This window comes from Uloborus diversus, chromosome 3 (genome assembly GCF_026930045.1).
Source record: "Uloborus diversus isolate 005 chromosome 3, Udiv.v.3.1, whole genome shotgun sequence".
NCBI classification, from domain to species: domain Eukaryota; kingdom Metazoa; phylum Arthropoda; class Arachnida; order Araneae; family Uloboridae; genus Uloborus; species Uloborus diversus.
In genome coordinates, this window is record NC_072733.1 from 159,369,463 (window position 1) to 159,513,641 (window position 144,179).

The 144,179-nt window shown below is 32.4% G+C and overlaps 1 protein-coding gene across 1 annotated transcript; it reads left to right on the forward strand.

Moving 5' to 3' along the window:
• Positions 1-97,705: 97,705 nt before the first annotated feature.
• On the forward strand, positions 97,706-99,883 carry LOC129219013 (muscarinic acetylcholine receptor DM1-like). Its single transcript, XM_054853332.1, has one exon. The coding sequence runs from the start codon at positions 97,706-97,708 to the stop codon at positions 99,710-99,712; it is 2,007 nt and encodes a 668-aa protein (XP_054709307.1). The 3' UTR covers positions 99,713-99,883.
• The last annotated feature ends 44,296 nt before the right edge of the window (positions 99,884-144,179 follow it).

Genomic DNA, 144,179 nt, shown 5'->3' on the forward strand with positions numbered 1-144,179 from the left:
AAACATAATCAAATTAAGTCAGTTTTAAAGACGAAATTCAAGGCAAAATTTAGCAGCCTTGAAAATGCATGAATTTATAAAGTACTTCAAGGTTACAACGAACCCTTTTTTTAATTGAAAAGGAAAAGATTTCTAGGACATCAAGTCATTTGACAAAAGCCTTAAAATTCTGAAACACATACGTGTAATTGTTTTTCAAATTTTTGTATTTTAAAGTTCAATTTAATTTGAAATTTTAAAAGAAAACTGCATTTATTTCTTGTTTATTTCCTAAAATGTCGTTATCCCGCATTCATGTGACAAGCATAATGGTTAGAGGACTTAATTTTGCGATTACCATGAGAAAAAAAGTAAAACACATCGCTTAAACCAATGTTATGCATGAATATAAGATTTGCATTCCTTATGCCACCAAAATCGTAATAACGTTACACTATTCTTCAACCAACAGCAACAATGAATCTTGGACTGACTGCACATCACAGTGGAAAAGTTGCACAATAAGTCATGTGAAAAAGGCTTTCTTATGCTTGAACCAGATAATCAAGAAAAGTAAGCTAGACATTTTTCGACAAAGAAGTTTTCCAGGTGACCAAGTGAACGTCAGTGAGCTTTGTCATCAGGGAAAATTGGTGGGCGCCACGACTCCCAAACATGCGTAAGCATCCATCCAAAGATCGATTCTGTCTCGCTCCTTCCCTCACTCTCTTTGAACAGTGGAATCGTGCTCTTTACTTCTGAGAATGGGTATTCAGAGATGCAAGGTACGCGTTTTAAGGTGCCTGGTGCAAGATTTGTTTTTCGGATGCGCTCCAACTTTCTTGCATTTCAAAGCTCGTTCTCGTTTTCATGACGTTTCTGGTGCGTTTTCGGTTTCTGAATATATTAAAAGGAAGACATATGGGGAAGGAATTCTTTGTGCGTTGTTATGGGAACGATTAACTAATGCTTAGTAAAAGACTGAAGACATTTTAAGAGACAAATTAAATTTTTGTATTATTCCGTTATGTATATTTTAAGATTAAGAGAATATTTATAATATCTGTGATGTAATTTTCTCATAAAGTTTGTTATGAAATAATTTTTTGGTTTCAAAATATATTAAAAGAGAAGCATTCTTTCTGTGTTGTTATTGGGACAGTTAAATAACACTTAATAAAAGACTGAACACATTTAAAGAGTCAAAGTTTTCGTATTATTCCGTTATATTTATTTTAAGATTAAGAAAATATTTATACAACTCAAATTCAAAAGAATAGAATATCAGAACTATTTAAACAAAACTTGTCAGTGAGTCGGGAAAAATGAATATATGCTAATTAAACAAAGTAAAACATGCCATTTATGAATCGGTAAAACAATTTCAACAACTTTAAAGGTATTATTTTAACAATTTAAGGGTCATTAACACATTTAAAAATTACGTCGACTTTTTATATGAGTCAAAAAATTAGAATAATAAATTCATTTAATGAGAACATGAAAAGTAGTGAAAGTATTTGCATACCTGTTAATTGTGTAGATTGCGACAAGTATAAAGCTTATGGTCTACGTTATTCTTTTGCTGAAAATAGATTTTCAATGTGACAAAATCGGAAACCAGGAAGTTGCTTATTGTATCAAGTTTAAAATGAGAAAAAAAGACAGTTCATCTTGGATTAAAAGCGCTATTTACCATCCACATTCTCGAAGATTTCAAAAGAATACCGATAGACCGACCAATTAAAAAATTAAACGAAATAAATGAGGTAGAACCTTGCAACAACTGATAAAAATGAACTCAAGTTTAAGTGAATCGTCCAAAATAATCGTTTTAAAACTGCCTCTTACATCCATTAGTGTTGGAAAGAACCTGTAGTTATCGTGTCCAAACCAACTACACTTGGACGACTTTATTTAAACTTCAAACTTTCAATATCTTAACTCTGTATCTGATTTTGAACATTTTTGTAATTGGGAGTATACATTTAGGACTAACGGTTGCGAAAACAAAGGTATTTGCAGGTTAAAACGGAACACCCTGTATAAATCAGTGGGTGCACTATTAAATAATCCTTTTTAATTAAAAGTAAATTTATTTACTCCTACCAATCAAGTTTGTCTCTCTCCTTCTCACACTCGCCTTGCAAAATAGAATCGTGTTTCTTTTTTTCTTCTGAGAATCAGCATTCTGAAATACAAGAAACGTATTTGAAGGTGCCTGGTGCAATATTTGTTTTTCGGATTCCCTCCAACCTTCTTGTATTGCAAAGCTCGTGTTCGTTTTCCTGACGTTTCTGGGGCGCTTTCGGTTTCTGAATATATTGAAAAAAAAAAGAAATATGGAAAAGGGATTCTTTGTGCGTTTTTATGGTGATAATTAATTAACATTTATTAAAACATTAAACATATTTGAAGAGACAAATAAATTCCTGATATGAATTCGATACACTTTATTTAAGATTAAAGGAATATCTATAATATTAAACAGTGATATATTTTTCTCAAAAAGTTTGCTGTGCAATAATTTTTCGGTTTCTGAATATATTAAAAAGAAAAATTCTTTGCGTGTAGTTATAGGGACGATTGAATAACATTTAATAAAACCCTGAACACATTTGAGATAAAAAAAATGCATTCCGATATACTTAATTTAAGAATAAGACAATATTTATTAATATAAAAAAGATACACTTGAAGATGAAAAAAACATCTTACGTTATACTTAATTTAAGTACACTGGCCTCAAAAAGTTAAGGTACAGCCAGTTTTTTGCGTCTAATTTGCAAATGAATGAATGTAGAAACAAAAAATTTGGAGGATATGTGCATTAAATAGTTTTTTATTGAATGCGTCATAGAAATTTGCATAAGTGTATTGCAAAAACGATGTATAACAAAAAAAAAAGCAATCTTTACAGAAAAAAGCATTTATAAAGAAAACAGAACATTCCAGTGTTATGTTGTAAAATGTCATAGAATCAATACAAAAATAGGTTCTAATAAGGAATGCATCCCTCCCTAACTTAAATGCATTGGTGGCTTTGATTTTTCATGCTGTTTATAAAGTTGTTGGACACCAGAATAGAAAGCGAAGACCAGACACAGAGTAAGCCTTGTTACAACTCATGTAACAACCTTGGAGGAATATATAAAGCAACAACCTGTCTACCAAGATAATCCCAAAAGATGTTTATGAGATTCAGGTCTGGAGATCGAGCTGGCCATGCCATTCATTCCAAACCGTGGCCTCAAGATACTCCTCAACAATCCGAGCTCGGTGAGGTTGTGCATTACCATGCATCGGAATGAAGAAGTCATTACCAATAGCACCAGCATATGGGCGGACATATGGATCAAGGATCTCATCCCGATATCTCAGACCAGTCAAAGTTCTTCCATGGAACACATGCACGGTGTGAATACCGAGCGAGATCCCTGTCCACACACACACACAAACCGTGATTACACCATCTCTATAACTGCACCTTTCAAGAGTGTTGGATTGATGGTATCTAGTGCGCGGTTCTCTCCAGATCAGTAGACCCCCTGAATCATTCACCTATGTAAATTTGGACTGGTCTGTGAACAGCACAGAAGCCCATTGCTGATGAGTCCAGGAAACATGTTCTCTTGCCCAGCATAAGTGGATCGCTCGCTGTGGTCGGTTGAGCAGAACACACAAAACTGGTCGTCTTGCATAGAGACCTGCAATGTGAAGACGATTTTGCACCGTAGTAGCAGAGATTCTTCTTCCTGAAGCTACAAAGAGGTCTGCAACGAGCTGCGGCACAGTAGTGGTTCTTCTCCTTCAGGCCGAAAGAACTAGAAAACGGTCTTCTACAGGTGTTGTTACTTGTGGGCGGCCTGAAGCAGATCTTCTGGACTCAGAATCAACTGATCGGTATTGATCCCAAAGTCGCTGAACAACACTACGAGACACATTGCGACGTCTAGCAGCTTCAGCCTGAGACAATCCCATTTCCATCCATCCAACTGCCTGTCACCTTAACAAATCGGGCAAAGGACGTCGCTGATACATTTTCTGAACTTTATTTACTACTGTCACCGAAACTGTCAACAACAGTTGAAAATCAACACAACTGACACACAAAAGTACGAAAGCTTGATATTTGCAACATTTCTTCTCACTTTTAAAGATATGTTCTTTTCTATAAAATCAAAGAGGCAGCTATCGTTTTTTCATAAATAGTTTTAAAATTTATTATTATCATTCATGCAAACTATGCATTTTATTGTAACTGCCATTTTTTTAATGGTGAGCCTTGAAAAACATGTTGTACCTTAACTTTTTGAAGCCAGTGTATAAGACAATATTTATCAATAAACAAAAAGATGCACTGACATAATTTTCACATATATTTTGTACTGCACCAAAACATTTCCATGAAGTCCATGATGTATATAAGTTTCAAAATAAATAAGAATATTACCGGGGTAACATTCACTGCTCAAAGTTTTTTATTCGTTTTAATCAATATATCAGTTAGCACACTGTTAAAAAAATTTTACTTATTTATAGTAAAATTTTTTTAACATTTTACTATCCATTTTCTTCTACTAATCAATTCTGTCTTGCTCATTCCCAACTCACTTTGAAACCTCTAACCTGGCTCTTGATTTATTAGAATATGCATTCTGAAATGTAAGGTACGTAGGCATTTTAAGGTACCTAGTGCAATGTCTCTTTTTTATGCGCTCCAACTTTCTTGATCATCTGCGAAGATCATTTTAGTCTTCCTGACATTTCTGGGGCATTTTCGGTTTCTCAATATAATAAAAGGAAGAAATGTGGGAAATTCTTCGTGCGTTGTTATGGGGACAATTAATTAGCACTTAATAAAAGGCTTAATACATTTGAAGGAATAAATAAAATTTTAGTATTACTCCGTTATATTTATTTCAAGTATAAGGAAATATTTTTTGAATTAAATGTGACACATTGCTTAAGTTGACACATAAATTTTATTACGTAAGAATCTATCGGATTTTGAACATATTCAAAGGAATAAATATGAGAGAAAAAATTCGCTGTGCGTTGTTATGGTGACGATTAATTATTATCTATTAAAAGGCTTAATACAGTTGAAGCGAAAAATAAAATTTTGTACTTTTCCGCTATACTAAGTTTATAATGTAATAGACATTATTTATTAAAATGAAACAGTGGCATATTGATATAATTTTCACACAAATTTGTTAAGTAAAAAAGTATTACGGTCAAATTTTATCTCTTAAATAAATAAAAAAAAATACGGGCTTTAGCAAATATGGAAAAAGTTACTACATTGAATTTGTCAGCATATACACTGTTTCTGAAAGGTATTTTTTGTAACAACGCTATGACTTTCTCACTACTTTATGAAATTTCATAAGTAAGACGTATTTTAAGAATTTTAGTCACCGCTTTTGCCTAAAAATAAAGAGAATATTCACATTCTGTTGTTTTAATGATAACAAACGATTTACTCTGTATTTGATTGGGCATAGCTTCAATGCACAGCATCTTGAAATGGAGATTCACTTCTTCAATTAGTTAGATAATCGTACAATGCAAAGGTTGTAGTTGTAAGTTGGAATCACTCATAAAATATCGGTCTGATGTTTTTGATAATTGTGCAGAATTCTGAGCTAAATTTCCCTGAATGTATAATCTAAACTAGCGTTAACCAAAGTGGGTTCCGTCAAAGAATGGGAAGGGTTCCGCAAAGAGCTAGCTGAAAAAAAAAAACATTTTAATTTAAATGTCGCGCCAACTTTTAGTTGTAGTCACCACAATGATTTGCATCACCATGCCAGCATAGCAAAGAAAATGAAATTTGATTTAAAGTAAGTTCTTGACTAAGCTTTTAGTACTGCTTAGTTTTCGTCAGATTTCATCAACTCTTCTAGCCGAGAACAGGGCTGCTCGTGAAGGTTGAAGGGATTCTAAGGTGCAAACTGTACCATTGAACTTTTTTGACTGGTGTTATAAGGAATAACTTTCTCTTTTTTTGGTGGGGAGGGTTATCCTTTTCTGTGGGCATTTGAGGGGAGTGCGCCATCTTTCTTCGGAAGATGGGTACCCTTGATCAAGACTATGCAGATGGATTTATGAAGACATATGATAGTCAACACAATCTTCATACAAAGTACGCTGGCTATAAAAATTAACTGATCATGCGTAAATTTTCACTGACTGCATGAACTTCCAGAGGAACTGAAAGTATTTCAATTGGAGCAAAAGGCATCAATACCTTCAACTTATTTAGAAAGTACCAAGAAATCCACGACCAACTCAAAACGCAACATCTGCACACCGAAATACGGAGATTTTTCACAGAAAAAGCTTGTGAGAGATTTTATAAACGGCCAACTGAATTGAAGGTTTCTCAAAAGGAGTATATGATATTAATTTCTTTAACATTTTTTTTTTCGCTCTGAGAGCGAAGGTATCGCTTATAAAATCAGCTTATCTTGCTATCGTATTGGTAATTTGAACTAAATCCAGGCCCGTTATTTGGGGAGGGGAGGGGTCAGAAGGCATGGTTTTAATGTTTTCCGTCAAAATTTGCATTGATTCCTTTGCCCCCCCCCCCCCCGAGGGGTCGAAAAGACATGTCTCACTAAATCGTTATTTTTCTGCAACATCAGATTTTATGCAGTATGTTTTTTGAGTTAGAGCGCATACAAAAAATCGGCCACATACATGCATACACAAGTAGACAGACATATAGTATTCAAAAATGTTCAAAACAGGTTATTAACACCTTAAATCATGTTAATCTGTCAAAATACGAAGGATTTAAATTTTGAATCTGACTTCCAGATCTCTAACATTTTGTCTTCAAGTGATTAACCATGATGGGGCTCCTTAAAGTAAAGAAGAATCACTAAGGGTTCTGTGGCTCAAAATTTTGGGAATCGCTGATTTAAACTCATTGCAGGATTCTGAGCTACAGTTATGTTGTTAAAATCAAGAATGATGTTAACATGGTAAATCGCAGTATAACTTTTTAAAAATATTTTGACAAAATAAAAGCATAGATTCCAAATTTAAATTGTAGCTTTATTGTGCATTGTTTTAATGTATAGCCTCCCGAGAGGAAGGTCAATTTTTTTCCATTTGGTGATCAAGTCCTGCTATTGATGCGAAGGTCATAGAATTGATCCTTCCATAGGCCAGAAAATGTAGTTTGTGAATGACTAAATTTCCTCAGCTGAATTTTGATCTAAATTTCCATGTATTTCTACTCTTAACTCATTTGGGACTGGACTCAGAACCAAAGTTGTGCAGATACATTATTTTCTAAAAGTTGTGTGTTTTTTGGGGCTGAAGGGGAGGGTGTGCCAGAACTTCCCTAATACTTCATCAAACTTCAAAACAAAAACATCATTTTAAAGATTTCAAAAAAAAAAAGACAAGTTACGTTTTTGCTATTTAAGAAAACGGGTTCCTCAATTTCTCCTATCGAGCACTTTGCACTGGTCAGTTAGTCATTTTTTAATTAATACCATTAGTGGGTGCACTATTAAATAATTCTTACTAATTTAAATAATCTGTCTAGTCCTAAAATTTAAATTTCTTTTGAGCCAGGTGTTTAATGTTGAATTTAAGTTAATTCAGTGCAGAAAAACAATTCTCATATATATATATATATATATATATATATATATATATATATATATATATATATATATATATATATATATATATATATATATATATATATATATATATATATATAATAGCCAAGATCACTAATCGAGTAACGCTCTGACGTCACCAGCAATGAAGTTATTTATAAACATGAATTACCTTACAAAGTGAGTTGTTAATTGAATTTCGCATACATTTTTATGAGAAAATAGCTGATATTCTTAATATTTTTTCTTTCAACTGTTTTTTTTTTTTTTTTTTTTTTGCTCCAAAACAAGTGAATGTACTTCGATCTCGCAGATTTTGCCAGAAAGGAACATTATCCAAGTTTATGCTAACCAAAATTTCAACGATCAAACTATTCCCAAACAGGAATTTGTTTCACTCAAATGAAGAAATTTTTATCCATCCATACGGAATGAAGAAATTTCCATACCTTCACTGTTAAAAAAAATGTATTCAAAAATGAAACTCTGAATGTATTCATTTTTTTTTGAATACAATTGATTCAAAAATGAGTAAATGTGGCATCAAATACAAACAAACGAGAAATACGAGTCATCATATACGAACATACCCAAGTCATCATATAAGAATACAACACATTATCAAACACTAATTCATGAATAAAGATGCATACAATCATTTAATACTGCAGCTAACGTTTCAAGAACATGGTTTAATAAATATTCATGTATAAATAGGAAATATAATAAGCGTGACTTCCAAGAATAAAACTCGCGAGCTTCGAACTCTTTTCTTATTGCGCATGCTACGCGTCGCTCAAGGGCGTGAACAAGTGTCGACAATGTTCATACGCTTTCGGCGCGTTTTTCGTGCTGTCTTGCGGAGCGATCGAGATGGCTGATCTGTTCGTCAAGAAAAAACTAGAAGATTGGAAATTGGAAGAGTTTTCATCGAACTTTGAAAGTAAGTTTTACTTTTATTATCATAGTAAGGATAATAAATGAAGGGTTGTATCTAAATTACCCAAAAATTACTTGCCTAAATTGCTCGATAGCACATTCAACATCCGACTGTGCTCGGAACATATTTTTAAACATTATATTTTATGTGGATATATATGTTTTCAAACTGTGAAAGAAAGTTCATAACGAGCTTCGTAACCTTTATTATCGTAGTAAGGATAATAATTGAAGGGTTGTAGCTAAATTACCCAAAAATTACTTGCCTAAATTGCTCGATAGAACATTCAACATCCGACTGTTCTCGGAACATTTTTAAAACGTTATATTTTATGTGGATATGTTTTCAAACTGTGAAAGGAAAGTTCATAACGAGTTTCGTAAATTTTATCATTTATATTTTACTCTTCAAATTTGAAAAAAAAAAAAAGCGAAAGCAACATCTTGCACAAACAGCTATGGAAGAAATTAGGTTCTCATCAAGCATAAATCGTTGCATGAATACATTTTTGGAACACTTGTGTGTTTCACTGCAAAAATATTTTTTCTTTCGAAATACCACTAATATAAAAACCTTTTTGCCGAAAAGTAACAAGAAATACGGATTTGAATTCAACATATTTCAGTGAACATATTAATCATTTATCGTTACATAACTATTGATAAGATTTCCAAATCTTTAGTATGATTCACTCGGCCATGCACAGGCTTGCTAGATTTTAGTAATGTTCAATCGGGTCGAGGGAATGCCCCCCCCCCCCCGCAATCCTAAGCTTTGCTCCCTCGCGTAAATAAATAAAACGCGTATCAGCTTGTCAAATTTTGCTGAAATTAGTGGTGATGAAATTTAAAATTTAATTCTTAATTTTTATTCAAAACATTCTGTGTAACAAGAATACAAAATGTATCAAAATGGAAAACAAACTCTAAAAAAATATTAAACTAAACAATTTAAATATCAAATAACCCTCTTAAAAAATATTTAAAAGTTCAGTTTAAATACAAAACGAAGGAATTAGGGGCAAAAATAACTACAACTATAACAGCAGTAGGATATTTATTCATTCCACTTGATAATAAGTTCTCCATAACGAGACTATATTTGCTTACAATATGAAAAATTAATACCGTAATGTTAAATTGACAAGCAAACTATTAAGTTACTCCTATAAATTAATCAATACATAGTTAACAATTAAAAACATTATATACTCAATTATTATGGATAGGAATTGCATTTACATGTAAGAGCTGAGAGAGAGAGAGAGAGAGAAAAATGCTTTTCTCTAACAGTTTTAAAGTAAACTTCACATTTTTACAATAATTTTTGATTATTAATCATGCATTGTATCATTAACAAATACATCATGAGTTACTTGTATAAATTATGAAATGCATGGTGAACAATAATAAACAATATGGAAGGATTACTTAGGGATAATGTTAGTATTTACATGTAAGACCATGGTGCTTCCCGCCATTGAGAAAGCTTCATACTCTTTGTGAAAATAGAACTTCGTTTTTAAAGAAAATTTTACATTTTTACAGAAACTTGAGAGACATCAATGCTGCATTGTGCAATTTACAAATAAACTGTTAAATACTTCTAAAAAATTGATAATTGCATGGTGAGATATAAAAAACGTCATACATACATTGGTTTTGGATAGAAGTTGCATTTACATAAAAGAGCCGAGATGTTTTTCACCTCCTGTGAAGAAGATCTTCATTTTTTGAATGATGCATTATGCAATTTACAAAAAAACCTTTCACTGCGTCTATAAGTTATGAAATGCACAGTAAGCAATAATTTATAAATAGTACTGCATCACATACGGTGAGCCATAACAGTCATTCTACGGTGAGCAATAACTATTTTACAATCACATATTTATATTATCTTTGTGTTTCATAATTTTGAAGTGCACAGTGAGCAAAAACATTTTTACAACAGAATATTACAACTCTAATTACAAAATGTACGGGGAAAAACATTTTTTCAATTCTATATTACATACGGTGAGCAATAACTACAGTCGGACCTCCATATATTGAACTTCCACATATCGAAATTTTCTATGTATCGAAATCCCAACAAATTTCTATGTTCATTACATAGAAAAGTTGTTTCTATATATCGAAAAAATCTCTATATATCGAAATTTTTTTCGAGATACTCGTAGGTTTTTCTCTGCTTTAGACTGTTCGTATCATGAAAAATGAAGCTTAGCGGAGAAAATTATGTTCACTAAAGGTTGCTACAAAACTTGAGGAATCTGGGATTTAGGAGTGTGTAGTTCGGTCGTTGTTCCGTTCTGGAGTTCTTACATTCCCTCAAGTTTATTTCAAATCTTAGTTGTAACCAGTATCACTGTAAAATCAGTTTCAAGCTATCCATTTTGTCTGTTGAGTATCATTCCTAGTCTTTTTAGCTTCAGTAAAAATCATTCAAGTTAAGTAGATTGATTTTTTGCTTTTCACTCGATTCCATTGTCAAAACGAAAATCCCCTAATGTTACAGATCAAGTTGATTTGCCGAAGAATGAAGATGTATGAAGGCGCAAAAATGTAATTTCTGCAAAATTAATATTTTTATTGTTATCTTTCATTTAATGCTCGTTTAAATTATAAATTGGGTTTCATGCACGTTTTAATGATTTAGAAGTTTTTTATGTTAAAATAAGATCGTTTCTATATATCGAATTTTTTCCCGGCAATTTGCTACTTCGATATATGGAGGTCCGACTGTATATTACGATCGCGTATTTACAATAACTTTGTGCAACATAATTACGAATTGCACGGTGAACAAAACCTTTTTCCAACACTATGTTGCATACGGTGAGCAATAAGTTACATATCACGGTGAGCAATAACTTGCATACTACGGTTAGCAATAACTTGAATTGCAACTATTGTCAGAATACGCAGATTCAGTGGCACAGAATCTCGTGTTACAATTTCACGTCCGGGAAAGTTTGAATTCTGGCCTTTAAAAAGCATGAAATAAAAATTAAATTAAAAATTTTAAAAATCGCCTACTGAAAAAAACTTTAAATGAAACTAAAATTAAAAATTTAAAAAACCCCCGACTAAAAAAAATTAAATAAAACTAAAATAAAGAACTAAAAATACCCGACTAAAAAATGTTTAAAATAATATATTTATCGGCTTTTGAGGTTTCTGATAAATTGCCTTATAAATAATAGCAGTAATATATCCAAGCGTCGTCGTGTCGGGGGACCAATATGAAAATAAAATATGAAAGAAGGAAAAATAATAAAGTAATGAACAGAATGCAGCTAATAATGATAAAGTAGCTATGATATCTAAATACAAGAGTTTGCTCAGCGGTCTATATAACCTACATACCAATATGAAAATAAAATATGAAAGAATGAAAAGTAATAAAGTAAATAACAGAATGCAACTAATAATGATAAAGTAGCTATGATATCTAAATACAAGAGTTTGCTCAGCGGTCTATATAACCTACATACCAATATGAAAATAAAATATGAAAGAATGAAAAGTAATAAAGTAAATAACAGAATGCAACTAATAATAATAAACATCAGTTTTTACTTGCAGACAAACATAAAGCAAATTACCCATTTACTATATTTTATTTATTTATTTTTTTGCTTTTTTTGAAATGGTTTATTATTTATTTTAAATTAAATTGATAATTATACTTAATATATAGATAAATTTACTATGTTAAATGGAAATGCATTTACACTTCATAAAATAGTTCAAAAATTTTCTATTTTAAACTTGATGCATCTTTAATCCAAATCGATGCTCTTCTTCGAAGACATTTGGCATTTTTTCATAGGAAAAGCACAACCCAATTACGTCTTCTTTTTTTTTTTTTTTTTTGTGAAACTTGTTTTTTATAACAAAATTTAAGAGTTGGGGAATGTATGCGCTCAGATTTGATTTCCATATCTTATGCATGCGATAGGAAAATATTAAAAGAGTGGACACTTTTATTTTTGAATTTTCTTACTCATTTTAGGAGAAAGGTCTGGACCCCCGTGGCTATGTCACTGGTGTTCTATCAAATATAGTTGATCATATCAACAAAATATATTTGAAAGTGAAACATAATTATTTTTCGCTAAGTAATAATTTTGTTAAACAATGTTGCAATTTTAAAAATTATGCAACATCCGATATCAGGTAAACAATGCAATGCTGAGACGCCTGTCGCATATCTATAAGATGACAGATAATTATTATTGCAGAAAGATTTTTTAAAATCTTTTTCTGCACCTATCTGCCCGATTTTAAGTAGAAAAATACAGTTCAATATCGTTGAGTTTTATCATTTTCAGTTAAACGCTTTTCTTAATATTCAATATTTTTTTTTGCATATGTTTTTTATTGATGAGTTTTCTATTCCTTAGGTATGTGAATTACATTTTCGCAAAGGAGACATTCTTCATGAAGCAGAATTCTTCGATGAAAAGTCGATGAGACTTCTAAAGAGTGAACTAAAACATCCTCGTTTAAGAGACGGAGCGATTCCTGTATTTTTGCCGGGTAACTGTCCATCTTACCTCCAGCCATCAGTCACACCTGCACGAGAATCTCCTTCTAAAAAACAAAAGAGATTAGAGGAATCTCTCTTTAAAAAAGCTCAAGAGGCAAGTATTATTGCTGACAATGAGTATAAAAACAAAACTCTGTTTTCTACCTTAAAAGAACTGAAGCAATGTTTTCAAGAGCAAAAACTTGATGAATTTTGGACTTACATTCCTAAAGAAGATTCCGTGCTCTTGTTGCATCTGTCAGAAACTCATGAGGTATTGTGCAGCATGCTTGTAAAGAATGATTTAAATGTATATGTATTCCATAAAAATTTTTCGTTAAAAAAACTAGATACTTTTGATTTTCCAATGAAAGTCGATGATTCAAATATATTGTTTAAAATTTTGTCTTCTTTGAAAATGTTAAGTAAGTCAGATGTGAATAATTCTGATGAATCAAAAGTAATTTGTGATGTTGTTGTTCAGCTTCTCCTAAAACTTAAAGATAGTTGCAATGATGATTCACAGATCAAGTTTTTAAATTTTGTAATTGAACAGTTTGCTAACTTTAATGTAACAAAACAGCAACGTAGGTTTTCTCCCAGTTTTCTCGTATTTTGTTATCTCTTAAAGTCTATTTCTCCTCATTGTTACAAATTTTTACGAAGTTCAAATGTTTTTATTTTACCTCATGTAAGTACTTTGAGAAGAATATGTGCAGAATTTAATGTGAATCCTTGCAGTGAACAGGATGATGAGAATTGTTTAAGTTATGTAAAACAAAAATATACTTTTTTAGAGGAGAAAGAGAAAATTATCAGTTTGATGATTGATGAAATACATTTAAAGCCTAATTTTGATTATGTCGGGGGAAAAATATTTGGTATGTCCCACAATGACTCAAATGCTGCATCCAGTGCTTTCACATTTATGATCCAAAGTTTATTGTCTCCGTACAAAGATGTGGCACATATTTTGCCAGTCCGTAGCATAGATGCTGACGATTTCCATTCATATATAAAAAAAATCTTGATTGGTTTAGCTGCCATAGGGTTTAATGTCATATCAGTAGCCACTGACAATAATGCTATTAATAAAAAGGCCGTTAGTATGTTTGCCTCTCCCCCTGAGTTGCGGGTTAGGTATGATTATCCTGGAAGTCCAGGAAAATATTTCTATTTTTCTTTTGATTCCGTTCATATCCTCAAGTGCCTTAGAAATAATTGGATCCATCAAAAAAATCTAGGCACTTGCATGTACTATCCCAATTTTGACACCCTTCTACCTTTTTGTACAGCTTCTTTTCATGCATTAAAAAAATTGCATGAAATTGAATCTGAAAAGTTGTTAAAGTATGGTTATGGGCTGTCAGAAAAAGCATTGGCTCCAACCAGCTTTGAGAAACAAAATGTGAAACTGGTCTTACAAATTTTTAATAATGTAGTGGCTGAAGGTCTTAAACTGGTTGGTGAGGAAAATGATATAAACCATCATATTCAAACAGCAGACTACATTCAGATTCTTTGCAAGTGGTGGTCAATAATGAATGTGAAAACTTTGTATAAGGGTGAGCATAAAAGGGATGAGTTCCAAACGCCTCTCACACCAAATACTGACACAGCTCAGTATAAGTTCTTAACTAACTTTATTAATTGGTTAGACAAATGGGAGGAAATGAATTGTACAACTGGTGGATTAACAAAGCAAACCCATCTAGCCATATGCCATACTACAAAAGCTATGCTTGCTCTTGCCGAGTACTGTTTTAAAACTTTAAATTTCGATTATTTTTTACCAGGGAAAATACAAACAGACTCATTAGAAGACAGATTTGGGTCTTACCGTACATTGGCAGGGTCAAATTACAATGTCAGTATACGTCAAATTTATGACACTGAAACAAAATTGAGAATGCAAACAATTTTACCCCTTGTGTTAAAATCGAAAAGTTGTGGAGAATTGTTACTAAGTTTTTTTCAGGACAAACATTGGGATGAAGATAGCTCAGATTCATATCCTTTTTTTAATGGTTTTCTAATCACTCCGGAAGAAATGGTAAGTACTCAATCGAGTTTGCCAATTTTAACATACATTAGTGGATATGCAGTTCATAAAGTTATATTGAAACTAAAGTGTGAACAATGTCGATCAACTTTATGCATTGATAAGCCCCTTCACACAGATGTAAACAATGATTGGATATCAAAATTAGACAGAGGGGGGTTGAAATACCCACATCCCGAAGTTGTTTGTGTTTCTCAATTCATATATGCAGTTGTAAACAAATTGTTGTCAACACATTTTGAATCAAATTTTATCAGTTGTCAAAATCACAGAAAGGTTGTAAAATATAAAAAAGGTTATAAACTCTTGATGTACTGGATGAAAATGATATTTCTCTAGGTATCGATGAATGTGAGAGTCATGATTCTCTGTTTCTTGTAAAACAAAATGGAAGGGTTTTCATTAATATATTTTTGAACAACTTTTGCAAAAAACAAAATGATTCTCTTCAAAAAATGAAAAAAGATCAAAAAGAAAAAAATACACTGAAAAAATTTAAGAAAGATGCACGTAAATTGTCCACACTAAATAAATAAGCAATTTTATATTGTTTCTATGAGTTATCTTTTAAAATGTAAAAGTTTGACTGAATTATCCTAAACTATTTTTAAATTACAACCTAGGGAATAGGTGGAAACACTGTGATGTACATTGCAGATTATTGTCAGGGTTGCCACGCCACAGGGAAACCTGAAGAAACAGGGAAAACTTAGGGAATTCAAATATATGTATATATATATATAAAAAGAACTGACCATCCAGCGAATTTCAAAAATTTCCTCAAAAACCTGGAAAATACAGGGAATTTTTTTCTTCTTAAATTGAAGTTGCGAAAATCAATTTCCTAATATATAAACCACCAAAAAACAAATAAATTACTAGTAATAATTATAATGATAATATTAATAAAGTAAAATAAAAAATGGCAATTTTGCTTAAGTTTTTATTTTCAAGTTAAATATTAAAATATTCATCATAAAATAGATTCTTGAATTTCATGATAATTTTGAGTGTATGAAATTAGTCGTCAATAATCATTATTCTGGATCACTTACACACTTTTAGGTCCATGTAATGAATGGTCAAAAGAAGTTTTTTTTTTTTTTTTTGAGTAAAAAGTTGAATATATTCAATCACCATGCTATTATTTCAGTTATTATGAATTCTTATTTATTTTCCCTTACTTATTTAGATTTTTTTTTAAAAACCTGTGGTGAAATTATCAAGATATTTATGTTCTTTTTCAAATATCAGTGTCCGCTCGTTTATAATGTTTCATTTTCATGCAGGGAAATCATAGGGAATTTTTCTTGCAAAATTGATTAGCAACCCTGATTGTGAAAGTGTGCAGAATTTTAATTTCTAATTAGTTATGGACAATGAAGTTTCTTAATGTATTGTACAAAGAGAAATGAACATCTTCTTAAACCCTTTAAAAAAAAACTGAATTTTTCTATTTTATTTAATAATTTTAAGTTTTATCAATTAAAATTTAATTATTATTAATCATTATTGATGCTGTATATGAAAAAGAAAAGAGTCAATTAAATTAAACCGTGCTTTATGAGAATTTATGAGTGTAAAATAGTAGACCACCACCTCTGCATATGTAGTGTGAACTGTTAGTACTTGATTCTTAATTTTTCATGTTTTTGATTGTGAGTTCCTAATAGCTAAATAATTTGAGTGTTAGCTCTTGTTTGACCTCATGTGTAACATAAATGGTAATAGGTGTTTTTTATGTGATGTATGTGTTATCATGTGCAAATAAAAGTTACTGTGCTTAAAATATTGTCTTTATTTGAGTATCACATTCATAAGGTAGTTGAAAGCATAACATATGCTAAGCATTCCTTTTTTTTTCAATTTTTTTCAGAACTTTTTCTACAAGAAAGGATTACTTGTGTGAAAGTACAAAATTACATCAATATGAACAAAAGCAAAATCTCTTTAAACAATTAAGTCATTTATTTGTTCACAGATATTTTGTTTAAAATATATTAGGAATATTTATTTACTTATGTGTAGGCTCAACTTATTTATTTTCCTTTTGAAGTAGTTATACTAATTTGCCAAAGCTGCATAGTTCCACCCAAAAGTCTTCAACTAATTGCCTATTTTTATATTTATAGCAAAAGAACATTTTACCAAAGCAGATTAACTTGAAAAATCAGAGATAATTATTTCGTCAAAAAAAAGAAAAAAGAAACTTGTAAACTTCAAATTAAACAAGACTCAATAAAATATTTCTCATTTATTAATAACCCTACATGAAAAAAATGTACGCTCTAAATAATTTTATAATTATTTACGGTACAAGTTTCCCCAACCCCCCGATGTCTATTTGAAATTTTGAAAACGTGTGAAAGTAAAATTTGAAGATTAATTTTCAGCCCTGGAAAACGCACAAGTTTCACTTATAAAATTAGTAAAATAAGTGATTTTGTGAGGTGAAGTAGAAATAAGCTGTCTATTCTATTAGATTGGTGATTTAATTGAAAAAAGATATGCGTCACCTTTTTTTTATTTAATATTTAAATTCGTGTTACATTGTACGCACGGCGCTTTCCCGACCGATTTCCGTCAAGTCACGGCGCGAGAGAAACTGGCCTCATTTTGACCACGTGACTCGCCCGTGAGCAGGCCTTCCAGATATAGGGGGCGTTGTTCGAACCCGAGGCCCTCCGGCTCCGAATCCGACACTCTACCGATCGGGCTACCACGGCCCCTCTGTAAATTTTATGGGAAAAATTTGGCCTTGTATAGTAAAACACCATTCTATTGAGGGGTATTCTCCGCAAATTTTACAGTTTTGCACAACCAACCCAGCTGCCGGTAAAAAACCGTAATTTTTACGGAATTTTTTTTACATTATGCATTTAAAAAAATGGAACACAAAATTCACTTATTTTCACACTACTTTACTCAAAAATTTGTATGGACTTTTAAATGACTGAAATGATAATTGCACTAAAGTGCATGGCAATACTTAGAATGTGAATTCAAAATGTTTTCAAAAGTGAGCTGACCCAATTCATATACTTGAAATAAGCCATTATACTTGATTTCTAAATGTATTCAAAAATGAGTACATATAACTGAGCTAAAAACTCATTATTGATTAATGAATGAGTTTATATTTGATTTCTAAATGTACTCAAAAATGAGTACATATAACTGAGCTAAAAACTCATTATTAATTAATTAATGTATTTATATTTAATTTTAAAATGTACTCAAAAATGAATACATATAACTGAGCTAAAAACTAATTATTAATTAATGAATGTGTTCATATTTGATTCAAAAATGTACTCAAAAATGAGTACATATAACTGAGCTAAAAACTCATTATTAATTAATGAATGTGTTTATAATTGAAACAAATGTGTACTCATATTTGATTACCAGAATGTACTCAAAAAAATGAGTACATGTGTTTCTCAAAATTGAACCTTATTGATTCGGAGCTATATTGAGTAATGAAAGTATTCAAAAGTGAGTAAATTTTCATTATTTTTGAATACCCATTTTTAACAGTGTTGACGGATGATATTACCCGTTTTTAATAAACACAAATAAATGTGTCGTATTCGTTTTTTTTTTCGTAGTTTTGCCCCTTTCTTTTCAAACAAATTGAGAATAGCTATCTTACATTATCAACGTTTATTCTAACCCACAGAATTAATTATACAACGGAAAGAGAAAAATTAACCCAAAGGTAATTTAAAAAGAGCTCTAAACAAACGTAAGTGAAAAGTTTCAAAGCTAATAATAAATGGTCTCTTATCATTAACAAAACTTTCATTTATCACTTGTCAAATATTTACATTAAACTCAATTAAGTCTTTACGCTTTGATCAAGTGGTAGGTTTTTACTATCCTCAACAAACAAAACTAACTCCTACATTTTTTTTTTTGTTATTGAATAATAGCTATTGAACTGATGTGCATAAGCACGAATAGGTATCGAATATTAGTTATGTGTGGCAGATTGTAAGTTATGTAAAGTATCTAAAAGACGTTTTGAAGAAATAATTAATTCATCAGAACAAGAGAACAAGGGAAAATGACCTTATCAGTTTAGAAAGGAGTTTTTACCACAATAGTTTATGTATGTAGTTGTTGTTTTTTTTTTGGGGGGGGGGCACTTGTTCGCCAGTTAAATTTTGCGTATGAGCTTCGGGTTGGAATTTTAATGGATTTAAATAGATATAAAATAATTCCATGTATAAAGTGCTAAGCATTAAGTCATTCCTTTCACTAGTTGTAACTATTTAACTACTATGTTGAATCAGTGTTTTGCAGAAGAACACCTTGTAGATAATTATAAACATTATTTACACAAGCTGGGATGAAAGGGAAAAAATAAAAGAAAGAGCATTGATCCGTGAAACTTAAAAAAAGTTTGATACCAAAGTCGGGTCTTCAAAAATATCACTCTTACTAATGCTTAAGCACCGCCGAAGGGTACTACATATCGCTGTTCCGGCGGAACACTGACGCAACTGCAAAAAGTGTAATTTTACAGTAGAACCAAATATACATGCAACAACCTCATACAAAACCATACAATGAAATCTAGTTTAGTTATTGCGCTGGGGGCTAAAAGTTGAAAAACAAATCTTTCAGTGTTCCTTTGAATGGGTTGACCACGTCAGGACCCAGTGACGACAATAACTCATTTTCAATTAATTTTTCAGCTACGTCAATGTTCCACAGGAGCAGCGAGAAGCTCAAACATGCTTGCAAAGCAAGCTTGAACGTATAGAGGATAATTATGTGCTTATGTAAAATTTCCTTAACAATGTCCTACAATGTAAAATTGTCCTATACAATTTTACCGAGAGAGAAGAAATAAAACCATCTAATACAGTATAAGTTAAAATGTAAATCTACTCTGTATGTAGATATTTTAATGTATGTTGGAAAATATACAAAACTTTAAGTGTGCTGTCTCCCATGCTGATTTCTTAGGAAACGAGAGAAAAAAAATCATACTACCGATTGGTTTAAGTGCACAAAAAGATTTAGATGTAAAAAAGATATAAATATTAACCCTAAAAAGAAAATGTCGAAAACATTTTTCAAAGAGTACTGCTCTTCAGAAGGGCTCAGACTGTCAAAAAGGACCCTTGTTATGTCGCAGAATAGGCTGTTCACAAAATCACGATAGCAAAAGCAGCTTAATCAAGAAAATCACCATCGCAAAACATGGACGCTTGACTTTTTTTTCTTTTGCTTTTTACAGGATAAAAAATCTCCTTCACGATCTAAATAAGGAAAAGTGTTTCTCTAAAAAGGAGGCATCGCCGTGAACAGTGGAGGTGATACTCGAAAAGGCAGTTTAAAGGCAGCAGAAAGAGAGAGAAAGAGAGGGTGCTTCAGAAAAGTAAGAGGAAGCTTCAAAATTGCCAAAAAAGGTGCTGAACACTGCAAAATAGTTTTAGAATTATCTTTAGTGGAACGCGTTACGCTATGTGTTACGTGTATGATGACAGGGGTGCTGCTTGTAAGATAGATGAAAATAACACTTTGAGTATTGAATTAGAGAACACAAAAAAAATCTTTCCCAGGGCTTTTTTATCACAAAAAGAGGGATTGTGTTCTATAAAAGTTTAACCGTCCATTGAAATGTTATATACTTCAATGATTATAAAATATTTGTAGCGCTTATCACATTTTTTTAAACAGTTAAATAACCTTACAAATGATATAAAATATTTTAATGTAGTTTACAATTAGTGAAAGCTAAAATAAAATCTCTGAGTCAGATCCGTGCATGTAACGTTTCTTATATTTTACAATCCAATTTCTGAAAAAAAGGTAAAAAAAAGAAGAAATGATCATGAAACTCTATTACAAAACTGATATACTCAACTAGTGATAAGGTGATGCGATGAGGCTTTTTTAAACTAATTTTCCTAATTATAATCTTTTTTTAATTGATTCTCTATTTTATTGTGTGTAATCAAAAATCAGTTTTCTTTTTACTTAAGTTATATTTGAAGGGTTCAAAAGTGTTTTGTTTTGGAATAAGAAGAAAATTTTATACATTCCCTATCTTCAAATCATTAAGAGATAAAATTTATAATGTCTTTTTTACAAAAAAATAAAGTTACAGCACAACTTGAGAAACAGTTCTCTGAAAGTAATACTTTTTTTATTAATGTCCCAAAATTATATATTTTCGTATTTACCACGGCAACGGAAGGCAATAAAAAATAAATAAGCAATTGCATTGAATCTGGTAGTATTTTTAATGGGACTACGCAGCAGCCCTAGGGTGGTTCAAAAATACATGTAAAAGAAGTTATCCTAGACAACAGGACACCCCTCAATATTTTCAGACTTGTGCATAGTAATATACTGGAAGAATTGTAGCTTCCTATTTCAACAGAAAGAGAGTGCTCAATCCCCTCCCCCAAGCTTCATAAGTATGGGGAGGGGGTTAAAAACATACATTGAACTGAAAAAACAATGCTACATATTATAATATACACTAGTAATATGCATATACATTGCAATAAAATGATTATTTACAAAAAACAGGAAGGGAAATTAAATGTTTCTAAATGTGACATTTTCTGTGCTACGGATAATGTTAAATTAAGGGACCACTGAGCACCCTCTTAAAATTTGAGTAAGAAGATAAAACTTTTACCTCACAATAGTATTAGTAAGTCTAAAAAATAGAGGATGTTCTGGACTCTAGCCGAAAAAAAGTTTTTTGAACCACCCTAAGCTGCCCCCTTACAAATGTCACCGTGCTTAGTTTGATACTTTGAATCCTACTGTAAGAAAACAAGGTGAATCTATGTAGTTATTTTTTCCTTACAGTTAACTTGAATTGTTAAATGTCCTCCCTGTTACATTTGCATTAACTAGCTGGCTCGTGCCAAGCATTCGTGCTTGATAGTGTTAATTCAAAATTCCAATTTTTTTTAACGGCAATTTTTCGAAAAACAGTAACAACTAGAATTGTTTGTTTAATTTTCACCAATGACGGGAAAAAATATAATAAATTGAAGTGATGACTTACTTTTGTCGTTATATGTAGCATTGAATAAGAACCCCCTCCCCTACATCCCCCCCCCCCGAAATAACCTTTAGGAAATATGTATTCGTCATGATTTGTCGATTTACTATGCTAAAATAACTTCTTTTTTTAATTATTTTAATGCAATAGTGCAACTTTTGATTGTATATTCTTGGAAATTTGGATCAAAATTTTCCCGAGGGAAAAAACTCATTCAAAAAGCCAAGGTGGGATCAAACACACGATCTTCTCGTTTTCAGAGCGACGCTCTAACCAATTGAGCTATAAGGCTTGCTGTATTAACGGTTCACGCAAGGGGTGTTATACATTAAAGCAATGCGATAAAAAAAATAAAGTAAAAGATTCTTTCGAAAACCCGCCACAATGTGGTATTTTATTATTCTTTGCCAAATGTAATGAAAAAAATCTTTAAAATGATGCCTTACTTTTGAAATTTGATGAATTACTCATGAAGTTTTGGCGTTGTCACAAAAGAGTTCCTTTGATAGATGATTAAAGAAAAAGTTTTATTTTTCTTGAAATCGCTGACTTAAAGGGTTTGGACTCATTATTTTATTTTATGCATGTTCTGTAATTTTAACTATTTTTGTGATTAGAACGTATTTTTAAAGTCTTATTTGTTCAATTTGTTACACAAAGTGGTAAAAATTCTTAATAATTATACATAAATAACATATATACAAACCGCTGATACTTCATTATTCACAAACAAATGGAGCATCGATTTTTAAAAGTATAATTAATTAACGGAAGTTATTTCAACTGATAAAAAAAAATCAATTGTGGCGCACGTGTACTATTTTTGTTAGCGTAACCCAAATCCTTTTTTATTTCTGAAAATAATTCGTTAAAAGAAAGAGTATACAGCACGGGGTAGCGAAGGTTATCTGCTCCATGCTTCATCTATTTTTTCTTACCTGTGTTTGTCAACATGCATTAGAAATTGAACTAAGATCATCCCTGAAAAAAGGTGGTTAGTTGCTGTCTTTGATTGTTCGTTTTGAAATATATTTAATGACTGCATTTTCCTGGTAACAAAGGTTACAAGTTGACACATCTATGCAAATTCATGAAGGTAATGCTTGCTAAAACAAAGAGTAGCCCCGCTAGCAGCATTTATACAGTACAGGTACACTACAAATATGTAGCTTTTTTTATATCTTCTAATTTATGCATATGGGTTAATTGAATATAATCTGATCAGCATCAAATTGGAACCCACATTAAATATAAAGTTTAAAAACTCGTTTACGGAGTAATAGTACTTTTTTGTTAAGGGAACACAACTTGGTATTCTTGCAAAAAATTGCTTTCCCTTTTTTTTGTCAAATCGCTAAAACTACACTGCAAATTTTCAAACACTTTTTAAACGTGCTTTAAAAACGTTTTAAACACGTACATTTCCCCTTTTTAGAACACTTTGAAGAACACACTATTTGTAACAGTTTTCAAAGCACTTCTAAAAGCACTTATTTGGTTCAGCACACTTTTTGAACGTTTTGGGAGAACATAACTTGAGCACAGACATATGGCCCTTCTTTTAGAGCACTTCGTAGCACACTTTTTACATCACTAATTGAATGTTCTTTTGAGTACACCAGAACCTTTTGCCGTTAGTTTTACAGCATCTTTTTTTTTTTTTTTTTTTTTTGCCAACATTAGAGACAGCAACTTACAGTGATAGCAATAACATTTTTAGCTACATTATATTAAGAGATTCTATTGACTGGTAGTTAAAGAAAGCAGTTGAAAATTATATTTGTACAAAAAAAGCGACGATTTCACTCAAATGTGTTTCCAATCTGTTCTCAAATGTGCCTCAATATGTTTTCAAAGGTTGGAACAAGTTTAAATTTACAAATATTCTGAGTGGGGCACATTCGAACACATTCGGAGAACTTTCCATTATTCTTGAAACACAAGGGCGCTATAAACTTGCCACATTAAAAACACCGACATACACTCATTGAAGGTTGTAAAAAAATGTTTAATCAGACTTTTAGTTTAAACATATGTATACAGTAGGGTGGTTCAAAAAGACTTTTTTTTTCAGCTAGAGTCCAGGACACCCCCTATTTTTTTAGACTTACTAATAGTATCATGCTGTAAAAGTTTTAGCTTCTTACTCAAACTTTAAGAACGTGTTCAGTGACCCCTTAATTTAACATTAACGTAGCATAAAAAATGACACAAATTTCGAAGCATTTAATTTCCCCAGCTGTTTTTTTTTTCTTTTTTGTAAATAATTATTTTGCAATGTATAAGCATATTGCTAGTGTATATAATAATGTGTAAGCATTGTTTTGTCAGTTCATTGTATTTTGTCAACCCCCTCCCCATACTGATGAAGTTTGGGGGAGGGGGGATGAGCACCCTCTTTCAGTTGAAATAGGAAGTTAAAAATCTTCCAGTATATTACTATCCACAAGTCCTAAAAATATTGAGGGGTGTCCTGTTATCTAGGAGAAACTTTTTTTACATGTGTTTTTTGAACCATCCTAGTATACAGTGAACTTAATTGCATAATTCAAAAGTGGGAACTTATGTCCCATCAAGAAGGAGTCACTAAATTCACATCAAAACATCGAATTCTAGTGTTGCTCCATTAAGGGTAATTAATGGCATCTGAACTAATGTTCCGAGTTCGTGGTAAGGGGCTTCGAAGGGCTGTTACCATTACAATTCTATATTTTCCACACCCTTTCCTTTTAGCAGAATACATTCGGAGCGCATTTTAGTGCATATTCTGGCAACTGAAACACTTTTCTATTTAAGGTGTTCCAAACGTGTTTTCCATGTGTACTGGGAATTTGCAGCGTATATTTTTTTCAACGCTACGTAGTTTTGAAATTTAACGTTTCTTTGCATTTTTACACGCAAAACGATTTTGTAAAAAATAAGCTTATGCAGTAAAATAACGCAAAAGAATTGTTTTTGTTTCAGACTTGCATGAATGTTTTTTGTGCAAAACTGGCTTATATTGAGCCAAAGCAAGGAAAATAACGCTTTTTGTTCAGATTTATTTAAGATAGAAGCATGTGGCAAGCACGTGCAATTCTGAAAAAAAAAAAAACTGATATTATTGGGGTTTTTTTCACCATTTCACATGAAGCAAAATATAATGTAATATATTATTTAAGAGCAATTTTCAAACCTCTTCCTTTGTTTTTAGATATACAACAACTTTTGCGGTAGTGATGACAGAAACCATAAAGAAACTTTCAAGTTAAAGAATTTTCTCGGTAAGTTTAATTTTTAATCATGAAAGATACCATGTTATGCATTAAACATGAAACCATTAAAAATGAGCATTGATGTTGGAGGAAATGTAGCCGAAAGGAAAAACAAAAACTAAGTGAAAAACAAATTTCTTTAAAAATCACATAGAAACTTTATTATCTCGAGTAATGTCTTGGTAAAAAATTTAAAAACTTGCACGAAAAGTGTCTTTAATTATGCATTTTCCCTAGTCAACAGTTATGCTTAATTAGCGCATTTCCTTTTTGCATGACACTTTCGTGTCAATTACTCTCAATTTCGTTTACTGGCCTTGTTTCATAAATGTGTTTTAATCGAATCTAACTTTATGACGCACTTTTTATTAAAAAAGCTTCGAAAACGCATGTTTATGTATTCATTGTAAACAAAAGAAAAATAAATGTTAACATTTTCTGCTAAGTGAATATTTAATACTTAAATTAAAATTCTACTATTGCTGGTGTTATTGTAAGCAGGGAACTAGGCACAGAAAGACTTTTTAGTAGTAGTGAAACATTCATCATGTCTAAATGATGGATTTAAATACTAAAGTTTTTTAAAATCTTTAGCAAAATCCTTAAGATACATACATATATAATGTGGGGCTGTTTCGGAAATTTTAAAAGTATATTTTCTGTAAGAGCATGCTTATAAACAAAAGATTCAACCATTTTTAAAACTTTGACAAAGTTTAATATTTTTTAACAATTATTTCAATTGGTGCACAGTAAAATTCATTTTTTAAGCTTCTGCACATGACATCAGAAGTGATGAAATGCCATTCACTGATGCTATCAGTACACAGAGCGAATTAGCATAACCCGGCAACGTGGTAGACAGGAAAGAGTAAATATTTAGCGCGGCAATGGAGTAGTGCGCCCAAGTACATCACTTGAGACGCCATAAAGACCACGCCTAACTTCCAAAATCGGACACACAAAAAACTAAACAAAAAAAAAAAAAACTGTTGGGAAAATAAAAGTATTTTCTAGCTCCATGTTTTGTTTTTTTTTTTTTTGCTTTTTCTACCAATATCAGTGACTAAAAATAGTACTTTTGGCTGAAGGAAACAACTCCACCAAAAATAGTCTTAAACTGCTGTGCGTTTAACGATTACAAATTTCAGAAAATGTTTTACTATTAAATAATCTCTAATTTTGTATGAATTAAAGAATTCAACTGAAATAGTTTCTAAATTAGAGTTTTAAATAGTTGCTCAAGATCTTCTTAAAGTGATTGGGGGGGGGGGAACAGAGATGTGATGTCAAAAATGCCTCAAGTACGCCCATTTGGACGAATCTAAAACAAGAGCAACATTTAGCAAATAAATACCTTTGTACTGAAAATTAAAATAATCAGTTATCCAAAGTTTTGAAGCACAAAAATGCCAATTACAGCAGACACGTGTTTCGGTGTTACAAGGAACACTTTTTTCAATGTGTCTGCACTTCACGTGTCTGCTGTAATTGGCATTTTTGTGCTTCAAAACGTTGGATAACTGATTACTTTAAGAGCAACATTTGTTTGAAATCCAAATATTAGTTATATGTAATGCAATAGTTGCTTTCTATTGTTATTTTGGTGGTACCCCACAGTAGGAAGTATCCTCACTGTAAAAAATTTGTGTAACCTCACTCCGTAAATACAGTGGAAACATTCTGCCCTTTGTGTAAGATATTCCGGCGGCTAGCTTTCTCCATAGCAGTGGAGTAACTTAACTGATAAAACTGGTGAAATGTTATGAGCGATGCGTAACGTTACACCAGTTTTATCAGTTAAGTTACTCCATTGCTATGTAGGCAGCTAGCTGCCACCACTTTTACTGAGTAGCAGTAAGGTTACACAAATTCTTTTACATTGCTGCGTAGACAAACCATTTCCCAATTTTTCAAAAAAAATGAAGTTCATATCTAAATTGTTCGGTTCAAGTTCTTAAACTCAAACAAATTTATTCCCAGAATTCTTAATTTCATTTTACAATTAATATTTGGATTTAAACATATCATTATTATTAAGTTTTCTTCATAATGTAAGTTACCAGTGACAAAATAATTGTTGTACCACATTTGTTGATTTTACCGTATTAGAGTGTGAGGCAGAAGGATGAAATGAAAATTGCATCTCCTTACGAAAACTTTCTACTCTAAACGCAAGTTATCTCCTTTTCACCTCACTTAAAGTTTTATATTTTATTTTCTGCATTCTTCGTTTCCTTCCATATGTTCCGTCGTCGTTAAATGAATGATAAATCTTATGAGTGTGAGAAAACTTTATGTCTGGTCTTTATTGTAATTAAATGAAAAAGTTATACATATTTGTAATAATATAACTTTTATGCATTATTTTTTCCGAAATAAGTGTTAGCTACATAATGAAACTTTCAATCCAGTAGCAGAAAATGTTTAATGATTTGCAGGTGACAGACACCAATCGCCGTTTAATCCTTTCAAGACCATTATAGAACATTTTCGTTTTCAAAATTTATTTTATAAATTATCGAATACAAATAGTTTTTTTTTTCATGCTATTGAAACTAGGAAAAACAAGTCATTGTTTTAAAAATATACTGCGGGTTTTTCTTTTATTTTTCATTTCTTTTTCCTTTTTTTTTTCCTTGAAAACAGCAAATTTTCATATTCTACTGTAAAGCTGAGAGTCTTGAAAGGGCTCGTGCTCAAAGATTCGGAAAGCTGTTTTAGGACTTGAAACATAACATTTTAAAAGTTAACTCCAAATAACGTAATAACTAATAAACTGTTGAAAATTAAAACTGTTGCGTAAAAACGTTTTCCTCAACATGATTCTTAAGAATTATTAGAAAATTAACGTTTAATAAAGTAACGGTTGATAACAGTAAATATGGAAATTTTTGCTTCTGGCCAAACTACAGTTTATGGCTACGGCTCGAATGTACTCATGCTGCTTTAAGATACGCTGTGAAAGCCTTAAGTAATACAGGGTTAGCATAAAAGAAGATCCCGGTTTTAAAAATTTATATTTCGTAAACTATTACACTTACCACAATAAATGACACATAAAAAATAAAGATAAACATTCCAAGTTTTTTTTTTTTTTTTAACATACGTGATTACTTAAATGTGCACGTTCCGCAACGCTGGATTGGCAGTGCAGGTGGCAGATAATGATTTATACCTTATGCGTTGGCCAGCCAGATCCCCAGACCTAACCCCATTTGATTTCTTTATGGGGTTTCGTCAAAGACAGTATTTATACACCACCATTGCCTACAGCATTGCAAGAACTGAAAGATCATTGTATATGTGTAGCATTACTAAAAATTGACAGTTGAGGCACTTCAAATTGTATGGAGCGAACTAGAATTCCATGGATGTTTTTCGCGTAACGAAAGGCAAACAGATGGAACATTTGTGAGGGAAAAGAAACTCGGAATGTTTAGTTTTATTTTTAAGTATTATTTATAGTGCTAAGTGTAGGTAAAAGTTTATGATATATAATTTTTTTACCGGGATATGCGTTTATTCTTACTTGGTAGGTACGCTTCCATTAAATGTGAAAAAAGTTTGATTCACGTGTTCAGGTACGTCACTACAGAAAACATTGGAGATTTTAAAAAAACTTGATTTCGTTTTTCGTCATAAAAATTCATAAAGCGAAACGCTCACAATTAAAATTGGCACATAATTTTTCCAAATTTCGTGCAGTATGAAAAGAACATAAAGCATCAGTTTGAGTTATCTTACCAATGTGCTTTTGGGGCATAAAGTCTCAATTCACTCCACTCAGAACAAAAGAGTTTTACCTAATGTTTTCAAATTCCGATAAAAGTAAGTATACTAAATATTCCTACGGTAGTTAGCTTATCAGATGATTTATTCTTCCTGAAAACTTTAGTCCGCGTTTATCTAAGAAGAAAATGATGAAGTCTTTAACTTTATATTAAAAACTGATCATAGCTCGATAGGAAAATGTACAGGTCCATTATTTTTAGTTACTCCTTAAAGAAAAAGCTTAAGTTACATTACAAACAAAGCTTAAGATGATTAAAAATTAAGTCCTGTCTGAAAACTTAAATTTCTAATGAATCTTTTTTCTCTTAAATGATCCCTCAAATAATACTTCAAATCATTAGGGTCATATTTTTGTCACATTTTTTCAGGAAATAATTTCCTTGGTTTCATGCAACGAAAATCTGATTTTAACCACATATATCGTCGGCACCATGCCAAACTAACGAATGTGAAACATCACGAATCGCGTTTTTCAAATTGGATGGGTTTGCCGTTGCACTCAGAAAGGGCTACCTACTGGTTATTACTTCTTCAAATTATAGTTTTACACTTAAAGTTATCTATAAAAATTAAAACATTGAAAATAACTAAACGCGTCAGGTGGGAAAAAATTGCTCTGACTCTCCTGAAAAGTGCCAATTTTCACATTCATTAGTTTAGCATGTACCGACGATATATATCTTTTTAAAATTACGAATGAAATTTTATTTTGGTTGATATATTTCCACACACAGTTTGCATGAGTTACAACATGTCATAGTTAAGAAAGTTTTGCAAAAACTCCGCATGTTCATAAATCAGTTTTATCCTTTATACATACGGTTACCCATTACAGAAACGGCAAAAACCACTTCTAAAAAACAAACTTTTTACAAGTGGTTTTCTTTTATCATTCTTCTTTTCTCTCATATACAAGTAAAAAACCTAATGCAGAATGTTATTTCCAAGATTCAACAAAAATATGAATGACAAATTGGCTTTTACTTGCGAAACTAAATAATGTACATCGCTTTTTACCTTTAAATGTTGTTATTCGTGTTAGATGTTTGTAAACAGTACGATTTAAATCAATGCAGGCAAAACGAAGAGCATTACTTTTCATTTGAAAAGTAAAGTGCCCTTGCTTTTGTTAAAACTTGATTACAATTTCTTGATTGTTGAATCATAGGCTTTACTGAAAAATTTAAATGGCTTTTAAACGAATCTTTTTTTTTTTTTTTGGTAACTTTATATTCTATTACGTTTTCTTAACATCCTAAAAAAAGAATCCTAAATGTGTGATCTTATTTTACCTATTTACATCACTTAAATAATATTACTTTTCTTGTCCTGATTTTGTAAGTTACTTTTTCTTGATTGCTTGGTTGGAATTTGATTTGAATAATGTACACCTATTCTGCCGTAGGCAGGTAAACAGCAGTACCTGCAGAAATGAGTTTTCGAAATATTTAAAGAAACGCGTTTTGGATTCAATACTAGCAACGGGAAATGTTGGAATTCGACGTGTTTTTCGCGGGTTTTCTTTTTCCAGCGGAAACCAAGCAAACAAGCTTGTCCAGTAAAGTTAACGTACAATGCTTGGCAAAATGCAATAATAATAATAAAAATAGTTGAAATTAAAATTTTGCCTTTGCCTGCCCATGTCAGTATAATACTTTGTTTTAGGAATAAATTGGCTGGATTTGCTTTATGTATTTAATTACTTTGCTAGTGGATGTCTATGGCTAACATTTCATATACGTTTTGTATACATTTAGTTCAATTTATGCTGTTAGAAGATGTAAAATGCAATGCTTGTAACGTCTTTTGACTTTCTTTTCTTGACAACTTTTGAATTTCTATAATCTAATATATTTGCCATGTTCTCAGAAATCCTGCCATGGACACGGGTGCTGCATGTAATAGTACATTATTACGATTCATTTATCAAAAAGATAGTTTTTTATATCACTAGAGAATTCAAAAATATAATTCGGATATACTTCGGAACAAAGAGAAGCAAAAACAAGTGCAGAAAGTTTCGATAAAGTGTGTATGAACATTTTCCAGACATCCGTTAGAAAAATAACAATGAAATTTTCATCGGGATATTCTAACTAAAGTGATAACATTTTTTACTGTAGCTGATTAAACTCAAAGATCATTTAACTTTGCGCTTAAATTTTTCTGACTTAAATAGTTAATCCGGTTTAATTATCGTGTCTAGCCGTTTGTCTGGATCAGATATTGAAACTGATGGGTAGTATATTTTTCGTTGGGTGAAAACTAATTTAGCCAAGTATATCAGGAAAAAAACTAACCACAACTGAATATTTCTATTTGCAGTTTAATAAATGTTTTCTCATGTTTTAATAACTTATTATTTCGTGTAGAGATTTTATAACGTAGCTGAACTTTTTTTTTTAAATCTTTTTTTCAGGAAAATAGTTTATAAAGTTTACAGTAGACGTCAACAGGTTTATTGTAAATATTCCTGAACTTTAAAACAATGCAATAGTTCAATGGTATATAGTTCAATCGTACATTCAGTTCTACGTAATATAAAAATTTGGTTAAAAATTAAGAAAAACGTGTCAAAAGTCGATTTCCAATAACGTATACAAAATTGTGAACAATTTTTCATTCCGTGAAACAACCTAAAAATCTTACGCGTTTGTCGTAGGTAAAAAAGTTAACTAGTCGTCATATAATAGTCAAAATGTAAAACTTCTAATTTTAAACGCAATGTTACACAAACATAAATTTAGAGAAAAATTCACCCACGTCTAAGTACGAACAAGGAAACTTCGTTATGTAGAACTATGCGTATAATCATATTTTTATCATTAAGAAATGTCTTAAAAGTAATTGAATGATTTCTTTTTAAAAAAAGGTTATGTTATTAAAGGTGAAGAAATGATAGTGTTTGCGTTTGAAGAGGCTGGATATTCCCCCCCCCCCCCCCCCCTCGTTCCGACTTCATCAATACGGTCTTTAGGTAGAACTCTGATCGGAAAAGAATACATAACTAGAGCTAACTGAAGGCTACAGTGGAGCCTCTTTATCAGTTCAAAAGTGTTCCAACGTGAAATAGCTATATCATGTATTTTCTTGAGAGTTTTTTTTTATGTTGTTGTTTAATTCCAAAAATATTTTAGCACAAAGCATATTTAATCCTTTTTCATAATGCATAACTAGCTTTGTCAACAAAGAGAATTGCACTGTGTTTACAAAGTTTCAAGACTAATCTGAGAATGTAAAATGTATGAAACATTTTTGTGTAAAAAACTATAAAAGTCTTCGAAATATGATCCTTGGGCATCAACACACCTCTGCCCGCGCTTTTTTTCATTGTTAATAGGCTCTCTGAAAGTCTTCGCTCTCAAAGTTGTTAAGGGACCTCGTCAAAGGTACCTGGACTGCTGAAATTCTATCAAATCGCTTCGCTTTCAACTTTGGCTAAGTTCAACGTGGCAATACTGCCGCAAAATCCCGACAGCCTCGACCTCCGGGTCGGGGCAAAAAAAAAAAGGTCGCTTAGCGACTCCCCCCCCCCCCTAGAACCACTGAAAGACCTGAAAGGGAAGCGATGTGACACGATTTCAGCTGTCCAGGTAGCTTCGACTTCTTCGGGTAGGTCCCTTAACAGCCTTGCACGCGAAGACTTTCAGGGAGCCTATGAACAAAGGAAAAAAACGCTGGCAGCGGGCTGTTGTTGCCCAAGGGTCATATTTCGAAGACTTTCAGTACAAATATTTTTCTAAAATTTTGTATTCTCAGACCGGTCTTGAAACTTTGTGAAAATACTTCACCATGTATATTGTGTATAATATACAGTCCAGATCGTTTACAAAAACAGATAGATTAAAACATAAGTAATCCCTGGGCCCAGTTAATCCTTAATAAAAAATAAATTTAAACAAATCCGCTCTGATTGGTATAAATTAAAGGGAACATCGGTTAATACCTCATTTTTCCTCGATTTATCATTGCAATAAAAGTCGTAGTTAAGTTATAAAAAGCCAAAAATTAATTTAAAAGATAAAGAAGTAAAGTGCTTGTTTTATTTTTATTGTTTCAGTAGAATTAAAGCAACATTAAATTACCAAAGTACAGAGATGCTGGTAAAAAAAGTCTCGGCTTGAAACAATCTTAAATTAAAACATTCGTAACATTTTAAGGGAAAATTAAAATCAAACGTTTTAAAATGTGAATCGCAAAAAGTTCAAATAAATATAAATAACATTTATAAAATTACTTTGATACTAGAAAGCAAACAACCTAAATGAATTAACGTCAAAAAAGAATGAATTCATGGAATCAAATTTTATTTTAAAAAAATGTAATCAAATTAACATAAAGTAAAATGATAAGAACTACTGCGGTTCACTAGAATGATTTCAACGTAAGCTAAGCACAGTAGTGCAATTTGTGACTTAACGTTAAGTTGAATTGCGACGCAGTTGAAATACTTTCAGCTCAAAATAATCTTCTCCAATAATATATTTCATTGGAAATAATGTTAAAACTAAACAAAAATAAATTTGAAAATAAGGTAGCTTAATAAAAAAACATTCTTAGAAACCTGTTATTAGAAAAACTCATCAAATTTTGAATTTATGCTCAAAAGAAAGCGAATGATCAACAACGTAGATATCTTGAATTACAATAAGATGAGGAAACCGTGTGACACATTAACGATATACAATTCCAATGGTGGGCAAATAATTAAAAATTATTCTTTCTGGTGTGTAGATAAACTTTTAACTCATCAGAAAAAATATTAATTTTAAATCAATAAAAAAAAAAATTTTTACTGCTCTTCCTTCAAATCAGGGTGAAATGTTTAGAAGTATGGTGGGTTGCCAAAGTAAAGCGGACACTCGAAAATTTTCTTGATTTGATACATAACTAATGAAATTGCCCGAAACCTTTTAACAGTTACGCATATTTTGCTTCAATTATGCCCCCGACACATTGATCTTAAGAAATAAATTGAAATAAATATTTTTTAAAAAAATGTTGATAAAGAATTAATGGACTACTATGTTTATGTTTAATCACGTTGCCTTCGAATTTGCTTGGACATGCTTTCTGTACAGAGTTTTGCGTTATTTTATCACCGAATTAGGATGATATACATGCATTGGTTTCGATCTATTGCCACTTTATTGCATTTTTAACAGAGATTTTGCAACTTCCCATAAAAATTAAATTGTTTTACATCAAGAGATTACCTTGCTATTGCAAAAATAGGATATTACTACCTTCTAAGTACCATAAAACTTGTATCACAGCAAGGTATAGAACCTTGCATAAAACGTAGTTTTTGCCGTTCGAAAATAATCCTTGCTGGGGTATGAGGCGAGTTCGCAAAATGTCGGTGCATGGTCTCGAATCCTGGTTTTTACAATAAGAAGTAGTCTAACTCCTTTAGAACTGATTAGAGAGCACATAAATATTTGGGGGAGGGGACTTTAGTTTCTACAATGGAAAAACATCTAGGAAAATGCTTTTCTCTAGAGTGTTACAAAACAAAAGTAAGGGAATGTAGGGCAAAGTGGAATAGTTGAGATAACTTACTTTTTTCCAAAATGAACAAATTGGAAAATCATTCTGAAAATTATGGTACATAAAGAAAAAACTATATTTCGTAACAAAACTTGTATAGAAACAATTTTTTTTCTATTTTTAGCAGTAAATTTGTACTTTCAAAAAAAGATGGAAATTTTTCACTTCTTTTTTTATGGGGCAAAGTGAAAAAAAAATTTCTAATTAAACATTTTCTATTCGATTGTTAAAGATATTTTTGATCAATCAAATGATTAAATAAAAGAATGAATGGATAAATGAAAAGGAAATTAAATAATAAACGGATAAACGGATAAATACATCAGTTAATATATGAGAAAAATAAATGAAGGAATAAAATAGTGAACGAATAAGAAAATACGTAAATGAATGAATAAATAAGTGAATTATTAAAGATGAAGTTATTAATAAATGAATACGTAAGTGATTTAATAAAGAGTTGAATAAGTAAATGTTAGAAGCTATTTCACTTTGCCCCATCGACTTTGCCCGGCATGCACTTCTTTAATTGTAAAAAACATTTAAAATAGAAATAAGGTTAATATTAAATAAATAAATATTTCATCGAATATTAGTAGGTCTCAATTAATATTTCAAATGTTTATAACAAAAACTTGATTATTAAATGGTAACAAAAATAATTTTTGACTTACAAAAAATTAATATGTATCAATTTTTGAAAATTGCTTGTATTATTGTGTTCTTTAATTCTCAGTGGTATTTTTTTTTCTTTCTTGACTGGAATAGACTTTGTGTTACTACAAAGTTAGCATATTACGAGATTGGTGGCGGTAAAAATATAGTAAATACTTTACCATTTCACTTTTCCCCTAGTTTGCCTGAATTTCAAATGTTGACTCTTCTGAGAAGCACACGTGAAATTAGCGAAGTGTAATTTTAAATGCTTGAAAAATAGTCAAATAGAACTATCCCATTCACTTACTTTGTTTCAGTCTTTAAGCATCGTATGCTAATGCTCTAGCCCAGGTAAAGCGTTTTTTTTTTTTTTTTTTTTGCCTCTAAGTTTTCGTTATTTTGCAGGAAAGTATGCCAGCCAATTTTTCTTTTGCCAGCCATTTTTGGATGATTCTTTTATCAATTGCAATTTGAACTGTTTGAACCAAATCGATTAATTTTATAAGAAATCTTTTTCGGTGTTGTTGATGAATGTTTCTAATTATTCTGTTAGAACGTAGTGTTGCTCTACTTTTTCTGTCATAACAGCCATTTCATTTTGCAGAAATTGTCAAATTTTGAAAATAAATGAAGCTTTATTTGTTAGCAACAGTTTTTTAAACTCCTGAAATAATGCCTTTCTTTGGGAGTGATCTGTAAGCAATAGACGTGTTTTTATCTAAGGTTTTTCCATGAATATCTACTTCTCAGCCCATAATTGTATCGATAAAAAAGCCAAATATTCTAAAAAAAAGAAGATTATTTGCTAAAAAAATTTTTATAGGTTAACTGTTGAAGTGGAAACCTGTTGTGAGGCTAGGATTTAGTACTCATAGAAACGTAGGATTGATGCCCATAGTGAAGTGTTTTGCAAAATTTGACGAAAACTGAATCAGTTGTCAAAAACATTTTAAAATGCGCACTTAAACCTACAATAACTAGTTATTTATATTAAAAAAATCAATTTACACACTAAAATGCAGTTTGGATAATTTGAACCACTAGTAATTAGGCGAAATTCAAAATGTGATAATCATGGAATTTTCTGCCCATACATTGTAATTTTGTAACCCACTGAATTATTAAAATATTGATAATTATAACAAAATTTGCCTCGGATGCAGATCGTTTATTTTTAATTTTCTGTGCCTTGCGAGAATAATACACTTTCTTTGAATTTTTTCAAAATTCAATGAATTTCGTTAGACATGAAATTTAATTTTATTACAATTGTTTTTCTTATTTAGTACTGAATATTTTTCAGAAACCGCTAGAAGTTATGTAACGGGTATACATGAGTGAAAATCCGGCAGAAACAAAAAAAACTCTTAAGTAAATGGATTTCGGTGGTGAAATTTATAATTTAGGCTTTAAGGTGCATTATCTCACCTTTATAACTAACAGTTTGGTGAACATCATAACTATAACTGCGACCGCATTATCTGTACATCACGCATTAACACTTTCTGTATACTAAAAATTGATTCGCCAAAAAAATGAGTTAATAAAGAAAATAAAATTATCAATGGTTTTTCCCCTTAACTTATATTGGTAGTTTGCAAAAGCATTGAAAATATAAAGAACACTTACACTTAAAAACAGAAAAGCTTGTTCAGTGATCCAAAATGAAGTCATTTTACATTAAATTGTAGCATGCTCTAAATCCATGATAGTCGTTTAAATTATTTATTCAAAGCAGCGTGATTGACATCTTGAAATCATTCATTCATTGCGGATTCAAATTTTTAAAAAGCATAATCGAACACTGCAATATCAGGTGAAAATGTATTATCTCATTGAAATATAGATGCAAAATCCAAAAACATGTTGAGACCTATTTCTTTTCTTAATGCTTGGGTTATAAATTACTGAAAAAAATTTCACCCCCGACTTTCATAAAATTTAAAACAAAAGAGACTAAGTTTTGAATTCATCAAAAATAAACTTTTCAATTTTGAAAATAATGCTTCAATAAATAGGAGAAGGATTTCAGTTGTATTGGATTTTTTGCTGCAAGAGCCTTAATAGACGAAACGATCTCAATTTTGAAGCTAATTTTTCAAATATTTTTAAACACATACAGCAACTTTAAGATTCTGTAAAACTTCTACAGTGAATTGAGCATCTGAAGCTTCGAAATTAACTCCATAAGATTTTTCCACAATGTGTAATTTGTTCTTCTAACTTCGACATTTTAAATTGAGCAGCACGGAGTTGAAGTATTACTGAAAGGAAAAATAAAAACTGCATTCACTGTTACTCAAAATTCAGTTATAGTGAAGAGACAATTTTCTCTTCTAACTACAACTAGTAAACTTCAATTGTTACTACTTTTTCTATGAATTCATAGCTTTATCATGCTTCTAAATCATTTTCAGTCACAATAGATTTTGAAAGGAATGGAAATGATTCTTGAAACAGAAATAGTTTGGTTTTATTGTTGACTATGGCTATTTTTGTCCCGTTGTTGAATTAAGAAGGGTTATTTTATGTTATTTGGGTTTATAAATATTAGCATTATCAGTTAAGCACCGTTTATACGTTTTTGAATGGACTGCATGAAAAAAACATATGAATAAAAAAATGTACACATAATAGGTATACGTTAATATGTATTTGACTCTGCAGTGACCAATTTAAAAAACGTATAAATAATAAGAACGTATAAAAGAGAAACGTATAAACGGTGATTCCCAATTTATAATAAAAAGAACAGTGTAAATTCCTCAAAATCATAATGGTTTCGTTCGCATAGCGCAACCGGTTGAACCCCGGTCGGATGATCACATGACGTCTGCGGTTATTAACTGGTTGTTCACCACCGACGCTTCATCGAACGCTTTTGGTTGATACCAGTGAGCTGGTTGATACGAGGTAACTTGCGCAGACGAATAACGCGCAGGGGAAAAATGCTTATTATTGGTGAAAAATGTCACGTGGTTCAACTAGCTTAAATTGAGGTCGACCGGTGGATCTACCGGTGAAGCTATTAGGACGCCTTCGGAATCAACTAGTTAACCGGTGGCTCTATTAAAACGCTCTGGTAAGTTACACGTCGGCCGGTAGCGTTATGAGAACGTAACCAATGTCTAACGGAAAACATCTCATTATTTACGTTCTGCATTGACAAATTCGAACAGAAAAAAAATCAAAAAGTTTCTTTTTATGACAATGCCATCACTGATCTGAATAACAATAAAAATTATTCCAGCTAGGAAAATAATCAACAGGCTTATTTATTTCTTAACTTGAGTTTCTACAATATGACGTGTATTTTTTTTTTAAGCAAATTAATAAATATATTGCTTTGTATTTATAAAAACAACTAAATATATTTCATCTTTTTCTCTTCAGAGGAAAATAAAACTTTTGATAACACTGTCAGTGAAGAATTATTTTCCAAATAGCTAGAAGAGATATACGTGACGAAAAAAAATAAAGAGAAAGAAATCTAGTAAAATGCAGCAGAAATTTCGACGTCATTTTTCATGCTTAAATACGAGAAATCTAATGGGAAAAGAGTTTTTTCTTGACAAAAATGAGTATTAGTAGAAAATACGAAATTGTGCGCATAAATATTAAAGATAGGGGAGATTAAACTGCTATGCGAGGCGATTTTTCATTCGCCTTGATCTAGGAGCGAATAAAAAGTTGTTATAATTCTCAAAACTCTTTTTAATGCTGCTCGAAAATGATAGCTGCATTTTTCTATATTTGTTTATGAATTCAAATTTCGTTGACATGAAACATCAAATATTTCTGTTTCTGTGCTGAATAAAAAGGTACAGCATAGCGGTTTTTTAAACCTACTTTCTCTTAGTGAATAAAATAAAACTTTAGTTACATGAGCTTTACAATTTCAGAAAAATTATGCGAGCGTTAAGTTTCTGAGACATTGTAGCATTTACAAATATATTTATGGTTATAGGTAAGAGCGGAATAAGCTCTCACAATTTTACATCTGTAGTAGAGTTGAATTAAAAAATAATAAGGACATATTTCTTTAATAAAACTTAATTTTAATTAAGTGTTTTTACTTCCTTTTACAAAAAAGGAAGTATTGTATTCGCGAAAAAATTTTCACTCAAAAATCGCCCTTAATTTCCATTTTGCTCACCCCCAAATGAATGTTGAGTTTTTTTTTCGATTCGACCACATGCGGAAAAGTGCCTAAGAATGTATAGACACGCGAAATATCCATTTTGACCATCACCGAGGTAATTACAACGACTTTTCTCGTGACGTCTGTATGTATGTGCGTATGTGCGTATGTGCGTATGTATCTCGCATAACTCAAAAATGGTATGTCCTAGAAAGTTGAAATTTGGTACATAGACTCGTAGTGGGGTCTTGTTGTGCACCTCCCCTTTTGGTTGCTTTCGGATGTTCCTAAGGGGGTCTTTTGCACCTTTTTGGGGGGAAATCATTGTTAATATCAATGCAAACTTAAGTGGTGTTATAATTTGGTAAACACTTGGTGACGTATCGCCAAGCTTTTGGTCGCCAAGTTTTTTCGCCAACTTGGCGACGATTTTTTTTTTTTTAAATAACTTGGTATTAACTTGGCCACCGATGGAAATATTTAGAGAGTTAATCATTGAATCACATTATTTTTATTTATTTTTGAAAGTACAGTAATTCATTTTCAAAATTATTTTTTGGCAACAGGGGAAAAACAAACGATTTCTTTTTTCTTACTTTTTACTTCCTTTTACAAAAAAGGAAGTATTGTATTCGCGAAAAAATTTTCACTCAAAAATCGCCCTTAATTTCCATTTTGCTCACCCCCAAATGAATGTTGAGTTTTTTTTTCGATTCGACCACATGCGGAAAAGTGCCTAAGAATGTATAGACACGCGAAATATCCATTTTGACCATCACCGAGGTAATTACAACGACTTTTCTCGTGACGTCTGTATGTATGTGCGTATGTGTGTATGTGCGTATGTGCGTATGTGCGTATGTGCGTATGTGCGTATGTATCTCGCATAACTCAAAAATGGTATGTCCTAGAAAGTTGAAATTTGGTACATAGACTCGTAGTGGGGTCTAGTTGTGCACCTCCTATTTTGGTTGCATTCGGGTGTTTCTAAAGGGGTCTTTTGCACCTTTTTGGGGGGAAATCATTGTTAATTTCGATGCAAACTCAAGTGGTGTTATAATTTGGCGGTCACTTGGCGATATATCGCCAGTCTTTTGGTTGCCAAGTTTTGTCGCCAACTTGGCGAAAAATTTGGCGATTTTTTTTTTTAAATCTGCTTTCAATGTGGCCATTGCTAGTGATATTTAAAGAGTTAGAGAGAGAATCCCATTAAAATTGCAATAATAGGGAAATAGCATTAAATTGGTGTAAAAGGAAGTCATGTGATGCACACATCAGCTCGTTTTTTTTTACTTAAGTATTATTTTCCCGAAAGAATTTTCACTCAAAAATCAACCTTGATTTCCATTTTGCTCACCCCCGAATGAATGTTGAGTTTTTTTTTTTTTTTTTTCAAATCGACCACATGGATAAGTGCCTAAGAACGTATAGACACCCGAAATATTCATTTTGACGATTCCCGAGTTAGTTACTACGAATTTTTTCGTGACGTCTGTACGTACGTATGTATGTATGTGCGTATGTACGTATGTGCGGATGTGTGTATGTGCGTATGTATCTCGCATAACTCAAAAATGGTATGTCCTAGAAAGTTGAAATTTGGTACATAGACTCGTAGTGGGGTCTTGTTGTGCACCTCCCCTTTTGGTTGCTTTCGGATGTTCCTAAGGGGGTCTTTTGCACCTTTTTGGGGGGAAATCATTGTTAATATCAATGCAAACTTAAGTGGTGTTATAATTTGCTAAACACTTGGTGACGTATCGCCAAGCTTTTGGTCGCCAAGTTTTTTCGCCAACTTGGCGACGATTTTTTTTTTTTTAAATAACTTGGTATTAACTTGGCCACCGATGGAAATATTTAGAGAGTTAATCATTGAATCACATTAAAATTACCAATAATGGGAAAATGACATGAAATTGGAGTAAAAGGAAGTCATGTGATTCACACATCAGCTCGTTTGCAATTATTTTGTCTTACAGTTTTAGTGTAGATACTTTTATTCGAAAAAGAATAAGAAGTAAAATAGAAGGCGAAAATGGCTTAGCGATAAATTCTTTTCGGTTGAAAATAAAAATTAAAGAAATAAATGTTCTTTTGTAGCATTTGTTTTCAGTGTGATTTATTTATTTATTTCTTTTAATCAGTAAGAAAATCTTACCTCAGTTTTATTTTCATCATATTCGAAAAACATGTTTTATGCGTTTTTAACGCGTCTAAGTCTAAAATTATCTAAATCTAAAATTATTTTGAGAAAATCAAGAATTAAATGAAATTGAATGGAATGCAAAACAAATTTCAAAATTCAAAAATTAGCTTATTTATGATTACTACACTGCCGTGGACAGGTAAACCGCAGTATACTATATAAAACTCGATTTTTAGATAATTGAAGAAACGCGTTGTTGATTATCCACAAACAATAGTAAATTGTTGGAGTAAGGTGTTCTTTTATTTTCAAAGTATTTTTCATTTACAACGTAATTTAATTATTATTTTCAACGTAAACCAAATACACAAGTTTAAATAATAAAGCTTAAGTAAAACTAGATAACAAAAATGCAGAAAAAAAGTGAAAAGTTTGCAGATACTGCTATTTACCTTCTTGCGGTTCTCCCTTTAATTAGTTATGAAGTTATACATTAGAGAAAATGAGCAAAAACCAATGAGATATCACTTTTCAAAAATGAAAGAAAGAGACGCATGATTTACACATATGTAATTGACCTTATCCATACCCGTTAAGATCCCTTAGTTTTTCGGTGCTAAATTTGTGTTAGTAGAAATATTATAAGCAAATGTTCATTTTAACTATTTTATCATATTTAACTTAACAGTGACGCTAGAGTGCCAAGATTCTATTTCTGCTCAAATTGAGAAACATTTTTCAGCAGTTGTTTAATCTGAAATTACAAAATCCAATGAAATCCTAAGTTATTAATAATGTAGTTAACGCTTTCAAATATTTGGAGGTGATACATTATCATCATTAATATTTTATAATATTATGACGTTAAGCTTTCCTTTATAATACGATTGAATACAAATTTTTAATGGCATAATTACTTTGCTAACTCTTAAATTTTTAATTGATTTACAGTAATAGTGGATATTAAGAAAAATACCGTTGCTATTTAAGAAGAAGCCACTAAATCTCAAACATTGTGAATTTAAACTTTCAAATCTCTCTGAAAAGTAACAAAAACCATTTGAAAGACAAAAACACTTCCTTATTCATGTAACTGTTATATTTTATGATTAGTTTACATCGTGTATTAACTAATCGTAAAATCTAACTTATTGCAGTGATTCATTACATTTAATGGATTTTACCAGAATGCCTACGATATGCGATACATACTAGTACATTTCGTAAATATTAAGATTACTTTTTTTAAATTGATGCATTCATTTTTACATACAAATAAACAATTTGCCATGCATTTCATCAATTGTTTTCCTTCAAAATTTACTTTGTATTAAGTAACTTTATGAACCCGTCTTCAAATTACAACTAAACAATTCAATACAAACCTACAATGTTATGATCAGTTTTTTAAAAAGTAATTGAAAAATTAATTTTCAAAGACATTGGTGAATTTTGGAGTTATTGTTCAAAAACACCTTTGCCATAAAATATGTCGGATTTCAGATACGCATAATGTAAACGCTGCGTCAGGTAGTAAATCTAAATGCTCTTCAACTGTCTAATATATGAGAACTAAACCGTTTATAAATAGAACATGATGAATAATGAGAAAAAAAACTGTTTTAATAATATGCACTAATATTTCATGTGTCTTTAAAGTTAATGATGTTACGGAATGATGCCGCATTTAGTAAAAAACTTTTTATTTCTTCTGAAATGCATACCGTAGTATACAGATTGATTATAAAGAAATTTATAATAAAATATAATTAATATAATTCTAATATTTCTGCTTTATTGTCTTGATGCAAAGGCAAAAAATCGAAGAATGCACAATATGCAGATTTCCTTTACAAAATTATAGAGATTACGTCAAACGAAGAAGCTATTTTGTATTACCTCTTAAGAGCACGTCCTGTAGAAACCTGACTATGACTTTTAGTACATATTCATCACTTGTATTTTCTAATTTAATACAATTCATCTTACGGCATCAAATAGTAACAATCTAAATAATAACTGAAATCATCTGACAGACTTGAAACAAGCCTTTTAAAATGACTATGTATATCTCGATTCTGTAAAAATTTATTATTATGTTTCACGCGAAACTGTCCAACACTTACTACTTCCGAGTAAAGAGTTGCACAGATTTCCTTCTTATTAAAAACGTTCATTCAGATAAATTAAATATATGTTCCTCTTCTTGGTTACTGCCTGCCTACCGGAGTTGATGCAAATCGACAAGAATTAATAAAAATAGTATTGACATTCAATTCCTTATTCGCAGCAGGTACATGTTCATGGCTTTACAAAAAAAAATATGCGCATAATTTGCGAAATATTTGTAAAAAAATTCTGTTTTCCATTTTCATCATTTTTGTTATTGCAAACATTCGTTGGCTTTGAATTAAAATATGACTTCCGTCATATTTTTCTTTCCTGATTTCACTGTAAGATAACCAAACCCAAAAATATTCCTTCCAGCTTCCAAAAAATGTAATGGCTGATCATTTTATCCTCACGACTATCTGACACTGACGCCATGACTTTTTCAAAAAATATTCCTCAAAGTAAAACCATTTAGACATTTTCCTTCGCTCTAGAAATATGTTCCATATCACACAAGAATCTAAAAAAATAAAAACTCGTATTTTAAGTTACGCTTCAAAAGGTAATATTTTCTTTGAATGCGCCGTTTATCCAACTAAATTATTATTTGTTTGGAAAATGTCCGAATAGAGTGATGCTATCTGAAACTTTAGAGAAAGAGACCTAGGGCAAAATCTGTGACTTTTCTGAGTCTGAGACATGTATATTACATTGCACTATATTTAAAAGAGTTAAATAGATCAAACAAAAGCTAAAAGACGATCAAGATGATAAAAATACAGCAATGTGAACTGAACGCCTGCATGAAAGTGAAATGATATTTTTAATATATTATGAGGTTATGAGATAATACTACAGAGCAAAATAAAATTGATTGCTTGAAAATGTGATGTGTCTGTTTCATCAAGTGATTGCAATACCGGTATACCGGTACACTGAATACCGGTATTTGGATCCATTTTGCAATTTCATAATACCGGTGTCTGATGAAATAGAATACCCGTATTTTCGGTATTAGCTAAAAATAATGAGAAGTTTTTAATTAAAAGTATTTCAATTTTACTAATTAGATATTTACTGTTATTTTGAATATAAATTTCCCTTTCGACGATACCGTTCCAAAATCAATTTATCGAAGTAAAAATTTGGCTTCAAAAGTACGTATATATAGAATATCAAAGAAAAAAGTATCGGAAAGATTCCAAAAGTAGCGGAAGGATTTACAAACAAAATGATATTTTCATCACTAGTTGGTGTGATGAATCGCAGTTTCGCGAGTTTATGTAAACCAGGTTTTAATTTTCTCCATTTCCTCGACTTGCCTTCTGGAGAAAACTAACTTTAAGTGTAATTACGAATGTGTTTTCGCTATAAACAATATATTCCAGCCATCAATTGGAGCAATTCTTTGTGATATTTTTTAAAATATTTGTTTCAACTCTACTGAATTTTAAGAAAAACTTTTTTTTGTCAGTACAATAAACAGTAATTTGTTATCACCGGTATTAGCGTGCTGTTCTTTTTCGCTATTCAGTTTTATACCCAGCGAAATAATACTTGTAATACCTTGAGCATTTGCAAATAGGTAAGGTATAAACAGACATAGCATAATTTTCAAAAATTCAAATAATGCAAAAAAAAAAAAAAAAAAAAAAAACGAAAAAAAAAACGAAAACTAATAAGATCAGATTCATTGTAAATTTCAAACCGAAGGGTTAATGAAAAGCAAACACAAACCTATTCTGACCAAGAGTAAATCGTTCAAGGTGATGTTAATACTGGAAAAGAATTGTCGCTCGAAGAACAGTTACTATAAAATATATTGTATATAAATATATATATATATATATATATATATATATATATATATATACATACAATAGTAACTGCTTAGTTATAAATAATAATGATAAAAAAATAACCACAATACAAAAAACACCTACACTCACAGAAATGATTTTCTCAAAATCAACAAGTTAAAGACCGAATTATTTGAAGATGAAGGTCATCCAGGCAACTACAGGAGGTGTATCGCGCATCATTAACAGTACCATCGGCCTGCGTGCATGCAGAAGGAATATTTTCAACTGCAGGAAATTTTTTCACTAAAATGAGTTCCAGACGTAGTGACAATTAAATAGATCCATTACGTTATTTGCTGTTATTGATTTTTTTTAGAATACTTGTGCTTTCATTTTATATTTTTTCACAATAAGTAAAGTTGTGTAGTTGTGTGTGTGTATGTGAATGAAGAAATGGCTTTTTTTTCCTTTGCTGAAAATACTCATACTTCGCCAGATGTGGACACTTTTTTCATTCCTTCTCATTTAATTTGAACGAAATCCTTTTTTTTTCTAAATAATTGTTCTTAATTCTCATCATAAACTTTTAATTACAAATATAACCACAAATAAATTCTCGAGCACACATTTAAAAAAAATGGCTGAAACTATCCAAGAAAGTTTCTTGAGATCAATATCTTATTACGGTATTCTTAAACTCTTTTAAAATTATCCATGTCCAAAAGTAGTACTTGAATGATCTTTGTTCATTCAGCAGTTCTCAAAGTTCTACCAAGCTGTTTACAAAAGGAATATGAAACCTTAAATCTTATAGCTTAGTTTTTTAGAAAGTTTGTCTCAGTTTACATTTCTCTTGAAGTCCATCAAGTTTGCTAAAAGCACTAGATATAAAACAGTTTTCGAGTTAAACATTCTAACCATCGCACACAAGATATTGAATTTATATTTTTTTTTAAATTAAAACAATTCGTCTTAGTCGTCGCCAAAGTGTATAAGATGAATAGAGACCCTTTTAATACCGTTCTTGGGCATTGAAATGGAAGTAAATAATGGGCGAACAAAATTTAACGAAATCAGGATTCATGTTTCATTATAATGCTTCAGAAGATGACATTATATAACAGTATAGAGGGGTATATGTAGTAATTGCAATACCGGTATACCGGTATACCGAATACCGGTATTTCGAGCGATTTTTCAATTTCGTAATACCGGTATTTACTGGGGTAAAATACCGGTATTTTCGTTGTTAGCTGAAAGTAATAAATACAGTTTCCATTAGGGCTGGGCGATATACTTATATACCGTCATGTATCGGTATGTATCTACTACTGCGATAACGATATTTAAATTTCTATCCGTACGATATATCGCTTGAAAAGGAAATACGGGACTCAATTACGGAGAAATCAAAATACTGACGCAAAAAAAACATAATCTTTCATAGTTCGGTAAGATGGATAAGTGTTTGAAATTTCACGAAATTATATGCTTTCTTCAAACAATTATTTAATTTTTAATTATAGTAAAAGGGAAAATTAACAACGCCGTCGAAGGTCAATGTGGACCCCTTGGTCAGTTAGGTCTCCGAATCCCCTCCCCCTATAAAGTTTTCAAAACTTATACTACTACGACTCAGAGCGAGGCCCTTCCAAGAACCGCGCCTCTAATTTCTGACAAAGCTGACATAGCCAGTGGGCTTTGAAAAATGAATATGTGTTGGTTAAGAAAGCACCTTAATGCAACAATTAAAAAATAATCAATTGATGTATGTACACGATTCATAGTTCAAATTACACATAAACCATTGATATTGATAAAAGGTTTAAGAAAAATACTGAATAGAAATATTTTCATTTAAAAAAAATGAAAAACGAAAAAATCCTCCTTTTGTAGCAAAACTACTTGAAACGATGATACATTCTCGCTATTGCCGGCAGCTCCGAGCGATGCGCGAAAATAAGGATTTTAAGTAAGTTCGATGCATTTACGGCGATATGCGAGAAAATAGGGATTTTAAGTAAGTTCTACGCCTTTACCGCGGTATGCGCGAAAATTGGGTTTTTATATAAGTTCTACGCATTAACGGATTTGAAGCCGCAATGACTCATTGCAGCTCTATTGCTTGGTATTTTTTGAATTTAGTTTATAAGAGTCGTCTCAAATATCGGAATTAAAAAAGTGAAGAAATTATCGTATTCTTTTTTCCGTTAAATTGCTTGTGAAATGATGACACTGATGAGAAAATTGATTGCATTTTTAAAATCAACATTAAAAAATGTGTGTATCGTTAGAAAACAATTACGAAAGCAAGTTTCATATATGTTATACACTGACTACCAATAAGTATTTGGACACCTGTGATAGAAAAGAAAAACTAACTTTATTCAAAATCAATAGTTGGTAGAGCTTTCACGAGAGGCAATTACAGAGTGAACCCCCAGGGGAACACTTTCCACAAGTCTTTGTATGACAGCTAGTGGTATTTTCTTCCACTCAGCTTGGAGAAGACATAGAAGTTCCTTCACCGATTTTGCACGGGGAGTGCACCCCTGAATTTGGCGATGCAACTCGTCTCAGAGGTTCTCGATAGGGTTCAGGTCTGGGCTCTGCGCAGGCCAGTCTTTTCGATGAACTCCATTGGCACCATACCAAGCTTTGGTTAACGTCGAAACATGACAACTGGCATTGTCGTCCTGAAAGTAACAGGGATCCAACCCGTAAAACTGCCAAAACGTAGGAAGCACAATGTCATCCAAAATAGTGCAGTAGGCGTCGGAGTTGAGCTTACCATGAATGGGGACCAAGGGTCCCAGCCCATACCAAGAGAAACACCCCCAGACCATAATTCCACCTCCGCCGAACTTGACTGTTGGCACAATGCATTCTGGCAGGAGACGTTTTCCAAGTAGACGCCAGACCCAGACCCTGCCATCCGAACGGTAAAGGGTGAAACTTGATTCGTTACTCCAAAGAACCTGTTTCCACTGATCTACGGTCCAATTTCGATGTTCTTTGCACCACATTAACCGAGCAGCCCGGTTAGACTTTTTGATCAAAGGCTTATGGGCAGCAGCACGACCATGAAAACAAAGCAGATGTACTTCCTTACGGATGGTATTATATGAAACAATACTCGCGGATGCCTGTTGAAACTTCTCGCAGATGAGGGCCATCGTTTGGGTGCGGTTCTTCCGAATTTCTCAGGACAGCACTCGTCGGTCTCTATCTCCCAGTTTCGTTGGTCTGCCGACTCGGGGAACATTCCGACAATGATAACTCACCCTCCACTTCTTAACCACATAGGCCACTGTTGATTTTGGGTACTTCAGATCGCAAGTAATGTCCCTTAAGGATCGGCCACATTTGTGATACCCGATAGTTATACCTTTCTCGAAATCAGAGAGCTCCGAACTGCGAGGCATCTTGCATGCGACTAAAGCCGATGCTGTTTCCTACACGATATATACCGGCGGAGGCCGTGACGTACCTTAGGACCGCAGATATTGACATTCGCATAGGTGTCCAAATACTTATTGGTAGTTAGTGTATATTATATTTAACCAAATGACAATTTTATTAATGCAAATTCAGAATTTGCGTCAAATTTTTGCCAAATATGGCAGAGAGGTCATTTAATGCTCAATATTTCACATAGGGTACTTTTTGTTCGCAATCTGAACCACCCCACTCCCCCTCCCACCGGGGGTTTCCTTTTACGAATCCACAGCTTTCGACGGATCTTTGCCGAATTTTGCACAGCGATTCTTTGATGATCGGGAATCGTCAAAAGGAGTTTTTCGCCTACCGATGAGGGAGGGGAGAGGCGGAAAACACCCCACGGAGGTTTTCCTTATGTAAATCGAGTTTACCACGGATGTTTGCAAAAATTTTGCAGACAGGTCCTTTGATGCTCAAGAATTCACTTAGAGGGTAGTTTTCGTTCGCAATGGGGGCCACCCTTCCTCCCACAGGGGAGTTCTTTATACAAATCCAGTTTTCATCGGATCTTTGCCAAATTTAGCACAGCGGTTTTTTGATGGTCAGGAATTGTCATAGAGGTTTTCGCCAACTTATGAAGAAATGGGGGAGGGTGCGAATACACCCCACGAGCGGTTTTCCTTATGCAAATCCATTTTTCGTCGGATTTTTTTCCAAACATGGCGCAGCATTCCTTTGATGTTTAGGAATTTACATAAGTTTTTTTTTTCATCAAAATGGGGTGTAAGGGGACCACCTTGGGGGGTTTCGCCAGAAAATACAGAATGATTACGAAAAAATCAAATGATGTCTAAATTTAAACTTTGAGTCATAAAACTGCTTTCTACAAATTGACGGGAAATGTTTACGCTATTTTTTTTTCTTTCTTTCTTTCTTTTTTAAACCTGATTGTTAATTATGTGTCACTAGACGAAACTTTTAGTTTCGAGGTAAACGTACAACGTCGGGTAATGCAGCTAGTGACATATAACTCAAAAGTATATTTCATAGTTCTGTGGCCCTAATGGGTGTATGGTGTGAGAGTTTCCAAAATTTATAGCTGTATGCTTTAAAGATTTATTATTAGTATTTTACTTAATGTTACTCGACTAAGAAGTAAAAAGTCTTAAAGCAAGAGCTATGAAATGACTATATATAAACTATTTAAAACGTCAATATGAAATATACAGGGTCCATTATGAAAGTAATGAGCATTTACTGGCAAAATATATTTATTGATCGTAATTTGTACAAATGTTCAATATTCTTCAAAATACATTCCTCCTGCATCAATACACTTGCGGAGACGTGTTTGCTACACCTGAAAGGCACCCTGAAACTCTTCCAAGGGAATGCCTCTCAGGAACGTTGTAACATGGTGTTGGATGTTTCCCAAGGTTCCCCAATGTTTTCCTTTCTTCTCTCTCTCTTTCTTGAGTCGCGGAAACAAAAAGAAGTCACATGAAGCTAAGTAGGGACTGTAAGGTGGTGAGCGATCACGGGGGGGGCATCCATAACGGGGTTCGTCGGCGACCTCCTCCTGGCTCTCTTTGAATGCCTTGTGCCACTTCCCAGACTGTGATCTTGAAATGCAATCGTCCTTGAAGGCTTCTTGCAGCATCTGGAATGTTTTGGTTGCATTTTTTCCAAACCTCACACAAAACTTTATGGCGTATCATTGTTCAAGCGAACGCTCCATTGCGTTATGTTACAAAAGTTGAAAACATACTTCAAGCGGAGGCACTTATCTCCGCTCATACTGCTCGAAAGCAACTGACGACTGGATGCATTGAAAGGGCATATCCCGCACCACGTTTCCCAGCCGGTTTTACCGTGCTGCCATCTATCGTCGCGTCACAATAACATTATGCTCATTACTTTCATAATGGACCCTGTAGTTCAAAGTACATTCAAATTGTTGAGACTGCTCAAATTGAAAGATTTAAACAAATATTGAATTGAATATTTAAAACTTTTTCGTTGCGAAGCACTTTTATCATGCATTGAGCTATACCATTTGCAGGCCTCCCCCCCCCCCCCTCCAGGAAAGTTTTGAATTAGAGAAGTAAATGTATTTATTATATTTGGAAATGTTTTGTGTTGTTTTTCAATCCTTTGACACCCCCCCCCCAAAAAAAAAATTGACGATGTATCGAAAATATCGATATTTGGAGAGTGATATATCGCGGTATTAAAATTCTGATATCGCAAAGTCCTAGTTTCCATTTAAGAATTTTCAATTGAATTTATTAAATGTCTACTTATATTTTAAATATACATTTCTTTTTCTATGATACAGTACCAAAATAAATCTATTGATATAAAAATTTGGCTTCAAATGCACAAGCTAATAGAATATCCTTAAACAAAAATCGCACAAAGATTGCAAAATTACACTGTCATCACTAAATGGTGAGATGAATCGCATTTTCGTGCGCTTTTGACACCATGTTTATATTTTTCCCATTTCCCTGATTACTCACTTTCCCTTTTGTGAAAGTTAATTTCAAGTGTAACGTTGAATGCATTTGTCCTATGAACAATTAATTCCAGCCATCAATTGTAGTAAAACTTTGATTTTTTTTTCTTAATTATTGTCTTAACTGTGCTAAATTTTGACGAAAACCTTTTCTTGTTTGCATAAAAAATGGTAATTTGTTGTCACCGGTATTGATTTGTTGTCTTGTCTCATTATTTGGCTTTATTCTTGGCAAGATTATGTTTAGAAATTATATAGTGTTTTGAAAATTTGCATAGAGATAAAGCATAATCAATTGAAACATTTTCTGACATTAAACATAGTTGTGATAGTAAATAATTTCGAAAAGAGAGCGAAAACGAATAAGATCAAATTTAGTCAAGTTTCTCGTAAACTTCAAACCAAACGGCTAACAAAAAGCAAACACAAACTTCTCCTGCTCAAGAGAAAAGTATCGTCTCTCGGAAAGAAATAACAACCAGACATAAATTTAAAAATAATAATAATAATACATACGATACAAAAGAAACACACACACATATACACACATAAAAGGATTTATCCAAAAATAACACACAAGAAACCGAATTATTTGAAGATAAAGGACTCAATTAGAGGAGGTATATCGCGCATGTTAACAATAGCATCGACCTTTGCGAATTCAGAAAACGTATTTTCAACTGTAGAAAGGTTGAGCACTAAAATGAGTTCCAGGCTTAGACGCAATTCAATACATGCATTATGTTGTTTACAATAATTGTGTTTGTTTTATTAAGAAATTTGTTTCTCAATTTCATATTTGTTCACAATACGTTTTCTTAAATAATACAATTTTTGTACAAAATTTTGAACTGTGGCAACGAAACAATATGTTTTCAAGCATTGTTTTGAGAAATTTCAAATACCGGTATTAATACCGGTATCACGTTTTAAAAATACCGAATACCGGTATTGAATTTTTGGTCCGGTATTGCAAACCCTAGGTACATGGGCAGCGAGGGAAAAAGCTTGTTAGTAATATTTTTAATTTAATAGCATAACGAGGAAATAATGTGCTTCTCACACTTCCTGAAATTTAAATTACAGGATATTTTGAAATGGTTAAAATAATTTACATCTTAATAAATTTGTAGTGAGAACTTATTAATTAGTAAGTAACTGATATTTTAACTAATTCGCTCATGCTTGGCGGCAGCTTAAGCAAACCGGCATTCTCAATATCTACAGTGCATTTGAGGTCACACATTTTCAAATTAAGTAGACGAAAGTATTTCGAAACATTAAGAGACTGATTATATAGTTCGACTGCAAACAAATGACCCTTGTCAATCATTTGAGAAAACGAATTCATTCCTTAAAATAGGTAAAGAAGGAAGAAAGGATGCGTGCCATATTTTTAAGTTTAGCAACATTTTGGCGTTATGAAGAAAAAAAAAATAAATTCCTAGTATATTTTCGTTATTTGATTATTTAGACCTGAAAGGTTTAACTTGCAGCAGTAACTGCATTGAGTTGGCGAAAAAATAAAAATAAAAATTCTTTATTGCAATATTACTCTCTCCAATTTTCAATTGAAATTAATTGTAGGAGGCGTTGTTTTCTCTGACTAATAGCTGCTGAAAGAAGTAAAATCAAATTCCACTAACCTACGTAGGATGTTACTTGTCCAATGAGACATCTGCCTTGACCGCACAAAATTAAAATGTTATTTCTTATCTTCCGAGGTGACATATGCAAGATGCATACCACGTCGTATGCAACCATCGACACACTTGCAAATTCCATTCCAACTTTCCTCTCCATATCGCCCTTTCACGAAAATGGACAATTCTGATACAAGGTGGAGCCAAGGGTCAACGCTTCGCGGTCAGGCATTATTATTTAAACTACATAAAAGATATAATTTTTACAGGTTTGAAAACAGTTTAATGAAGCTTTAAAATGGATTGAGGAACCTGCATTCCAAACTCAGGCCTAATATTTCTTTGCTATGTTCTCATTTCTCAAAATGTATTTCCTTTCTACTTCAGTTAATGTACGTTCAATTAAATCCCAAATTTCTTCAATTTCTACAACTTAAATAAACCAAAGTAGTACACTATTAAAAAGAGTTTGTTATGTTTCAACAAGAAAATTGCTCAATCTAGCAAATATTTTGCACCAACCGTTATATTGGTGATAAGCTTCACCAATTCACTGGTGCTTAAGTAACACAATAGTCAAATGTTGAAACTTCATTTCAACCTCCCCATAATATTCTTTTCGCCAATTTCTTTTAAAATAAATAATCTTCGAAAATAGTACAATTTTTAACAAAATTACCTATCAACAAGTCTTGTTAGCAAGGACAAATTTGTGTCAACTAGAAAAAAATTATATCTAAATATGATGCATTTAAGTTGCACGAATATTTTTCAACTAAAAAAACTTTTGATTTTATATTCTGAAATCAAATCACCTGTCCAATAAAGAAACGAAAAGCCGGTACGATAAAAGGAAATATGCCATTTTGTATATTTTTACTTATACCTTGTTAACAAGGTTCATACTCTCGCATGTAAATGCATTATTGTAATGCCTCTTAAAAATATCGTTTAAAATACTATAATGCAACCTTCTTCAGTTTACAAGTCTTCGTATTATTCAACAACAGCGTAAAAAAAAATCAGAAATGTTAATTAAAAATAATGGGCAGCTAATGAGCTATCCCAGGAAGATATCTGGAAAAAAAAACAGGATAGTTATCCCGTTAAAATTGGTAACCTTCCTGAAATTAACCAGGAATATTTCTGAAAAATTGAGAAATCTCTCCAATTAAAGCCAGTCACGTTTCTGAAACAAAGCAAGAACCTTTCAAGAAAACTTACATATGAGGCAGTGAGAAGCAAAAGGGATGTAAGTGGACATTTTCAAGTTTTGAGTAAAACGGGTTTAAAGATAACATCCTAGATAGGTTTTCATTGATTTTTTTTTTAATCATGCTGTATACAAGGGCTACTAGTACCATCTCTTACCCCAAGACAGAGGAGAGGTTCACCTACCATGTGTACTGGTGTTCTCCAAATTTTTAATTTTGCCACTCACATCCCTTTGCTTCTCACTGTCTCATATGTTTATAATAATAGCTGGGCAGCGTCCTGATTTACCAGGAAAGCTCTTAAAGTGTTTTAGAAATTTGAGCAAAGCTAATGCGCAATTGCAAACAATACCGAACACCTGGTTAGCCTGCAGTTTTTTGCAAAGTTACAGTATCCAGAAATTGCATTTCGCTCTGAACTAGGGCTCAGCTAATCTGGAATGACCACAATTGAGCTAAACGGGAAAAACTTAAAAAAAAAAAAACGCTCAGTATATTTCGACACTGATGCCTAAAAATATTTTTCACAACAGTGAGAAGTTTACATTCTTGCAACTTGTAGCAATTCATTAAACGTTTTTGCGAGGACACTTGATTTTCACAGGAAAGGGATGGAAACGCGTGAAATCCTGGAAACATTGCCAGAAAATAATCTGCGACGTTTTATAATTTTCTTACAGAGTAGACGAAAGTACACGAAATAAGATTATAGAATTGTTAAACACACAATTAACGTTGTACCAAGCTACACGAAGACTGATGAAACTTCATCTTCGTAGCCTGTAGACATCAAACTTTGATAAAATGTAGTAAATGTGTGGTTCAATACAGGCGGTTTTCCCCCTCTCCTCTACATTCGGTTACCAAAACAATACTCCGAACAGGCTCGAAACTAAAATCATTTTCAAACTCCTTAAGTAAGCGAAAGTATTTCACAGGATAGTATGAACGAAAACTAATTTTCCACTCAAATGGGGAAATCTAAACCTTGCGAGGGTTATCAAAGGGTGTCACGCATTTTCTTAGAATTTTATTGATTACAATTTTCAAACGTTAATGAAGAGATTAAGATGGATATCGCTTTGGCGTACAAAAATTAATGAAGTTAATATCTTGAAAGCATAACGTAGTAGCGTTTCTGTGAAAAACTTACAGCTGAGTGGAAATAAACTGTAAATTCTTGCAATAGGATTTCAAAAATACTTCAGAAATTTAGATTCGTCTTGTTATTGTATAAGTTTCAGATGTCTAGGTTTTATTGAAATAGCTTTTCCTATCTGTGCTTTGTTACCCATAAAAAATACAGTAATACATAAAAAATACAACTTAATACAGTAGACCCTCGTTTAACGCAGGGTTTCGGTTCCACAGAAATGACGCATAAGTAAAAAACTGCGTAAATTAAGATTTAACGGTAGAGTTAAAATAGGGGTTAGGTTCCATAGATGAAAAAAAAATATTCATTCTAGTGATAAATAAATATATATAATAAGTTGAATGTGTACTTAATCCGATACTTATGCACAACATACATGAAGAAAGAATGAATTAACTTAGTGTTGGTAAAAAGGAGCTGGTCATTTCTTTTTTTTTGGGGGGGGGGCAGTCATTAACAATTTTTATTTGTAATTCTTTGTGGGGCATTAAGACATCCATAACCACTAGCGTGATTTATGTGACGAGATTTTCCTTTACAAAAAAACCATAAAGATCATTTGTCATTGTCCAAATTTTCAATGTGAAAGCCTTTGGTTGTGTGTCATTGATGTCAGTTTCCTCGTTGGTTTCGTTCTCTTTCTTCACTTCTAAAAGATCTTCTTCCAATGACCACTAAAATGGGCGAGTTTAATAACCAAACTTCTGGAAAAGCTCTGAAACCAACCACAATTGTGTCTCCAGTGGCTTAGGCTCGCTTATTAGCACGCCAAAATAGAGGTTCTTACGTGCTATGAGGAGTTTGGATTTTGAAAACAATGCCTCATCCGAGTAAAACCAAAACTCATCCGCGAAAAATAAAATAAAAGTGTTAAAAATTAAACCGCGTGCAATCAAATCCGCGTAAAATAAACCCAAGTGAAATGAGAGTCTACTTCACACAAAAATATACAAGTTGCACATTTCAACATTGTAAAATATTAAACAAAACATTTACGAATTTTATTTAACTCAATGGTAGGTAAATTTGACTATGTCCTAGCACAAAACATAGTGTGATTGAACAGCGCATCATTACGTCTTTACTTGAAAAGACAATGGCCATCGTAAAAAATAATAATAATAATTGTAGTAGTAATAATAATAATAATCACTTTATCTTATTTTATCGTAACATAAGTAATTTCTAAAAACTATATACTACATTAATAGCTAATTCATATTTTAATATGAATTTTTTATTGAAACCAAAATTTTTAAACTTATTTAATTCTTCAACAAATTATCAAAACATGTATCATACAGTAACATAAATTATAGAGAAAGTAAAACCGATTGACGTAAAATAAAATATCAGTCATATTTCAAAGCATATGAAAATTTGGCAACAAAATTTATGAAGTACTTGTGCAATGGTACATTAAAAACGAAACTATTTTCATCTTTTTAAACAACAATGCAGTCCGGAGCATTTGATGTTTAATTACTTCAATATTTTAAGCATTGAAATTTTGTTTTCCACTCCTTCACTGAAAAAGACACCCCCCCTTCCAGAAAGAAAAATTAAATAAGTGAAATTGAATTTTTAAAGAAATTTTCAAACTTTAAGTTAAGCAACAAACTATAAAAACACATCAAACGTGCATATTTAAAGGCAGCAATGGTTTATTCCTCACACACAACTTCAGCTTTTTTATTGTCGGAAAGCACGAAAATTTTCATCTATCAGAACTCGCGAATTTTGAAGCCCAACTCTTCGATCACAATGCCAATTCTCTTTGGGTGTGGAATTGGGGAGAGAGTGTAGAATTCAATTTAAAGCACATCTCGACCGTCACGCAATCTTCGCTGTCATTCTACTAGTTAGGATCCGAATTTTCGAGAGCATTCGGTTTAAGATCAGGGCCACGAGAGATCCGGCAGGATTATGCATTGCTTATCCGTCACTTATGAAATGTCCTTCAGTGGGATAATTCCATGCAGAGTAGCGCAGAATATTATTGTACTAAAATACTCCCTTGACTTGGCAACGAAATTCGGTTTGAATTTAACTTCCTACAGACATGCTGTATTGAAATGGTAATCTGTTTTCCTCGATTTTCATCATGGTAATGGGTTGGGAGGATCCTATCAACCTCAACTCTGCATACAGAATGAATTAAGGTCGACATTTGGCTAATTGCATTTTGAAGTCAATAGGCGGATTTCGTATTCTGCTTGAATTATTTCTACCGCTCAGAAGCTTCGTAAAAATGAATTTTATTAATCCATAATATATCTCATTTACCATTCTTAATTTTTCGCTGCAGGAAATTTCGGTACTGAAATGAAATATAAGCTCGGTTTTCTTGCAAAATAAATTGGGTTTATGTTTGAAAGAAGTTATTTCGTTTCGCTGTTAGTACGCTGTCAGGCATTTAGTTAGATAAGATTTTTTGAAAAATGTTAAATTGAATGCTGTAAAAAGCCAGGAAAAATTTCTATGCACTATTGTTAAAATTCAACAAAGTATTCATTAATGTAAAGTTTCTGAAATATTATTTAGACAAAGGTAAAAAAGTATTTTTGTCTTCTGATTAAAAAAAAAAATGAAAAACCTGTCCCTATGATAACAAACACAGAAAAAGCATTTATAAAGAAAATTTTGAAAGAGTATCAACATTTGTTATATTTTTTAAGGCATAACTTAAACGATGAATGTGGGTTTAACTCTTTGAGGAATCTTTGCAGAAGAGTATTGAAATTTGCGGTATGTTTTCAAAAAAAAAACATTTTTTTTTTTTTTTTGCTATACTTAAGATTCTGATGTCTACATAACATGGAAAAAATATGTCTATTAAAATATTTGCATTTGATAATTTAGGAAATAAAGTTTGAGTTCAGGAGAGTAATATGTCCCGTGGTCCTCTTACGGTTCAAGCTGCTACGATTAGCATTATCAGTGTTGAATGAAAAGGTACTGTATAAATTACAAAAAGTGACGAAATCGGTTCTAACAAAAGGATTTAGGGTAAATGAACTAGTTATAGGCATGGTTAAGGGTGTTTTTTTAATTTGGATTTTTAATGATTAGCAGAACGATATTGCAGTCCTACTTCAAGGAAAAAACTACAGTGGCTCCCAAAAGTGTTCGTACACCTTGAAATTTTGTAGTAAAACCAAAATAACGCAAAACTGAATTTGAATATGAAGTCCAATTTTTCTTCACACCATTCTTATGCCATTCTGAATAAAACTCAGTAGTTTTTTTCAAAATATTGCCAGATTTTATTTTTGAAATTTGTCAAAAAATGAAGAGACGGAGAAATAATACGCCACAAAAGTCGTCGTACACTCAAATTTTTCCGAATAAATTCATGATTAAAACTATCATATGTCATTTTTTTATTATTTTTGCATTGTGTTGAACCTTAAAAGTCATTTGGCTTTAATTTTTTGTTTATTTATTCCTTAATATTGTGCTTATTACTTTAAAATGACTGGCATTTGAAAAACACCACAAACACCATTCGAAATTTGAATTGTTTGCTCACAGTAGCGGTAAATTGGTTTGAAATGTCTCTAAATTAGGTAATTTATACCATTCTATAGTGAAGTGCTTGATAAAATGCTTTAAAGACAAGAATGGGATCGAAAACACGGTAAGAAAAGGTCAACTGGCAAAATTAACAATGCGTGATCGGAGGTTTACAGTTAAGAAAATTATGAAAAATACACATTTGAGTGCTGAAAAAATTTCTGCAGAATTGAATGAAACATTTTACGTTTAATTTTCACCTAAAATTGTTCACCAAGTTCTCTGATTAACTGGATTAAATGGGACCTCTTCCTGCAGAAATTTTCTTGTTCGTGCGAATAACAGTAAGCTTACGCTTTCCGTCGCAAAATCAATGATAAATAAGCTCAAAACGTTTTGGAACTACGTCTTACTTATAGATAAAAATAAATTCAGTATTTTGGGTTAAATTATTGTATATCTGTCAATAGAAGAAAAAATGAGGAATTTAATCTTAGGAACTTAGTTGGATCAGTTAATCAGAACGGTAAAGGTGTTTTAATGTGAGGGTGCATTACAGCATCAGGACTTGGAAATTTGGAATTTTTTGATTAAATAATGAATCATGCTGTTCATTTAAATATTTTAAAAAGCAATTTTAAACTATTAGACCAAAATTTGGTAATCGGAAACAACTTTGTTTTTTATCGAGATAACGATAAGAAGCACACGTTTGCGTTTGGTGCCTCAAAAATTGTCCTTAAGCCTAGAAATACCCCCTCAATCTCCAGATTTGAACTTAATGTAACATATTTAGAGATATCTGGGGGCTACATTACGAAAATACAGCTTTGAAACGAAAATAGAGCTAGAAACAGTAAGACTCAAACTGGGGTTGAACACTTACTCAGAAATTACGCAAAAAAAGAAAGAAAAAACAATGAAATCTATTCCCAGACGTTTAAAAGCTCTTGTTGATACTGCATGACGTTCTACTAAATAATAACTTTGTAAAAAGTTAGATTATTTACTAATTTTTTGACATTTTTTCAAAGTGTACGAAGACTTTTGTGAGATAAAATTTCCGGCAATTTTTGGTTTTTGATTTTTTAAAAATTATGTTTTAATGTTTTATTAAAAATTTTCATGTAGTTTTGTTAAATATAGATCATAGATCTTATAATAAAATACCTATTCCGAAATATTAATTCTAACCAATGGATAATGGCCTATTTCATTTAAAATCGTAGGTGTACGAACACTTTTGGGAGCCACTGTATGTTACTGCTTCATTTTTTTATTTATCGTTTGCCATATTTAGCTTCTGTTTTATCATCAATTATAAATAATGATTTTAAGTAAGCATAACCAAAAAATCAATCATAATCACATACGTCCATAACTGAAAAACTTACTTTTACTTCACTAGTTATGGGCACATAAGCTTAAAAAAATTATGCTTAAAGTATATAAATTAATGGCAAAAATATACCTGGGCAATGCCACGGGCAACTGATTGACATTTTCAAAGCCAAACCATAACAGCTTTGTTACATTCTACACAAAGTATACATTATTTAAAAAAATCTTTCCGCCTCGTATAAACGAGGCGAAAAGCTTTTTAACGTGATCTACCCGTGTTCTTTTTAAGGTGTAGTTAAATTCTCAAAATAATTGTTGGCCGATTTTTTAAAAATAGATTAAAAGATGGTAACTGGCTAACATGCTGGTTGCATTAATGTCAGTCAGTTACCATGTTTTTTTTTTTTTAATCACCCAAAGAATATTTCGGGAATTCAGTTATATCATTAAATTCAGATTAAAAAGAACGATTATCCAGGCGAAAAGATTTTGAAAATAGTGCATATTTTCCATGGAAAGTGATAAAGTGCTTAAGATTTTATTCCAAAAATGTCAGTCAGCTACCCGTAAAATTGCCCACCTATATGATACAAGAAAAGCTAAGGAATGAGTACGTATTAATATAACTGCAATTTGATTCTGTCAGATGCTTAAGAAAGAAATTCATCAAAAACTTGAATGTTAAGAAAATTCCCTATTGGTGACAGAGAACCATTGAAATAATAAACTCTACTGCAGAGCTTAAATTAGGAAAAAAAATGTATTGAAAGATGCTATTTCGAAAATCCACTAATATTCGACTTCCTGGAACATCGATTACAAACTTGATATTGTTAATACAAGACAAACCTGCTCATTACTAGTTGAGTGCTCATAACTAGTCATTTACACACTCAGTATTTATAATAAAAGAGATTTTTCAGAAGTCCCAAAGAAATACTGAATAAGTTGTAATAATGTAACCTTAAATTTTTTGCAACATAAGCACAAAAAAACTTGCGCGTTGTCGTCGAAACACTTAATCAAACGGGTAAAAATGAGTTTTGCATGGCAAATTGAAAGCAAAAGGCTGTAAACTCGTGATCATAGATCATATTCTAACACAGTATTAACACAACTGGAGCGTCACAGTGTCGATTATCTGCAATTTTGCAACAGGACAATTTTTTTTTTTTTTTTGCCACCCGCTTGTTTCAACCCTCCCCCTTCAAATGTATTTTGAAGCAATAGTATGGTGGAAATAATCAGTTCTAAATGTAATTCCAAATTCAGCAACTGGTTTCTGCGCTTGTCATTTTTCTGTTGCTTTCTGATATCCAATTGAAGAAAAATCTTTTTACGCTTTACAGCTTCTCCCCTTTCATATAGAGAAAATGTATTCTCACTAGATTTAAAATTTAAGACTTCCTTTTTTCGTTAGACTCTTGTACTAGAAGTTTTTCAGGGCCTTGGGTTTAATGTGGTTCAATCGCAACTTTTTGCTTACAATTTTCCGCGTTTTCTATTCGTACTCTTTCTTCAGAAAATCAGTCTATTTAGATAACAAGTATAGAAATGTTTCAACAAGTCTTAGTTAGTGGCATATACGTTGAACAAATCTATGTTTCAAATTTTAATTTCTTATATTGTTAGTTTAAAAATATTTATATATGTTTAAAAATAATTAAAATACAAGGTTTCTTTTTCTGGAGACGTAACTGTTTCAGAAGTGAACAAACACATTTAAGCGTATCAAGAATTTAGTTTTTTTTTTTTTTTTCTTAAACCATGTCATTTAGCATGGTTTTTGGTCAAGTAAATATAAAAATGAAATAAATAATTTCATATGAAGACGTTTTTTTTAATGAATAAGAATCATTTCTTATTATTCTAACCCTCCCTAGCACGTGACGCGAAGTGGTAATAAACAAAATTCCAATGCATCCTTTTCTAACATAACTTTAAGCTTCAATGAGATGACATCTGCCTCCAACTCGGTTATTCACTAATCCAAGTGTATGAGTTCATAACAAGGACGAAACTGTAGTCTCTGGATGTGATTAACCGGCTGTCGGTATATTGCATGTACTTTATCTACATAATCCGACAGTTTAAAAAGATTACAGCAAGTTTTCAACTGTTAATACAATTAGTTTTCGTGAAGAAAGTATGATGAGTTTAATGACGTTGTTGGAAAATATTGGAATCAAAAAATCAAACGAAATTTTAATAATGAGGTAGCAGTTATAAAGCTAGGTTAGGCATAAGAAAACGAATGAATAATATTTTGCATCAGAAATGGGAGAAATCTGATTCAAAACTTTCTTCAATGATACTCATTCTTGCCCCATAACGACTCTGTCATATATCGTGGTAAAGCAACTGTTTATTGTTATGTTGTTGTTGTCGTGTGTCAGCCCAAGCTGGCAATTTGGGATGCGCTGCTTCACTTTTGCAATTGTACCCTAATTTGTGTGAAGTCCGACTTCCACAGTACACACATGCCACAAAGATCCATTTATGAGATGGGCAACCATTCAGAGCATAACAACACATTCACACAAAGAAAGGACAAGGAGAAGAGAGAGAAAGTACATTCATGCCCGAGCCGGAATTCGAGCCCGGAACCTCCCCATCGCAGTCAAACTCCTCTGACCACTAGACATGGCGGCTGGCAACTGTTTTTGGTGAAGTATTTCATAAATTCGACTAAAGGAGTACATCCATCAACAAGAAAGTATGAATATGAATTTTGTTTTTAATGAATAATTCCAGAATTCTCAGCAATTTTCATTTTATATTTTCAAATATATATATATATATATATATATATATATATATATATATATATATATATATATATATATATTGAACCTGCGAAAAAACTAGATTCTAATTTGCCCACCATTAATAGATTTTAAATTATTCCCCGCAATACCATTCTGCGAAATACAACAAGTGTCAGCATGAAGACTAAACATTTAAAATGCAAATTTAACTTCATATCAAGAGAAATAAAATCCTATTTCTCTGCTTCCTGTCAAACACATAGTCTAAATGTAAAATATGTACGATCGAAACATAGTTTCTATTTCGAAGTTCAAGCTGGCACCCTTTACTAATATGTAAGCACCGTCTTTCGAAACCAAATTGCTGTCTATTATAATTGTATTACGATTATATCGTAAAGCAGGACCACATTCTCATGACAAGGCGAAAACTAATTATCGATCCCTGCAGTTACAACTCGCAGTCCATCCATACCCCGCACCTACCTCGCTAAGTGCCGATAAAACAGCCTATGTTCTAACACAACAGACTCTATCGCCTTTGCTTTTCCAATCCATTAACTCAAATGGTTTAAACACAAACATGTCTGTTGTACGAAAATAGTGGATTTAACAGCTGCATATTGGGAACGCTTTTCCTAGAGGTTTGTAATCGGTGAAAATGTTGTATAATCTGTAGAAATGTTAGAAAAACTTTTCCAATTTTTCAAGAAGATTGTATTGAAGAGACTATGGGTTTAACAAAAGGGGAAGAAGTTGAAAGAGAATAATGGTTTTTTGATTTAAACTGTTTTAAAACGAGTTTTTAACGCTTGAAAATTGGATCCGTAGATTTTATTTCTGTATTTAGTGCAATTAATCGCTAGCGAAAGATAATCTAAAGGTTTCAAAAGGCTCAAAAATTCTTAAGTGCGTATCAAATTTTAAAACAATTAATGGACCTTTTTTTTTCTCAAAATTCTGTTCAAATCGGAGTGCTTAATCATCTTGAAATAAGTTATTGGGACCGTGCAAACCGCACTGCCAGTAGACGTTCCTCTATTCTTGCTCTCATAAAACAATTTCCATTGTTTTCTTTTTTTATATAATTTCAACTGTACTGAATTATTTGTTTTGCTTCATTTAATGATGATTTCATCGGAAACTGTCGACGCTTTTTATATTTATTATTATTCCGTTTACTTTTTTTTCTTTATTTTGCTCGATGGAAACCAATGAAGTAGAATTCAATGGAAGTACTTGAATTTTGTCAGCCACCTCATAACATTCAGATGAAGTAACTCAAAAGGTAACTCAAAGAGATTTTGAAAAAACAGTTTTTTCTCCGGACCAGTTAACACAACGATTCTAATGTCTGCAAATTACTAAACCAACAGTTTCACATTAACTTCATTTATTTTTTTATTTTTTTTTTTAAATTGCTCAGTAAAGTAAGGATCAACTTTTATTACAGTTTTCCATTCACCATGTTTGTAATGTTCACACACTTAAAACACTAGAAAGACGGAAGGAGTCTGAAGCCCCTCGCAAAGTTTGTTGTTCAATAAATGGAAATAACATGGCTTGTAGCGATAGTATTACAGAAATTATTATGTATTCAATTCGTATTTAGTCATTAGAGAAGATGCAGGCAGCATATGTACTCACTCAGGAAGATTTTTATTAAGAATTCATTTGAAAATCAGACAGGGGACACACTGGTCTCGTCAGTCTGTCTGGATGTACAGTAAACTGCAGTCTTTCTAGATTGTGTTAATTACAGTGTTAATTACATTGGATTTGTATCTAGTGTACGTTTTTACACTTTTTATAATGTCAGTATTGATGAATTCATTACTTTATTATTTACGTAACAATAAAAAAATGTTTCTCCGATTGGGGGGGGGGGGTAATTTGGGTGTAGGAATGACCTACTTTGAACTTTATAGTCCTGTAATAAATTTTATTTTATTTTATTTTTTCTTGTTTTAGCTTGCCATTGAGACTTTCTAGAATAGTTTTCTACCAATTTCATATAAATGGCAAACATAAGTTTACTATATCCAAATTACTCCATGGTTGGGGGAATTCGGGTATAGTAATGGTGAAAGAGCAAAGCATATTTTTATTAACAACCTTACTCAATGTTTTCAAACTTAGTTTGATTTTAGGTACAACAGAAATAATGAGATAGTATGAATACTAATTTTTATAAGTGTTAAAATGGATTTTAGACTGAAAATAATACACAAATTGCACAAAATGACAAACTGTTTTGTTACAGAAAATTTAAGCATATTTGAACAATCTAACTCATTCTCAGCATATACCTGTATAACCTTGGGTAGTAAGGATGCACATAAATGCCTATTCTTGTAGTTCAAAAAAATTACTATTTGTCTTTGTGATAAGTAAAATCTAATGTATACCCTAGTTACCCCATGATTTTAAATAATTAATTGCATGAGAACTAATTATGATAAATGTATCAATTCAATTACAAATTAAAGTAAACATATGTAATGTCTACATACTGAAATTTGGAAAACATAGAGAATCAGGTTAATTAGCAGCACTATTTAGAAGCAGCTGGTTTGCCTTGTACTGCCATCTCTATCAACTTCCTTTATAGTGTTGGCAAAAACTTTTCATGATATATAGAAGGATGATATGTTAATAATTGTGAATTTTTTGAAGACATATCAAATGATTAGTTTTCAATTTATTTAATAGAATATAACTTATACCCAAATTACCCCAACTCCCCCTGTTTAAATTCCAAGTTTTATCATCCGTAATAATAGTATAAATGAAACATGATTTCCATTTTTCAAACTAATGACATGCAACTAGTTCCTTTATCAATGATCACTTAAATTCTATTTACATGACCAACGTTATTCTGCATAAAGTGCAGAAAAGTATTCTAAAGATAAACTTTTCGTTCCAATGCTTCTTGAAAATGTGTTTAAGTTTTCAAAAGAGACACAGTTCGAAGAATTCATATCAATGATTGAACGTCAACTAAAAAGTACATTTCCTAGAGTGGAATTCTCATTACTTACCTCCCTTTGTCAATTTAACTACTTCTCCAATGATTTATGGGCACTTTATTTATCTGATCAAAATTTTTCGAAATACTGAAGAAGTTATAAACTAGATAACGATCAATCATCTATATAGCTAGAACAGCTATCCCATGTTATTTCATTTAGAAATGAAAGCCATAGTTTAGGAAAAAATATTGTTAGCCTGCTTAGCTCTGAAAGCCTGGAAAACTATGTTGCAAAATTCAAACAATTCCAATTTGATTATGTTTTTTAAATAGATGAATTTTTAACCGACGAAAAAACGGAGGAGGTTCTCAATTCGACACGTATATTTTTTTTTTAATGTATGACCGCGCATAACTTTTTACAGAACAGTCTGATTTTGATAATTCTTTTTTTATTGGAAAGGGTATACCCCGAAGGTGGTCCCATAAAAATTTGAAAAAAAATTCCTACCCTAAGGGTGGGAAAAGGGGGTTGATTTGTTGTTCACTCACAGATTTTTAATGTATGACCACACATAACTTTTTACAAAATAGTCCGATTTTGATAATTCTTTTTTATTGGAAAGGTTATATCCTGAAGTAGGTCTCATATAAATTTGAAGAAAAAATTCCTACCCTAAGGGTGGGAAAAGGGGGAGATTTGTTGTTCACTCACAAATTTTTTTATATATGACCACACGTAACTTTTTACAGAATAGTCCGATTTAGAATATTCTTTTTTTTTATTGGCAAGGGTATAGCCTGAAGTTGTTCCTATATAAATTTGAGGGAAAAAATCCTACACTAAGGGTGGGGAAAGGGGGGCGATTAGTAGTTCACTCTAAGATTTTTTGATGCTGAATTGGGTATAACAAAAAAAAAAAAAAACTCACGATGAATGAGATGCAGACTTGTATGTCTCTCGTGTGTACTGTCTTGAGCAGGTAAACGACAGTATCTGCAGAAATGAGTTTTCGAGATATTTGAAGAATTGTGCGCTGGATTCAGTACTATCAACTGGGAAATGTTGGAATTATATTTTTTTTAGCGGAAACCAAATAAGTTAGCTTGTACAACAAAGCTAACGTACAAACAATGATGACAAAATGCAAAAAAAAAAAAAAAAGTTAACATTGCAGTTATAGCCCTTTACCTGCACACGGCAGTGTAGACCTCTCAATCTCTGGTACTTGTGATTAGGGTTAGTTTTCAGTGCCAGTCGTCAAACATTTTTTATATTCAGGATTTGTATGAAAAAGTAGGGCGAAGTTTAGTGATGGTGACATACTATTTTTAACCGACGAAAAAACGGAGGAGGTTCTCAAGTCGACACGTATATATATATATTTTAAATGTATGACCACACATAACTTTTTACAGAATAGTCCGATTTTAAATATTCTTTTTTTATTAGAAAGGGTATAGCCTGAAGTAATTCCCCTATAAGTTTGAGGGAAAAATTCCTACCCTAAGGGGGGGAGAAGGGGTGATTAGTTGTTCACTCCAAGATTTTTTGATTCTGAGTTGGGTATTACAAAAAAAAAAAAAGCTCACAATGAATGAGCTTCAGACCTGTATGTCTCTCGTGTGTACTGCCGTGGGCAGGTAAGCGACAGTATCTGCAGAAATGAGTTTTCGAGATATTTGAAGAAATGTGTGTTGGATTCAGTAGTATTAACAATAAGAAAATGTTGGAGTTATATATTTTTTTCAGCGGAAACCAAATAAGTTAGTTTGTACAACAAAGCTAACGTACAATAGATGACAAAATGCAAAAAAAAAAAAAAAAGAAAAGAAAAAGAAAAAGAAATGAAAAAAAAATGCAGTTACTGCCTTTGACCTGCTCACGGCAGTGTAGACCTCTCAATCTCTGGTATTTGTAATTAGGATTAGTTTTTTAACCGACGAAAAAACGGAGGAGGTTCTCAAGTCGACCCGTATATATAAGTTCTTTTTTTTCATGTATGACCAGGCATTACTTTTCACAGGTTCGTCCGATTTTGATAGTTCTTTTTTCATTGGAAAGAATTTTCCCAGAAGTTGTTCCCATATAAATTTGGAAAAAAAATTCCTATCCTAAAGGATATAAAACAGGGGTGAGTTATTGTTCACTCAAAGGTTTTTTACTTTTTTTTGTGTAAGACGACGCATAACTTTTACAGAATAGTCTGATTTCGATAGTTGTTTTTTTTATTGGAAAGAGTATACCTAGAATTTGGTCCCATGTAAATTTGGAAAAATTCCTTATCTAAAGGTGAGATATTAGGAGTGATTTATTGTTCGCTCACAGATTTTTTATTACTGAGTTGTGTATTACAAAAAAAAAAAAAAACAACTCACGATGAATGAGCTTTAGATTTGTCAGTCTCTTGATTTAGAGCTCTCAGTCTCTGCATTTCTGCTAAAGCTCGTTCATCGTGAGGTTTGTGTAGTAACTTATTTGGCTCTAGATCAGATAAAGCAATACCCTCAAGTGTTTTTACTCTACTCAGTGCCACATATGCCTGTCCTTTAGCAAACACTTTCTTTCCGAGGTCTATTACAGCTTTATCAAAGGTCGTACCTTGCAATTTGTGTACCGTGACGGTCCAGCATAGAATTATTGGCAACATCCTGCGCTCAATGTCACCATAACCTTTCGTTCCTTGAAAAGTTGCAACCACTGGAGGTATGGCGACACAACCACCGCTATCTTTTAGTCTGCTTCCTATGCTTTCATCGTCAAACTTAACTAATATGCAGTCCGGTAATTCTCCTTCCTCTAGTTGATCCCTACGTATTGATGGCCATTTTTTTTTTTTTTTAAATACCCATTGCACCATTGACGAAGCCGTCAGATACTGATATGTTACGTCTCAACATCACACGAGATTCGGCAGCAAGTTTTACCTCTGATAAAAGTCCACCACAATTGTTCACATCTTTCGGGACAACATTATCTGGAGGTTTCTTTCCATAGGTAGCAATTTCACGAGACTCATCTATGGAACGGATTGTATAGACACGACGTCCTCAATTTCATTTGAAACTCGCTCTCTTATCAGATCTAAACGATGAGCGCGTTGCTCTTCACTCTCATTTGAAAGTCGCTGTCTTATATCTAAACGACGAGCGCGCTGCTTATCACCTTCTTGCAATAAACTATTGTTATTGTAGCTTCTCATTCTCGACAGTCTTTCCTCGCGCTGACCTAAACTCTCCTGGGAACGTGTTAATGTAATTCTCTTTCTGTTTGCTTCCAACCTTTTTTCTTCTCATTAATAGATTCTTCTAAACATCTTTTCCTCATCCGAGCAGCATTTTTTGTAGGCCTACCCATGTTAGTATATAAAGCCTGCTTTTTTAAAATTATTTATGTAACACAACAGATAATTGTTAAAATACGATTATATATATATATATATATATATATATATATATATATATATATATATATATATATATATATATATATATATATATATATATATATATATATATATATATGTTAATAGCTAAAGTAAGGTAGGTAGCTATTTTAAAAGTAATCAAAAATATAAGCATACAGATTATAGCCACATTAGTAGCTTATAGCCACAAAAAATTATAAAATAAAAACTTTTTAACAAAAAAATTGAACCGCCGAAAAAACTGAAAAGCAAAAAATAATAAACCATTTTAATTAAACCTTTATAACTAAGTTCTTAAACTGATGTAAGTATACCTAAGTATATATTTTTGTAATAATTTAGAGTTTTTAATTAACCTTAATAATTCAGTTCTTAAATTAATGTAAGTATACCTAAGTAGTTTTGAGTCGGTGCCAAACAATAAATAAACAAAGATCCCTAAATTACCTAAATTTAAAGAAATAACCAAATAAAATTAGCAATGTAATGTGAAATGTCCGGCGATAAACATAAATGTTTCAAAAAATGCTCCCTCCACAAGCCATCATTAAATCATGAATACTAGTAGATCGTATACAACGAAAAGTACCTCTCATTGGAGCTTTGAAACCTTTGGGACCTCGCACGAGAGAGGCAAACAACCAGTGAGAAAAATCTTCAGGATCATGTATGCAATTAACGGCTACAGTTGTTATGCCATACTTACGCTGAATAATACTATGACCCACAAAACCATTTATTTGAGCTTTTAACAAGATGAGAAATCCTTCTTCAGTATGATGAACAATGATATAAACATTTTGACTGTTGTATATGAGGCAAAAGCTCAGTAGCAGCCAAATACTCGACACGTGCTTCTTCGAGACCACTCGACGACGTTCGGGTTTAACTTCGTGAACGCTCGGCATTTTCCGGCGAAGGGGCGTGTCGCCATACGCCACCGCTGCGCCTCACGCTTTACAAAAATAATTAATTTGCTTGTTTGACACCGACTCAAAACTACTTAGGTATACTTACATTAATTTAAGAACTGAGTTATTAAGGTTAATTAAAAACTCTAAATTATTACAAAAATATATACTTAGGTATACTTACATCAGTTTAAGAACTTAGTTATTAAGGTTTAATTAAAATGGTTTATTATTTTTTGCTTTTCAGTTTTTTCGGCGGTTCAATTTTTTTGTTAAAAAGTTTTCATAGATATAATATATTGTATTGGATGCAATAGCTCTCAACTTTGAAACGATAAGTTTTTCTGTCCTAACTTTTTCTGTAAGCAAAATTCCTTATTGATGTAAATTAGTAATATTAGAGTAAAATAATTCAACAAAAAATGAAAAGGAGAAAACAAAAGTTTCTCTTGTAAAGAAAATGTCTTGTGCTACGCGGAAAAAGCAAGCTTTTTAGATTCATGGTTAATTATAAAGTAAATGTCTGAAATTGTTTTTTTTTTTTTTTTGTGAAAAAAAGTAATGTTCATTATTTTTTACGTTTTACTGCGCATTCTTCATCGCTTTTTACGACGAAATTATGTCATTTACGAATATTTCATTGGGTCCCTTCAACTTTGCCAAAAAAGTATTTCTCATCATTGCACGTGCAATACTTTTAGATAAAACTTTCAAAAATGGGTAAATCATTTGTTGTAACCCTGTATCACAAACCAGCAAAACGTATTCCATACTTGTAATTAGATGAACGAAACTATTCACACTTATATCCAAAAGACACGCTCTAATGTCTCTATTTTTCATCCTAACACTATACTAAACAGCAATATCCAAGTCTTTGTCAAACGAGACCAGATTGTTTTTTCAGAAAAGCATTTGTTAGACGCGCAGTTACTCTTTCAGTCTAATAGCTCTTCTAAAAAGCATCACATTATTAAGAGCCCATTAATCTTTGAAGGGTGCCGCTAGGGAAAACCAGCATCCAAAAGAGGAACTTCTTTTATCTGATTTCCCTGATTTTCTGCCGACTTGACTCCCTCAGGACACTGGCTTTCTCATTCCCATTGATTCTCTTGTTGGGAGTAAACCAAAGTTCTTTTTTCTGTCACAGGTAATCTTCTAATGAATGCTGACTTCTCTGTTCCTCTTGTATATGCAGATTCATACAGAAATCTCTTATTAGAATTAATCATGCCTATTGAATTACTTGACATTTTTACTTAGCATGTGTGTATGTGTAATATATATATATATATATATATATATATATATATATATGTGTGTATAGAATATATACTTACTAATCAAGAAGGGAAAAGAAGAAGGAAATAATTAAAAAAAAAATAGTTGCAGCAATCATCGACAGGTGACGCTTTTTTTCGTAAAATGAATAACAAGAACAAAGAACTAAACGTAAAACCGGATGGCACATTTAGTTTATTGTTACAGATTGATTGTAATGCATCTGGAGTAATGCTTTGCGCATGTTGTGTTATGTGCTCTTTTAGGTCAGTGAGGTTTGCGACACCTGCACGATGCACATTAAATTTAAGTACTCTAGAAGTCAAAAGTTATATAGCGTCAGATCAGGGGATCTAGGAGGTTACGCCAAATTAGTATAGCTAATTTCTCTATTATTCGTACAATGTTACTGTAACAACAGTTGTACTGCTCTCCCAGTATGTGGTGAGACTCCATCTTGAATAAAAATTCCCAGTGGACACTGTCTTCGTTGTAGTTGAGGAACTACGAATGTTCTGGCATCGTGGGGCACTAACCGCACATGTTACAGATCCTGTTATCCCTAACTCTTCAAGAGAATAAATTACTTTTTAATAAAAAAAACTTTAAAAAATACCCAGGAACTAAAAAGTAAAAAATAATTGATTACATTTACATTCTATTTCCTACCTAAACATAGAAATGAATTTTATTTTACAATTCCAGTACAAAAATCAACTAAACTAAACACCGAATTATAAAATAAACACTGATTTAAATTACTATACGATGAATTATTTTAAATACCTAACTAATTATATACGATCTGATCTCTTAATTTTTAATAACCTTTTGAAGTCGGGGCCTCATATAAACAACTACATAACGTAACTGACAGCGCTCCGAATCCTGAATTAAACACTAATTTCACTATACCCGAAATTAGTCTTTAAAACTAAATCTACTCAGTTACATTAGGTAGTAGTTTATAGGAGGCGCCGACTTCAAAAGGTTATTAAAAACTAAAAGATCGTATATAATTTGGTAATTAAAATAATTCGGTGTTTAGTTTATTTTTGTTCTGGAATTGTAAAATAAAATTCGTTTCTATGTTTGGTTAGGAAATAGAATGTAAGTGTAATCAGTTATTTTTTGCTTTTTAGTTCCTGGGTATTTTTTGAAGGCGGTTTTTTTTTTATTATTATTTAAAAGTAATTTATTTTTTGCTTTTTAGTGCTGTAAATAACACGGCGAGCGTCTCGGAGACTTCCGACGACTGTGAAGAAAGGCTTTTTCAAATGCGTAACTATGCACAAAAAAAAATTGTCTTCATCATTAGTTCAAATTTATTGAAGTTTGCTTTCCGAAAGCAAATGCACAAGTCACTAAAAAAAAAAAAGAAATCGCTTTAAGTTTAAATTTGTAAAATTGTAAATTTTAGAATTGTAATATTGTTATTTATATTTCGCAATACGTGTCATGCAACTCGTGATAAAAGTTGCATGTTTCTTCACATGGCCCCACTATAGATGAAAATTAAAAATTCCACTAGAATGAATTTTATGTTTGCTTCAGAGAATCCTTAATTCAAAATTTTCATTATAATTACTCTTAATAACATATTTTTTAGTACTTTCTTTAACTATAGGTAAAGAAAGTATATGTACCTTTGTTTTATGGCCTTTGTTTATCAATGGATTTTATATTTAATCGTTTGTGAGGGAAATTGCATAAAATTTATTGTTTCGCCCTCAACTTTTCCCTAAAGAACAAATAGGGTAAATCAAAGATTTGGAACCTAGGATAGACCACCCTCTAAACAAAACCATCACTAAACAAAAAAAAAGCATAAAAACCGGTTCACTAAGTGAGACGATATACGAAGTTAATAAAGTACAAATCGATTTAAATGTGAATATGATATTTAAAGAGTTCCTTCAGTTTCATCAAACCTGAACTTTATTACCATTTGACCGCCGAGGAAGTATTACCGTTTCAAACAAAAAAAAAGAATTTTCCTTATAGGTACAGGCAGGGCCGTGCACAGAAATTTTGGAGCCCATCACAAATGACTTTTCCGGGCCCCTCTCCATATTGTTTACCCCTATATTTCACCCTTAGTTATAAAAATATTGGGCCAATTTCAGGCTCGGGTCCGGGCCAACAGGTGTCCCTCCCCCTACCTGTGCACGTCCCTGAGTACAGGTGTCTTCGAGTATTTATGGAACATTGTACAAAGCAAAAACAAATCCGAGGAGTTCAGAACCTCCTCTTTTTTTTGAAGCCTACTAATTAATATAATACTAATTTCAAATTGAACTGGCGGCATCGTGAAATAGTAAATCTAGAACATTGGTCAAACTTCAGAAATCATACACAGCTATAATGTATATTATTAAAGAATATCAATTAAATCGTGGGGGGGGGGGTGTTCTGTATTCAATTTCCCCTCAATTGAACACTAAATATATTTAAAAACTGGAATATTAAATAAAGAACTTTATATTTTAGCACCTAAATGAAGTTATTTATTAGTAAATAAAATATTAAAGTAATTGATTCAGTTATTACGGTAGCAAAATATATTTAATTCACTGCTTTGCTACGCAGTAATAAATACATTAGTAACACCTATAATAAAAAATTAACAGCCGGCGCAGCGTTGCGAAAATTAATCATCCATGTGCCGCGAGAATTAAATATCGTTCAAGAGAAAGCCAAAACCTTAGGTGTAAAAATACACCGATCACAGCAAAACCACGAGGCCGTGACGTATGAAATTTAAGGTTTCGTGGATTTCTCCGGGACCCCTTATCAGATCCAGACCAAATTACAATGGGATCATCTGAGAAGTATACCCTTCCAAACAAAAAAAAAAAATCAAATTGGTCCAGTAGTGTTGGAATAATTCGAAAACATACATAAAAAGCCACAATACGAAATCATAACCTCCTTTTTTGAAGTCGGTTAATAATGACCAAAAACGAAACTTGGAAATATGGGCCAAGCAGAAATGACTGCTCCTCTATTTTTTTCCAGATTAAACGTATTTGACATGCCCAGTGCCATCTGTTCCAGACTGTAGAGTCACCTATTGGCAATTGTAGGAACTATTTGTTTTATTGTTCCACTCTTCTTCCCCCTTTCTGGTCTGCAATGACTTTTTTTATGGAAAATTAACATATAAGTATAGTGGATAAGTTATTTTTCGCAATTTAAGCTGAGAAAGGGTGACAATGGAGCGAGGAGAGGAGTAAAAGTTAGATTTAAAAACTTCTATGCAAACAAAGTGTAAACAATTTGATGAAATATTTATTTTGAATATTAGAATATTAAAATCAAATTGTTTTCTTACAACCATAATGCAATAAAATTGAACACAATACCTTTTCCCCACAAAATAACCCAATAATCATCAAAATACAACACGTGGTTTACGCAAGACGTGGATACCTTGATGAATCAGTTTGATAACACTTTAAGCTATTTTTACAGTAACGGATCTCAAACGGGCACTAGAATTAAATTAACGCACGATAAAAGATTTCCGAGTGAGACACGAGCAAGTGCTTAAAGTGGTTAAAGCAAAGTAAAAAAAAAAGGGTAAGCACTTTCAAAACTTAGACAACCTGAATAAAAACTATAAAAAAAATATTTAAAAAAACGAAAAAAAAAAGAGAGAGGTATATAGTATTGCACCATCAGGTTTGTATCTGTACAGAATGATTTTAAATTGTTTTTACAAATTTAGAGAATGATAGTACTCATCCAGATTATCATTAATTACATCAGTATTGTCAATTGTAGGCAGACAATTGACAATATGACAAGACAACGAAGAGCAGCAGTATAAATCACTGCAGCGCAGTTAAAGTTAAAATTGGTTCCAAGTCAACAATATTGAATCTTTGAAATGACCAGCTAAAGTCACACTTAAGTCCAGCTGAGTCTAATTATCACTCAATGGATATTTTACTATTTATTTATTTTTTTAGATATTTTACTGGCCTTGTAGTTTACTCTGGCTGTAATTACAATTTAGTTAAAGTATATAACGTATATTTTATTCAATTGAAATTTAGTTGAAGTACATAACCTATATTTCATTCATTTATTTATTTATTTTGGGTTTAGGATACTTTTTGAATTTAACAGTCATTTTCTACACTGTATTCACCACTGTTTGGGTTTTTTAGTCACGACAGCAAATTGCATCAATAATGCAAATTTTTATCTACGGCTCTAACAGTTAAAAAATATTATCACCATATTAGAACGCATAGGAGAAAATTAAGAAAAAAGAAATTTGAACTATGAGACTTTGGAAAAATATACACTTACTAATGTAGTAAAATATTAGTAATCAATGTTTTAAAATTTTTAAATTCTCTTCTGATATATTTTCGACCCTATATTGTTGCATACATATTCACATTTCATAGTATTTCCAATACTCTCATGTCAAAGTTAAATGCCACATGAGGTTAAAGTTGCCACGTAGATATTTTTGGAAATTTTTACATCGGACCATCTTTTGAATATGTACTCGTACATGATAACTTTTGACGTTGAAGCAAAATTAGAAAAACGTTTCTTGAGAAATAACTCATTGAATACTTACACAACTTTCTGTAATGGGCATAAAAAGTAAGAAGTAAAAAAATAAATAAAATTAAAAGAGTTTTGAAAAATAAATAAGCACTAATACTACTTGTAAAATATTTACCACGATTTTTTTTTTTAATTTTAATTTCAATTATTGTATTTAGGAGTTATGTCACTGTATGTACGTTCATGTTAGACCTACACTGCATACTGTAGCTTTTTGGCAACACTTTGATATTACCTGTCATAGTAGTAGATCGAAAGGACTCTAAGGGTAACCTTTACAGTATCTTTTAGTCAAAAAATAAATAAATAAAACGCCAACAAAAGGCATTGACTGTCCTTGGATCTGCTTAAAATGCGAGACATTGGACAAAACTCGAATTACGGCTGGTTAGTTACTAAATGATGCCGCGCTAAACGAAGTATTCTTGTACACAGTTTCCCGCACTGAAAATGTTTTTCTATACCTACAACTCTATTTATGCATGATAGAAATTCGCCATAGCCTAAACTTTGCTCTTTCTGTTGTTTATTTTATAATTTAGCCATTTGTCACTCTTTATTTTTTTCTTAAAATATAGGCAAAAATTGAACCGATTTTCAAAATATTTTTTCTCTTTCTTATACAGTTATCGGAGTAAAATATATTTTTCATTTCAAAAAATTGAAAATCATGCATCGTAGGTAAGATTAAATAGTAACCAAAAATATTCAACGTTGTTTAGCACGAATAAACAGATTACAAAATACACTTGTTTAGGGGTATAAAGGAACCTCTTTTTCAATTCGAAGTTGACATCCGGTTAACTTTTATCGGGTGTCTTTACATCCAAAAGCTCGCAATATTGAATTGAAAAAGGGGTTCCTAGAAACCCTGAAACACGTTTACTGCAATTACGATTGCTTATTGTTTTTATTTGATCGTCCTTGAGGTCCGATTTCTTTTTCCGAATGGCCCATGGTCCTCTGCAGCACAGCCGTCCACCGGCCCATGCAGGAGCTGCTCCTTTGCTCCTGGGCCTCCACTGGCAGCATTGTCCACAGGAATCCCCTCCTCGTGGGTGGTGGCGTCCATGTCCTACGTACACAAACACTCCTACATACACACACGAATACATACACACACCTACACACACACACCCTTACACCCATGCACACATGTAACCGCCCAAAAGGAAGGCCAGGCTTGGGAGGACAAGAGCCGTTTCTAGAAACAACCCCCAAGAGTCCAGTCGCAACTCGTGATTGCAAAAAACATAGTTCGAATTCAAAATGTCAGAATTCAAATTATATCTTACATTTTTTTTTTTACTCTCACAACCTTTTGTTCTAACAAAAGAAGTTTCATAAATGTTTGTGAACCTTCACCTCGATTTCTAAGAATTCAATTGAATATAATAGATGTAAAGACGGCTTTTCGTTTTAAATAGCTATTTGAGAAAAGTTAATCATAAATTTGCACTATTTTCTCGTCACTCCATTTCATAACGTAATGGAATTCTTTCCAATAATTTACCAGTGAATTTAAATTAATAACCTTACGATGTAGAAACAAAGAAGATATGAACTGAAAGATCGATTCTTTAATTAATAAAAATCAATACCGAGCTTCCTCCGATTTTCAAATGTTAGGAGTATTCAAATGGCAGAAACCAGATAAGAAGGTTTCTTTTTTAACACAACTGCAAGCATTGTAAGAAAGAAAGAAGCAATATTTATGAAAATATTATTAAACTGTTTGAAAGTTGAATTCTTAAAAGAACGTATCGTATATTTGAAGTTCACTAGGAGCTCAACGAGCCTACTTTTTCTCCTATCACGATTGATTTGCCGCCATTGGTTACTGTTTGGCTTGTGAAATTTTCTTTCATTTGCATAGGTTAAACTATGTATTTCAAAACAAAACTGAACTTCATGTAAAAGAAAAAATATATATACTGTGTTCATTTTAACACCAAATTACGTATGTTTCCTCCATTACTTAGGTGTCATTTGTTGGTAAATATGAACTGTTAATATTCATGAAGTAATTTACAATTTTAAAGAAACCTGTTTCTGCATATTCACACAAAACAAGAAGAAACTGAATATTAAACACAAGAGAAATAGAACAAGGTAGAGCTTAACCACGATGAGATGGCGGATGACCTTGAAGTGGAAACATCATTTGTGCTATTTGTAATTCAATTTGTGTCATTTGTAAACGCCATCTCATCGTGATCAAGCTTTAGTAAAAAGTTTAAATTGCCTTCAAAAATATCTCATTCGAAAAAAAAAAAATGTACAAAGAAGTAAAAAAGGTAAAAACTTCAAATTTAACACAAGTTTACTGGCACTTTCATAACCGCAAATAAAGTTTAAGAGCAGTTAATAACAGAATAAAATTCGCCTTAATTTTTAATCGGGGAATAGAATCCAGCTTTATTGTGAATTAATGTCTAGTTAGGAGGAAAAAGAATAACACATGTAAATTTTAAAAACAAATCACATTTGCAATTCAATATTAATTTGCATCGAAAATGAAATCTATTGCTGTATGTATATGTTTAAGGGGGGAAAAGAAATACTTTAATTATGCAGAGTTTTATTAATCGGACATGGCATTTTCCACCTCAATATTAAATTTACCATCTCGACTCGTTTTTTATTTTTATTTATTTATTTATTTATTTTCTTTTCATGTCATAAAGATTGTATTCGGAAGCTTGGATTTCTTAATAAAAACTTTATTGGAATCTTTAGGTAACTTTTTAGTTTATTCTTTGAACATATTTTTACTGCGAAGTAAGCTAAAAAAACGTTTTTAAAGAAAATGCTTAATATTTTTGGTCCGTAGGAAAATCAGAAAGAAAAGAATTCTTAAGTATGCGAATGTCAACATACATGAAATCACTGCGCTCGTAAATGTGTTTGTATTCCTGTCAGTACTCTCAAACATATTCAATGTACATTATACGAAAAAAGTAGCAAGTAAATGCACGCGTATATATAAAAAAAAAAGAACATTACAGTATTAATAGGGTTTTTTCAATGCGCGAAAATACTCTTTTGCACTTTTTAGAGGAGCACTTTTGCACTCATTTTGGAAGAGTGAAATAAACGAAAATGGTGAAGACAGTCCATATTAGAGATTAATTCTTTTAGAAAAACTGACTTTCTAAGAACGAAGTGGAAAATATTGGGAAAGATGAAATGTTTACTATATTTTTGAATTTCCACATTTTGACCCCCCCCCCCCCCCCCCATTTGTATTCCAAAAATATAAATAAGAAACGATTCAAATACCATATTTCAAAAATTCCATTTTTTTTCTTTTTCATTTTCCACGGTGTTAAAACTTTTAATTGAAGTATGAGTACTAAACATTAAAATACTGTGAGTGCATTTTTAAGGCTGATTTCCTATTTTCAATCACTAAAATGTATTTGTAGAAACGTTAAAAATATCTCTGATTGCAATCTACGAAAAACCTTTTTAGTCAATCTTTCTTAAATATTAGTTTATTCTGTGAGGAGAGCAGTTACTATTCGGTCTACTCCATCTGATTATTTGTTCTTTAACTCAGTACCTTTCAAATAATTGCGGTTAAGAAAGTTTCATTTTACTAGTAAAGACTTTTCTCGTCAAGCAGAATAAGTAGGATCAATTGGGACAAAATGGAACACAGGGCGAAAGGCAACAAACTCGACAACCGCACTTGTTTTTGAAACTAAACAGTTGGTGAGTGAAGACTGGTTAACATATAGAAGATATTCTGAGAGTTCCGCTTGCTTTCAAATAGTTTTGTAGGCGTCATCACTCTTAAAAAGATGACACAATGAAAATAGGTTGTTTTTTAAAGGTCAGTTATCTCACATTTTCCTCTCCAGCAGGTCTACATATGCGAAGTAACTTGTTGAGCAATCACGATTGCTTATTTTTCTCACTTGACTGTTTTTGGCGTCTTTTGATTTTTCCCACCGCCACCCTCCGCACCATCACCGTCGACCGGCTCCTCACGATGCTGCTCCTATAGCGAAAGCCGTCTCCAGGTTTTATCCATGTCCTACACACACGCGCATACATACACAACTACACACACACACACAAACACATACACACGCATACATACAGACACCTACACATACACACACACACACAAAACATACACACAACTACCCACACATTCATACCTGCACACAGACACAAAACATATGCCTACACACACATACACATACCCCCCACACACACACACATTCATACACACAACTACCCACACACTTATGCCAGCACACAGACACAAACACACATACCTACACACATATACACATAACCGCTACACACAAACACACATACCTACACACATATACACATAACCGCTACACACAAACACACATACCCCCCACACACACAAACACACTTGCCTACATACACACACTCGTGATTGCGAAAAACATAATTTGAATTCAAGATGTCAGAATTCAAATTTTTTTTTCAACTAGTTTTACTTGACATGTTTAAACTTACTAAGAACATTTAGTTATGAATTTAACCTTCCCAGCTATTTTCGATGAACAATTTAGGTCTTTTCATTTACCCAATAAATTTTACACTCTGGAGTAAATGGAAACAGCTGTGATGAAAATGTAATGACATTTCAGTAAATGACAGTGTATTTTACATAAGTTCTGTGCATAATTTAATTTTTGTATGATGCTTCTTTTTAAATAAATTTAGATTACATTTGGAGTTTTCAGCGGGTCGCAGGCTACCTGCAGACCACACATTGAGTATTGTTGGTGTAGAACTTCTTAATCTTCTAAACTGATTGCGTTGGCGCGATTGTCTACCTACATTAACCGCATGTGAAAAAAATGGGGGTTTTCCATTTATCCCATAGTCTCTGGGATAAAAGGAAATATGCTTTCATTCGCTAAGAATCATTCATTCCGTCAAATTTTTCACACCCAGTAACTCTTACCGAGTGTAGTCTTGAATACAATGCAGAAAATTTTATGTCTAAATTCATCCAAAAGGAATGGATATAAAGTTGAAACATTGAAATCCTATTTCCCCCTTTATCCCAAAAAAAACCATACATTTATACAAAACATTGTCTATCTTTATTTGTCGACTCAATCTGATTTTTGCATCCTTATATGCGGAGCTACTGTTAACTGGTGTCATAAAGCAGTTCAAAAATAATTGATGATAGCATCTAGAGACAATTTTTTTTTTTTTTTAATATCTGAATGAAAAATGTTAAAAAAATTTCAGCAACAAAGAAATAATTTATTTTACACTTCCCTTTTCTTACTGAAAATATGTCCCTTACATTTTTCTCTAAGAGTATTTCAAATAATAAATGACATATGAGGCAGTGAGAAGTAAAGGGATGTAAGGGCCAAAATTAAAAATTTGGAGATAACCCTTACAAAGGGTAGTTGAACCTCTCCTTTGTCCTGGTGCAAGATATAGTATTAATCTGCCGTGGGCAGGGAAACGGCAGTAACTGCAAATTTTTCGTTTTTCATTTTCTTGCATTTTTGTAATCTGCTGTACGTTAGCTGTGTTGTACAAGTTTGCTTGTTTGGTATCCGGTGAAAAAACGGCACAAAAAAATCGTCTAATTCCAGCATTTCCTTACTATTGGTATTGATTCCAACACACATTTCTTCAAATATCTCGAAACCTTATTTCTGAAGATACTGCCGTTTACCTACCTATGTCAATAATAGCCTTGGCAGGTGCTTCTATACAGCATGATTTAGAAAAAAAATTCGATAAAAGCCTACCGAACCCCGCCACTTTAAACGTCGTGTTTTACTGAAAACTTCAAAATATCCACTACATCCCTTTCTTTCCTTCTCACTGACTCATATGCTAAAACAAAATTATAATCAGAAAAATATCCCTTGGGCATCGATGCTTTTCTTTATAAACACACTTAAAAAGCTTCATTGCACATAATTCTTTGTTTTGAACCATTTTATGTGAATCCAATAACAAATTATACGTGAGTTAAAAACATTCTTTGCATCTAACTGTGTAATAAATCAATTGATTACGAAATTAACGATTTCATTCAAGTTCGAATTCGATCAATAAAAACTTTACTGACAGGAAAACTTTTCTGCAGCAGTTGTGCACCTATATACTTAGCAGAACTCTTGAAAGAAAAGCACTTAATTATAAATCGATATGTTCGTTTTTCTCACACACTAAAACATCGTACTCCTTTGAGCACGTTTTCGTTATGTTGGTTTTGTAATTTCTACTCCTTGTTTCGTCAAACTTAGGAGCAAAAAATATAAATTAATTTTTATTCAAACCAATTATTTTCAAACATAAATCAATTACATCATCAATCATAAATTATTTTTAAAATCATTTTGCGTGATATAAATAATGTAATTCATAATTGTTTGTTTTTTATTCATTTTATTTAAAATTGTCATTTAATTCCTCCTCGGTAATTTGTATGAAGTAGGACCAACAATACAATCAATGTGTGCAAGTTTTTGGCAGTCAGAATGTATTCATACAGCTTTTTTTTTACAACATTTTTTAAAGCATATAGAAAAACATTCATAAGATCCCCCCCCCCCACGATTTTACAGAAGTTGACCAAATTATTGCACTCGAATAAGCTTTTCTGTGTTTTTAGTTTTTTCAATGTTGCTACTAAATTTCATTACTTAAATACAATTTAAGGGTTTATTTAAAAGTTTAAATTTTATTCTGGCAACACTTGACTTTTTGGGTATTTTTTTTTTTTTTTGAGCAATCACGATTGCTTATTGCTCTCACTTGACTATTTTTGACGTTCCTTTGATTTTTCCCACCGCCACCCTCCGCACCATCACCGTCGACGGGCTCCTCACGATGCTGCACCTCTAGCGAAAGTCGTCTCCAGGTTGCATCCATGTCCTACACACACGCGCATATATACACAACTACACTCACGCACAAACATATCACACCTACACACACAAACACATACACACACCTACACACATACACACACACATACACACACACACATACACACAACTACCCACACATTCATGCCTGCACACAGACACAAACACATGCCTACACACATACACATATCCTTCTCCCACAGACACAAATACACATGCCTACACACACATACACATAATACACATAACCCGTACACACAAACACATACCCCCACGCACAAACACACACGCTTACATACACACACTCGTGATTGCCAGAAACATAATTTGAATTCAAGATGTCAAAATTCAAAGTAATTTTTTTTTTTAAATATTTTATGTATGATAGACCTCAGTGTCAGTGTCCGTTAAAATTTCAAGTTATATGCTTCTTCTTGTGAGTGATTTTGGAAAAATTAACGATATATAATACTAGGAAACTCAAATAGCCATATGATGCATTGAAAGCATGCCACGCCGCATCTAAACCGTGATAACAGCAAAAGGCGGCGAAAATATTAAATAAATATTTTTTTACCTATTTATGGGGTGTCGATCAGACGGTACTTTACGTATAATATGGTTAATTGGCTAATTCGTATTTTAAATAAACTTTGAAATGTGTTCAAGTAGTAAAACTATGTAACAACAATAAAAAAATAAAAATACCGAAAAGTTTGAGTATAATAATTTGACCACCCTCTATACGTTTTCCTACTTGGTGTGTTTTTCATCATTAGTCTGTCTAAATGCGTAAATTCAGGATTCTAGTGAAACTATATTTTTCTTGGCATGTTTTGTCTATCGTTAAACCCCTCTTTTTCTCCATTATCATCTCGCCTTCCATTTTAAATCCCCATAGCTAAGTGCTTATCCATTGTAACCCGATATCTACCTTAAGTACTGCTGTGTTTATAAGCGAGAACTACAAAGATAAACTTTGACTTACATTTATAGTTTCGTTATTCCTCTCTAGAGTGGACTTGAAAAATCTCGCGAGAGCAATTTAGAACAACAATGCTAAGAAGCTCTTAGTAACGGCACTTAATTTCTCGGCGATTGAACAAGGCTGTCTAGTAGTTTATATCACTTCTCTCTTTCAAGTAGTTTTCCGAATTGAAAAGCACAGCAATCTTTGCGCAATCAAAGAAAGGTTGAATTAATTCTCTTAATCGGTTAGTTGGTAAATGATAAAGGTCATTAATTATCAAACCATTAGTTATTTTACCTCCTTTTAAATAACAGCTGCCTGATTCTTAACGCTCAACATTTATTTTTACACCTGATATCGAGGAGACATTATGCCCTTTTCGGAATGATAAAGTTTAATTTTTAATTTACTTGTTGATTAGCCTTTGCCTAAACATAAAGGATTCATGCAAAACAATGATTGACAATTAATGTATAATGTTATGAAGAATGAAATAATCTAGAAAGATAGAGATTACTTATGCTATCCAAAAAATTTAAAAGTTAATTAAATACACCAAAGCTCATAGGTCAAAAACTCTTGCCATTATGGACGTTTTTGTTTTGTTTTTTACTCTTTATTCCGATAACATCTTTTTGTTGGAACGACAATTTAGAAACGGCAATGCATTCTCCTTCAAAATAAGTAATCAATATCTGTATAGACCAGTTACTTAAGTTACTTTGGAAACGGCAGTACTGGAACATAACAGGAAATTGAAAATAAATCAGTTTCTATTGAATTTAGTCGAATTCAGTAATGATTTTAGTTAAGAAATACATACCTTTACTTTGACAAAATTGTAAATCTTAAGCGAGTTAAACTTTCTGAAATCAGTTTTGTGTAATTTGTGTCATTCGAACATTCAGTGCATCTCAACAGAAGTACATATTTCAAGTTTACTTTCCATCCTAATGAATTGAAAAATTCTTAAGTTTATCTGTTTGAAAAAAAAAACTGACTAATATTTGACTGCGAGAATGCATTAATCGTTCATCGAGCATCAGTTTTTTTTTTTTTTTTAATTGCATTTCATACCTTCTCGTAGTCAATATAAAAAAAAGCGAAACAAGTGAAATTACATTGAAATTTTATAATAAACATTTATTTGGCAAATTTTGCTTATTGCTGTCTGGTAGCAACGTTTTTTCGAATTCATAAAAGCTGAATCTACTAACTGCATTAAACAATTAGTTCTCGAAGCTAAAAGGTTAGGAGCATATCGATACAAATATGTTAGGTTTGTAGCACGCTTTGTAGTAAGCAGGGGTATACAGTGATTTTCTCTGTTTGTCGCCAAAATTTGGCTTTATTCGTTTTTCTATAGAAGCAGCTTGAAATAATAACCAAATTATGGGGAAAAACTTACTTTTTACAATGTTCGCTGGTTTATAGTCTTATCCAGTAGTTCCCACAGTGGATGCCACAAAGAGAGATGAGAGATGCCATGAAATGCCCATTACATCAATAAACAAACCAGCTTTTATGCGGTGGATAGGGACCGCATTAAAAAAATTGCATAAAAAATCGTTCGAAACTTCCGAGTAGCTATAAAAAGTTGTTTTCACAACATAATTAAAGAATATTTTTTTATGCGGTGGATAGGGATCGCATAAAATAAGTCTCACGTAGAAAATAACCCAAAAACTTACCAAATAACTAGGAATCATAGGCGTAGAAACCGGGGGAGCTGGGGAAGCTTGAGCTCCCCCTGGAATATTTCAGACCGGCTCAGCTCCCCCGGAAAATTCTTGCACTGCAGCTTTTTGCCGTACATTGCTTACCTCAAACCTGATTTCAAAAATGTGATCTGTCTTTTATACTAATTTCGGAATTTCTATCCAGAAAGCAACAAAAGCAGGGGGCATACGGAGTGGTCAGTGCACTGGAATTTACCTTCGCCCTTTTTTTCACTGTTAAAACACCTCTTGATTCCCGAAATGCGGAAAAGAGGGCTCTACCCCGCGGCCTGCGAAAATCAGTACTAGTACCAATATGGGTTTGCTCCCCACCTTGAGCTCGTGGTCCGACTTTCGAGAGCAGCATCGCAGTTCAGTTCATATTCTTATTAGTTTTGTATGCCCTTTTTTTTCGTCCTATGATCACAAAAAGAGATAATAATGAGTCAGTTTGGCATTTAAACATGAATAACATGACAGGTACGCCAGACATAACTAAAAATAGGTTATTAAGGTTGTTTGTACTTGTTCAAATAATTTCATCTTTCCAAAAACTTATCTCATTTTTAAATTAATCTGACCCCTCAGATTATACTTTACAAAGTTACAGTTATTCTTGTTTTTTTGCTTTCTCAAAATTTCGATTTTTGACGATTGGATTTCGATTTTTTTCAATTTTTTTGTCACTTACAGATATATTTTCATGTAAAGATTGTTACTTTTTATCCATTATTGCAAAAAAAAAAACTCTATCAATATTTTATAGTTTCTATCAAAGACTTTTACGAAAATTTATCTGAACAATAAAACATATAACGAATACTTAATTTTAACACATTTCCAACGTTCTGTTTCTCCACCCTCCTGTTTCATCTATTCCCCTTTTTCTAGTTCTCAGAAAATAAGAAAGTCCTCTAATGCTACGCTGTCGAAGAATCCCCCTTTCCTCCAAAATTATTACGGAGCGACTCAAATTTTGCTTTCAAGGCTCGATTCCCTGAAAATTTCCAGAAGAGAGTCCCTGAATACCTTGCCCTCCAACAACATGGGAGATTATGTCATGTTCCGTTTTTGGGACTTCAATTTCAAAAAAATGCTGGGCCCCTAACGCCAACAAATATGATCCATTGTCGCGTTTTTTGAGCGACTACAATTACGAAAAAATTAAGAAGAAGGAACCTCTGAACCTTTTCTGATAACATCATTGAAAAACGCTCTCTAGTAGGACTTCAATTTTGAAAAGTTTCCAGAGTAGAGCCCTAGTACAGCCTTTTCCCCCTGACATCATTGAAGGTTGTCGTTTTTAGGACTTCAAATTTGAAATGTTGGGAGGGAAAAATCAACAAATATGGTATATAAGCGCGTTTTTAAGACATTAATTTAAAAAAAATTTCAGGGAGGGTATTTGAACCTTTTCTCTCCCCTTAACATTACCAGAGATCGCCTAAAAATTCGTTTTTAGAACAAGAACTTTGAAAAATTTCCGGGGGTGGGCCCCCGAAACTCCTCTATTTCTACGTGCTCATCTTCGAGTACTGACCGACTCCCTTTCAAAACCAGAAGTTTTATCACCTCATTCTCTCCATAAACAATTGTATATACAATATTAAATAAGAGACGTAAGCTTCGAATCTAATTTCTTATGGGTAAAAAATTTAAGTGCACCCTCCACCCCAAATTATTTTCTGGTTGCACCACTGCTTCTGCCCCTTAGATTCCAGACACTTCTCATAATGTGTCCCAGCTCCCCCCTACTTCTACTAAGTTCCTACGCCTCTGCTAGGAATTGCTTCTTTATATAAAGGAAATCAAAATAAACCAAGTGATGATATTTTAGCCGAATAGTCAGACAAAATTTCCCGAATGAAGAAATTTTAGGGAGGTCACACAAACCTCCTATCGGATTATCCCTGTCGTCACGTGAAGATACTACCTCGCACTCGTTTTGTAAATAATTTCGTCAATTGAGTCCCAATCTGCTTGAAATGTTTATATACCGCACAAAAAAAAATGCACAAAAAAAAAAAAAAACGCAGCAAAACAGGTTTGAGTGTATATAATAGAAATACATTAGAGTATCTTGAGAAATTTTAATACTTTAAACGATGAGGCAAATAGTGAAAATTTGGGGATGTCTAAGTCGTCAACATCCTTCTTTAACTGAGATAGCTCAATAAACAAAATAATAATTTGAAAATTCCGAAAACGTATGAAGAAAAATGTAATTAAATGTAAGATTTAATTTTATCCTTGGAGCAACATGATTATAAAAAGATGAGGTCAAATTAAAATTTAAAATCTGTGACGATAAGGTAAAAAGCTAATAATAGGGCACCTATTCCGCGCTGTCAAAGAAAAAAGCATGTAGCAACATGGGGAAAGATTGACAAAGTTTTTTTTTATATATAATTTGTTAAAAAGGTAACTCTGCTACTACGCCTTTAATTTTTAATATTCCTATATTTTCTTATATTGGCTGTTTTAATGATTACAAACTAATTTCAACAAAATTCGATTTTTCACTTTAAAATTAGTCCTTAATTCAGTCTTCTCTTTTTCGAACGCATTATGAAATGGTTTTGTTTTCGATTCGTTTTAAATTTAATTTAAAAAATAATTAGGAAGGTTTTACATCCAATGTCTTGCATGTATTATTTTAAAATACTTTTTGAGTTGTTTAGCACATTTCAGCGCGCATTAATTCATTTATTTAGTTAGTTTTGAAAGGTAACTTGAAGGCGAGTTTTGTTACCGAGTTAGTCGAGGGACTATAAAACGTTTATTTAATACTAGTTCTTGTGTTTCCATTACTTAGCTTCAGAACGCAACTTGATTGAACGCAAGTATTCACATCAAATATTTTTTACGTACTAGCCACTGACGTCACACAGAAAAACATTTTTTTTTTTTTTTGCTCTGTCTGGGAAAGCAATGTGCTAATCATTTAGTTTGCTGCCATCTGAAATGTTTTTTTTTTCTATTTTATGCAACTTAGTATGCAAATTTTTTTATGCAAATGTGTAAAAAGCTTTGCATTTTCATTATCTTTCTTTCAGTATGCAGAAAAATTATCAACTATGACAATAGGAGCAACAATAACAATAATAGTGACCAGTATTTTGCTCATGAAGTTTTTATCGACCATTCAAAAGCTCTTTTTGCTATTTAACTACACATCGGTATAGCCCTTTATGTTATATATTTTTTAAATATATATTTTTTCCGATTAACTAAATGCAATGCATTTAAAAAGTTTAAAAAATATTGTAGGATTTTGAGTAGCGAAACCATTTAAAGAAAAACATATTTAAATCATTTCATCAGCACTAAGTTAATTTTTAGAAAACTCCCTTCGTTGATATCCGAAAAAAAGTTATTTAAGCATGCACATTTTCTTATTTTCTTTGTTAAATCTCAAAAGCTTTAAAAGACGCTAAAAGTCAAAGCAAACTCAAATTAAATGCATCGTCAATCATTTTGCATATTTGATTCATGATAATACTGCCTTCAATTTTAACGAGTTTTATAAAGTGTAAAATATTAATTATGATAACTCCATTAATGTTTACTGCACAGTTTCTTCTTTTTATTGATATCTTCGGCGGCACCGAACTTTGAAAAGCATTTATCATTTGAATATTTAGACAATGTTGTTTGATATTTAAAGCCGCTTCTGGATGGTGTTTATCAGCAAAACATTAAAATGTTGGATGTATTTAAATATTTATGTTTGAATGTAAAGTTTTTTTTTTTTCTACATGCCTCCCGTTTTATTAATGGAGTCAATTTTCTACTATTTGTTTTTAAAAACAGATCGAGTTCAGAGCAACGAAAGGTAATTAAAAATGACATGAAGCTAAAACATTTGAAATTTAATTGTTTCGTAAGACTTTTTTTTTAATGTTTTAAATTGATTTTAATCAAGCAAGCTCTGAAGTATACTTTTAAATATTGCTGTTCGGCTAAAAATCACAATGAAAGACTTTCACCTCACTTATAAATGCAAAGATAAGATCAATTTGGTTCTGTTGATTTTAATAAGAACATTTTTGCTGGTATAATTATTTCAGATACTTCTGATTATCTACTTGTTTTTTCTGTTAAAATAAATCATAAATTAATTTTTAATGATCATATAAGTATGAATGAAAATTATGTTTGTGCTGATCTTATGATTAGGTCTTATAACCAGCAACTTCTTAAAGATTTCCGACTTTTTATTTATACAGTAAAATGGGTCGATATCTTGACATTTAATAATATCGAAACTAACTTTTTTTTTTTTTTGTATCATGTTCTGAATATTATGATATTTTCCCCCTTAAGGCTGCTCTTCAGTGGGGAAGAAAAACGATCTCGCTTGAAAATGGGCTATTTCTTTAAAACGAAAGCAGTGCTCATCAGTGAAATGATTGACACTTCAACAACCAATAGAACGAACGGTGACCGATGGAAGTGTGGATCATGTGACCTGTCACATTTTGCAGGGGGACAGACCGGACGCTACCCCTGCTGTGCAGAGTAGTCGAAGGAGGTAATAGCTGACGGTGAAATTAAACCGCAGCTTTTTACAGATCCTTCCAAGGAAATTCTACTTCTTTCCCTCTTGAGTCTTGACTACATAGGTAAAAGAAAAATAACTCAATGTAAAAGGTGCGGCATTTTACATTGCCGCGCATTTTGCAATCCTGCTTGTGATATTAATTTATTTGTATTCGCACTAAAATTAATTTTTGAAACGAAGATTTTTTTCCTCATTAATACGGTTCCAGATCTCATCTAGGAAAAATTAACGAATGAATATTTGCAATAAATAAAATTATAAATTCGTTTTATTTTTAGAAAAATGTTCGTTATTGAAAATTGATGATTTCAAAAAAGGAAGGAAAAAAAAAAAGATAGCCTGCACGACCACACTGAATTTTAACGAAATGAACTCCAAATTCTAACCAAAAAATATTCTTTAAAAATGGATGATCCTACTTGATACATTTGAAAAATTGAGTGCCGAATAAAAGTGGGGACTAAAAATACTAGTTATCGGTTGGCGAAATTGTTTCGCTTCCGCTGTCTGTTTGCCACTCTCCCCAACCTCATCCGAGTTGCCAGAAAACATTCTTCATAAAAATAAAACTAGATCCTCTTTGCATAGTAAATACGTGATTGTACAATAAACATTAATGCCTTTAATTAGTTACATTTACCTTTATTTGAACTAATAATATTTATATTTTAGTGCTAAATTAAATACTACTTTGTTGGTTAGTTACCTGTTTTACAAATGCAGTGGCGACTAGAAAAATGTGGCTACTATAATTGCTTTTTCTCACCACTGGTGACCAGAAAATTTCTCCAATCTTTATCTTTGAATCCTTTTCTTTTTGAAAAAATATTTATTTATTTATCTAATTACTATATGCAGATGAGAAGACTACGATAGCATTTCTCAAGGGGTTCTTATGGTGAAAGTTCTTTCAAATTGAGCATAACAACGGCAAAGTCGCGGACGGCTACGGATAAGGATTTCCTGAATTTGAAACATTAAAGATTTTTCTGTGATCTTTGTTTGTATGCAGGGATGCTCACCCTGCTCCAAGCTCAAAGGCAAAAATCACCCCTTCCCCCCACTCTCAATGTTTGTAAATTATCTTGCGTTGAAATTTTGGAATAAAGCTAAACCTAGCACTTTTAAAGTCTCAAATTCCCAGTTACTAAATTCGGCAAAATACATGAGGTATTACATACACTATATGACCAAAAGTATTGGGACACTTTTGAAAATTCACAATTTTACGGATTTCTCGAGAAATAAAAGACCAATTGCTCTCTACTCTGTAATTTTTTTCACATGAAAAGTATACTCCAGACGTCAAATCCAATAACAATTAAGTCTGCTATTCATTTAGGGGACCAGCAACAAATAATCCGTTCTTATCATGAATCACTCTGTAACGATGGCAGGAAAGTGTTGCCAGTTTGCTAACGATCCCTTACCATTCGTCGCCTATCCTAGAATTATAGAAATTCGGCTCATTAGATCGCTGATAACTTTTTAAATTTTAAAGAAATTGCGGTGGAATTTTTTTCATGGATTGTAGGATGTATCTGAGCTTTGAATTATGAACGTTATAAATTGCTATCCTTTGTAGATGCGCAGTGAAAAATTAATAGCTTTAACTGTTCATATTAATTTTCAATATTTTAACTTCAAATTTTATTATTATGTTTCTCTAAAATGCTGTCAAATATTTTAAAAGTTTAGTAACGTTTGACGAAATACTCTGCGTAATATGAAGCGAAAACCTTCAAAAAATTTTTGCATTTTTGAGAGAAATGCTTATATTTCTATGGGTATAAGAGATACTTTCACAAAAATATAAAAATAAGTTTTTGATGGATTTTTAACTCATTTCAGAAAATTATAGCTTATTCCCAGCAATTTACAATGAAAAATGATCAAAAAAACCTTTTTTTTCCCTCAATTTGTTGTTTGTCCCCTAAATGAATAGCAGACTTAATTTTTATAGGAAAATGACAACTAGAGTATACATTTTATGCGAAACAAATTATAGAGCAATTGGTTAATTATTTCTCGAGAAATCCCTAAAAATGTGAATTTTTGAAAAGTGTTCCAATATTTTTGGTCACATAGTGTATATAGTGCTTCCGCTTCAACACTTTGAGTTTTTATTAAAATTTTCTAATAAGTCTTGTGAGTGTTTGATCCTCGTTAGTTGTCATAATAAATATTAAAGGTTGTCCTTTTTCTCAGGAGGCACGAAAATATTACCTAGATGTATATCTGCCTGAAAAAAAACTTGAAATACTTAGGAGAAAAAAAAATCTCTACGCCTCGCTCTGCCAGATTTTAAAGTTTTTATCGCTCTGCCTCGTTTTCATGCATCTTGCATTTAATGAATCAATAATAAAAAAATATAAAAAGGGCAAGAAACAGATTTGCAGGAAATACATAAAGTTACAACAAAAATGAAAATGAACAGCTTACATTTAGGAAAGCAATTATAAGTACAAGTAAGGGTATTTCACATTTAAAAAAAAAAGAAGAATAAAAAAAAAAACAAGACAAACTTTTTTTTTTAAGTTCTGTGTTACGCACTTCTGTGCCGAAAAATTGTCGTATCGTGTCTTAAGTCACAGAATAAAATGAATGTTCCAATCAAATGATTATCAAGTAATTTTCATTCGTATAGAACAAAAATCTTTTTTGAGATCCCACATTTTCTATTCTATTGACTCCTAGTAATATGTAAATACAGCGAGAGAAAGGATTTAGCTTCTTGTTTAGGAGAGGGAACCATTTCTATATTTAATTAACATGATCTTTATCGTAAGTATACTATTTACTCAGAAATACGCCCTATTTTTCCAAGCACTCTGTTTGGGGGCTATGCCTTTTAATTTTCTCGAAAATAAAATTTTCAAAATGCAGTTTTAGACGATCTCTGGTAGTATTTGGAAGTAAGACGTCCTGAGATCTTCCACCAGCAAATTTTTGAACTTGAAACGCCAAAAACACAATTTCAGGTAGTCTTCAATTCTGTTAGGAAACGGGGAGTTCGGAAGCTTTCCCCGGAATTTTTCGAAATAGTCTAAAAACGCAGTCTTAGTGTGATGTTGGGAGGAGGCAAAATTTTCAAAGTGTTATAAACATGATTGTAGGCCATCTTTAGTAACGTTCGGGGACATGCAGGTTTTTGAAATCAAAGTTCCAAAAATGCAATTTTAGACGACTTTTTTTTATGGTCAAAGAAGGACTTTTCGCAAACTCCCTTCCCGAAATTTTTCGAAATTAAAGCCATAAAAACCAAATTTAAGACGATCTCTAATGATGTTTTTTTAAGCGGGGGGGGGGGGGTGCTTATGTGACCTGAAAACCTTTATGCCTGTAATTAATTTTTTCTACATTGTAATAAAATGCTGATCTAGCTTCTGAGAATGAAAACAGAAAGCAGTGAAAACTTGTAACCCCCATTCTATATTGTTCACATCCTTGTTATCTTCGTCAGCAACATAAGGCTGAAAACATCATTAAAACTAATACATACAATGCTTAGTAATTATACCACGGTGTGTTTTTTACATTAACCGAATCATATTAAATTACTAATATATTTTTCATGATTTTCTATGTAGTTAATGAGTATGTTGGTGTACGGAATGTTTTCCGCAACTGAATAAATGTTTTTAAAAAGTATTTTTATTCTCCAAAAATACAGCTTCCAAATTCTTATAAAGATAAATGAAAAAAAACTTTTTGAAGACATCAGAAAGCCTTCTGAATTTTTGTTTTCTTGTCAATCTTAAATGTCGGTATTAGTAATCTGGAAATTTTGTATTTGGATGAAATTTTGCTTTTTAATTTCATCCACATTGATGTTTTTTTTCTGAAATGTAATTTTACATCCCCCCCCCTTTTAAAAGTAAAATCTACTTAAGTTAAATCTTGAATGACTACAAACGATTAGTAACCATGGCGACGAAAATTTGACTTCTTAGTAAATATTGAAACAACGAGCTAGAGTTATTCTTGTCATCATGACAATCTGAAAAATCAGAGCAACATCAGCTTTGTTCAAGTAAGGATAATAAGCATTCGCAATTGAACAAAAAAAAAACTTATTTTTTTCTGGAAGAATAAATATTGTCCTGAATTTTAGTTGTTTTCCAAAAATGATAGCGCGGTTGGAGAAATAATATTTAAGTAACGTACTTCAAAAAATATAAAACATGTTTTTTAATTGTAAAGCTTGATTCGCTCTAAAAAGTATGGAATAACACAAGTACATGGTTTCTTGATTGAAACACTCAAAACCTGCAGTTAATCACAATATCGATATATTTAAGCTATTTCCAAAACAGCTAATTAAAAATAAGTATTTTAACTTTTTTTTTATTGTTTCTGGCAATAAATAAAAACTTGAGGTAAAACGCAGGAATTATGAGCACCCTTAATAAGAGGGGGGAATGAGAAAGTGTTGTATGAATATTGACTAATTTAAAAAAATTAAGTACAGAAGTAAACTCTATCAGAAATTCAATTAAAAGAAATTGCGCTTATATATTAATTAACAAGAATTATATAAAAAGGGTAAATAAGGAAATTAAAAGATTAAAAAAAAAAGTTTCATTGAAATTTATTGTCCAGTGATAAACTAACTAAAGCTATATGGAATCATTTTGAAAGAACTAATGTTAATGTTAAGGGAATATAACAATGTAGTACTGGAGATTTATAAACTATGGTGATGTAAGTGTTGTGAATAATGTAGAAAATGTGAGATCTTGAATAATTATTTTCTCAATATAACTGATTATTTAATCAATACTATTGATAACAACGTTTCTAATAATCTCTCATTCTAAGGGTATTTTGAGATTTTCGAGTCTGTACCCAACTTCTTATGTCTTATTGAAATTACAACTACTGAGCTTTATATGATAATTGATAAATTGAACGCATCAAAAGTTGCTGTACATGATGAGATACACCCCAGAGCGATAAAATATATTAATAATGAGATTTGTCCTGTTTTTGCGATATTATTAAATTATGTTTTCTCTAAGTTTAAAACGTCAAATAATTTTTAAAAAATTTAAGTCGAAAAAAAAGTTGATAGCAGGGCTTTTATTTTCGAGTGCTCGTATGTGCCCAGAACTGAGAGGCTTATGAAGAGGCTATCGACTTAAATTGATTATGCCTACGTTCGCGGGATCTTTTTTTTTTTTTTTTGGTGTTTGGATGAATGTATTATATTAAGCTAGCTAATGCTCTGTTCGTTCCTTGAATAGAATGTGTGATTTTACTTAATAGAAAGTTGTTCAGATTCGAAGCTTTTTTATAACCAATTTTCAGTCAACGTTATGGTGTTGTTTAGGTCAAGCTGATACATCGCACTCAAGGGCGTGCACAGAAATTTTGGGGTCCGTCACAAATGACTTTCACAGCCCCCCCCCCCTTCACATTGTTTACCCCTACGTCTCTACATATATTTCACCAATCTCGGGCCCCCTTCAGGCTCGGAGCCGGGACAACAGATGTCCCTCCCCCCCATGTGCTTGCCCCTGATCGCACTTGGGTCAAGTTAATACCAAGTAGTAATTTAACGCACCACTTTTAAGGTTTTTTTTTTTTTTTTTTTTACAAATGCTCAGAAGTGACCAAAAAAGAGCAAAGGAAGAAAATTCCTCATAAAATATTTGAAAGAGCATACTTCGGAGAAGATAATAGCCACACTTATTTTTGTATTAACTGTAATTCAAATTTACGTTTATCTATTAAATTAAAAATTCGAACATTATTTGAGAGTCTTCTTTAAACACCACTCTTAAAAACTTCATTTTGTAGTATTTTGAGTCAGTGTAACATCCTTTTCCACTGTGTACCAACTTGAATCACGTAGGGTATGACTTTAGTAAATACATTTTGGGAAAATATTTTTAGATTTCTTTTTTTTTTTTCTTTTTTGTAAGAAAAAAAAATATTTCAACAAAGATTTCAAAATCATTAGTTGGAATCGTAGGAAAATAGTAATAGTATTGCGAAAAAAACTATTTTCGTATGCAACATTAGTAACGAAGATTATAAAAAGCAAATTAAGGAAAAGTTTATCAACTATAGTCGACCTATTCTATTGTAGACTTCAAGTAAAAATGCTAATGATAATTAATCTAACGTAAAACCTTGATATTCTCCAGTACTGTTTTTCTGAGACCTCTCTTTTTTCACCCACAAGCAATACGCAAACTGAATATGATTTATTCCATCATTAAATGTTATATTTCAGAAAATTGTCTTCGTGGGTCGCACTTAGTTGTAGTTTGAAATATGTATTTTAAAATGTTATATACGATCGAACACTTTCTTCGAATACAGTTATGAAGAAAGGCGTTCCAGATTTCTGATAAGAATAACGATAAAGACACAATTTCTTTCTATAGTATCTGCTCAAAATACCTTAATGATGCGCATTCCATTGAAAAGTCTTTCTATTTTCTTACTAAGACAAGCACTCAGTCTTTTTGAAATTATCTTGAAACAAGTAGTAACTTTCATAAAAGTGTTAATAAAAAAAATGTATCTTTATTTACAAAACATTTATTGTGTACTCAGTGAAAGCTACAGCAGCAATCTTTAAATCACTGGTAACGTATTACGTATTTGTTTTTTACAAGGTTTCAACAAAAAATCAAAACTCTTTGCATTATCTTTTCTTTAGTTCTCTTTTTGAAATGCATGAAAAAAATGAAAACACGCGTAGTTAATTTTACAACAAAGAAAAAGTGATCAAGTTTGTTTTTTTAATTGAGAAGCACTTGATTAAACTACATAAGACATGCACGGAGTTTATTAATAAATTTATTAATAAATTAGTCATAAAACGTGTAAAACAACTAATTTTGCTGGTGATTTTGCAATAGACGGTGGGATATTTAAATTTTTGGATTAGTAAAATGAAAAAAAATTGAGTAAATATAATAGTAAAATTAAAGGTCATTGAGTGTTTCCACGTGCATTGATATGTAAACAGTGTTCTAATTATTTATGAACTTAAATATGTTTTTTTTTCTTTCTAGGTTCAATCTTTAAAGCTCCAGAAACTGGCTAATATAAGAGAAAAACAGGTGAAGTTTGAGATAACGTTACAAAAACGTATAATATGGCTTTTTCTTCGCTTCAAATCTTCAGTACAACTTCCAGCATGGCATTTCCTGTCACATCCCACCCATTTAATGAATCTAATGTTACAATCGGAATCATTGCAGAGCCTGAGATTGAAAAGCCACCATACTCTATCTTTGAAATGATCTTGATTGCTATAGTGGCTGGAATGCTAAGCATAATTACAGTTATTGGAAACATAATGGTGATGATATCTTTTAAAATGGACAAACAATTGCAAACAATCAGCAATTATTTTCTACTCAGCTTAGCTGTTGCAGATTTTTCTATAGGACTGATTTCGATGCCACTTTTTACAATGTACTTGCTAATTGGAACTTGGCCACTAGGAGATTTTGTATGTGACTCATGGCTGGCGTTCGATTACTTAAATAGCAACGCATCAGTTCTTAATTTATTAATAATCAGTTTTGACCGATACTTTTCGGTTACTAGACCGCTCACTTATCGAGCATTAAGAACAACTCGAAGAGCTGCATTTATGATTGCATCAGCTTGGGTAATTTCTTTAATGCTCTGGCCGCCGTGGATTTACGCTTGGCCGTACATAGAAGGCAGACGAACTGTCAAGAAAAACCACTGCTACATACAATTCCTGGAAACAAACTCCTACGTTACATTTGGAACTGCTTTGGCTGCGTTTTATGTTCCAGTTACTGTGATGTGTTTTCTGTATTGGAGAATATGGAGAGAAACTAAGCAGAGACAAAAAGATCTTACGCATTTACAAGCAGGGAAAAAAGAAGATAGCCGTAAATCTACCTCAAGTGATGATCCTCCGGATCACGAAGAGGCAGTTCGCAAAATCGAAGAATGCAAAAGGTATCGAACTGATTCATGCGTTTTGGAAGAAACAACTGAAACCACATACGTACCTACTTCCCTCTGCGTTGAAACTTCCAAGTATTTGCCAAAGAATAAAGAATCCAAGACATTAAAAATAACTGAACTTTTACGAGCTTGGTGTAGAATTGACCGGGAAGGTGATCCTCAAGAGGAAGAAAGCACTAGTCATGAGTCACCTGTAACAACTCCTGCTTCGTTGGAAACGCCAATGCAACCGTGCTCTCGAACCGCGTCCATGAGCTTCCGAATAGACCACCGAATTCCTTTACAAAGTCAGTCATTTGCACCTTCTACATCTTCTCACAAAACCAATGACCAAGCCATTCCAATGACCGAGAGAAACGGACAAAAACGCTTTGAACCAACGATACCTGAATGGAAACGTCAAATTATGTCTCCAAGAACTGCTACAACCCCACTCGTTACTCCACCAATGCAAACTGCAGTAGCAGGAAGTAGCGTTACATCCTTAAGATCTCATATTCCACCACCAACCCAGCTTCCATCCCCTCAACCTTCCATTTATTCTCCGGATTCTGTTTATACAATATTAATAAGATTACCTCCAAAGTCGGCATCAATAGAAGGAGAAGGAGAATCTCAAGCTTCTATTAAAATGATTATGGAAGACGAAGAAACAAGCGCCGATGCAATTGAATCCATTCAAGATGGAGAATCATCTGATATAAAAAATCCGCTAGAATCAGGTACAGCCGATAGTCTTCTGAAAGCAGCTGATTCAGCAGTAGATGCAATACGACTTCCATTAAATACAAAATTGGTGCATAAACAGGTGGCTAAACATAGAGCTCCCAAAAAGAAACGTAAGCAGCAAGAAAGAAAGCAAGAAATGAAAGCTGCTAAAACCCTCAGTGCTATTTTGTTTGCATTTACTGTTACTTGGACCCCATATAATGTTTTAGTCCTCTACAAGACGCTTTCAAACTGTGAAGATGATGACTGCATCACTCCGGGTTTATGGAATTTCGCTTACTACCTGTGTTATATTAACAGCACCGTCAACCCTTTCTGCTACGCACTTTGTAATGCAAATTTTAGACGAACATACACCAGAATTTTATCATGCAAGTGGCACAACAAAAAGAAAACTTTGGATAATCGTGGGTATTTTACCTAATTTCTCCGTTTCCATGTATTTGTGTAACAGTGTGCTAGGTGTTGTATGTGCGTGTTTTTTAAAAAATTGTGTGAAAAAAATCGGCGAACTTATATGTATGCATTTGAATCACGTTAAAAAATTTGTAGTTTCCTACAAATGACGTGTAAATACACTCTATTCTTCGGTACTATTAAAATATATGTTCATGTAAAGTGGCTTATTTCTTCTAGGTTAGACATCCCACAAAATATTCTTCATACAAATAGTACCTGACATTTCCCATGTTATTAAACACAGAATTTAAAAAAAAACTCTTCTTAAAGAATATTTCTTAGCAAAATATCGAGTAATTGTTTTTGATCCATTAAAACATACTAATTTGAAATGCTCTACTTCGCAGTATAGAAAGTGAATATATATAAAAACAAAATAAGAGAAATACTACTAGCTGACTCGGACCAAGCATTCCCGATAGACAGTGGTATATCAAAAATTCCTTTTTTTAACCGCAATTTTTCAAAAAAACAGCTAAAATATGAATTGATTGTTTTTTCCTTGTAGGCAAGGACTTAATTTAAAATACCTTTCTTTGTAATGTTATGAAGCAAAAAGGAACTACCCACACAAAAAAAAAAACTCAAGAGATGTTATTGATATTGTGATTTATCACGTTAAAATGAACGTTTTCTTTTCTGATTTAATGCAGCAATAGATGTGTGATTCATAATGCTACAATAAGTATGTATACTTATTATTATAAGTATAAAGATTATATATTCTTGAAAAGTTGAATCAGAACTCATCCGAGGAATAAAAACGTCATATAAAAACGACATCTTCTGACCCATGGGGGGGAACGAGCCGACGATTTTCCAGTTATTAGCACGACGCTTTAACCAAATCGACTAATAATGAGCCTCCATCTTCGGATGCTATACATTAATGCAATGCATGATAAAATAATGAAATAAATTGAAATAAATGCCTCTATTTTTTATAAATATTTTCAAAATCTTTTATTGCGGTTTACCGTGTTGAAATGAATGTTTTCATCCACCACAATTTTATTAAAAAGACAAAACTCAAATTTAAAATCTAATAGTTTAGATCAGGGTTTCCCAAACTTTATAGCCAGTGGACCATAGACAATTATTTAGGGTGGAACCCTGACATTAGAATGTGTACTTGCAGAATTGAACTTAAATAAAATAACCATTACTCCTTGTAGGGGGCATCACTTATTTTAAATAAGCAGTTGGCAGATAGTATACAATGCTTAAATTTATTTACAAATTCTGGAGTAGAAAAATCAAATTTATCAAACGGAAATCAATTGGTGACAAGCCAATTAAAATTCAAAATTAAATATCGAATTAATGGGAAGAGTGAGGTTGTTTTAGCTGGCACAATTTCACATATTGTGTTGAATTTTCGATTGCCGAAGTCTAATACGAGATTCAAAATTCAGACACCTTCGGTATTTAGTTTTGCACTGCAAATTTTTGGACATTTGGGACATTTTTAAAATTTTTAAAACACTTTGAAACACATTTTGAAACAGCTTTCAAAACACTTAACTGAGAACTTTTTTCAGAACACTTGTTTGGTTCAGCACATCTTTTTAACTCTTTTAGGAACTCATTTGAGAACCTTTTTAGAACACTGACCCATGGCTCTTTTTCAAGAACACTTCGTAACTCCCTTTTTGTAACACCTTTTACAGCACTTATGGAACTCTCCTTTGTTCATAACAGAAGTTTTTATTGAAATTTTTACAGTGATCTCTTAAGGCAGCTATTGACAAAGGACAGGGGGGAATGAACGATCTTCGATCAGGAAAAATTAATTTTGGGGGGGGGCATTCTTGACCGGGGCCCGATTAAGATATTGGTAGGCCTTAGACCAGACACTTTTTCAGGGCCCTGTGTAGTCAAATTTTACAATTTTAGCCATTGACTTAAACAGTTTTAGCCATTTGGGGGCCCCTAAGAACCATTGGCCCTAGTTCATGGCCTACTTGACCTATTTAGTAATCAGGTCCTGTTCTTGACACCAACCAACAGCTATTCCTTGCAAAAATATTTCTAGTTATGTCATTCTATTTATTGGTAGTTAAAAAAGCTATTGAAATGGTACTTTAAGAAAGAAAGCAATAATTTCACAAGTGTGGCCAAATATGTGTTCACAATCTGTTTTCATCTGTGCCCCAATCTGTTCTCAAATATGTACCCAATCTTAAATTTAACAAATATCCTAAGTAGGACACATTCGGAGCAATTGCTGTACACTTTCTTTTTAACGTATCACATTCGGAACACATTTATTGCACATTCAAGCAATTGGAACACTTTTTTCTGAATTCAAGTGCTCCAAACATGTTTCCAATTTTTATTGAAAATTTACAGTGTGGTGGCTGCACGGTGTTACAGCATTGTATATCGATACCAAGGGTAATTTTTCCCAGAGCGCCATTCCGGCATTTTATCCCGGTCCCATTTCACATAAAACTGCTTACGACTAAAGATTTAAATACTTCTGATTGGCGTTCCGGCACTGGAAAATTTACAAGGTCACCCCTGCTTGAAATTACGGTATGTTGTGTTCAAATAACAATTCCATACTTCACAGGTGAAAATTCTGGTTTTCAAAAGCAAAAGCATTATTTAAATATCATTTAATGTTTTTAAAGTATTTTTTCCCGAAGTTGGTGGCGGACCCTGTAATAAAGTCCTTGGACCACAGTTAGAGAAGCCCTTGTTTAGATAATACATCCATGAAAATTTTAATCAAAATTCAGCGGCAAAAAAGAATTTATTCAATCCAACATTTCCTGGTTCATGTGGGATTGAACCCATGATCTTCGCGTTGCTCGCACGACGTCTTACTCATGAAGTTCGGAGAATTTTTGGGAAAGTTTTGGCATTCACACAAAAAAACACCTTTGAGAAATAATATTTATGACATTTCTAACGCTTAAAATTATTGTTGATAAAAATTACTACAATGTTGGTCTCTTTTTGGCATGAAGAAGAATAATACCAGGAAGTGACATAGATCCGTTATAGAGTATGGGAAACTGGAGCTGGTTAATACATTTTTTTTGAACAAATCTTCGATTTTTTTTTTTTTTTGATTAAGTAACTCGTCCAGTTTAAGATTTAAAAATAATATTAGGTACCAGTTGATTAAAGAAAGTATGAACAAATGAATTCCTTGGAAAAAGCTATGTAACTTTTTGCCCCGTTCCATGGATTGGCTGTCATAAAACCGAGGTCAAGTTGCAACATTAAAAAACGTACTGTGTTTAATACATTTTACTGAGAACAATCACAACTTCTTGCCTAATTTGGATCTAAAAAAAACATAGCATTTTAATATTTACAAGTTTCGTAGAACAGTTTTATAACTCACTGAAACAAAATACTGTTATGGGTCGTTCTTCAAAAAGTAACTTTTCTGTCACAACAGCCTTTTAGAGTAAAAACTTTAAGGAACAATTCATTTAACAATGATTTTCAATTAAATCAAAAATGTATTTATTTAAACCTGCCAACAATTTTTGAATAATAGTTTTTATTTTAATATATTTTTGGTTCACAACATGTGAATTCTCACCTCCGTGGCATGTCACACACCTTGTGTGACTCTTTATGTTGCGTAATAACTTGTTTCATTAAAAAGTATATACTTATTTATTTATTATTCCTTTTACAAGTGTCTCAAATACTAACTGTTTAAGTGCATTTAATTTTTTTAATATTGTTTGTTAGTTCGTTTTAGTAGAACAAGGAGTCATGTCATACAATAAATTCTCACCTCCAATGCCATTCCTCATTCACACGTGGCAGTAATGACATCAAATTTTATTTTCCATTATACAAGGGAGCACTTTGTTTATTTTCAGCTGTAACTGAAGGTGTGAGATTTTTCTCGAAAAACAAGAAGACATAGATTTTGGTTTATAAACTTAATGTGGTTATTCTGACTTCTCACCTCCGTGAACTTTAATTTTAGGGATGTAAATTAATGCAAAAAAAAAGAGAAGTGAACATGTTTTCATATACATGAAATACACCGCCAGCTCAGTGATTGCAGCCGAGGACTAACTGAATATACCATGCCTTGCCTACAATCTTCGAGTTGAACCGAACCATTGCTTCGGCCACTCGTCTGGTCAGTGCACATTCTAAATTATCTACCAGTTTGTTTGGCACTCTTGGCTTCCTTAAGAGATTTTCCACCTCCAGTTCAGTCACTTCCTATGCCGGGCTGATGAATGCTATAAGCACGAAACTGCAGTCCTCGGCTGGAATGACTGAGCTATCGGTGTATTTCATGTATTTCTGCCTTAGCCCTGGCTATAGGGCGGTAACTTACTGAATATGTTTTTCATATGCTTAAAATGTGCAGATTGTAGCAGCGAAGAAAAAAAATTTCCCTGAAAAATGTATCTATTGGGCCTATATTTTAATGGAAAATTCCTCACCTCTGTGAATCTCTCCTCCGTGACACACCTTCATTATTTCTGAGGTGAAATAAATGATCTAGGGGAAATACATCAATTATAGGCATTCTACCAAAATTATAACTTGCCATTATATCCTCATATTTACTAAACGACTTCTTATTGATTCATAAACTCTTGGACCTGGTCTAGCATCGACTAGATCATGGGGAATAAGCCACAACAACACAACAAAAAATGCCATTAAAAAATTCTAACTCGAGATTTAAGAGATCGAATATATAAATGGCTTTCTTCCATCCAATTCTTTCATCCATCGCATAGCTAAATGGTTATATTTGTGCACTTCCTGTGACAAAAGTATTCAAATTTATATGATAAAAAATAGTGAAAGGCATTTTTACAGTACAGGTAATACAATCAACATGGTTAGGGGGGAGAATTGACGATCTGGCTTTTGCCTGAGTGGCTTCAGTAATATAACTGGAAATATCTAACAAACTTGCCTTTTTGTATAGGAGAATCCTTTAAAATCAAAGATAAGTGCCTAAAATTCGCAAAATGTTCAATATCAACAGTTTAAAAAAAAAAATCTTCGAAAACAGGATAAAACATTAAAGAAACAAAATGCAATGACCTCCATTTATCCCAAGATTTATCACAAGACGTAAAACACGATTCAGAGGTGTGTATGAGAAAGATCTTTTCCGAAAAAAATGTAAAAATATTGTTAGAATAGATGCCATTTGGATCTGCTTAACTGATTACAAGATGTGAGGCATACTTAGATCTATTTTTTGTTGTTAAAGAGAAGAAAATAACATAATTACGAAAAATTACATGAAAATCACAGATAGTAAAAGAAACTGTACACCTGTTTCAGGTGAAAAAAAAACTCATTTTCAATGCATAAAAATGTAAACTTTAAGATGAAAGGCTTTTTCACAATTTCCTTTTTTTCCAAACGCACGTATTTTTATGCTCTGAAAAGATTATTTATAACGACAAAATACGTGTAAAAAAATTCATCGCTCTTTCTGATTTTAACATTCATTTTTTTTTTTTTTTTTTTACATTTTATACATAAGTAAAATTTATGCTTCTTACGAAGCGACATACCTAAATATAGTTTTAGCAAAAGACTAGTGACTGAAACTGATTTCGCATATAGTAACGGCAATTAAGAACAAATTGAAGAAAACTCAATTATGAAATCGGTGGGGTAAGGTACAGTGGAATGAGCATGTAGGGTAAATAATTTTACAACTTTTGTTCTTCAAAAAAAAGGGAACATTTTTTTCGAAGCGAAAACGATCCGGGTACTTGCTTTTGGTTCGGCATTAGTTTGATTCACGAAAATATTGGGGGTAACAATTAAAAAAACACTTTGATTGACTATGGGGAAAATAAATGCAAGTACACCAAATAAAATGCTGTTTTGGGTTGGGATTATTGCTTTAACTTAGATATCGTTTAAGTGTTCATTTCATCAAAGTCTTTATTGTCAACTGAAAAGAACTGAGAAGTATTATCTATCTATTTAATGAAATACATTCAACATTTTGATGTGGAAAGAAATAGGTTATCAACGTTAAGCATCTTGAACTTCATGTGAATTGAGTAAATTCCACATAAACTCATTTAAATTAACATTAAAATATTTAATAATGCATCACATTTTGTGGTATATTAAGGTTTCTTTAAGATTTACGACTAAAAACTACTTCGCAAATGCAACAAGAAATTTTTAGATGCTAATCCGAAAATTGCTCTCAGAAATGTCAACTTTGAAATTGAAGAAATATTCAGAGCCACACGAAACACTGAGAGCACATTATGAGACCACAATCTGTTTAAAATTACTGAAAACTGTACATAACACTGAATTCTGTGGATGGAGAAAGAAGTGCCAATGCCCTTCATTCCCGCTTTGCGAAAGGAGTGTGGAATCTCCCCAAGTGCAATTATTGATATGATAACAAAAGATTTATTATAGGCATCTAACAGATTAAAAAACAGAATGGGATCTGTAATGCTGACATTACATGTTTACTTATTTTTGGCCTCGCGAGCAGTGAAAAATGTGCGTGTGTTGGCGCGTTTTGTTTTACTGCGGGGGTGGCGAATTAGCGAGGAACTTGCCTGGGTTCAGGGAGAAACGTTTGAAAATAGCGGATGTGGAAAGAAAACAGTTCAGATGTTTCAGATGAGACCCATGCCTAGTGAGAAAAATGAGGTAAGACATTCTTAAGATCAGTTGTATTTATTGCAAAATGTGATTTTCGTTATTATTATTATTGGAATGGTTATAATAGTTATTAGATATTCCAATAATAATAATAACGAAAGACACATTTTGCTATAAATACAACTGATCTCAAGAATGTCTTACCTCATTTTTCTCACGGGGCATAGGAGCTGCATCTGAAACATCTGAACTGTTTTCTTTCCACACCCACTATATCTCTTCTCTCCGTTCATCCCTTCTGCTTTCAAACCTTTCCCCCGGAACCCAGGCGAGTTTCCCGGAGTAAAACGAAAAGCGCCAACACACGCACATTTTCACCAGAGGTGTTTTCACTGCTCGCGAGGCCAAAAATAAGTAAACATGTAATGTCAGCATTACAGGATCCGAGATATCAGGAACAGCGTGACTCTGCGACGTACGTCGCTGTTTCTGTTACCTATGGTCCCATATTCTTGAGGTCTGAGGACTATTTCTTAGTAGGGGCAAAAAAGAAAAAAACGATATGTTTAATAAAAAGTAATCTTAAATTCCAGCGAACGAAGATTTGTACCGTACTTCTCGGATATAACCCACATGTTACCTGTTCGTGTTGCTGTTCCATTTAAATAAAGCATCTTATTTTCAAGAATAGGCTCTCATTTCAATTTTTTATTTATCCGAGATCGGTTTATCTTGCAGACTATTTTGGGATTTTTAAATTGCGTCGCTGTCTTCTTCAAGAAATTTTGCTGCCTGGATTAGAACTAGCCGGAAAATACGTGAAATCTTACTTGGAATGTTAAACTATAATAAGTAACCATAACCACTGTTGCTACGCAAGTTTGATAACAGATAGGCAGAACAAATAGCAGACAAAAACCAGACACATTAAACAACTCCAGAGTAGAAAACTTTCAGACTCTTCAGACGCGCAAGATGTGAATAGCGCATTCACGTATGTGAGAAAATTTTATTTAAGAGCATTTTGTTCAAATCAACCAAATCATCTATCTAAAATAGAAGTGGGCATTTGAAAAAGCTCCTGAAATGAAAAACGTTTTGTCTTAGTATCATTTTCCTTGATCAGGAAGTCGAGGGTGAGAAAAAACAGGTCATGAAAAATGTTATTCAGCCATCCTTCAACATCAAGGAACATAATTTTTACTTCCTTTTACAAAAAAGGAAGTACTGTATTCGCGAAAAAATTTTCACTCAAAAATCGCCCTTAATTTCCATTTTGCTCACCCCCAAATGAATGTTGAGTTTTTTTTTCGATTCGACCACATGCGGAAAAGTGCCTAAGAATGTATAGACACGCGAAATATCCATTTTGACCATCACCGAGGTAATTACAACGACTTTTCTCGTGACGTCTGTATGTATGTGCGTATGTGTGTATGTGCGTATGTGCGTATGTGCGTATGTGCGTATGTATCTCGCATAACTCAAAAAAGGTATGTCCTAGAAAGTTGAAATTTGGTACATAGACTCGTAGTGGGGTCTAGTTGTGCACCTCCCCTTTTGGTTGCTTTCGGATGTTCCTAAGGGGGTCTTTTGCACCTTTTTGGGGGGAAATCATTGTTAATATCAATGCAAACTTAAGTGGTGTTATAATTTGGTAAACACTTGGTGACGTATCGCCAAGCTTTTGGTCGCCAAGTTTTTTCGCCAACTTGGCGACGATTTTTTTTTTTAAATAACTTGGTATTAACGTGGCCACCGATGGAAATATTTAGAGAGTTAATCATTGAATCACATTATTTTTATTTATTTTTGAAAGTACAGTAATTCATTTTCAAAATTATTTTTTGGCAACAGGGGAAAAACAAACGATTTCTTTTTTCTTACTTTTTTTTTTTACTTAAGTATTATTTTCCCGAAAGAATTTTCACTCAAAAATCAACCTTCATTTCCATTTTGCTCACCCCCGAATGAATGTTGAGTTTTTTTTTTTTTTTTTTTTTCAAATCGACCACATGGATAAGTGCCTAAGAACGTATAGACACCCGAAATATTCATTTTGACGATTCCCGAGTTAGTTACAACGAATTTTTTCGTGACGTCTGTACGTACGTATGTATGTGCGTATGTACGTATGTGCGGATGTGTGTATGTGCGTATGTATGTCGCATAACTCAAGAACGGTATGTCCTAGAAAGTTGAAATTTTGTACGTAGACTCCTAGTGGGATCTAGTTGTGCACCTCCCCTTTTGGTTGCATTCAGATGTTCTTAAGGGGGTCTTTTGCCCCCTTTTGGGGGAAATCATTGATAATTTTGATGTAAACTCAAGTGGTGTTATAATTTGGCGAACACTTGGCGATATATCGCCAGTCTTTTGATCGCCAAGTTTTGTCGCTAACTTGGTGACAAATTTGGCGATTTTTTTTAAGTTTTAAATCTGGTTTCAATTTGGCCACTGTAGGAAATATTTACAGAGTAAACTATTGAATCACATTAAAATTACCAATAATGGGAAAATGACATGAAATTGGAGTAAAAGGAAGTCATGTGATTCACACATCAGCTCGTTTGTATTTGCAATGAAACTGCATATTTTATTGAGCAGTACATTTTATACATGTGTTATTTAAATAAACCTCACTGGTCAATGAATTAGAAATCCAAGATCAATATTATATTGGACCACCTTAAGCCCGGATAACTGCTCTGATTCGTTTGGACATCGAGTCGACAAGCTTCTGGAGTGCATTTACATCCAGAGAATACTTGGGCTTTACAGTTTTTTAGATCTTGTAAATTAGATGGAAGAGGAAAGGGTTGTCGGATGTGTCTTTCCACTATATCCCACACGTTTTCTATGGGGTTAAGATCCGGGTTAAGCGGTGGCCAAGTGTTTGAAGTCAGACTGATGCTCCCAATTTTCAACATTTCTAGCACGATGTGAAGTTGCATTATCGTCCATGAAATATCCGTTGCTATCAGGATAAAAATACAACATTGTAGAGTGCGTTTGATCTGCCAATATATCTAGGTATCGCACGGCTGTTTGTTTTTCTCGAAGAACACCAGGGCACCACTTTCATGCCAACAGAACATGCTCCATATTATGATACTCCCTCCAGACCCTTGCACAATGCATGTATTCGAATGAAAATCTCAAAAATTTCTAATTCATTAGTGAGTGTATCATATGAAAAAAACACACCAATTTCAGGAATTACAAAACGCTGCTAAGCCACTAAGATTTAAATATTCCATTCATACACTGCGCCCAATAAAGCCCCTTACGACTCTCTTTACTCCGAAACGGCTGCTTCTGTATTCATAAAAGTGGTGTTTAAGTGTAGTAAATTAGCTATGGTGCTACTGAGTAAAAGCACCAGCAGCGCCACCTGGTAGAAAACTGCTGAGTTAGAACATCTGTTTCGAAAACGAAACAAGTTAGGGGAAGTAAATCATTTACAAAGTTGTGGAGCGTCATCGATTTAGTACGAAAAGGCACCATGGAAATATCAATGAGAAGAATAGAACATTTAAAACACGCATAGGGCTTTTAGTGATTTCCTACACTGTGACGTCAGAAAACTGTCTTAGAAAAAAAAACAATAAGTTATAACAAGACACCTTTATTTGATATTAAGGCGTAATGTTTTGCCAGACAGATAATTATTTCGCCTTCCGTTCTAGTTTCGTGACGTCACAGGAACATTAATCAGTGACGTTTTTGGAAAATTACGAAAAAAACAAACGCACGTTTAACCTTCCTCTTCTTTGTATTCATGTCCACAAGGTATATTTTCGTACTGAATTGAGGATGTACAATTTTGTAAACCACTTTTTCTCTTTATTTCGTTCCGTTTTCAAGATAAGAGTTTTAACTCCGCCATTCTCCTAACAGGTGGCGCAGTTGATGCTTTTTTTTTTTTTGGAAGAGCAGTGCTATTTTACTATAAAAAGACACCGCTTTTATAAATACAGCAGCATCCGTTCCGGAGTTAACAGAATAGTATGCTGTCAAGGGCATCTGTGTGCTCACTTTCACCATCTAACGAAAACTTTCGAAGGCAAATAGTGACACATTCATTAACCTACAGAAATTATCCATAAAAACATAAGCATTATTGCCGGAAAGCTAAAGCTTTAGATAAATGTAGCTCAAAACAAGAGTTGCCTAATATAACATTTAAATACAAGATAATTTAGGTGAATTAATTCTATAAATGCCATAAATAACATCCATTAAGTGGAACACTCTTAGTTCAAGTGGAGGCGAATATCCTTTTGGCCCCAAAAGGACCGCGATGACCAGAAACTTTCATAAGTATAATGTATAAATCATATAAATGGCCGCACAATGTTTGAAGTTGACAGTGTTACTTCTTTCTACACGTTATTTAATTTAGGTTTAAGAAATCTCTTTATATCATGAAGCTTCAGCTTATATTACAAAGCAAATGCTATTATGGATTGGTCAAAGATTGATACTTTTAACGACAACAAAAAGCAAACGATCAGCACATCATCTAGCTTATTCAGTGATTTACAACGATCTTCGAGCTTGCAGAGCTATCTAGCATTGAGTTTCGAAGTTATATTTGCCAGAGGTATCCCAGCCGGAGCGGATTCAATGTGTGAATTACTTTTTAATTCTTTAAAAAGCACTGTAGATTAGATGCTATTTTTAAATATTTATAAAGCACCATGCGTTAATTTCAGGATTTTTGAATAATATATGCTGTAGAAAATATTATTAAGAGCTTCTTAATTAAACTAGCATTTTTAATTGAATTAAATAATACATCAATAGTTTTGTCTTTAAATATTTTATCGTTGCGATAGCATAAACAGCAAAAATTATGTCATATTAAAAATAAAACAGAAATAGCATTTAAAGTTTTTTTTTCTAAGAAAAACCATTTTTATAGCAAGAAAAGCGTTTTAATAGCGAAGCTAAGTCATGTATTTTGAAAGTAACTACAAAAGTCATCAAATTTTTTCAAATACTATTCAATAGTTTCATAGCTTTTATTGGAGTTGATTTCTTATCGGTTTGAAAGAATGATGTGAGAAGGAAATTCTCCAAGAACAACAAGATAGAGGTCCTCTAATCTAATGAAGCATTTTCAGCAGTAATCTCTTACAAATATAAAATCATCAGCACTATATTGATGCAAATTTTAAAAAATTGCACGCTTATTTCGGGGATACAAGGAACCCCATTTTAGGATCTAGCAGCAGCGAAAAGCAAAATTCAAGCATGGATCAAGCACTTTTATTAAGTAAAAACTATTTGCAGAACTGGAAATTATTTGGAATAGAAAATAAAATTATTCAAAGATTTTAAAAAAAAGGATGGAAAAAATTGCCTTCACATATTTTGTTTCGGTGGGAATAGGTTTTAAAACTTTTTTTTTTTTTTAATTCCTATATTTTATTCCTTTTTAAATTACAGTCTTACAAGCCATAAAAGGAACTCAAATTCCATGCCAAAAAATTTAATGAATTTTCAAAGACTATTTTGCTTAGGAATACTAAATTATAACCAATGAAAGTGAATGTACGAAAAGTAAAAAAAACCAAGAGATGATGAACATTCTTAACAAGTTAAACTTTTGTTGAAATTTTTATGATTGTGTATTATTACGATTAGTTTAATCACAAATTTTTCATTGATAGCTTTCAAAATAGCAAATTTCTCTATAAAAATACAAAATTGCTTTAGCTGCACTAAATTAAAAAATGAATATCCTGCCTCAACTAAAAAAAAGTGCTATAAACCTATTTTCAATCACAAATATTTTTAAAAATCAGGTCTTTCCTTGTGTCTATGTAAACCATCATCACGCGCTATGAGGTTTTTGTAAAGTTGGATCTCCATGAACTGTAATCGCTCCTCAATTCTCGCGAAACGTGTGCTGTGCAGATGTTGGAGGTCTGCTTGAAATACGGTTAAGCATCTTCAAGTAGTACGTGCAACTTTCATGTGGCGGTAAGAGATCATGAATATAAAGCCAAAAAGACGTCACCGCATAATTTCTGTGTATATTTTAATTGCATGAAGTACACCGCAAGCTCAGTCAATTCCAGTCGAGGACTGCAGTTACGTGCTTATTAACACTTATCAGCCCGGCATAGGAAAGTGACTGAGCTGGAGGTGGAAAACCTCTTAAGGAAGCCGAGAGTGCCAAACAAACTGGTAGCTAATACAAGAATTAGCACTGACCAGACGAGTGGGCGAAGCAATGGTTCGGTTCAACTCAAAGATTGAAGGCAAAGCAATTATATTCAGTAAGTTTCCACCTCCAGCTCAGTCACTTTCCTATGCCGGGCTGATGAGTGCTAATAAGCACGAAACTGCAGTCATCGGCTGGAATTGACTGAGCTGGCGGTGTAGTTCATGTATTTCTGCCTTAGCCCTGACTATACGGCGGTAACTTACTGAATAATAAAGTACTGAACATATTTTAATTGGGTGAAAAGTCTATTGAACTATTAGGCCATGGAATTTGCGTGAAATCTTGTAGTTGTATTTATATTTCATTTTTTGGGCATTTTGAGCGTCAGATAGTTCTCATAATACAGATAATGAAGCTAATGTCTTTCTTTGTGACTGTTCAGCGTACGCAGTACAAGTTCATTTGGTCATGTATTGATATCGATCGTTTTTATTGTAACTGTATGAGCTTAACTGACACGTTGTATTAAGTTTTGCTCTGAGATTCTTATACAAAGATTTCTGCAAATTGTTTACGTATATACCCTTAGACAAGATTATTGAAACATATCCATTTATGAAAATAATGTTTCTAGAAATCCTTTCTAATGAAGAGGTTTTTTTAATTTTACTTATTATTCATGTACTTATAAAGCATTTAGTTTTCAGTCAGCGTTCAAATAGTTTGAGCCACTTAAAAAGTTAAAACTTATTCAAATCGAAAACATATACAAATTGTAATCCAAAAAGGTAACTATTTCAAATTACTTTGACGTAAAAAACCGTTATATAATTTGTGATATCAGTTTCATTATAGTTTTATCTGAATGACACTTATTTTCATGGAAAATACATGGTTTGTCCGGAAATTAATGTCAGTGAGTTAATAACAAAACATTTATTGATTCGACGATTGAAAATATATAAACGTTACAAAGCAAGCTCATTTGACTCAATATATCGCTTCCAGCGAAATTTATGACCATCGGGAGAGTAAGGTCATGTATTTTCGTGAACTATGTTTTTGTCTCCTAATATTGAGCAAAACATTGCTATCATGTTTGAATGAAACTCAGCAATACCGAAATGTGAACTTTTCCTGCGATAAGGAGAGCTTTCGGTAATGATTATTTAGCTAAATGGTAAGCCTTCTGTTCCGTAACAAGGGATTTTGAAGGACCCAAGCGGTTTTTGAAGGCCATGAAGATGTCAGCAATGAATGTCGCCTCTGATAGCCGATCAACAATTACCAGAATAAAATGTGTGACTGAAATTAAGAACTCATTGTTTCACTCGAATGTTCCTTTACTAGCTGGCCATCAGTCTGTCAGCCGATGTTCAAAGGTAGGAACTCTTGCGACCCTACAGTTTTGAAGTGTCTCCTCTCTACTTGTTCCTATCCCCCTATTTGAAAATTAACTTGAAAGAACAAGAACACGATTTTGATTTATGGTTGGCTCTCCATTTAACGACTTTCAAGGGACCACTAAACATCGTGCTTAAGTAGAATGTGTCCTTAAATAGAATGCTTCTAAAGGCCATGTCACACGTAACGAAATTCGCTCAACCTACCGGTTCAACTTCAAGCTTTCATTCAACTTTCTCTTGGAGAAGTTGAACAGGGTTGCCAGGCTCTCAAACGAAGGGTTGATCCTAAACGTGGCTTCTGTCTACCATTTTAGGCGAGTTAGCACAATGTACTCTGAGCAATGTTTTTTTGGATTTTTTTTTCCTCAATTTATTTCAAAGCTGTAAATAAATTAGTTTTGAAAGTTGCAATCTTTCAAAATTATAAAAAAGGGATTTATAAACATCTTGATTTTACTAGTTCAATGCAGCGATAGCAGCCCTTTTACCTAATAACTATGAGTAAAGGCAGGCCTGGATCTATAAACTTTGATCCCCCCTCCCCCGATAAGAATTGAATAAAAACATGGAAGCTTTTCTTCACTTTTTTTAAAATTCAATATTATTATTTATTTATGTTTTACCTCGCTATTTTAATTTTCATACAAAGTTTTTTTTTTCTTTTTTTGACGTATTTTGCTTTTGAGGGAGTTTGAAATTCTTCACTCCTGATTCTTCTTTTTCTCATTTTACGTATAAGTTCATTACAAAATCAATAGGTTATAAAAAAAAATTACATTAAAAAATGTAAAGATGTGAAAAAATGTGAAGACGCAGAAAGATGAATATGTTTTATTCATCTTTCTGGATCCAATAGCAAGGTTTTTTTTTGCAAATGTAAGTAACTCTTATGTGATTATTACGTTTTTTACACTTTGATTAGTCTTGCTGCTTTTCATAATGTATTTAAAGATGTTTTTGAATAATTTTATTTGAAACGGACATTTTCGTGGCTCATGTTAAGGTACTGATTATTTCACATTTGCTGATTTTCCAAAATAAAGTTCTTTTTAATTATCCTGATACTTTACAGAAATGTCCCAAATGTGTTTGCAACGTTGAAGGTTTAAGTGTATTCGTTTATTTAAAAAGTTTTCCAATTTCTTGGGTCGTTGCCCCCCCCCCCCCCCCCCACCTGCGGGCATGCAGATCGGGACCTGAGTAAGAGTCGATATTTATAAATAACTTGTCTATTAATGTAAAAGTTGTGGTTTTTAAACCATTAAACTTGTCTACCACTTTAAAATATGTGACAAAAATTTAATAACAGCAATTATAGATCAAGTAAATGGAAATTTCTAAGTTATTACTTTTAAACACCTATCTGCCAAAAAACCTGACTAAAGAAATTGTATTTACTATAAAATTACTACAACAAATGATTCTCAGTTTAAAATACTTTGATTTCATACACTAAAAAAAACTTTTCGACTGTTTTAGATAAAAAAAAGATATGTTTAGTAAAAAATAACAAACTAAATGTTGATTCAACAAGCTGCGTGCCTGTAGAATGAGAGAGATGAATAAAAGAGCTACTATTAGTATAGGATAAAAAGTTTTGGAAATAGCAATATATTGAATAGTAACAATAATAATGACTATTTATTTCTTAAAGTTTTTAAACCTGAAAGTGAAAGGCAATGCATACATTTTTCTAGTTTAATTTACAAACTTTAATAAAATTTGCATCTTTATTCAACATTTACATTTATTTCCACTCTAAATCTTTTCTCCTCAATGCATACAGTGTGAAAATACTAATTTCAAACCCTTTTGCACACCTTGTCCATTTCTAAGTTTGGAATGGATCAATTAAAAACTGGAGAATATCCTCTCTATTGATGCTGAACAGGGGTATATTGTTTTGTCTAAAACTTTCCCATCATACTTTTTCTGAGACATCCTGAATTTAGAGATAACCGCTACAAAAGCTATTAAAGTTGGTATTTAAGTTTTTAACTCTAATGTCTTTGGTTGTATCAAGCAACTATTAGTTCCTCTATAAACAGAGAATATTTATATTAGAAAAAAAAATTAAGAACATAAAAAAAGTAAATAGCACCATTCAAAATACTTAGAAATTAATATACTTAACTATTGAGTTCTGATCAACTTAGTTTCACTTTTACTCAAAAGAAAAGAGACATTTCATAAATCCTTTCCCAGAAAGACTTTTCGATTGATAAAATTAATTGTATCTAATTGTTACAAATAAATTAAGTTATTAAAAAGTTTAAAACATAACTACGTTGAAAACAAGATGTAACAGTTTTAATATCTATAACTACTTTTACAGTGTAACAAATGTCATGTCAAACACAGTTTTTTTTTTTTTTTTTTTTTTTTTTTGTCAAAAACTCAACCTCGTCTAAGTATTATTATTTTGCTATTGAATGTAGACCAAGTGTAGTTGTTAAAATAGAAATCTTTTTAGCAATGCACAAAAAGTGAAACGACAAAATTTTCTACTTTTATATATACATGCTACTGTTTTTATATGAAACCTCTGTACATGACCCATTCTATTTTATCTTTCCAACACATGCACATGAAATTTATTACTTAAAAAAAATCAAAACTTAAATTTTTAAATAGTGAAGGGTATAAAGTACTTATTGCATAGTTTATAAGTTACATAGAACGTAAGAATACTAACTTTTCTACTGATTTAGGCAGGTTGGTACTACTTTTCATAGTTTGAAACATTGGACTTAAAATGGTTCTATTGATTAAATTGAGTCATGCAGGTACATTCAATTAAGTAAGAAATTTTGAGTTGTTTTATTTTTGCTCTCTGAGAAGAACAATGCTTCATAGATGTTTTTACAGAGCATACTGAAAAAACATTATCTTTTATAATCTATACCAAGAAAGGAAAAAAAAAAGTTCATTTTTCTTAGTATTTAATTCTTTAGAGAAACTGACACATAAAATTTATACATAAACTTTATTTACAATAAGTTACATACACATACACTCATATGTATTAATATATAATTTCAATTACATTTCAAAGTTCAACAATAATTAACTTCGGCCTGGTACAAAGTTTTTGACTGCAACCTCTATAACTGCATCTGTACACAATAACATGAAATTCTTTCTCCCATAATCTAAAATTATGAAAACAAATTAGACAAGTATATATAACATGAATATTATACAGGGAGGAGGACAAGCAAAGTACCCCTAGCTTTTATGAAATTAATGTCTTACCGAAAAGTATAGGCATGGTATGTGTGCTGTTTTTAAACAATCAACCAACTGCTTCACTTGAACGTAGTTGATGGATATTTTAATTTTCCAACCCAGTATCATGTGAGTTTACGCCACCGCCCAGGAGGAGGAACATTCTCGCAGAGGTTGATTGTATAAAATAGAGAGGGTCGGATATAAATAAAGTTGATTTCGGGAACAAGAACCAGTAGTAGGAGCAAGAAACCCAACGAGTAGGGTCCTAACACAGCTCGTCTTTGCGAAAAGCATAATTTGAATTCAATGTGTCAAAATGCAATTTTTCATTTTATTTATTCATTTTGATGAAATATGCATACAGTATGCGTTTATCTCTTCTAGGGGCAGGGGAGGCAAATGTATGTACTAAATTAATATTAAAAGTAATATTCTAAAGATGATCTGCAATAACTGCACACTGTGTCTGCGATATAAAGAAATAACTTCAAGTTTAAAAAAAAGCTACATTTTAAAGAACAAGCATTAATGCAGATGTATTACATTAGTTGAAAAGCTTTTTTAAAGGTTTTGTTTCAAGCATAAGTAGCATTTCAACCGATTTCAACTAAAAGTCTCTTCTCTGATTACTGTTCATCAAGTAAAATCAAGTAAACATTTCAAGTCAGAAGAAAACTTATCAGCAGTAAGTTACCTCCCCTAACCCAGAGCTAAGTCAGAACCACATGTAATCTACCAGACAGCCCGGTTATCATATCCAGAGACTGCAGTTTCTTTCTTATGAGCACTCATCAGTCCGGAAGAGCGAATAACCGAGCTGGAGGCAGATGTCATCTCAACGATAACATCTGCCTCCAGTCTCTGGATGTGATAACCGGGTGTTTGGTATTTTACATGCAGAAGAAAACTTAAGCAAAAGATGATGAATTGTAGCACAAAAATTGTGTTATTATTAATAACAATTGATCTATGATGTGTATATACTTAAATGTTTCGGACACAGGAGCTAAACATTTATTTCATTTATTCATTTGTTTATTTTTTGTGCATATTTCTATTGCATGAATTCGATTTATTAAAGAAGAGGAACTTTTGTTGCTGTTAAATGTTTGGAAAGTGGAAAAGTAAATGTTGGAATCTATGAATTAATTTTTAACTTTGTGTATGTGCAATTGCAATATATCAACTTTGATGCACTGTAACTCTGACTGTAACACTGTAACTCAGTTGAATCTCAGTCACCAAATTGTAATCACAAGTTCATATCATAAAAAGGTGCTACTTGTATTAATTTCATTTTTTTCCACTCGGTCCCTCTTGAAATATTTCGCTTTAAACTTTGCGAAAATGCAATATTTGACCAACTTTAATACCCTATAACTCTAGTACCGGTTCAGTCTTAGTCATCAAATTGTAATCATATTTTCATGTCAAAGGTGTTAATTGTATCAGTTTCATAATTTTTCACTCAGTCCCTTTTGAGATATTTGACTTTAAACTTTGCCAAAATTCGATTTTTTCCATTTTTTGAAAAAGTTTGCAAAAAAAAAAAGGACGAAGTTCTCAAATTTAAAATTTCTACAACAAGTAGTCCTATATTATATCTAAACGATGAAAAAAATTAGAGCTGAGCCTCTCCTCCTTTTACTAATTTTGTAGCACTAAAACTCGTATTTAATGATAATTTTCTGTTTGTAATTGTTAATTTTTTTCTTCACCTTTCTCACCATTTAAATAATATTTTGCAAGCAAATCGTATCTCTGGCATCCTTCTGGTGATGTAAGATTTTGTTTTGTCCTGATAGCTGTAAAATTAACCGAGTTAGATGCATTTACGTAAAACTTGTTTTTTGTCCAAAAAACGGCAACTAAACGAACTTAAAATGGCGGGTTAAAAAAAAAAGTACGAGCCTAAAAAATTTTCTCTCAACACTTTTGAATTCACCTAGTAGTGAGAATTAACTAATAAAAAAATAAGAAAATCAAAAATGCCGAGCAACATGGCCTGGGTGATTTCTACTAGATTGACCATTACCGTTGCTCTTACTTCAGATTATTTACAAACATTCATTGATTTGGCAAGATTACACACTACGAGATTGGCGAATTTGGCAAGGAAATTCTTACGACGACTTTAAACTAGAAATCGACCTTTTAACACAATAATAAGGTGGAGGTTTATGATATATTACGTTTTATATTTGTTTTTAACAAAAATATAGTAATAATAACTCACCTGAAGTTATTCCAGCAGTTTATTCCATTCCTTGCACGCGTTGTTGATGTTGTTACAGGCGGTCATGTTGTATTTTGACGTCACAGGTCAGAGGATTGCTTCCTCCTGATTGGTTGAAAGTTGAGGTTGATCCAACTTTTTTGTCGAGAAGATAAAAAGTTGAATGAAATACGTTCAACCTCGGAAAGCATAGCACACTGGGATTTTCCGGTCGGAATTCGCTCTCGCGGTTGAGTCGAACCGAAGTTGATCGTCAGGTTGAACGAATTTCGCTACGTGTGACATGGCCTTAAAACTACAGTGGAACGTGCGGGACCGTGAAAAGGCGTCGTTAAATAGAAAGCCAGAGAGCCAACTGTATTTGGCTGAGCCAAGAAGACTTGCACCAAGGTTCTGATGGACATTCCGAAAAGCCGACTGAAGCTCCTTCAAAGACCAGAAATCTCGCGGAGCCTTAAGGCCATATCACACGTAACGAAATTCGCTCAACCTACCCGTTCAACTTCAAGCTTTCATTCAACTTTCTCTTGGAGAAGTTGAACAGGGTTTCCAGGCTCTCAAATGAAGGGTTGATCCTAAACGTGGCTTCTGTCTACCACTTTAGGCGACTTAGCACAATATACTCTGAGCGATGTTTTTTGGATTTAATGGGTTTTTTTTCTCAATTTATTTCAAAACTGTAAATAAATTTCAGTTTTGAAAGTTGCAATCATTCGAAATTATGAAAAAGTGATTTATAAACATGTTAATTTTACTAGCTCAATACAACGATAACAGCCCTTTTACCTAAAAACAATGAGTAAAAGCAGGCCTGGATCTGTAAGTTTTGATCCCCCCTTCCCCGATAAGAATTGATTAAAGCCATGGAAGCTTTTCTTCACTATTTTTTTTAAATTCAATATTATTATTTGTTTATGTTTTAAACGGCTATTTTAATTATCAGACAAAGTTTTTTTTTTTTTTTTGACTTATTTTGTTTTTGAGGGAGTTTGAAATTCTTAACTCCTGATTTTTTTTCCTCTCATTTTACATATAAGTTCATTACAAAATCAATGGACCATAAGAAACTTTTTACAATAAAAAATTTTGTTTTATCCATCTTTCTGGGTCTTAGCAAGTTTTTTTTTTTTTTTTTGCAAATGTAGGTAACTCTTATGTAACTATTACGTTTTTTACACTTTGATTAGTCTTGCTGCTTTTCATAATATATTTAAAGGTTTTTTTTAATAGTTTTATTTGAAACGGACATTTTCGTGGCTCATATTAAGGTAATTCTATGTATTTATTTCACATTTGCTGATTTTCCCAAATAAAATCTTTTAATTATCCTGATACTTTACAGAAATTTCCAAATGTGTTTGCAACGTTGAAGGTTTAAGTGTATTCGTTTATCTAAAAAGTTTTCCAATTTCTTGGGTCGTTGCCCTGACCCCCCAACTGCGGGCATGTAGATCTGGACCTGAGTAAGAGTCGATATTTATAAATGACTTGTCTAATTATGTAAAAGCTGTGATTTTTAAACCAGTAAACTTGTCTACCACTTTAAAATATGTGACAAAATTTAATAACAGCAATTATAAATCAAGTAAATGGACATTTCTGAGTTATTACTTTTAAACACTTATCTGCCCAAAACCTGACTGAAAAATTTGTATTTAGTATGAAATTGCTACAACAAATGATTCTCAGTTTAAAGTATTTTGATTTCATACACTAGAGGAAACTTTTCGACTCTTTTGGATTAAAAAAAATATATGTTTAGTAAAAAATCCCAAACAGAATGTTGATTCAACAAGCTGCTTGTCTGTAGAATGAGAGAGATGAATAAAAGAGCTACTATTAGTATAGGATAACAAGTAATGGAAATAGCAGTATATTGAATAGTAACAATAATAATGACTATTTATTCCTTAATTTTTTTTAAAGCTGAAAGTGAAAGGCAATGCATACATTTGTCTAGTTTAATTTTCAAACTTTAATAAAATTTGGATCTTTAGTCAACATTTACATTTATTCCCACTCTAAATCTTTTCTCCTCAAACCATGCAGTGATAAAATACTAATTTCAAATCCTTTTGCACACCATGTCTATTTCTAAGTTTGGAATGGATCAATTCAAAACTGGAGAATATCCTCTCTATTGATGCTGAACAGGGGTATATTGTTTTGTCTAAAACTTTCCCATCATACTTTTGCTGGGACATCCTGAATTGAGAGATAACCGCTACAAAAGCTATTAGAGTTGGTATTTAAGTTTTTGACATTTATGTCTTTGGTTGTATCAAGCAACTATTAGTTCCTCTATAAACAGAGAATATTTATATTAGAGAAAAAATTAATAACATAAAAAAAGTAAATATCACCATTCAAAATATTTAGATACTATTATACTTAACTATTGAGTTCTGATCAACTTAGTTTCATTTTTACTCAAAAGAAAAGAGACATTGCATAAATCCTTTCCCAGAAAGCCTTTTTGATTGATAAAATTAATTGTATCTAATTGTTACAAATGAATTAAGTTATTAAAAAGTTTAAAACAAAACTACTTTGAAAACAAGCTGTAACTGTTATCCATAACTACTTTTACAGTGTAACAAATTTACAAGAAAATTTATCAATTAATTTTAATCAAACTTATTAATTAAACTATTAATTTTAATGATATAATGTGAAATAATTTTTCAGCATCAGGAAACCATATGTGTTTATAAAAACTATCAATGTCAGTATTGGAGTTTTTAACAGGTCATTTCAAAAACAGGTTTTTTTTTTTTTTTTTTGTCAAAAACCCAACCTCGTCTAAGTATTATTATTTTGCTATTGAATGTACACCAAGTTTAGTTGTTAAAATAGAAATCTTTTTAGCAATGCACAAAAAGTGGAATAACAAAATTTTCTACTTTTATATATACATGCTACTGTTTTTATATGAAACCTCTGTACATGACCCATTCTATTTTATCTTTCCAACACATGCACATAAAATTTATTACTTTTAAAAAAAATCAAAACTTAAATTTTTAAATAGTGAAGAGTATAAAGTACTTATTGCATAGTTTACAAGTTACATAGAACGCAAGAATACCAACTTTTCTACTGATTTAGGCAGGTTTGTACTACTTTTCATAGTTTGAAAAATTGGACTTAAAATGGTTCTATTGATTTAATTGAGTCATGCAGGTACATTCAATTAAGTAAGAAATTGTGAGTTGTTTTACTTTTGTTCTCTGAGAAGAACAATGCTTCATAGATGTTTTTACAAAGCATACTGAAGGAACATTATCTTTTATAATATATACCAAGAAAGAAAAAAAAATTTAAAAAGTTCATTTTTTTCTAGTATTCTTTAGAGAAACTGACACATAAAATTTATACATAAACTTTATTTACAATAAATTCCATACACACACACACACTCATATGTATTAATACATAATTTCAATTACATTTCAAAGTTCAACAATAATTAACTTCGCCCTGGAACAAACAGTTTTTGACTACAACCTCTATAACTGCATCTGTAAGCAATAACTTGAAATTCTTTCTCACATAATCTAAAATTAAGAAAACAAATTAGACAAGTATATATAACATGAATATTATACAGGGAGGAGGACAGGCAAAGTACCCCCTAGCTTTTATGAAATGTAAAATCAATGTATTTCGTAAAGTATAGGCATGGTGTGTGTGCTGTTTTTAAACAATCCACATGTTATACCAGACAGCCCGATTATCATATCCAGAGACTACAGTTTCGTTTTTATTGGAACTCATCAGTCCGGAAGAGCGAATAACCGAGCTGGAGGCAGATGTCATCTCAGCGATAACATCTGCCTCTAGCCTCTGAATGTGATAACCGGGTGCCTGGTATTTTACATACAGAAGAAAACTTAAGTAAAAGATGATAAATTGTAGCAAAAAAAAAAAAAATGTGTTGTTATTAATAACAATTGATTTATGATGTGTATATACTTAAATGTTTAGGACAAAGGAGCTAAACATTTATTTCATTTATTCATTTGCTTATTTTTTGTGCATAATTCTATTGCATGAATTTAATTTGCTAAAGAAGATGAACTTTTGTTTCTATTAAATGTTTGGAAAGTGAAGCTTATCTATGAATTAATATTTAACTTTGTGTATGTGTAATGCAATATTTGGCCAATTTTGATGCACTATAACTCTGACACCAGTTGAATCTCAGTCACCAAATTGTAATAATAGGTTCATATAATAAAACGGTGCTACCTGCTACCTGTATCAATTTCATTGTTTTTCACTCGTTCCCACTTGAAATAATTTGCTTTAAACTTTGCGAAAATGCAATATTTGGCCAACTTTAATGCTCTATAACTCTAGTACCAGTTGAGTCTCAGTCATCAAATTGTAATCATATTTTCATGTCATAAAAAAGGTGTTACCTGTATCAATTTCATAATTTTTCACTAGTCCCTTTTGAGATATTTTACTTTAAACTTAGTCAAAATTCGATTTTTTCCATTTTTGAAAAAGTTTGCAAAAAAAAAAAAAAGGACAAAGTTCTTAAGTTTAAAATTCCTACAACAAGTAGTCCTATATTATATCTACAGAAGAAAAAAAATATAGCTGAGACTCTCCTCCTTTTACTAATTTTGTTGCACTAAAACTCGTATTTTATGCTAATTTTCAGTTTGTAATTGTTATTTTTTTTCTTCACCTTTCTCACCATTTAAATAATATTTTGCAAGCAAATCGTATCTGGGGCATCCTTCTGGTGATGGATTTTGTTTTGTCCTGATAACTGTAAAATTGACCGAGTTAGATGCATTTACGTAAAACTTATTTTTGGTCCAAAAACGGCAACTAAGCAAACTTAAAATGGTGGGTTAAAAAAAAAGTATGAGCCTAAAAATTTTACTTTAACACTTTTGAATTCACCTAGTAGTGAGAATTAAATAGTAAAAAATTAGGAAAATCAAAAATGTCGAGCAACACGGCCTGGGTGATTTCTACGGATTGACCCATTACCGTTGCTCTGTTTCAGATTGTTTATAAACATTCATTGATTTGGCAAGATTGCACACTACGAGATTGGCGAATTTGGCAAGGAAATTCTTACGACGACTTTGAACTAGAAATTAACCTTTTAACACAATAATAAGGTGGAGATTTATAAAATATTACGTTTTATATTTGTTTTTGACGAAAATATAGTACTAATAACTCACCTGAAGTTATTCTAGCAGTTTATTCCATTCCTTGCACACGCTGTTGATGTTGTTACAGGCGGCCATGTTGTATTTTGACGTAACAGGTCAGAGGATTGCTTCCTCCTGATTGGCTGAAAGTTGAGGTTGATCCAACTTTTTTGCCGAGAAGATAAAAAGTTGAATGGAATACGTTCAACCTCGGAAAGCATAGCACACGGGGATTTTCCGGTCGGAATTCGCTCTCGCGGTTGAGTCGAACCGAAGTTGATCGTCAGGTTGAACGAATTTCGCTACGTGTGATATGGCCTTAAGATTAACTCAGAAAATCTATTTTGAAACCTTTTTATGTATTTCAATGGCAGGCAATAACTGTTTTGTTATCGACTCGCTGACAATACTACAGCTGACTTACCGAACAGACCTTCTGAGTTAGGGTAAGAGATTGGGGGGCCTCAGTGGTCAAGAGGTCAGAGGATTGGTTTCATATTCTTGAGACGGTGGGTTTGAATCAAACCCTCGCCCCGGTTTACTTTCCCTTCCTCGTGCTGTAAATTTTCTTTTATGTGTATTTTTTTCAATAAATTAACATTACCATGGTAAGGGAGTATACTTCGTATAATCCTCCTCAAAATCTAAACCTCAAACATAACTGTAGATGCAAAAGCTTTACTTCTAAGACATAAAATAAGAAATTAATGAATGCGTAGCAAGTAAAATCAAAAAGACTATATGATATATGTTTATTTAAGTATATGATTTCTCCCGTATAGCAGCAATGAAAAACAATTTTCTAAACTATTTACCCTACAGGTTGTTCAATATATTTTGATTTCTCGTTTGCATGCAATATTTAAATTTTAAATGACAATGTTTTTTTATTTCGTTAATGAACTGTTTAATAACTAAAAAATTTAATAATGCCAAAATATTAAGTTATATTAACATAGAGAGCAATAATAACATGAACATAACAATACAAACTTCTTTTCAGTTTCTTGTGAATGTCTATTTATTTATTAAAATTTACATTTTCTATAAAAATGCTTTTTTTTAATGAAAATTAGGATTTTCTTTACTACATTAAGGCTGTAGAATGTAAAGTTTTTTCAAACCACCGATAAAATGTTCGGTATTTATTACTCTTTGAACTTAATTTAAAATGAAAATCAATCAAACCTAAATATACTTCGCGTGTTTCCTGTGTATTTGAGCTTGAGTGATAAACTCGGCTGCCTCAATTAACATTCCGAGGATGCCGCACATTCATTAAATTACAGCCAGCATGTTATCATTATTACCATTAAATCCGAAAGCTATCGATAATGATTACTGACTTATTGGTTCATTTAAATTTAGAATATAATGCTAGCAAAACTGTTATAAATATTCCATTTCAGTAACAAAATACTGAGATTTTTGAAGTATGGAAAAATGTATTTTATGAATCCTCAGTTACTTCAACTCTTATAAACGGAAAATATCAATGCATAAAAAACAAACTGGTATGAAAAGCTTGAAAAATATAAAATCAAAATATTGAAATTAGCATAACGGTACAAAAAGCAGACAAAAAGGACCGAACGACTAATTATTGCTTCGAAAACCATAGCGCATGTGCATATCGTGGCCTCAGAGCACCAGTAGGATATATTACTGTTAGTTCTGGGATTGGATGTCTTAACTGTTGCTCTGATGTAACGATGTAGAAAGCATGAAAAACGGAAGAAATGTCGGAAATCAAACAATCACGAAATAGTTTATTTAGTTACGTATGTGAGCACTTTATATCACTAAATAATTAAGTGAAAGTATGGCACCGTGGTATCAACGGAAGCAAGCAACTTGCGAGTAGGAAAAAGGATGACACGTACAATGTTACATTTCTAATTCACTGCAGTAGTTGCACGTATTGATAAATACGATAGTTGAGATCACCTGGGTGCCAGAAACATTGAGAAGGAATAAAAGTTGGAGAGAGCCTTGAAGCAAAGATCCCAAGTCACGTGATATATTTGACAGTAAAGTGCTGCAAGAAATCGGGTTTCTTCCCCTCGTTTCACGTAAAATGCGTCTCCCATTCGTTGAAGTTTAGCTACGGCACTTGAGATCTTTGCTTCAACACCTCCTAAGCCAATGATTGGACTTGCCCATCCAGTTACTAATTCCTGCTCTAAGGCCAGAAGTCATAAAAGTTCAGATCAATGAGATCTCACCTTGCTGGTCGTTTCATCAGACAATCTGAAAAGTACGCAAGATGACATGTACATAAGGAAAATCAATTTGACCCAAGAGTCTTTACACGTCTCGCCGTATGAGCAGTTGAACGATCTTACATGATCACTGTAATGTACAAAAAGCCTCTTAGCCTAAATGAGGGACAACGTGATCTTCAAAATGCCTGCTGTATGTCACTTGTGACTATATACCTAGCAAACCCGTTCATTGTGACTTCCTCCAAAAAATACAGACTCGGAATAAAATTTACCGTGAATTCACAATATCACGACACGTATGGGGAATGTAGCGGCTGTTATTGCCTTAGAGCAGGAACTAGTAACTGCAAGCCCAATCATTGGCTTAGGAAATGCTGTGACAAAGATCTCAAGTCACATGGTTCAACTTCGATGAATGGGAGCTACGTTTCACGTAAAACGAGTGGAAGAGACCTGATTTCTTCCAATCTTTTCCTTTCAAATGTATCATGTGACTTGGGTTCCTTGCTTCAAGAATTGAAGACTTTACTCTCTCCATCTTTTATTCCTTCTCAATGGTTATTACATGGCACGACAATGGTTAGAGCCCCATATATCTCAGTTGTGTGTGTTCGAAGTAACATCGTGCGTGTGTATGTGTAATGATAGATAAATTGTTAAAATTAAACCATTTTATACATAGATCGTCGATTCAGAGCAACAGTAAGATATCTTATCCAAAAAATAACACTAAGCTGTCTCACTGTTGCTCTAAGGCGACGATATGTAAGTTATATATTCATATATGTTCGCAACAAAAAGCATTTCTTAATAACAAATTTTATTTAATCCCCCACCCCCCTAAGTTTTAATGCCGAGTTTATTTGAATAAGTTTTGCTGTAAGGGCGTAGGTCAACTCACGAACAGTGTTGACTTAAGCCCTTTTAACATAAATTGATTCAATTAGTTACTTCGTTTCAAATTAGTTTGGCCTCATTATAAATTAACAAAAGTAATAAATATGTTTAATTTTTGGTTTTGAATATGCAACAGTTCTTGCTTTACGAGTAATGATAAGTATTCAAACTATGTTTAAACTCATCAATGATATAAAAATTGTAGTTTTTACTATAATTCTTCATTCACTGCCATACAAGCGTTGAAATCATTACGTGAAGGTAAGAATTTGAATCTTACGTCGTTTAATATAAATGTTTCTTAAAGTTGCTGATTCTTTTCGTAACAAATCACGAATAGCTTTCGAAAGACAAGAATATTCTCTATAAGCCGTAAAAGTAATTCTTGCTCGACATTTTTTCATTCATGCAACAAAATCTATAGTGAAAAAGAAAATTGCTTCGCACCATTTTGAGTCTCTGGAAAACAAAAGTGTTAGAAAATAGCTTTCAGACGAAAAATAAAGCGGACGAAGATTTCCCAAAGATAAAGAATTTATGAAATTCAACTTTTATGCAAGAAAACCTTCTTTGGAACTCAGGATTTACAAAAATGCTAAAACTTGGCTATAGGAGCAATTCTATATTTTTATTACGTTGTTTTACTTTAAAGAGAAAGAGCTTGCAGAATGTGATTCTGGAGTAAAAAGATTCCCACAAAAAGTATTTGCTGATATTTGTCCTCTTTATGATAATTATTCCGTACTGATAAAAGAATGGTTCAAAAAATCACGTACAGTTTTAAACATTTTTCTTCAATTGCAAGTTAAATTTCTGCCTACATTAACAAACCAAAGAAACTCAAATCTTTCCTAGCCACCCACACATTCATAAAGCATGTATCAATTACATGGAGCAAAGCGAGTAAACTGATGAATATGCGTCATAGCAGCTGACGTGAATGTAGTTAATATAAAATATTGATTATTAAAATATCTTGAGATAAATTGAATTTTGTAAAATAATGAATATTTCTTAAACACCATCGTATAACTAAGAATGTATTAATGGATTTTTTTTAAACTACTGTAATGAGTATTATACGATAGCAAACAAGTTTCCAATGCGTTTTAAAATGAAATAAAAAAAATCAACTCATTAATGGCATTTTTATGGGTCCGTTCTTTTAAGGCCAAAATGTTCCTAAGAAGGCCAAACTAACAACTACCGTCTACAAGCTTTTTTTAAATAATAATTATTTTAAATAATAATCACTAATAAATGGCCTAATAAATGATTTTTAAGAGTGCGTCTTGGAATATTGAATTTTAACGCTGCAGCACTGTATTAAGTTGATCATTTTGTACTGCTTCCATGTCGCGTCTTAAACTATCTTCATTCCATGTACTTTTTCTTTTTCTCAGTTTTAATCCTGACATTCTTGAAATCTGAAATTATATGCATAAAATTTAATCATCTTTACTATTATCGACTTATTCTTATAACCATATTTACAGAAATAAAATTTCTAGAAAAATGAATTTGAAGATATAACTGTATTAAAATAATTTTTTAAAAATATCTGTTCCGTCTGAGTTAAAAAGTTGAATAACCCTTAAAAATAATAATATTATAAACATAAAACATTTTTTCAACTTTCCCGGAACGTATTTATAACTAAAAACTAAGTGTTCATATTTCCATGATTTGTAAATGTTCCTAGTAAGGCCCATGTACCCCAGCTAGGCCAACCCTCAAATTTTTGATTGGCGTTACAAGGAACCACTGGCCTTCATGGGAACACTGCCGATATTTTAACTGAAATCGAAACAAAATTATTTTTTTCTTTAGTACGATAGCAAGTCCTCATATGACAATTTACAGTAAAAAAGTGAAATAATAATAGGTTATTGCACAAAAAATTACCTTTTGCTAAGTGTGCGAATTACAATTTTGACGTTGACGACCGAAGTCTACGAAGCAAGTGCCCGCACTAACAAAATAGCGACGCGAGCTACCAGACGCCGCGTCTGTGGCTTTGAGTTTGATGGAGCTAAGTGTAAGTGGAAGGAATTCGTCATCAAATAACAATAACTATGACTTTTTATAATTGTCCTTCAAAGGAGCATGGCCTTCACCTTAGGTACACTCACCTTAGGTAGTTAAAAATGTGTACATGTAGTTCTTTCTGCCTTAGCCTTGGCTTAGCGGAGGTAACTAATTTACTGCTTAGTTAAATTCTTCTTCAAAATATTTCATATATTTAATAAATACTCAACATTTAGTAATCACTGTCTTGGTTACTTTTCAATGCACCAAATAAAAAAACGTTTTATCTTTCTCATTAACGAATAATGGAAAATAATTATAATATCTTTCGCTTATGCTAAATAAGAAAGAGAAGTGAGAAAACATGAAAAAGAAGCAGCCGCTCAAATCCATCCTGATAAGCATGCGTAAATAGAGAGAAATAATTTTGGAAAGCGTTATGGTTATCGGTTTCCGATACAATCGGAACTTCGAAAAGAAACCAAAGAAGAAAAATCCATTTTGGCGAGAAGTCAAACATTCGGCGTGAACAGAAGTCTTCTATTCGATAGTTAGGATGTCGTTTTTTATGCTTCTTAGATCGTATTACTCGTGCGTAACATCTGACACGCCTGATATGTGAGATCACGTAGCTTTCTTATCATGAACGAGCAGCCGATATTCAATAAAGTTTAAGGAACCGAAATGCTTTTTCGTCATCAGAAGTCATTTCATTTTGAAATATTTTATGACATTCTTACTCTTGTATAGTTTAGCACATTTTATGGATCGGATCTGGAATATGGGATGAAATAAAATTGTTAAGAACAAAAGGAAGCCGAATCAAGTTTGGAAAATGAAGTACAAATTTGCAATTTATATTTGTAACTGTTTTATATTTCGCAGAATGTATCCTACTTTAATTTGATAAATCTTGTGGACAATGAAAATAAAGTTGAAGTTACAGGCACCCCCCCCCCCCACACTCACGAAGAAAAACATCACCTGACCGGTTAAAGGTGAAAGCCTTTAGTCAAAAAAAAATAATAATAATAATAATAATGCCAAAATTAACTCAAAATGTCTGCTTAAAATATTTTTAGCAGCTGTAAATAATAAACTAGCCTTTTTTTTTTTTTTTAAGAAAGCAGTTCACGAATTCTTTCTAAGAAAACTCACTTTAGCTTTTTCATCAAATAAAATATTCAGTTCTTCTACTTTTGCTTCGGTCTAGATATTTTATTAAGCGTTCACGCAGTTCTTATCCAATTTTGGAAGAACATTTTTCGTTCCAACGTTTCAAAAAAATAAATAAATAAATAAATAATAATCAAGTTCTGAAATGTAATCTTCAACAGCTTACCGAGATTTTAGCGTTCAGAGATTTGAGCTAATTTACAATATACGTGAAATGATTTTTTCTATCTTCTAATAAATACGCTTGAGGCAAAATAGTTTTATTCGTTGCATGAATAATTTATTCACCCTTTAAAAATATAAAAACATGAGACTGAAGATTTCTTTATCTTAGATTTTATAATGTATTTGTTTTTACATAAAAATAAACAAGATTTTTTTTTTTTTTTTCACATTTCGCGTGTAAACATTTTAGTTTAGAAAAAAAAATTACTTTGTTTTCATACCTTTAAACATTTCATCATTGTCCATAAAAAAGTCATCTGGTTTTATACTCAGTCCATTTTCAATGTTTAAAAACCACTTGTGAAACATATGCAAAATTGCAAAATGTGTTTTATATAATAAAATATTTATCCCTTTTCTAATTCTCCTTAAAAGTTTATATGAATTAAAGTTCATTTTAAACTAGAAATTTAAAACGGCGTAAAACATTAAACATTTAGCAAATTCATAACCATTACAAATGATATGGTTTTAAAAAATTACCAAGATTTTTTTAACGTGTTAAGTTCATTAACTTTTTATCTGTAGCGAAAGCCAATGCCCAAGAGAAAGTTTTAAATGTCTAATAACGAAATACGAAGTAAAGAAGCCTTAACGATTAAATCAAGTATCCAAGCACTTAGCTGAAACATGAAACATTCACAACAAAAGCTGAAGACTGTAAAAGATCAACTTACAGAAGCAGCAAAACTATAGATTTAGTAGGAGAAACAACTTCTGAACTCAAATCAGTCATCAGCTCTTGTTCACTTCATCGATGCATCATCTTGAGTAGGAATTTCAGACAGCTGATGAAGAAGAATTTTTCCTGTATTAAGTCTCAATTGGAGTAATAATCTTTAGTTATTAAAGCTATGCTTCTTATGGGACGTTATCGGCCAGAGTGAAGTGGGAAAAAAACGACATAAAAAAGCGTTCCACCTGGGTCATTCCATACGAAATGAGCAAAATTCGCAAAAACGTGGTGGCCACATGGTAACAGACTTTTATAAAATTTGATATACAGGTTCCTTTTATGCCTATATGAAAATATCTAAAATATTTTTGCTTAAAATTTTTTAGTTAAATAGTTACATGCGATTGAAAATTGGTCAAATTGAACAGCATTCTCATAAATGCTAAAAGTTGCACTTTTGAAGGCATGTATCTTATTAACTATTTAATGAAAACATAAAAGTTATATGTTGTTGCAATCTATGAAGTAGGGTAATTAATCTGATGTCAATAAAATTTTCAAAATTATTATAGTTAACTTTTAACCGAGTTTCAAAAACTGAAAATATTTCAATTTTCTCATAATTAAGCATTTTATTTTTTAATCTCAATCTTTAAGGAATGCATTAGCTTTGATGAAATTAATACCCAATAATTTAATGTACTAAGTATCATAAAAGAAATACCTTGCTTTTGAAGTTGTATTTTAACTCCTTTGTCTTCAAAATCAGTTTTAAACTTAGTGACATTTTGTAAAATGATAATTTTCCCTTTCACATACTTACAAAAATTCAAATGAGGGAAAATTCAGACAACTTCAAAATTTTACAAGAATATAGAGCTGTGTTTCTACTATTTGCTTGAAGAAAATCGAAATTGGTTTTTGATTTTCAAACGTAAAATAAAATTCAGAAGAATAGCTTTTTTTTTTGTTTTGTGATTCAATCCATACAGGTTCGACGGATGGGTGCGCTCGACCATTTTTATTTATTTATTTATTTATTTATTTTTTTTTGAAATTCATATTCCTAAAAACTGCATATGAAAGATGCTTAAAACCACTTTTATTTTTTCTCTCAACTGGACCTTTGATTTTTTAGAGGTCATCAAAAGTGATTTTCGTAGTCAAAAATGGGACTTTTAGACCTTTGCATTTTCGCCAAAATCTATTTGAATTACATTTATGACAGTTAATTTAACGCTTTGATGTTAAAGTGCATAAATAGTCTTACATGCTGAATTACGTGGCTGTAAGTTAATAATTAAAATAATGGCAGCAGGTTAAAGTTCAAGACCAAATGTAAAAATTTTACTCATTTCAAAGGGGGATAACTCACGTAGGGGAGGAAAACACAAAATGAAATACGACAAAAACTAATCACTGGAACCATGCTAAAAAGAATATGTAACTGTTGCTGTGTGTTTGTGCACCCTTTATAGATTACAGCCCCTCAAAAATCGGAAAATGACGACAAAAATTGGAAAAATGACGAAAATGACATTTTTAGACCCCAATAAACCAAAATGGGATGGAATTAAAAACAAAATTTCCTGGTCAATTGAATATGCCGTTCAAGTACTATACATGTTATACATATTGTTTTTAGTATTTGGTTTGTAAAAAAGATACAGGTCTTTGAAATTAAGCAATTTTGCTGGTCAATTCACACACTAAAACAGAAATAAAAAGTGTGAAAACGTCATGGCACCTTCTTAAATTATGTATATTGTGCCCTATATAATACATTATACTGAAAAAACATATTGTAATTTTTAAAATAATTATTTTAATTTGATAACTTAGAAATATTTGAACATGAATGAGTAGTTTATACTGTATGGAAACCTGTATGGATTGACCCTTATGTGAAATTACGAGAATTCAAAGAATTAGATAAACGGCTAAATGATGCAAAAGCAAGTAAAACTAACATTTATTTCAATTAAAAAATGTACATTTCAGACTGTACTTCATAAACATGCTTTTGAGAAAATGAAACACGAAAGAAATGGTTAGATTTACTAAACTTACAAAATAAAAAGAAGTAACTAATGAAATTTTACCTTAGTTCAACTTACTCTAGTACCAAAACTACCCTGATACCAATGATTAAAATTTAGTAGCATCTAAAAGACACTTGAATATGTTACGTAAAAAAAATTGAGTAAATTTAGACCATTCGCTCATCTTCAAAAAAAACATCTGAAACAGAGGAAAAAATGAAATTTTTGGAAATTTTCGATTTTTTAAAGTACAATATCGTCATCAAGAAATTCATAAACAGTTTAGAATCATTTTTAATGTTATTTTTTCGTTAAAAGAGCTAGAAGAGTGATTTAAAATCTGAAGTAAGTTGGCAAAATTTAAATCTTTGTTAATATCTCAGATTCAAAAAAAGATCCGAATAAATTTTACTTTCCTCTTTATCAATAGAAAATTGTTTATAGAATGCGGAAATATTTAATTTTTAAGTGTACGTTTATAACTTATGGAGTTATTGAGTCACAAACTGGTAGCAATGGACTCTAGAAATTTATGCTTAGCGTAAGCATCAACTTCTAATTTCAATAACAAAGCAACAAACCGTTTTTAAACTTCCATACTTTGAATTCCCTCATAGATATGTATGGTTTACCTAAATAAAAATTTTCATTGAAATCTGTGACATGTCAGTCACAGCTGATTTGCTCATTTCGTATGGAATGACCCACCTGCTACCTTCAGAGTGCAAAGTTTGTTTATATTAACTCGTTTAACAATCGAGGGGCTGACGTAGGGAAGACGGTAATTCACAAAAAGTAAATTTTACATCGGAAGTGTAAAACGCCAGGCCAAGTATCATGGACAACATGCAAGGGCCATCTTCTGCTACTCGTAGAAACAAAACCATTTTTCAGATTTGCTTAGTGTTTATTCCATGCCATTGGTTTGAGCGTTTGCTGTTTTTTCCGTGAAAAAAAAAACGAAAAACTTGAAATTTGTGTCTCACTATCTTTCCTATGTCAGCCTTCAAATCATCTGTACGGAAGCCTCCGTGGCGTTATTAGCTAGCGAGTTCGACAGTTCTAAATAGAGGTACTGATTTTGTGACCGCCCGGTGTATATATAGGTGTGTGTGTGAGCATAAACTATTTTTCCTATACCTGAAAGTTTAGTTTAAATAAATACGTAAATATATATATATATATATATATATATATATATATATATATATATATATATATATATATATATATATATATATATATTCTTTTCAATGCAAAAAGATAATGTTTTTTTTTTTCTTCTTTGCTCAAAATATAAACAAGAACGTTACATGATTAAAGTGAAAAACTAACGTAAATAAAGCACAAATTCTTCAGAAACTACAGCAGTTCGTTTTAGTATTGGTATTTGCGCTGCTTTTTCACTTTAATCATACTCTAGCACAAACTTATTTGATAATTTTTCATTTAAAAAAGTTACATTTTCAAATACAAATAAAAATAGCTATTTTACTATTTGAGCATGATTAGGCCCATTCAGAAATGAAAATGTACTTCAGAAAGGTCAAAAACCACATGCTAATATTTTCAAAATGACTGCCACTGCCAACGGAATTACATCCAAAGATAAGAACGAATTGACTACTAAGAACAATTTACTACATCTAAGAAGACAGTTGGGTCATTTATTTGTCAGGTATGGTGCTGAGTGCAGGAAAAGAAGTCACATATAATTTGATCAACTGCTCAAGCACTATTGCTCTTAACTTATTCTTCTATGTACCTAATTTTGCATGAAATGCTTTAGTGTGTGGGTGAAACTTAATTAGCTGCCAGGACACCGAAGTTCCCACCAAGTGTTCTCTCTAAATCAACAGCTGGAAATGAAAGATCTAGCTTTTCTTGCGAAGGTGATTCCGATTATTTATGAATTATTTAGCAAATGGTATATCAAGCTTTCATCTTTGCATCAGAATTCCATGTTTAGCTTTTACATTATTTTATATACAGCACATTTTCAATTCATTTAAGTAAATTTTAAAATTCGGTTTAAAGCCTGATTTTTTTCCGTTTTAAAGTGTCAAAAAATTAATTTTTAAAAAAAATGTGCGTCACAGTACGCTCGGAAGAAGTGATAACTTCCAAAGGATTAAATTATTATTATTTAGTCTATGAAAGTAACAATTGGCTTATGGTAGCTATAATAAGCAACGAAATTTTTGCATTGTATGTTATCTAAAAATCTTGCAAAGACTGCATCAAGTACAGTTCCGTGACTTGTAGTGGCTTCTTCTGATTTATTAATCATTTGCAATTATAATTCGGATTGTAGAAACGATACTAAATTTTTAGCTCGATCAGAAGCAAAATTAACATTAAAATCTCCGGTTAAAACTAAAAGAATTGTATGATAATCTTCATTACCTAAAGCAGAACCTTCTTTTGTATAATTTAAAAGCTGTTTATGAATAAATTGAATAGTACTTGAAATATTTTTGTTTGGAGATATATATATGTTCGCAATAATAATTTTTTGCTTTTCTTCATTGAGACATTCCACTATACACATTTCACCAATATCGTTTTGTGTAGCCGTATTAAAGCTTGTAGCATTATTAACTTGTAATCCTATGTTTGGAGTGACAATATTTATGCAATCAAGATCATTCTGATAAACAGCTACGCCTAATGCTCTTATATTTTGACGCTTTAATTGCACAATACGTTTAAAAGATGGAATAATTTTAGTATCATTTTGCTCCCCCTGCAAAAATCACCAGGGACCCTAACTGCACACTTTATTGGATCCCCCCCCCTCCAAAGAACTAACTTTTTAACGAGTGGTTGTTTTAAAGAAAAAGTCAGTTTAGGTTTTATTCTGTGATGCACAAATTAAATGTTTATATATTATTTTTTGTTTTCTCGGTCATCCCCAGCCCTCGCGTTGCGGAGTCTGCGGAGATGAAGTTCGTTTAAAATATGTACACCTTATCACAATTTAAAACCCTAAATGAAGCGAAGCATTTTTAGTGTAACTAAGAGCAAAAATGTTTTTGTTTTGAAAATAAATTTAAAGATTAAACGCTGTTCTGAATATATATTGTTTACAATGTTATTGGTATTATATTGTATTATAAAACTCACCTTTCTTTAGGAGATTGCGTTATATTGCGACGATTATCCATCTTCTGTTTCATTACTTTTTCTACTATCATTTAGCGCTTAAAGCTGACCCAAAAAGTAAAGAAACAAAATTTCCCCGGCCATGCGCGCTTCTATCGAATGCTCGAACGAAAGGAATGCCAGAAGAGAGTTGCGCCGTTATGCGCGTTATGTCACAAATCGGTTTACCCTCCCATAAGAAGTTATCACTCAAAAAATAGTATATAGCCTTCCTCAATAAATGGACTATTCAACACAAAACGAGTTTTTCAATTCGAACCAGTAGTTCCTGAGATTAGAACAAACAAACTCTTCAGCTTTATATTATTAGTTAATTATTAAGAAAAATAAAACAATGATACGTATATAATGTTTTTTTTTTTTTTTTTTTTTGCGAACCAATTTTAGCATCGTTTAGGATTTTCTCTAAAAAGTACTCTCGAGATTTGCCTCATGGCTGATTCGAACCTACACCCACTGAATCGCAAAGCTCATACTTTAAGTTCAAGCCACCATGGCTACGCCTATTCTCCTTTATATTATAACGCAAATTTTTTCCGTTTTCATAATATTTTTTATTGCTGCTTCACTTCTATTAGTCATAGCGTGATTTTATATAGCGTACAGTCTTCCTCAATGAATGGACCAATCAACACAACAAGAATTTTTCAATTCGAACCAGTAGTTCCCGAGATTAGCGTATTCAAACAAACAAACCCTACTGCTTTATATTATTAGTACAGAATAGATAGCCTCCCTCAATGAATGGACTATTCAACAGAAAAAAAATATTTCAATTCGAACCGGTAGTTTCCGGGATTAGCGCGTTCAAACAAACAAACTCTACTGCTTTATATTATCAGTATAGATAGATTATGCTTAGTTATCTGAACGAAATCAAAACTTAAAAAAAAAAGAAAGAACACCCTTCGATTAAGGTTTTGCAGCAGCAAGGGGCGTTTCCGAAAAATTGATTTTTAGACCGTGGGTCTATTTTTCGTCATTAGCCGTTCTGGTAAGCTTTAATCTCATCAAAAACAACCCTGTTGTAAAAATTTCCCCGCCAAGAAAACCTTTAACTTTTCCGCACAAAAAAGAAAACCTGCATCCTAAACCCCAAAACCCTCAGCCATAAAAAGTTATGATATCTAGTTTGCCCGCCAAGTATCTGCCAAACTATCATCCTCCCTCTTCTCCTTTTTCATCACAGCTACTTCCATTAGAACCTCCTCCCACCTTCAACTCCTCAGAAATATGGATAGATCTTTTAAATTGTTTATCTTGTTTGGCGAGAAGCTTTTTGCTCACCAAGCACCCACTTCACTTTGAAAAGCTTATATCTCGTTTATTTTATTGTGTTATATATTGTATTTTAAGTATTCATGTAATGCGTGATTAGTCCGGATAATCGATACAGATAGTCTGGGCTGGGCCCGAACACTCATTCTTTTGGTTACCAGTCGCACGCTCTGCCGATCGAGCCATTCAGCTCTGTCAGTCACAGCGCAAGTTAAACTTATAAAATTAACCGAAAACCTTAGTTCGGTGCTTTAAAACAGGTTTTTTTAACAAAAAAAACAGAATTTTTTTTTTTGAATATGGGTGCATTTTTCGTCATTAGCCTGCACGATAATCTTTAAAATGAGGGGTAAATCAAAGAAATCGATCAAGAAATAAGGAAGATATCGCGTAAAAACAAAAAAACAGGCTTCAGAAATAATATATAAGGATTATTGGTTAATTTATAATCAAAAATATGACAATGATACGTATATATGTTGTTTTTTTATAAATCATTTTTAGCAACGTTTAGGATTTTCTCCGAAAAGTACCTATGAGATTTGCCTCATGGCTGACTCGAACCTAGGCCCACTGGATCGCGACGCGGTTCGCGATGCCCGCGTCTTCAGGCCGAGCCACCGCGGCTACGCATATCCTGCTAGCATTCTATATTATAATTAAATTTACCCCGTTACGCGCGTTATGTCACAAATCGGTTTTCCCTCCCATAAGAAGTTATCACTTCAAAAGTTACTGTATTTTAGATATGTCGTAAATGAAGCAACAATCTTTAAGCGTGCTCGATTGGTCGACTGACTTTTTAGCCACGTAAATCTGGGACAAGAGTACCGAGAGCTGCATGAAAAACATCAGAAATAAAGGTTTTACCGCTGAATGGGAAACTAACAGAGATTTGTTACCGAACTGAGCTATAATATAAAATACATTTTAAGAGCAAATATTTAAAGCTGCAGGGCAATTCCAAGCAAATGTTACATTGTTTTCGACTAGATCATGAAATTGAGGGACCGCATGTGACCCATCTGAGCATTGCTGCTTCATAGTGTACACACACTTACACAAGCTATATCCTCAGAACCTTTAAATTAAAAATACAGTGAATCCCCGATTTTACATTTTTCAAGGGAGTGGGTGGAAAAAACCTAAAATGCGGGAAAAACATAGCAGCAAAACTGATGATGGTAACCAATGTAAAATTGTTGAATGCTGGGAAAACGTAGATTCGGGAGACTTAAAATCTGGGTTTCACTGTATACATATTTCAACTGTGGCAGTTAGTTCTTTGTTTTAGATCAAATATTAGTCATTTCCAGCCGAGGACTGCAGTTTCGTGCTTATTAGCACTCATCAGCCCGGCATAGGAGTGACTGAGCTGGAGGTGGAAAACCTCTTAAGGAAACCTAGAGTGCCAAACAAACTGGTAGCTAATACAGAATTAGCACTGACCAGACGAGTGACCGAAGCAATGGTTCGGTTCAACTCGAATATTGAAGGCAAGGCAGGTATATTCAGTAAGTTACCGCCCTATAGTCAGGACTAAGACAGAAACACATGAAATACACCGCCAGCTCAGTCAATTCCAGCCGAGGACTGCAATTTCATGCTTATTAGCACTCATCAGCCCGGCATAGGAGTGACTCTGGTCAGTGCTTATTATGTATTAGCTACCAGTTTGTTTGACACTCTAGGCTTCCTTAAGAGATTTTGCACCTCCAGCTCAGTCACTCCTATGCCGGGCTGATGATTGCTAATAAGCACGAAATTGCAGTCCTCGGCTGAAATTGACTGAGCTAGCCTTGTATTTCATGTATTTCTGCCTTAGCCTTGGCTATAGGGCAGTAACTTACTGAATATTAGTCATTTACACATGTAAACTTTATCTTTAAATGATAAATAACTAATTTAAGACATTTTAAAGGGTTTTTTTTTTCTTTTGATACAAATGTTGAAGTTGTAGTTCATGGAAAAAACTAATTCTGATGATATTAGAACATAGAAATTGCTCTTTTTGTAGCTGTAATATTTTCATTAATTTTCAGTTATGTTTTATATAGATATATTTATTTATTTATTTATTATAATAAATTTCAACACACTAGCTTAGATATGGACATCATAGTAACGATCATGCTAGCTAAAGTCAACCTCTTTTAAGGAAATACACAAAAAACGTATTTAACAGTATTAAAACATTTATTTTTCATCCGTTTGCGAAATTTAGTTTTATGTTTCATCATCTATTCCCTAATAACAATTTTGAGTAAAAACGGCCCAAAAATTGATTATAGTCATATGTGACCATAGCTAAGTTACTTCCTTTTAATTTACTAGTTATGAGCCCATTACATTAAAATGATCTTAACTATCTTAATTAAAGTCAAAAGTATTTCTACATGATAGGAAAAAAGCTAAGGAATGAGTGCCTACCAATAAATCTGATTTAAAAAACAGCTATATCAGGTCCTTAAGAAAGAAACCTTTCAAAAACTTAAATGCAAAGAAAATTCACTTATAGTGATCGAGAGGCATTATCATTATTTATCACACAGTAGGTAAAGATCTATGTTTGGAAAAAAAAAAGTGGTGGTGGGAGTATTCTGCCGTGGGTTGGTAAAGTCCAATAACTGTAAATTTTTCATCTTTTTGCATTTTGTCATCTGTTGTACGTTAGCTGTATTGTACAATCTTCCTTATTTGGTTTTCGCTGGAAAAAAAGTCTATTTCCAACACTTCCCTATTGTTACTATTGAATTCAACACTTATTTCTTTAAATATCACGAAAACTCATTTCTGCAGATACTGCCGTTTGCCTGCTCACGACAGTATACTTAAAAGATGCTATTTTAAGGATGGTGCTCCTGGAATATCGATTCTAAACAGTACATTAACAATACAAGACAAACATGTCCTTTACTGATTGGCGGCCCGTAACTAGTCATTTTACCAAATTACTGTAGGAAACTAACCAACTCTTGTATGAGAATTACTTCGAAATGCTTTTTGCATTAAACATATTGATATTATACAGAATTATCAGTTCTTTTATACTTAATAAACATTCCTATGGTACGGCTAAACAATGGTAATTTGTGTTCGTCTGCTACGGTGACCTTTCATTATTTATGAATAAATAGCATTAAATACTTTGCAAAAAGTAGCTACCTATTCCTCATTGCAGCCATCAAATGCAATGTACGGCCGTAATTTGAATGAAAATTTGAACCTTTTTATAAAGCAACACGTTCATTTCACCCTGTCCATGCTACGCTGTTGCGATCAGCGAGCAGATTTTTGATTTTTTTTTTTTTTTTTTTACGATGTTCAGGTACATAATTTTTGTAGGATTTTTCTATTGGGTTTTGTTTTCCTTATTTCTTCAACGTTTGTTTTTGTTCTAATAGTTGAAGATAGTTACATATCTAAGTAAATAATTTGATTTGTCGTATTATTCAACTGTGATTGTTCTTTATAATGTTTTTATTACAGCATAGTTTATTTAGCGAAACACTTCAAATTGCAGGGAAAAAACGCTTCAATCGCTTAAGGGTAGGGTTACGGTAGCGTGATTGCTTGGCGCGTTAAGCGATGAACTGTGTAGTTGAAGGATTATTTTGAGTTTTAAAGCTACTGTTAATCTTTATATGTGTTTTGGCGAATAGCTTCTAATTTCAAAGATACTTTAATAGGTCTTTTGAATAGGTGTGTAAGCATTTTAGTTGAAGAAAAATGATCATTTAACATCAGAAGGGAGGCGGGGACTTTTTTGTTCAATGGACTTGCATTAACTTCTTAGCACGGGCATTGCCGTGCGATTACTGCTAGTAAAATATATATAAATAGTTCGTTATTCTGAACATTATTAGTATGGCTAAAAATAATAGCATAAGTCTAAGTAGAAATGGTATAAAAAAAATATACACTGCTCGACATTGAAAATGCAACACCAAGAAGGAGTGTTCAGAAATTTATGCAAATTTTAGAGTAGACGTACATCACTGAGTTATGTAAATGATGTGAAATGGGCAGCTCTCCGACTCACGTGAAGTAAAATATAAGGGAAGGAACATGCAGAATGGGCAATATTCGTGTCGTTATTTCTGACTGGAGAATTATCGAAGAAATTTTGTTTTTGTTTTGGAGGATACGTGTAACACGAGAGAATGCCAGGCCGACATCAACGAAGCACTTCCAGCAGATAGACGATTTTACGAGGGGTATGGTGATCGGACTGAGAAGGGGAGGTTGGTCCGTACGTCAAATCGCAACTGATCATGGATGCGAACACGGTGGATCGGCTGTGCCGAAGATGGTTGGAACAACGAAATGTAGCAAGATTGAGGGGTGCAAGGGCAGCCAGAGTGACGTCAGAACGCGTGGAACGACGCATCCATCGACAAGCTGTAGCAGACCCACAAGTCACTTGTTCCTCGATTCTGCAGAAGGTGCAAGATACCCTGAATGTTCCTGTGTCAACCAGAACCATTTCCCGTCGTTTGGTCGCCGTGGTCTGCAATCACGGCGGCCGCTCAGGAGACTGACAGTGACCACAAAACATAGACAGCAACCTTTAGTATGGTGCCGGACTAGAGCGACGTGGATGACAGAATTATGAAATGTCGTGTTCTCAGATGAATCTCGCTTCTGTTTATCCAGTGATAGTCGCCGCACATGTGTGTGGCGTCGACGTGGAGACAGATCTAATCCGGCAGTAACTGTGGAACGTCCCACCGCACGACACCGTGGCATAATTATTTAGAGCCAATTGCGTACAATTCCATATCACCTCTAGTTCGTATTCAGGGCACTATGACAGCCCAACGATACTTGGATAATGTGCTGCGGCCGGTGGCAATCCCTTACCTTCAAGGGATACCTAATGCAATTTTTCAACAGGATAACGCCCGACCAAACAGGGCTCGCATCTGCCAACATGCTCTCCAAGGCACACAGATGCTTCCTTGGCCACCATACTCCCCTGACCTGTCACCAATCGAACATGTGTGGGATGTGATTGGACGCCGTTTGCAGACTCTGTCCCTGCCTCGTTCAGAAGACGAACTGTGGCAAATGGTTGAAAGGGAATGGAGAGCCATCCATCTCGACACCATCCGCACCTTTATTGATTCTATGCCTAGACGTGTTTCTTTGTGTATCGCTGTCCGCGGTGGTCCTACATCCTACTGAGCCAACGCCGTTCTCCCTCTGAATTCTGCCTATCATTTTGAAATTAAGATCATTTATTATTCCTTGCTGTCTGTCTTTTTTTCCAATTTCATCACTTTCTGACCACTCCTTCTTGGTGTTGCATTTTCAATGTCGAGCAATGTATTTCTCAAGTCTGCATATGGGTTAAATATCCTTAGATCTAGGGAGACTTGACCCAACACTTAGGGAGACATGACCCCCTTCGTGAAGAAGGCTCCTAGATATTGAAATCATAAATGCTGGTTTGATGGTGTTTTTTGCTTTAATAAGTGATACTTCAAGTGAATGTTCAAAATGTTCACTTTTTAGTTGAAGTGTTACATATTTTTTTTTTAATTAATCTTGCTCCACATCAGCAGAAAAACAGAAGTCAAATTATAAACTTTGTCAGCTCCGACCTGAAAAGTATTTCAGTTATTTCATTAAATAACAAATTATTGGGCTTAAATATTTTTAGTATTTTAGTTATTTGTGAAATAAAAACAATTCATTAGACCAAAACATTTTAGCTATTCATTAAGTTTAAACGAGCTGATGTGTGCATCACATGACTTCCTTTTACTCCAATTTAATGTCATTTCCCCATTATTGGCAATTTTAATGTGATTCAATTGTTTACTCTCTAAATATCACCAACAGTGGCCAAACTGAAACCAAATTAAAAAAAAAAAATCTCCAAAT

Bases quoted from the DNA above. Each gene is read 5' to 3' on its own strand.
- LOC129219013 (XM_054853332.1), top strand. From the start codon at position 97,706: ATGGCTTTTTCTTCGCTTCAAATCTTCAGTACAACTTCCAGCATGGCA.